Source organism: Aphis gossypii, chromosome 2, assembly GCF_020184175.1.
Source record: "Aphis gossypii isolate Hap1 chromosome 2, ASM2018417v2, whole genome shotgun sequence".
Classification (NCBI taxonomy): domain Eukaryota; kingdom Metazoa; phylum Arthropoda; class Insecta; order Hemiptera; family Aphididae; genus Aphis; species Aphis gossypii.
This window is the reverse complement of record NC_065531.1, coordinates 35,258,287-35,380,871: the sequence shown is the minus strand read 5'-3', so window position 1 is coordinate 35,380,871 and position 122,585 is coordinate 35,258,287. Positions and strand designations below refer to the sequence as shown.

At 25.4% G+C, this 122,585-nt stretch overlaps 8 protein-coding genes across 11 annotated transcripts; 3 read left to right on the top strand and 5 right to left on the bottom strand.

The window, feature by feature from the left end:
• Nucleotides 1-1,638: 1,638 nt before the first annotated feature.
• LOC114127303 (plexin domain-containing protein 2) lies at nt 1,639-13,311 on the top strand. The gene is made up of 11 exons (XM_027991497.2): nt 1,639-1,945; nt 5,519-5,704; nt 6,131-6,253; nt 6,320-6,417; nt 8,877-9,008; nt 9,069-9,471; nt 9,641-9,792; nt 9,888-10,068; nt 10,148-10,281; nt 10,752-10,865; nt 10,928-13,311. The coding sequence occupies exons 1-10, from the start codon at nt 1,873-1,875 to the stop codon at nt 10,818-10,820; spliced, it is 1,551 nt and encodes a 516-aa protein (XP_027847298.2). The 5' UTR covers nt 1,639-1,872; the 3' UTR covers nt 10,821-10,865; nt 10,928-13,311.
• A 1,270-nt stretch (nt 13,312-14,581) lies between these two features.
• On the top strand, nt 14,582-31,545 carry LOC114127185 (uncharacterized). 3 transcript variants are annotated; one of them, XM_050202190.1, is made up of 6 exons: nt 14,582-14,676; nt 14,876-14,953; nt 29,473-29,670; nt 30,095-30,290; nt 30,367-30,547; nt 30,930-31,545. In XM_050202190.1, the coding sequence occupies exons 2-6, from the start codon at nt 14,916-14,918 to the stop codon at nt 31,451-31,453; spliced, it is 1,137 nt and encodes a 378-aa protein (XP_050058147.1). In that variant the 5' UTR covers nt 14,582-14,676; nt 14,876-14,915; the 3' UTR covers nt 31,454-31,545. The 3 variants fall into 3 exon arrangements, with proteins under 3 accessions (XP_050058147.1, XP_050058148.1, XP_027847162.1); XM_050202191.1 differs by lacking the exons at nt 14,582-14,676; nt 14,876-14,953 and adding an exon at nt 28,884-29,163; XM_027991361.2 differs by lacking the exons at nt 14,582-14,676; nt 14,876-14,953 and having other exon boundaries at nt 28,884-29,670.
• LOC114127292 (myb-like protein A) lies at nt 14,642-28,773 on the bottom strand. Of its 2 annotated transcripts, XM_050202189.1 has the most exons (13): nt 28,597-28,773; nt 27,069-27,170; nt 26,506-26,676; nt 25,876-26,413; nt 25,307-25,611; nt 23,866-23,961; nt 23,583-23,798; nt 22,899-22,973; nt 19,150-22,244; nt 18,147-18,502; nt 17,274-17,495; nt 16,889-16,979; nt 14,642-14,945 (listed from the first exon to the last, which is right to left on the bottom strand). In XM_050202189.1, exons 2-13 carry the CDS (start codon nt 27,109-27,111, stop codon nt 14,853-14,855), a joined length of 5,301 nt encoding a protein of 1,766 aa, XP_050058146.1. In that variant the 5' UTR covers nt 27,112-27,170; nt 28,597-28,773; the 3' UTR covers nt 14,642-14,852. The 2 variants fall into 2 exon arrangements, with proteins under 2 accessions (XP_050058146.1, XP_027847289.2); XM_027991488.2 differs by lacking the exon at nt 28,597-28,773 and having other exon boundaries at nt 27,069-27,493.
• A 971-nt stretch (nt 31,546-32,516) lies between the features above and the next one.
• Nucleotides 32,517-33,946, bottom strand: LOC114126880 (dynein light chain Tctex-type 1-like). Its single transcript, XM_027990926.2, has 3 exons — nt 33,678-33,946; nt 33,240-33,405; nt 32,517-33,160 (listed from the first exon to the last, which is right to left on the bottom strand). Exons 1-3 carry the CDS (start codon nt 33,696-33,698, stop codon nt 33,012-33,014), a joined length of 336 nt encoding a protein of 111 aa, XP_027846727.1. The 5' UTR covers nt 33,699-33,946; the 3' UTR covers nt 32,517-33,011.
• Nucleotides 33,947-37,467: 3,521 nt separating this feature from the next.
• LOC114126948 (DNA-directed RNA polymerase II subunit Rpb4-like) lies at nt 37,468-38,289 on the bottom strand. The gene is made up of 2 exons (XM_027991009.2): nt 38,035-38,289; nt 37,468-37,967 (listed from the first exon to the last, which is right to left on the bottom strand). The coding sequence occupies exons 1-2, from the start codon at nt 38,128-38,130 to the stop codon at nt 37,647-37,649; spliced, it is 417 nt and encodes a 138-aa protein (XP_027846810.1). The 5' UTR covers nt 38,131-38,289; the 3' UTR covers nt 37,468-37,646.
• A 1,818-nt stretch (nt 38,290-40,107) lies between these two features.
• LOC114126820 (mitochondrial outer membrane protein SLC25A46-like) lies at nt 40,108-43,481 on the bottom strand. The gene is made up of 6 exons (XM_027990846.2): nt 43,127-43,481; nt 42,905-43,008; nt 42,034-42,212; nt 41,897-41,953; nt 41,501-41,646; nt 40,108-40,787 (listed from the first exon to the last, which is right to left on the bottom strand). Exons 1-6 carry the CDS (start codon nt 43,275-43,277, stop codon nt 40,168-40,170), a joined length of 1,257 nt encoding a protein of 418 aa, XP_027846647.2. The 5' UTR covers nt 43,278-43,481; the 3' UTR covers nt 40,108-40,167.
• Nucleotides 43,482-43,693: 212 nt separating this feature from the next.
• LOC114126828 (SAP domain-containing ribonucleoprotein) lies at nt 43,694-48,368 on the top strand. The gene is made up of 8 exons (XM_027990859.2): nt 43,694-44,061; nt 44,742-44,841; nt 44,903-44,967; nt 45,042-45,155; nt 45,595-45,762; nt 45,824-45,916; nt 47,501-47,584; nt 47,920-48,368. Exons 1-8 carry the CDS (start codon nt 44,011-44,013, stop codon nt 48,076-48,078), a joined length of 834 nt encoding a protein of 277 aa, XP_027846660.2. The 5' UTR covers nt 43,694-44,010; the 3' UTR covers nt 48,079-48,368.
• A 2,757-nt stretch (nt 48,369-51,125) lies between these two features.
• LOC114127462 (calcium/calmodulin-dependent protein kinase type II alpha chain) lies at nt 51,126-85,722 on the bottom strand (the record flags this gene model as incomplete). The annotated part of the gene is made up of 17 exons (XM_050201703.1): nt 51,126-52,903; nt 54,112-54,238; nt 54,322-54,416; nt 55,268-55,343; nt 61,818-61,979; nt 63,887-63,943; nt 65,117-65,209; nt 69,377-69,419; nt 69,487-69,570; nt 70,335-70,457; nt 71,162-71,256; nt 71,318-71,401; nt 71,462-71,564; nt 76,488-76,626; nt 78,866-78,920; nt 79,014-79,073; nt 85,611-85,722. Coding segments are annotated over 17 exons (1,653 nt in total), but the record flags the coding sequence as incomplete, so codon positions are not given.
• Between the last annotated feature and the right edge of the window lie 36,863 nt (nt 85,723-122,585).

The following is a 122,585-nucleotide window of genomic DNA, read 5'->3' as shown; positions in this document are numbered from 1 at the left end:
AACAAGACGTATAACATAATACATTATTTAAATTATTTGAGTTGAATAGTCGTCTGGCAATAACAGTGTTGGCGGTTGCTGAGTAGCTGAAGACCTACCTAGTAGGTGGTAGGTACTATCTTATATATCGTGTTACCTTACATACTTATTAAGCCGCAAAGGATGGTTATTGGCTGTATTTAGTTTAATTCGTATGAGACATAAAAAACCATAGATAAAAATCATCATCACGTTGTTCACTAAGTACCACAAAATGTATTATTATAAATTATACCTTAATCATAGGGTCACATGACACAAGTAACCATGTATTATATATTATATTTCTAATTTAATACGTAGTTGATTTTTTGATGATTACAAATAATAATTTGTACCTTTTATTTGAAAAAAAAATTTTAATTCTATTTCAAGGGATTGTAGAAAATTAAATCTATAGGTGATATGCTGGGGTATAAAATCGATATTTATATACTTAACTCAAAAATGAATATCTAACAATAGAGACATGTTATTTTCACCGAATATTCATGTTAGCAATTAATAAACATGAAATCATTTTTTAAATATTTTGGCTCTTTTTGTGCTATTTATTGGTACTTTTTTTTATTAAATTAATAATTATTCATGGTAATAATAAAAGACTACTTATATTCATCCTGTATTTGAACTAGATAACTAAAATGGGTTGGTTATATGTGTAATATTATTCTAAGAATCAAAATTATAATTCCTTATAGTGCTAATGTTGTGTATAAATACTTCATTAACTCATAAATACCTACTTAGATGTTTAAATATGTTTTACATACCCGGTTTATCATAACATAGGTATTACTGGTATTAGGTATGTCATAGTGTATTGGCGTAAACTAAGATATTTCAATTCGAGGTCTACCACTAAATAGGAAATAAGTAATGACAATTACCGCCTCTCGCTTAGGTGCCAAACGACGGGCCATGTATTACCATAATCGCTCGTAAAGTACATACCGCGATAGAAATAATTATTTCAAAAACAACTATTTAAAAAAATCTTTTCCGCCTTAGATTACGTGGAACTGAATAAATAGTCGCGTAACCATTCTATCCGAGTACAACTACTTACTAGTATGTGATTCCGTCTTATGTTAAAAATGATAAGAGTAAAATGGATTTTTTATTCTAAATCACGATGTATTATTATCATCATCTTAAACCGTGTCAGGACGTAGAAAAATAAGACGTTACACTTGTACTAACTGCTAAGCAACACAACGTTACTTAGTTTTCACAGTTAGTAGATAGATATATATATATATAATACAGCAACCGCATGTACAGTTGTTCATGTTGTACACACACTGTTAAACACTGTTTAACAAACTGTTGTTTTTGTGCAACACCATAACAACTGTAGCAAGCCAACAGGCAACAACTACCAAATGCCAACTATCCAGTCGGTGCCCTAGGGCTCTGACCCCACCATACACCTAAATATAGATAAATATCTTTGTAGTTTGCGTTATAGGTCTATGGACCAACACAATTAATCACAACTTATGTCGACTGCAACGCACTCTAACAGCAATAGTGACTATTCCTTATCTACTTATCATCAGCAATATATAAATTGTACATATATATTATATATATAATATTTAAGGTCTGTGTTATTACTAATAATTATTTGTTTCCAGCAGTTGTTAGTGTGTTACAGTTACCTCGTCTAGTCGTCACTCGTTTTTGTTCGCTAATAATTAACTCTTTAAGTTTTATTCCGTACGTTTGATTCTGTTTAGTGATAACTATTAACTATGCACCATTGAACCGTTTAAATTGCAACACTAATCTTACTTTCTCAAAAGTGTTAAAACTACTACATAAATAATTATGACGGCCAAAAGTTTTTACTGTGGTTTATCCTTTGTTTTTCTTACAATCTCCTCAGTGTCTCCTCATGAAGGTAATTTACTATTATATAAATACCTATTATCAATGACGTACTTGAGTTACAGATTTGATTAATGATCTATTCAATATTCACTATTTACGTCTTTCGTGTTGTACAGTTTTTGTTCTATAATTTATTATTACTCTATATTAAAACAATATTTCCATGGGCGCCCATAGGTAACATTTTAGGGGGGGTCAAAATAAAAAAAATTTCAAATGTAAGATAATAAAGTTACTAATAATATTATGCTAATATTTATTGAGTCACAAGTTCTTAATATTTTTTTTCCAGGGGGGGGGCAAGTGCCCTATCTTGCCCTCCCCAATGGGCGCCCATGAATATTTCTATGTTTAATTGTACTTATTTGACACAATTTCATTTAGAGGTCATGGTAATTATTAGGCACCTACTTTCTTATTACACATTTCTAGGATATTCTTAAAACATCTTGATATTATTTTGTTTTAACATAAGTAAACAAGTCAAATGAAAATAGGACATTTTCCTTGCGTTAACATTATTGTATCTCACAGACATTTAAAATAAAATGTATTTTATTAAACACTTGGCTAATTAGTGTATACATCTGAGTTATCAATATGTTAAGGCATATGACTACCCAGAAGTTAATGTTTGCAATCACTGGTGGTTGTTGACATTTACCAATAATTTTGATGAATATTGTCAATTTTTATAAATACCTTTCAATGTGAACATATACTAGTGTTTGTTGACATGTACATTAGTTATTTATTAAATATTGATGTATGAATAAAAACCATAAAATTACAATTATTTTGCTATTAATAATTAATTAGGGATACAAATAGATACAGATAATCTATTAGACAATTAAATAATAAATTAATAAATAAATAAAATTAAATATAGGAAGAAACTTATTATGTTATAATTATGTTTAATTACTATACAGTAAAGTATCCCCCTTTTCAACTAGATTTTTTTGATTTAACCTTTTGTAGTCGAATCACTGTTTATATTATCTTTTTTAGCGCTTATTACTTCACTCATAAAAAATCCAAAAAAATACCATATGCTTAATGCTATGAAAAAAAGGGGGTTTACCATTAATAAATTTTTTGTACACCAGACTTTCAACAATGTATTTCTATATAATTCCAAGTACTTCCATAATATGCTTCTTTGTACTTCCGTATTTTTCTAAAGTATTTCATAATATGTATACATCTACTTTCACTAGTGGTTTAACCCTTCATGTGAAAAATATCTTATAGTGTACATTTCGCTTCAATTATAATCAATATTTATTAAACACTAATTGTAAATTTCAACAATCACCAGTGTATGATTGTGTAAAGAAAATTTTGTTAACATTCACTGAGACTTTTGGTGTATAACCTACTATGTTGATATATTCTGATGACAGTCAATATTTACCTATTAATTTGTATAAAACATTAGATATCATAACTATATTTTATGTATTATAAAAATAAGTATATAGGCATATTGGATATATTTTAAGTTTGATTAACACATTAGCTGTGTATCATATTTGAGTATATTTGTTATATAATACTAAAAAATTAGGGTTTTAAAAACAAATCTTAAAAATTGATAATTTAAACTCTATCAGTAAGCGATTTGCACATTCATATGAAAACATACTTGTAGGAGACTATCAAAAACTAATAGTTTAGTTGTTACACCGATTAAAGTGTAGTTCACTTAATAAAAATGTAGATAATGGCAATTTATTATTGCCATTCAGCATATGTGAAGGGAATTAGTTAATGTCATCTAATATTATCTGCAATGAACGTTTAATTTACAATATATACATATAATAATTTAAAAATTTAAAATTGAGTACACTCATTAAGATCCACAAGAAATGACCAATTGTGTTACTTGCTATTTATAAAACAATATATAATATAAGTATAAATTTATTATTATTTAATTGAAGTCTCTAGTTTAACCGTTATAATTTTATTAAAGTATTTGTCTAAAGAATTGTATAGAAATTATTTTTGATATCTCATATAACACTTTTGAATATATAGGTTGGACTTAATTGATCACCATTATTTTTTTTGTAATACTTTTTTTTAAATTTCTATTCATGCACTTAAAAAAAATATTTAAACTATGAATTGATTTCCATGTTTGGTTGCCCCATGTTGCTATTTCAAATATTTTGTTTTCAAGATTTGACTGTTTAAATCACGTTTACAATTAATTTTTTAAGTTTCTTTCATCTTACTATATTTTATTTGACCGTCACCCCCTACTATCAGCATTTAATTCTGTAGAGAAACCAAAAAAAAAAATGTATCAAATATCTATTAAAAACCTCTCACAAGGTTCATAATTAAAAATCATTCATATTACTTTTATTTATTTGTCATTAATGCAACTCTTCCAAATGACTAGTATCAAAAAAATTTTACATGATTATAATATGAGTTGATAGTTTAGTTAATCATAAAAGTATAAAATTAGTATGTAATATGGAGAAAAAGTAAATATTGATATTGAGTATGTATGCCATAAATTTGTAAAGGAATATTATTATTTTAAAACGTTCAATGCCAATGTCAGATATCCTTCTACACTGGATACAAATGCACCTAGCAATGTCAGAGAATATCCAAAGAATGTTTTATGGATTTTCATAGTTTTCTAAAATACTTGGCTAATAGTGTATGACTAAATACATAATTTTGCTACTCAGTTTATATTAAAAAATGAGGTGTTAAAACTAGTTTTTAGTTTACGCTTTTTATGTGATCGTGAGAAGATTTTATCTATACGACCATTTTGGCTTTGCGTGTAGTGAACTACCCTAAAATTACATCGGCATTGAACATGTTAATTTACTTTTTATTGTTAGGTTACTATACACAATTTAATAATATTTAGTTTAATTTATTTTTCTTACTATTATTATTTGTTTTATTTTAGAAATAAATATTTAAAATGTTATGACTACTTAAGATTATACTATAAGCTCCTTTTAATCCTCTGATCTCTGGTTTATAGAATCAACCTTTTAATTAAATAAAAAAAATGTAAAATCAAATCATATTATGTTTATATAACTTTATAATGTCAAATGGCCTTTTATTAGAATCATAATAAAATATAATTATGTAATTTTAAGCTTGTGTAGAAAATAATTATTGTAACGTTTAAGTAGAAACAACTAATAACTGTAAATTCAAGGTAAAATTATAATCATAAAGAATAATTTTAAAAAAGGATCAAAATTATGTGTGCTAAGGGGATCATATTAAAATTAAGAATTTATTAGTACCTACCTCTATGAAAATACATTTTTTAAATGTTATTATTATTTAAAATCCAAAGTTGTTGGCATATTTTTTTGATTGTGATATCCATGGTAGTCACAGAACTCTCTAGTCAGAACTCTATACATATAAACAGGGTAACATAATATGAGACATTATATATTATCTTTTTTTATTAACTAAAATAGTTATTCATGCAAATATTTATACTACCTAATATAATTTTTATATTTTAATTTTATTATTGTTTTTTAACTAATATTTACAATTTTTATTATTTTTTCAGAATATTTTTATAAAACCTCCACTTACGATAAGACTTTTTTAGACACTGATATAATTACACTTCCAAACGTACGAATAAAAAGATCAGCTGAATCTCTTCTTAATACAAATACTACTACTCAACAAAAACATATTTCTATTCAAGCAATCATAGACAAAAATAATGGAACTAAACTAACAAAACAAGGTAAGTACTTATAAAACTATGTCTTTAAGATCAGGTAGTATTCAAACAAAAGAAAAAAAATAGCTTTATTTTTCTTCACATTCTGTCATTTCATTATCATTAAAGTTATAAATTTATTTTAATTCGATTAATTATTAATAATAATTAATAATATTATTTTATTACTAATTATTTTATTGATTTAGTACAAGAATGTAAAATATAAAGTATCCTGATTAAGAATAGTACAATGTATAATGTATATTGTATACATTATTTTACTTATTAAAATTAAAATATAGGTTTTTTATAATATAATATTTAAATTAATTAATTAAAAATTAAATTATTTCCATTAAGTGTAAATAAAAAATATAATTATGTATACCTATTATATACCTAACTTATTTCTAATCTTAAACTAATTTATTATATTAATTTATGTAGAAACAAATCTATCAAACACTTCGCTTTTTACCAATGATTCTGAAAAAGTACTTGAAAAGAATTTAACTTCAGTGACACATGAACCTCCGGTTCAGACGAGTTCTAACAATATAAGTTATATAGGTAAAGTTGTGTATTATAGTTTATAAAATTGATTGTACTTAAAAGTAATATATATATTTTTTTTAGGAACACCAACACCTTTAGCTTTGCCAGTTGATTTAGATTTTCCTTCAGCAATTACCAATGAAACTCTTAAAAATCATAACATTACAAAATCAAAAAATGTAAGTTGGATTTTAACTCTTATTAAGTATTAATTGTTTGATTACAACATGAGAAATGTCAGTAAGTAAAGCAGAAATAAACTATTATATTCCAAAAATATTCTAAAATGATTTAAATTTACAAGTTTCAATATATCACCATACCAATTACCAGTAGTTGTTTTACTTTAAATGATTTTTTTTTTTCTAAGAACTAAATATAAACATAATTTTTGTCGCCTGATTAAAATACAGTGTGTGTTAAATTTTTTAATGTTGATAGGTTGTAAATACACTATGTATTCTCCCCCTCCCCCCCCCCCCCCCCCCCAAAAAAAAAAAAATAAATATAAATAAACATTCTAAAATATATTGATACCTAATATTTCTAGAACATAATCACAAGTATACTAATATAATATTAGGTTTAGCTATTTTTGCTTAGGTTAACAAAATATGATGAAATTAGAATGTGCTTATCTGAAAATTAATTTATAGTTATGCTATGTTATTTATTTTATTTAAATTAATTTTATTTAACAATGTACTTTTTTATCATAAGTGTGATTGATAAAATGGGAATTTTTTGAAGAATACGCATAATATAAAACAAATTAATTAGTACTTCTATTTTAAAATCTTACACTATACTAACAGATTCAGTTATTATATTATTGATAATTTTATTTTAATATTTACACTTAGAACTATATAATAAAAAGAGTACTTTATTTTGTGTTAAAATAAAATAAAATTTATAAAACTAGCAAATGATATATTAAATATATAATAAATTTTATTTTACATCTTTAGAACCATATGTCAATTATATTTATAAAAAATAAATAGTTCTATAAATGTTAAATACAATTGACTACCATTATTAAAGTCAATTAATATTGAAAAATAAGAATTTTCTGTATACTAGATGAATAATATTTTAATTGATCATAATATGATGCATCGAGTCTTGAAAGATTATTATTATTTTTAACTTATTAATGACTGTTAATTTGTTTAAATAATATTTTACAAATCTAATAATATTATAACTTGTCTTGTTCATCTTGGCCATCGGTTGATGTCACAAATAATGGGTTAGTAAAATATTACAATAGTTTTTTCTGCGTAATATAGTTTTTGGAACCCTAATTTTTAGAAAATGTAATGGTCGCCGATGGCCAAGATGAACTGGACGAATATAAGTTATGACAACTTATATATTATAAACTATAATTAAATATAATAACATTAATTACAATTTTCTATTGTTCAAATTAACAAAACATTTAAAAATTACTCTCTATGTAATATTCTGATAGGTTAGGTTAGGTTTTTAATGATTTATGTACATGAAAAATACTAATGGACCAAAGAATAGTGCTTTAAAACTTCTACGAAATAAAACATTTTAAATATTTATTTATTTACATTTTTTTCATTTTCATAAAACTTATTTTTTACTTATTGTTATTTTTGAATCTTTTGAATAGTATAGCAAATCAAGCTCTTGAGAATTGTTTTATGTGATGATTTTTCTTTAATTTAATTTTTTTTTTATTATATTACTCATTTTAAGATGAGACAAGTAAAGCCAAACACTTATTACTTGAGACTTGAACATAGTTTTTATTTTTACTTTAATATAGCATGATAATTTATGTTATTTGAATCATTAAATTTTTTATATCACTGTATTATTTTATCTAAGTAGCTTGAACCTTGACCTCAGCTGTATAAATTAAATTGAACATGTAATATAATTTTCATTTTTTTATATTATGTTTGGTATTGAATGTTCAATGTTTGAAGTTAAAATTATTGTTTTACCTGCTTAAAAATATATTATTTTTATATTTTACTTTATTATAACAATGAAACTCCTATTTAATAAAATGTTTAGAATCATAACCAAATTACAACTAAATTTCTCTATAATACAAATTTATTTTAATACCTATTGAGACTTTGTATGGTAGAGGATAAATTGTATTAAAATAATTTTTAACCACTAAACCAAAAACTTGAATGATAACTAGTATTAATTAATATAACTCATAGCCACATCCACTTTTTCTGTTTTACACACCTGTGATATTGCTGATCTACATCAGATTCTTATTATAGTTGATATTAGAGCAATTTTACTTATTATTAATTTTGTTAAAGTGGAAATTGTTTATATTGGAGTGAAAAGTTTTTGTTCACATCATATAATTTAAAAAAAATGAATTATTTAAGTTCTTATACTCTGAAATATTGTTTGTGCAACATTTATATTCTCTACTTAAAATTCAATAATAATTAAATTTGTCTCATATTATGTATTACTGATATGAATGAGAATAAGAATTTGATACATAATTATGCTACACAACACACACGTTAAACAGTTTCAATATATGAGGGTAAAACTTCCGCTGTAGTTAACAGCTTTAACTACAACTTTACTAACTTTAATATTTTTATATGATTTTTAGGATTCTCATATATATTACAATAGTACAACATTTAACGATATGAAGATATTTAATGATTATTGGGTTGATTTGGTAAATCATCCTGATGCAAATATACATGAAATGTTATCAGATTCTCATCGCAGAGCTGCAGTAAGATAATATAATTCTAGATGAATTTGTTTTTTTGCTAAATAAAATCTATGTTTTCAGACAATCAACTTGAAGTTTCAATTTCCTTTCTATGGACATCTATTAAATTCAACCACAATTGCAACTGGAGGTTTTTTGTATTTAGGAGAATATATTCATTCGTGGTTAGCAGCTACTCAATACATTGCACCATTAATGGCCAATTTTGATTTAAGTTCATCAAATTATTCAAATATTTATTACTTGGAAAATGATACTGCATTAACTGTTACTTGGCATAATGCCACTTTACAAGATAAACCTAAAGTTGGAGGATTTACTTTTCAAACAACTTTACATTCAAATGGAAATATTGTATTTGCTTACAAAAATATACCATCAAAAATCAAAGAAATTGATTCTTCAAATCATCCAGTGAAAATTGGATTATCTGATGCATATGTATTAGACAAAACAATATTTTGTAAGTACAATTTAAATTATTTTTTACTCTACCACCAATAATATTTCTGATAAATATAAATTAAATTTCCTGTTTTTTAAAAATAATTCTAACATAATAATTTCAAGTGCCCAACATTTAATTTCTGATATATAATTTTTAACATTTATATTTTATTTTTCGGGTAAAGTTGTGAGAAGAAAAACTATTTATGAATACCATAGAGTAACATTTCAAGAAGATGAAGTAACAAATGGAACTGTTATAATTTTAACTGCATTGCCAACATGTCTAGAAAAGAAAAATTGTACTAGTTGTATTAAAAAAGATACAAATTTCCAAGTAATATATAGGAAACATATTTAATTTATTGTTATAATTAAATACAATATACATATTACAAATAGTTAAGATATTTTTATTTTTTTGTGCTCTAGTGTTTTTGGTGTGATAACCGATGTTCTTCGGGAGTTGATCGCAATCGTCAAGATTGGCACCAGAAAGACTGTGAGAAATTAAAGCTTGTTAATGAAGAAATGTGCACATCTGGAGTGACAACTGTTGCTCCTCCCAATTTTGATAATTCTAGTGTTGAATCGTCTATTAAATCTGAATCTCGTAATTGACTATTAATTATACTATACAAATAAAATAAATTACTTTGTACTTACTTAACTTCATATTATTTAATTTTTAGACACAAATTCTTCATCTTCTAGTACAAGTTTATTCTTCATTGCATTGTGTGTTTCATTAACTCTAATGTCTTTAGTCTGGATATTTTACGCATATTTAAATCCACATACACGATCTGGACAAATGTTAATAAGAGTAAGTATACTGTTTTCAATTATATATTGCTTAACATATTGAAATGTAATATGTATATATATTATTATTGCTTAATGTCTACATTATACATTTATTTAATTAATGATTTTCATTCATTTAATTTTATTATGATAAGTTATAAGTCAATGCTCCTGGTATTCTTTTTAAGGTGGATGAAAGAGCAAAGTATAACATGGATGAGGATTTAGCTTTATAAAGTAGTTGTTATAAAATATGTACAATAGCAATGGTATTATTATACACATTTCAATAATTTATTAAATTAGTGATAAGTGTCTATATTTCATTAAATATAACAGCAATGTTTGCTTTATTATTTAAGAAATAAAATAAACCATTTATTTATAAAAATAATAATAGCTTATATTATAAATAGTTAATTTTTTATATTGTTCAATCATTATTCCATTAATTTGTTGTATTATAATTAAATATTGTTGTTTATTTAGTATCGACCAAATCAGTGGGGCTGGAGAAAAGGAGAAGCTCGCTATACAGCTGCTACTATTCATATGTAAAATGCAACAACTTTTGACATCATCCAAATAATTCATAACAGAAAGGTATATATTTTTTTAAATATAACAAATTAAATATCCATTTGGCAACTTTTTTGTGTTTGCAGTGTTGGTAGTTTGTTGGTTGAAGTTATAGATATTGAATATTAAATTGATAACAAGAAAAACATCCTTAACGGTGATTTTTGAAAATAACTAAGGTTTTAGTAAAATTTGATGTATGAATCATAAATATGTATAAATATGTATTTTGTATAATGCAGCTAATGTTATTTTTTAACTTCAATAGACTAACCTATTGTTACTTAAAACTTTATTTTTAAATTTTTATAAATGTTATTCAATTTATTATATGTGTGGGTCCTTAAGTGGGGAGATAGATTTGTGGATATAACATAACCATTATTTATTCTGTTTGAAACTTTGTTGTCTTTCATTCTAATTATTATAAAAGTTTGACAATTTTGAAAAAAAAAAAATAATCAATTATATACCTCAATACTTTGAACATTTTTTTCAGTTGTTTAATATAAACTGTATTCATAAATTTATTCAAATGATAACCATAGAATATTTTATACAAATTTTCTACAAGTCTTGTTTTTATTAGGCATTTTTTTTTTATAACTTTCTAAAAATATTAAAATTGTATACGCTATTTAGTAGTTTAAAAATCAATATTTTTACTTACACTTATCTTAAAGTTAGATTTATAGTGAAAAAACTCAATATTTTTTTTTTATAGAATAAAATAGCTTTTGTTTTGTATACTTCCAATAATTATCGCAATAATGAAGTATTTTTAATAAATATTATATCATTTATCAATAATTTTTTATTGAGTATTTATGCACTTAGGTTTATTTTTAAAATCTAATTTTAATTATGAAATTTACATTAAATTAATCTTTGATGTATCATGTGGTGAACACATTCACACACACTTGTTTTTACTACATACTAACATTTTTGCTGAATATGATACATAATGCAGGGGCGGATCCAGGAATGTTTTACGGAGGGGGCGCAAAATTGTATTTATACTTACGACTAAGCTGCCTGCATTGTAACACAATACGTAAAAGCAACAACAAACCTATTTTAGGGATTTTGGGGGGGGGGGGCGCCTTAGGTTCCGCGCCTGACATAATGTAAATGTTTACTATTGTGAACCTAGCTTTTGATAAATCAATGTCAAATATAGGTGACATGGTTTACATTCTTTTCATATATATAATTTTAAACACTGATTTTAATATAATTATTATCAATTTATATGATCGGTTTGTAAAATGAGGCAATAGATTATATTTTTTGAAATCACTGAATGCAATATTGTTTACCCAAGAATACTCAATTTTAAACAATTAAAATTTTAAATAATTAAAAAGCTTTGGCCCCTGATAAGCCTGATTGCTATTCTAGCCAACCTCCATTTTTAACTCTTAACTATCATTTGTATCATTCTTAATAATAATAATAGAATTTTTTTATTGTTATTAATTTTTAGTTGTGATCTACTCAATATACTCTGTTCAGGTTAAGAGTGCCCAGTCTCTCGGACGAAAACTAATTCTGTTCGCGCACGTATCGCATATATCGTACAATGCCGACCAAATCACAGGGCGTTTGATGTCGCCTGTGGGGTCTGACAGCTGTCGGCGGCTCAGTGTGCATGCACGAGTTTGGGCACTCTTATCCTAAACGGAGTATAGAGAGTATATTCACTAAAAAAAATATAATTTCAATAATTGTTTATGTTAGAGGAATGTAGCCTTCTGAATAACATGCTAAATATTTTAATTATTATTCTTAGGACAATAATACATAATTATTGCCAGCTGATAGCTATGTAGTTAGAGGTCGGAAGCATAAAGATTTATTTCCCTTGGGGCTGAGCTATAAATAATTAGTAATATAAAACATTTTTATATCTTTGTTAGTTATTACTGTAACCCATCTCCCTTCATTGAAAAATCCATCCTAATCACACTGCTGACTTACGCACATTTTGTTTTGTACTTGTATGTTCCAATTTTTTTTTAATAACAAGTTTAAAATGTCGAATTAGTGATATTCATTGTATTATATTCTTAAATTAAGTTTATTGTTTTTTCTATTGTTGATCTTATAAAATTACACAATTTGTAACATTCTTATGTTTAATTTTTTTTTTATTGTTAAACTTAATAATGAAATAGATGTATGATATATTACATATAATTATGGTCAGATTGAATATCAAACAACACCTTTATTTTTTACTTTATCAACCAGATGATTAATTTTTAATTTAAAGAGATTCATTTTGATTTATTGTAAATGACTAATGAACAAACTATTCAAAATAATGTTTCATCTGCTAAATTTTTAATTACATTTAGTTAAATTGATTGTAATCTAATAATTTCTTACTTCTGTAATAATGAGCTTTATAAATATTAATAAGTTTTATATGAATAAATGTTAACTGGTATATTTTATAACATAATTTTGGCATTTTTATTTATTAAATAACATTTTTAATTAGAAATATTATGTTTAAGTATAATGCTAGTATTATGTAGGTAACTAGTAGCTTTCCTCAGCCTTAAGGTCATAACACACATACTATTTATGTAAGCGTCTATGAAATAGATACTTAGGGGTTACTAAAAAAATAAACATTTATTTGGAAGGTCACCAGTGTAAAAGGTTGATAAAATTAAAATACAACATGGTATGTGTTTACAATCTAAAATTTATTTGTCATGTAATAGTATTATTTTGTTGCTCTATCACATTTTTATTAGGAATCATTTAGAAACATTTTTATGAGGAATGGTTGATTCAATTTTCAACATGAATTGACATTGTATTACTGTCACCCATCAGTCAGCTGTTTAATTAATGTCAAGTCTTATTAAAATCCAAGTGTATAGGATTTTAATGATTATAAAAAATATCAAAAGGTGTTTTTGAGGAAATAATGGTTTATAATTGTTATCGTTGTAGATACCTAACAGATAATTGAATTAGATTATAATATTAAGATATATAAAATCATTGATAAACGATTAATATTAATAATTTGATATAATAAATTTTTTTAGAGGATAATCAATCAATATATTATTTTTAATTTTGAATACCTAAAACCAAATTGTTCTTTTTTCCGAGTCTTTTCTTTTTTTTTTCCTGATTATCCTGACTCCCTGGTATTACTGTAACGTCATAATATCAATATTATCAAGAAATAAAATAAAATTTAAAAAACAAAATTAATCATGATAAATTTTGTAAGAAACGAAAAATGATTTGGTCTAATGCTGAACGGGCGATATTGGCGGCTTATGTTGATATCACTGATGATATTGTGGTACCAATTGGATAAATGAAAATAAGCCATATAAATACGTCCAACACTTTTAAGATTAAGAATATCTGTAAACAAAAATTAAATGCAACCAGTAGTTACTACACAGAATAAATGAAATTGTATCTTTTCTATGGTTACTACACGTGACACATAGTTACTGATCATGTTACTGACCAAAGAAAAATTAACTTTAGGAATTGTATAACGTCTAAATTTAAAAAAATCTAGAAAATGTTTGGAGAACTCATGGTCAATAAATAATAAAATGCATATGATTAACAAAATAAACAAGAAATGGCAATAAAGTAGACCCAAAACTTACTAGACAGATATTGGTGACAACTTCATAAATCATAATGTAGAAATTAGTAGAATATGCAAAAGAAAATGCATCTTTTGAAGAGGTACTTATCGATAGAGAGATATGCTAGCAATGATTCATTTATGAGTAACAAGATGAAGATGAAAATTCAAAATCTCTGTATTTGAACATATAAGGTATACATAATTATATACTGTTACTACTTATTAAAATAATAAACAAAAAAATCTTCTAAATAAAAAATTGTTAAAAAATAAAATATTTACAGTGTTTTTTACAATATAGGATAGATACAAAAATAGAACATTAGTTTTATATATATACAATAATTACAGTATCAGTTTATATATTTTTATTTTTGACCGTGTACTACAGACAAAAAATCATCAACATCTACGTTCTTCAGCAACCGTTGATGTTCAACTTTGGAAACCTTGGCTGGAGTCTACAAAAGTAAATAAATATATTTTTAATAAACTATGACAAATAATTTATTAATTATTGGTAAAGAGTATAATTTTAAAGTTATACAAAATTCTTATTTCCTTACAAGTTGTAAAATAGTATGAAGAATTATGATTATTTATTATTTATTAATTGTTAAGTAAAAAATATTGTACAATTCTTAAACATTAACTGAACGGTTTTCATGAAATTAGCAATGTAAATCATTTAATAATGCCTGTCCTCTTATAGAGAATTAGTTTAATAGGAGTAAAGGACTTAGTGTCAATATTAATCTTAACAATTCCACCCTACCTCATATTAATTAAAAAAATTAATTCAAAAATAATCAATATGATAATACATTACATATTTTGATTAAAAATTAAAATTAATTTAAAAGTTTTAATTATTTTAAATTTTATGTATATTATATTTTTAATTGTAAAAAAAATAATGAAATTAGTACCTAGAATTTATAATAAAGTTGTTGATGATTTCTTAAACTTTTTATTTAAAAAAAAATAACTTGTCTTCCTATCCTTTAATTTATTAACCAAATAATATAAATAATTATTAAAAAAAACTCATTATTTAGAAATTAAATAATAGAATGTAAATACTTTTTAGTTTGGGTAGTAAAAAAAAATGTAAAGTAATTAATAAAATTAAAATTAACTTAAATTTAAAAAAAATTAATTGATTCAAATGGCGGGATGCACATGTATCCCTTGTAAACCCTAAAACAGGATATACATTTTGATCAAAAATTGATATTAAAATATATTCATTTATTGCATTGGTGTTCATTATAATAGCTATACATTTTTTTAATTTGTTATTTGCTACTATTCATTTTATATTATATTTGTACCACTAATTTATCAAAAGTTTTAATAGTTAACATTAGGTTTCATATTTATATTTTAGAGAAAATTATATTAAAATGAACTATGTTAAAACATTTATCAATTAATGAATAATAAATCTAAATTGTAGTTTTTTGCTTAGTTGCATCCAAGATATATGATTAGAGATAAATACTTTGTTCATAAATGTATTACAAAAATATATTTCTAATTTTAGATTCCAAGCAGAGAAATTAATGTATTTATTTCATGATGCATTTTTTGTATAAAATGAAATTAATTATCTGTAGATACTTTAAATCTTCAACTAAGGATTAAATTATTATTTTTTAAGTACGATAACATTTTCAAAATATTAATTCGATTTTTTTTAACTATTTATAGACATGAGAATTATTTTTTTTTTTTTTTTTGATAAATTTCAATTAAAACTTCTCTAAATAGAAATTCTTAAAATTTTAGTAAAAAGCTCCTCATAAAATGTCAATTTCTCAACTAAAAGGTATTGGAAATCTAGTCATTTTTATATATATATAGCGGGTAAACCAGCTAGTATATATATATCTAAGTTTAGAAAATTGAAAATTGAATGTACAATTTCTCAAAAGTAGTTTATACTGGAACCATAAAATCTAAAAATACATAAAGACAATTATTTTTATAAACATTTTGAGTTTAAATTTTAAAATTTACTTATTTAAATGATAAATAAGAACATTAATTATTTAGTTATAATTTAAAAACATTTGTGAGAATTTTTAACTTTTATGTACAGTATATTATTATGAATTCAATATAGACAATGACATTTTTGATTTATTTTAAGATATTATCTATTTATATTATATTTTTAATGTTAAACGGTAAGTCTGACAGACTGTCTCCGCTCAGAATTATTTCTCATAAACAATGATGAATTATGGAATTTAAATTTAACACATTTATAATAGTTAATTTCAAAACATAAGTACAACAGAGTTGGTCCTACTTGCCTACCTTTCTTTAAAAAATATTTGTAAACCAACAATTAATATAATAACATTGTGAAAAAAATTCTTTAGAAACACACAATTACCTTATTATACACGGATCGATCTGCGGGCCTTTTAGTAGCCTTTTTAACTATATCTTCTGATCTATTTGACTTTTGTAAATCATTATGTGACCTGAAACATTATTAGCAATAAAATCAATATTAGTACATTTAAGTTTCAATTAATTACCCAAGACAAATGCTCATTTGAAATAAGAAATAATATATTATATAGTTTTCAGATATTAAAGGCATTTGGAAAATATTGAACGAAAAATATTATAGTATTTTAGCGATAATATTTCAAAATTATAAGTTAAGTTATTATATTTTCTGTACGTAAAATTATTTCAATACAAATGGTACACAATAAAAAAATTTTTATGATCAGAAAAAAAAACTTATGATTTAAAATAAGATAAATTACATTCTTTGTGGAATTGAAAATCGTTCATTTTCTTCAACCCAATTTCTTCCTTTACTGTAATCATGATAACTCCGTCTTTTTTCATCTTTGTGTTTAAATCTATGTTTATCTTTTACTGAATCTTCCTTAAATTCTCTTTTCACATTTTGATGATGATTTCTTTGAAAATGGTTTCGACTATCAAATTGTGATCGGTCATCATGGTATCTAGATTTGTTTGACCTATAAACATAACTCACATTTCATTAAAAATGTTATGTATAAATGTATCTATCAGTAGTTCTCAAACTATGCTAAGTGAAGTCTCAGAGTTCAGCAAATGATCTAGTTCTCCATGAACTCATCGAAACTAAATGTTATTAGATTCATGGCAATGATCATAATTTAAAATTTCTTTTTGATTAAAATTGATATTCTTGGTTTATTGGTTCATACAATTTTTTTTAGTAATTTACGGGCTCCATGAAAAAAAATATTTGAGAACTACTGGTATAGATAATTGTTTGATTTGTACAATAAGTTATTAACTTCTGTTGCATGAAGTTAAATCAGTATGAATTATATTATAAAACAAAGATTCTCAAACTATACTTCGCAGAGCCTTAGAGCTCCGCGAGACTAATCTAGGGCTCCGCGGGTATATCTGAATTAAGTACATATATTATTTTTTGTTAAATTGTTACAAGTTACATTAATATTGTATAAAGTTTGTATATTAGTAATTTATTGATCCATAATTGTTTGAGTTGTAAAATTTCAGGTATTTCAAGTTTTTGGGGCAACGTGAATTTTATTTTTTCAGCATATCAAGGGCTCCGCGAAAAAAAAAGTTTGAGGATTGCTGTCATATAATATAAGTAAATTAATATTTACCTATGTTTTTTATCATATTTATGATAGGTTTTATTTTGCCAACGGTTTGAATCTCTATGTCTATCGTCTCTGTGTTTTATTGGATAATTGTGAACAGAATCATCCCAAAAAGAGGGGCTTCTTCTAGTTCTATCATCTTTTTCATTTTTTATAACAATATCATCTTTAGGAGTGCTAGTCACTGGCATGAGTAATTCCTCATCCTCCAATTCACCGCTTTCCATTTTTGGAGTAATATCCAATATTTTGTTTGTTGTTATTAATGGTGACGCAATTGAATCAGATGGTTGTACATTGTTTAATTCTGAGGGTATATCAAGAAAAGTGAATATTTCTGATACATTTAAATAAACCATCTGAAAAACATGAAATAAGATTATGATAATAATAACTAATTAGATGTCATTTATTATAAAACAGTGTTATACACAATTAATTTAAGCACCTAAGAATTTTTTTTTTTTTTTACTTCAAACATTTTAACAAAACAAAAAATATGTATGTTTTTATTTTTAATATTTTAATATTTTTTTTATATGACTTATTTTTTATTAATATGATTCAGGATTATTGAATGACGTTCTTATATCTAGAACAGCAGTTCCCAACCCCATGGACCGTGGTGGTACTAGGCCATGAACCATACAAATATATAATATTAAATATTAAATATATATTTAAAATAACATTATTATATATTTTGGTTATATACCTAATAATATTTTTGGTTATAATATTAATTAATCAATATTAACTATAGTGTACAATAAGTGTACAATTAACGGTATTGAACGTTTGAATGTAGTTTTATCTCACATATATGCATATAATACATATTATGTACATATTATAATTATATAAATACATATAATAGGTGTGCTATTAGTAGGCCTCAATTTTTTTTTTACTAAATTGGTGGTCCGCACAACTAAAAAGATTGAGAACTGCTGATCTAAAAGATATTATGATTAATTTAAAGGGAAAAACAAAATTATTAACATACCTCATGTTCACCATCTTCAGTAATGACTTCATATACTTTTGGCTTTTTTAAATATTCTATATTATTTAAGGGATCACAGATCTTGTTCATCTGAACATCTAATTTTTCATCATGTGTAACAGTAACACAAGAAGTATTATTAACACTACTATTGTAGTTAACAGACGATTCAGATTTGTCAAGACTGGTATTCATTTTATTTTCAGAAATACAATTTGGATTAGATATGTTATTATCCATAGACAAAGTTTGAACTGATTCCAACGACATAGTGGATTTATTATGAACTGTATTTTTTTCCTTTTTATTAGACACTTTATTTATGTCTGATATACAATTCTGAGATAATTTTATATTTTGATTGTTCATTTCATTAGTTTTTGTTTCATTACTAACAACTGTTGATATATTCTTACTAGATTTATCTACATTATACATTTTTGAATAATTAATATTAGAATCACTATTATTTAGTTTAGAAGTTTTAACAGCGGGTTCTATTGTTTTGATATTTTTCTCTTTTGGACTATAGTCACAAACTGTAGGAGAAGTTTTATTCAAATACTTATTTAACCCAATTAACTGATCAGAGTTGTCATTTAGCATGGTTTTGGTTTGTGTTTTATCAGTATTTTTGATTCTGGATTTACCCAATGTTGGACTTTTAGATAATTTAAAGAATTTTTCAACTGGGTCATCAAAATGTACCATGGACTTCTTAATTTTTTTTGAAACTGTTTTTTTTACTTTTTCTGATGTGTTATCATTATTATTCTCACATTGTGCTATTATTGGTTTAATAAATGATGTTTTAATAGGTTGCATGTTTAATTCATTTGATAAATGATTTTCATTACCATTAACATTTACAACAGATGTAGATTCAATTGATTTTCTTTTAGGTATAGGTTTAAAACCAGATTTTTTCTCCTCTGCTTGTGGTTTTTTATTAATAATTATTGGCTTGTGTTGTTCATTAGTCTTTAATTCGTTTGTTTCTGGACTTGATAAAATTTCACTTCCAAATAGTTCAACTTTAACAGACTCATACACTTGATTTTTTTTTGTTTCAATATTTTTTATTTTTATTCCTTTTTTTACTTTAGATTTATTTGTTATTTTTAATTTAGATTTTAAAGGTGTACTTTCAATTTTCTTTTTCTTTATATTGGTTGATGACTCATAATTAGTAGTTTGAATAGGTTGTGTTGAAAGTTCTTTGGAACTGTTTGTTTTACAATTTGTATTATTTGAAGTTTTAACATTATCTTGTTCTGGTGGTACTATCAAAGTATCAATGGACATTGAATTTCCTGGAGTAGGAGGAAATGGTGAAATTGGTGGTCTGTTTAAATATGACGTTTCTCTGAATACTTTGGTTAAAGGGGTTTCTGTCAATGAATCATCATAATGTTCTGGTGTACATGGTAATGGTGTGATCATCTTACTTGGATCATATTCGCGTATCATTTTTGAAATAGGAGTTTCAGGCACATCAACAGCAGCAGCATCATCACATTTATATGGGGTTTCAACTATATGAGATTTAACTGGTTCAATATTAATACATTTTACTGGACTATTTAATGTACTTGAATTGTTTGTATCAGTTTGATCAAATAAACCTTGTACATTTAAATGTTTAATTGGTTCATTTGATTTCTTTTCAGGTAATGAACAATTATGATTATTAATTGTTTTTAAAAAGTTTGAATTGTTTTCTAGATTTTTCATTTCTGGTGTGGTATTTAAAATGGAAGAGTTAATTAATTGATTTTGATTATTTTTCTGATCATTAGCATGTGACTGTTTCGGGTTAATTTGAGTTGAATTCTGGCTTTTTGAAGAATCAGATTTGATAGAAAGTTGTTTATTATTAAATTCAGTTATTTTATCTGGAGTTTCTAAGGACATCATAAATTCATTTTCTTTGTTTAATGATTTTTCATTTTCATTTTTTAAAGAATCAGATTTAACTGGTGGTTGTTCAGTATACAATTCTATAGTTTTCTCTGGAGTTTCTAAGGAGATTGAAAATTCATTTTGTTTTTTAATGGATTTTTCATCATTAATGCTTTTCAAAGAATCAGATAAAGTTTGTGGTTGTTGATTAAATAATTCTCTCGATAATTCTGTTATTTTATCTGGTGTTTCTAATGAAATAGGAAATTCATTCTGTGTATGCAATAATCGTTGATCGTTTAAGTTATTCAAAGACTCAGATTTAATTGAAGTTTGTTTAAATTCTTCTTCAACATTTTTTGAAGTTTCTAATGAAGAAGGAAATTCTATGTGTTCCTTTAATGACGTTTGAATATCTAGTAATTGCTTATTAGGGTCTTGCACATTTGAATCATCATATGAGCTGCTTTCAGAAATATTTGATACATTGGTAAGTAATCCATTTGCTTTAGTTGAAATATTATCTGATTTCTTTTGTTCTTCAAGCAAAACAACAGAATTATTTTGAACATTTGCTGGTTTAATTTTTTTTCTTGGAGTTTTCTTTTTTCTTGTTTTTCTTCCGTCAGCATCTGACGTTAAAATTCCAGCTCCAACCATTTCTCTAATATCTGAATCCCAGTGTTTAATGCTATCTTTTTTAATCATTGATTCAAATCCATTAACTGAACCCCAATCAGCTTGAAGCTTTGGTAAAGGACTAGATGAAGGTTCCTCCAAACATTTTTCAAGTCTTTTTGGGGTATCACAGAAAAGTTTTGAACGAGCTTGAGTTTGAGTCATACTCTTGGGCTGCGGGGTACTAAAATCTAAACATCTTATATGAGTGCTCCTTCTACGAGGTGTACTCATGCTTTTATTTTTTGGAGGTTTCAGTCTATCATCTGGTGTATCATGAACAATTATATCATCAACTTTAGATGAAACTTCGGGTAATCTGATAATGTCATTAACCTCATTATGATTTTTTTCTTGAGTTTCAAATGAATTTTGATTAGGAACTTCAATAATAATTGATTTAGGAGCCTGAACAGGTAGTTGTCTAGTTATATTTGATCTCCTAAATTTGCTTCTTATACCAGAAACTTCTAACGACTGTCTTCTTCGTTTTGGAAATATATGTTTTTCAGGAGCTAAAAGTAAAAATTAAAATTCATTATTAATTATGAGTAGGTATAATAATATATACTATACTCTGTCCAGTGAGATAACACACCACAGACCGACCAAAATCGGTTTTTCGGCGCATCCCCAGACGTCACCCTGCCATAAGGAAACCGATTTCGATAGTAGGAAGGTGCAGGAAGATGCGCAGAATCAGTGCATTCTCTCACTGGACAGACTATGTATATAAATGAATGTACAATTTGTGTCTATCAATACATTTTTATTTAAATTATTATTAGAAGGTTTTGTACTTTATTCCAAAACATAGATCATATTTTTAGCAGTTTAGGTTTCTAATACAGAATGCTTTGTAAAAAAATTTAAAATCAATTCAATTATTCACATTCTTCTCAATACCTGGAATTCAGCAATAACTGTTATGAATTTGGTTTCAACAAAATAAAAAATTAACACAGGGTTATTCAAATTTTGATTTAAAAATACTGTGGGAGTTATTTTTACCATTAATTAAAAAAATAATTCTAGCTAATATTGTAATTATAAATGTAAATATATACATATATTAATTTGTAATAATAAAATATTTATAATTATTATTTATAAATAAAAAATGAATAATTAAATGTTTATAAATATTTTGATAAACAAACTGTTCATACCTTGGTGAGTCTTTAACATTGGAGTTATTTTTGGAGCAATTTTTACATAGTCAGCTTTAGCTAAATAATCTTCTCCTAAATAATAATAATAATAATAATAATAAAAAAAACATTAACAAACATATTTATCAATTTAACATAAAATAATAAAGATGGCTTTTTTGAGAAATTTGTCATAGGCTTAATCCTTCCTATATTTTAGATATTTTATTACAATAAGAACTTGTGTAGAACCTTATAAAAAAATTTTCAAATTGTTTGAAAAATAATAAATCTTAAAAGCTATAAATTTAAAAAAATATTTATTCAATAAATCAAAGTATTTTGAAAATGTTATCCTGTTAATAGAATGTTAACATGACTATTTTGTGACTTAATTAAAATAAAATGAAATGTTAAAAAATGGTATTGCATAAATATTTTAGTATATTCATAAATTATTTTTTGGGGGTTTTCCTTATTATTTTGAAAAGTTTTGGATATTTTTAACTTTTGAGTTGAAGATTCATGAAATCATTCAGTTTTCTATCAGTAACCACTCACTAAAATGAAAATTGAACCGTTTCAAAGCTCAAAAAGGTAATGTAAACCACAAAAAAAAAAACAAAAAAATAAAAAACATATGATTGTATAAGCAAAAGATTCATTATTCAGAAACTATAAATTATATTTTATAAAGCATACCTGATTCAATTTTAGATGAGTCAAAGTTATATGAGTCACTTGATTGTAAAACTAATTGATTTGATAATAAATCGTAATTATCAAAAACAGTTGTTCTCATATTACCTTCATGTATCAATACAATATTATTGTCAACTTTCGTACACTCTTCATTACCATAAGCAATATGTTTAGGAATATTAAAATTATTCTTTTTTAATTTGCTTGGAACATCATCTATACAGGTAAAAAAAACCATAAAAATTGTTACTTAAATACAATTATTGAGGATAAATTTGAATACCTTTTTTTCTGGCACTACGTAAACGAGATTTGATTGAGTCTAGTTGATCATCATTAGATGTTTTTTTACCAGTATCAGTATTATCGACATTAAAAACTGAAATTTATATTAAATATTAGTGACACTTCTAAGTAATTTATAATTAAAAATAAATAATTTAAATAATCAGTGTTAAATAAACAAAAATTTGTATTGCCTAGACTCAGAGCAATATTTTAGATACAATTGTATCTTGTATCTATTATTGAGATATATATATTTTACTATAATACTACTTATAATTTACTTAAATTTAAATATTTAATAGTTAATAAATGTATACAGTATCTTGAATCTTGTATTTAGATACGTTGTTTGAGGTATCTTTCCCAGCCCTGGTTCATGGGCATATGTAAGAAATATTTTGGGAAGGGGTTTCGGTCTAGATATACATTAAGTTTAATTCACAATATTTATTTTAAAATTGTTTCATCTTTATTGATATTTGAACAACCCCCCTCTTACCTACACACATACCCTGGTGGTTATAGACTAGTCTATTTAATATTAGTATTTAATTGTGTATACATTCTTTGTTCCCTATTACAATTGTAGCAATAAAGTAGTGTTAGCTTACAGTTAACTGCAACTGCATTTATAGGCAATAAATATTTTACAATAAGTATGTTAAAATAATTAACTTTCATAATTTTAATTATCTAAAAAACATTAAAAGTTTCTTTTTTTATTATTTATTATCAGAATGTTATCTGCCATTTAAATTTGATGCTTATTAAGTTTATTTTCCAGAGTTGATCTATCTATGTTATAACCTATAAGTCTTATAATTAATTACTGGGTAATAAGATCAAACTCATTATTAAATAAAAAAATACTGATCCACCTACAAAGTCCAAACATTTTATAATATTATTAGTAATAATTATTAATTCATCTAAAATATCAAATTCACAAAAAATATGTTTTTGTTTTCAATTTAATAATGCACCCTATCTCCAAAACTTTCAACCTACAATGAGATCTGCATCATTCAAACATATCTCTTTTGAGTAACTTCTGCTAATAATTCAATTTTTTTAAATTTTATTTATAAAGTAGATTAAATATTAAAATTAATACAATTGTGAAAAACTAAAATTTGATATTTTGTTATAACTATAGGTTATATCTATTAATAATAAAAAAATAAATAATATACTATGTTACCTTTACTTAAATTAAGAATAATTAATGGTGTTCTGATTATATGATGATAATTATTTTCTTATTACCTAATAAACTTATTCATATTTAATACTAAATAGTAAATAAAAAATTATAAGTTATGTCTGTAAAACTTATTTGAACCTATTTAAATTCTAATTTATTATAATATAATATTTAATGATTTTTAATACATTAATTATTAATTTCTTTACAGATTCAATGAGAATTAACTTACCTAAAAACTCATCCAGTATGTTTTTAATCTGTGGATCAGACTGAGTAGAGTCTAATGCTTTTTCAAGTGTAGGAGGATCTAAGACTTTACTTTCTAGTACATTGTCAGTTTCTTTTTGAGCCTCAAAAGATTTATTTATAGTATCAGCAATTTTTTCCAACAAACTTTGATCATTTAAAAACGTATCTACTAATTCACCAGTATCAATAATAACTGAACTATCCTTAATCCTATCTTCTTTTGACAATCCTGGCATAGAGTCAAGTGAGGTTGCTTCTGGTATTTGCTGATATTCTGTATGATCACTGCAAAAATATGGTTTTAGAAATTTTACATTTACATTTTCAAAAATATGCATGCAATAAATAATTTATTTACTACACAAATGTATGTTAAAAAGTTATATTAGGATGTATTTTATTAATCTACATATCTTTTGTTCTACTAATTTTCAAAATATAAGATTAATATACAGGTATAGTCAACCATTTGTTCAAAATTGGTATCAATTTCAAAATAATTCAAAAAAGGGTAACTACATAAAACTAATACTAGATATTCATACATACCTAGAAATTAAATTATGAATATTTTTTGGACTAAATTGTGGTACTGACTCAATATTTAATTTTGTTTCTTCGTTTTTCTTCGCTGGAGTACTACAAATTTGTTTATTTATTTGAAATATTTTTGATTCTTTGTCTTCATCAAATTTAGAAAATGTCATAGTACTTGTATTATTTTCTATTGATTGTGTCATTGAAGATAAACAGGGTGAAGAAAATGTAACTGAGTTTTTCTCGCCAGTTATTGTGGTTTCATTATTAACTGGGTCAATGTCTTTTGTTTTAGAAACATTATTAGTAATTACCTCAGTGAATGATGGAATTTCTAACAACTCTTCTGATATACTTCTATTTGCTTCTATATTAGTGTATGTACTCTGATCTTTAGTATCAACTGTATTACCAACACATTTGTCAACCATATTCAATTTTGTCTCAACAAATTTATCTTCTTTCATTGGTATATGATTTGTATCTAACAAATACTGTAGTTTCTCAAGTAATGTTTTTGATTCACATGTTTCAGGTATTCGTTCTTCAACTAAAATCAATACATAAAGAATATTTATTAAATTATAATTTTAATAAATTATATATATTTTATTGATTAAAAACAAATAGTATGTATCTTACTCATGGTACACATGGTTCCAAAATTGTCAAATATGTCATGTAAATTAAATCCATTCACTTTAATATTAAAGTTTCTTTTAGCTTTAAACATCTGAAAACATTCAGTCAAATGAGGAGATGATTTTAAAAAACATTCTGCAGCATCTTCATTTTTTTCTTTCTTCAGATAACCTGGCCGACAAATAAATCATTTATTTAAAATTAAAATGAGAATCTATGTATACTAATATTAAGATTTTTATTTTTTAGGTACATAAAAGCTATACAAATTTAAAGTAATTAAAATTTTTAGCATGGCATAATACAACCACAAATACACAATACGTAGCGATAAACTATATAGTGAGTAGCTAAAATGTACAAACATTCACTTTGAGTTTTAATTGATGACAGATTTAAAATAAAAGTTTTTAATATGATGCTGTGTCGTTAGACTGAAAATAAATACTGTCAAAATACATAACTTCCAGACACCAATCCATGAATATTGATTGACTCATGTATATATATAATTTTTTAAAAACTTGGGAAGATACTAGAGGTCCAAAACCCCATGTACTCACCGTATACTAAGCGAGCGACTTCCGATGGCATTAATGGTTCCATTTTTGCTATATGAATGGGCGTATGTTAGTACTAAGTACTATTTTTTTTTATACAAGTACCTAGAACAGATGAAGACAGAGACATTCAGATCGTTCTCGGTAAAACGTAAATTTATGTGGCGATGGCCAGTTTTGTGCTAGCAAAGAGCATTACTAATGATCATGTTCAATTGTTCAAATAACAAATATTGTTATAAGAACAACGATAAATAAATTATGTACAATAACAAAAATACGACTATACTAGTCGACGAAAAACGGTTCACGTGATAACGAAGTTAAAATATTTACACAATAATATCATTTGTAAAACTCTAAGAAAGAGCGGGAAAAGCGACAGTGTGACCATTGAGTCACCGATTGCGACTCGAGTTTTGTTACTAAATAAATCGTAAAATATGATGTTATTTTAGCAGTTAAAATTTTGAACAGAACTACAGAAGGTTTATTTAAATAATTTCTCAGAGATATAAGAAAATAAAGTATTTAGAGTTTAGACCTCTAGAGTAACCGAAGTACCTACACGCTAATGAGTATCGATTACCTATAGAATAAAATTATAGTCCACGTCTCCACAACTTTAATATATGTATTATATCTTCTAAGACCGTAGAAAAGTCTTTTATATAATCAATGCTACACAACCATTCTTACTTCTTAGCCCAATTTAAGAGTATCATAGAGTATTAATTCTTCTTTGTAAATTTCTTCATTAAATATCATTCACAGCATACATTTTCGAATTGTACTTTATAGAAGTACCTACCCAGCTGTTGAATTGTAGGCATCGTATATAAAAATATATCGCATTGTAAAAATAATTTTAATAATAGGTAGCTTATACAACTAAAAAAATACACTGAATTAAAATTAATCTATTCTGTGATATAATAGAACTATTTTACTTATACCTATTTAAGTACCTATTTGAAGTATTTCTACTATTTGGTATAATATGCTGTAACTCAGTAACTGTATGTATCATATTATATGAAATACACTGTTTCATAACCGAATAAGTTTAATGAAATATGTGTATGATTAAGATTTGTTTTTAAATATAACACCTATTAATTATATTATATCAGTTGATTGCAAAACAAATGCAGAATATAAAAGTACATAAATACAATTATTTATGTATATAGATAAGTATTTTTTTGGGGGTACCTAATACCTATACCACACAATAAATAAATTCCATCAACTCTGTGACTAAAATAGAGTAGTAAGGCAAGAAAGGGGATTTAAATACTTAAGAGACCTAACCGAATAGTGGTAATTGGTATTCTTCGCGAAAATAATTATCTACATTCCAATGTAATATTCCAAATATAAAAAATGGTACCTAAATAATAATTTAAATACTTTATACGATTATATTTTTGATATTTAATAATAATTGTGATTCGTGATGTTGTCATGATAATTGTTGATGAGTTGATCATACCACGAGCTAAACTAATATCTTATATTAAAATATTACCTATATAATATCTTAGTTGACTTGGTTGTGGCATGATAGATATGATTTCTATCATGGTTCGTACCTTCGTGGATCATACTAAAGAACTAGATCAATCATTGAAGTATTGAATACTGATCAATGATCATAGACCATGAATTAAAATATTTTAATTCGTGTCATAGATTTTTTTTATTAATACCTTTATATACGAGTGTCACAGTCACTCGTCGGGTGATAAGCACTTGTCCGAAAAATGATAAAGAATCGAGATATCATAATAAAAATTGTTATCGTTATTATTATCACATAATATTGGGTTTTCTGTGGTCCATAGACTTATTATATATTATAATTTTTTAAGTCTATGCTGTATTGCTGTGGTCGAACGACCGTCGTTCACTCGTTCTACACTCTACAGGCTACAGCCCTGTACTTTGAAGTCCACGATCAACGTCTCGTAGTCTCGTACTCTCGTATACCACAATCGGCACAACTTCACATTTCCACTGGTTACTGGCCATTGGCCAATGTCTATAATATTGATATATGTCTAATCTTCTTAGAAGTTTAGAATCTGTCTTTAAGGTACTCAAGTAATTAGTTTAAGTTAGTAACTAGGCACAGCCCCACAAGACGCAGACTTCTTCACTCCTTAGATCTAATATCAAGACTCGAGAATCCTGTTGTTCGAGCCAAATTCTTAGTGTCTTTTGAATAAGTCGTAACCAAGTTCTTTCAAGACGTCTTGTCTCGTTCCTCTAATACTTTTTTGTGTTTTATCAACCTCGGTGGTGCATTTAACAAAATTGTAAATAACAATAAGCCCACAATAAAAATGATTTCTTCAAAAATACTGTTTTTTAAAAACGCTATCCAGCCATCGTTTGTATTCAGAACGTACAGAAACGTGAAGGCAAAACCCAATAGACAATTCAAGAAAAATGATGTCAAAGGCAACCCTGGGAGTAATCGTATGTTGGCCATGGTTCTAGATGGAGAATCTCCTGACGTATCTGACGTGACATTAGAAGACATTGAAGATGGTGATAATGATATGCTCAATTCGCATTTATTTTATGATCAGCACATGAAGTAAATTATATTTAAATAAATAATTTATTTAATATTTGATTGTTCAATGCATAATCTTATTGAACTTTTTTTTTTAAATTTTCTTCTACTATAAAATTTGAATTAAATGGTAAACTCGCTGGTGAGTAAGAACAGGTCAATAAACTATACTTTTTTAATTTCTTTACTGTAAAATAAATTAAAAATGTAATTGAAGTTAGAACCTGTGTGTTATTTATAAAATTAATGTAATATAATATCTTCCAACTTCAAAGTGTATTGGTTAATAAGTTATTTCATTCAGTTTATGAACTGTTATTCTCAAATAAATATAATTATGTTAATCTTTAGTTTTAAAAATATTTTTTCCTTTAATACAATTGTATCTACACATATATTTTTGATAAAAAAGTAGTTTTTTTAATAATTTCTTTTTCAATTTTAGGGAAATTGAAAATCAAAAAAAATTTAAAGCATTTCAGAATATTAAACGAAAATATTTTAAAAGTAATATAGTACAGCCTAATTTTTTAACATACTTTGAAAAACAACAAATAAAAACTTTACACGATAAGTCACCCAAAGAATGGACTCCTCAAACATTATCAACATGCTTTCCAGCATCACCAGAAGTTATTGTTGTAAGTACTTTTAAATATATCTTATCCAAACATATTTTAATTAATGATTGAGCCAACTTTGTATTTTAATTCATAGAAAATATTAAAATCTAAATGGATATCAGATGAAGGCCAAAAAATATTAAGGCATGATAAATTGGTACAGCAAAATTGGGAACGTTTTCGTAATGGACTGTTCAATGATATTTTATCTGATGAATTAAAAAATCATTTAATAAAATTTTCAGAACGACGACCTACATTAATTACTCTAGAGCGTAAGTTATTAAGTATCATTACCACTTGCCAGTAGACAAATTTGATTAATATTTATTTAAAAAAATAAATTTTTGAAAAGTAGAAAGGTTAATAGTCTTAATAACTTGATATAATCCAATCTATGTAGAATGCCATTTTCTATATTTTTTAGATTTTTAAATTGTAAATACTCTCATAAAATATATTATCTTGATAAAATATTTGGTAAAAAACTTTATAGACAACAATATTACTAATAGTTTATATATTTTTAAATTTATTTAAAATAATATAAATATATGATTAAATAATATACTAAGAAATAAATAGATGTTTTTACTTGCTTTTTGAAGATTAAATTTAGGTATATTTTTTAAAATTATGCATTAACTTATTTTACAGAAGCTGAAGCTCATATTCCTAAACTAGCTGCAGATTATTTAAAGCCCCAGGAATTTGGTCAAATAATAACTAGTTACCTTGGTGAGCCCAAAAATCCAATTAATGAACCAATTCAAATTGAAGCTAAAGATAAACCAAACATTGAGTTGATTTATGAAAATGATACAACAACTAAAAGTAGTAAAAGACACTTTACATTAGATGAATTCAAAAATGATTCTCAAAAAGAATCTTTTTCATTTTATAATACATCACAAACATTGTCAACAAATAATAAAAGTGTTGATGTAGAAAAAGTTGAAGCTAGTTTACAAGAGAATACAAGAATTATTTCACGTAAAGAAGTTTCTGAATACATTGATACAATGAATGATTATCCACTTGCTATTCGAATACCCAAAAGTGTTTGGAAAGAAGGATATGTATATAGAGTTAATGATTGTTTTTATGATGACAATGGAGACTTTTTATACAGAGTTCCTGGTTTAATTAAAGATGAAGATAAACAACAAAAGCAACAATAATGTTCAATTGATTTGATTTATAATTATGTTATCAATACTATAATACATATTTACTTGTATTTGTGTTTAATAAAAACAAATAATATCCTATAGGTACTTTTATTTTTATATTTTAAAATAATTTGTTCATTTTACATTTATATATAAACATGTCATATTAATTCAAACACAGTGAGTGCCTATAGTATTGGTCCTGTGATCTTTCCTATGCTAAATAACCACTGAATAACTATGTATAAAAGTAGAAAGATAGCCTCAATATTCAGGTAAATAATAAATTTGTAAAGACTACATATGTTTCAACAAATTCGAAGGAGAAGTATCACTGTTATCGACCAAGGTACGTGTCAATACTATCATTGATCATGAAAGATACCCTTACCACAGAATAGATTAAATTATTTATTTAATCTATTTTGTGTCCATACTTTTTCATAAATACTATCTTTATCATACAGAATAAATGATTATTAATAGATTTAGAATGTATAGCAATAGTTATATTTTAGTTATACGTATATAATTTAATATAATATATTATGGAAAATATGCCACTGTAGCTCTTGGTAATAACAACATTTTTACATTTTTTATTTCGGTAACAATAACCGTCAGGAAAACGATTTTGACGTCTTCAAGCTTTTGGGATAAACAGTGGGTACCTTAGAATTGATAAAATATTAATAATACTATATTATACACAAATATAACTATAATAAACAAAAGTAATTGATCATTTAAAAGAATAAATACTTTAATTATTGTTAAGGAAATGTAATTATTTAAAGCAACTTAAATAATACAGAAAAGAAAAAAGTAGTATTTAAAAAGAAATAAACACAATATAATGTGTCTGGGTATACCATGAATCTTCTACTTATTTAAACATTATTTTAATTATAATTAGATGAGATACTTTTAAATGTAAGCCCACAATAGTGACAATAGTGTATAAAACTAATTTAAGATATCTACAAGTAAATTTACAATGAAAAAAATTGTACAGTAGAACTTACAATATACTTTTGGGTTTGAAATTATTTTTATGTAGATAACACTGGAAAAAGGTTAAAAAAAGTTATTTATTATTAATACATACAATATTTTAAAATAAATTACAATCAGTTCATCAGAAAGACAATAGTATAATACATTTTACATTTATGCTTTTTGTTAAAATACGGCTAATAATAATTAATGATCATATTGCATGACCCTTATACTTTTAACATAAAATAAATATCAAAATTAAAATACAAAATATTCAATAGCTATAATTTAGAAATGATAATTTTCATTTGTTATTTTACTAGTTATTTAAATAATAATGTTTTATCAACCAATAAATATTTTTATATCACATAATTAAATCTATAAAAGTATATTGTAAAAAAATCAAAAGTGATTCTATCTATTGTAATATAACAAAACTAAAAATATAAAAATTATTTTCTCGTTTCATACCTACATATTGTATTTAAAAGTAAAAATGTATAATTAATTTTTTATTTAATGGTGTAAACATGTAATTATTTTTATACAGAAATTTAATGATTATTCAGATAGCTAGGCCAAAAACGGATACAATAACATACATGGTTTTGTTCTCCCATCTAACTGTACAACTACCATCAGTCAAATTATCCCAATAACATGAACTTGCTGCATGAAAACCAGCACCATTCTTTTGCATGATGGCACACGTCACTGCAAAAAAAAAAAATAAGTAAAAAACATTTATAATTAAATTTAATAATACTACTAAACTATAATATGTCTTCTTTACCTATATATTTAAAAGGTTTGGCTAATTTACAAAGTCTTGTAAGGCAATTCTCAACTACAGAATCTGTCCATTTATTTACCATATTTTGTTGGTATAATTGACTGCCAATTGAATGTTCAATTGAGTCCTTTATAATATCACTCACTTCATCCACTACAAAAAGGGTCTAAAATAAAAATATTATGATTTATATTTAAGAATTTTTAAGTTTGATTATTTTTGAAGACATTACTTTAAAGTTACAGCTAGGTAGTTTAAAAAATCATTTTTTTTTATGTATACAATAATGATTATAAATATTAATAAAATGGATATTGTTACATTATGATAGGTAGGTAGCTGATTACATGCAACACATTTATATATAACTGAATAACATTTTGAAAATTCATTAATAAATAAAACAATAAGAATAACAATATAATACAAGAACTTTACCCCTTCGTTAGCTTCACCCATCGTTTTTGATTTGATTTGATTTGAATTAAATGTTTTTTATAAGACACAAAAAAAGACAAAGGGATTGACTAAAAAATAAGTATGAATCTATTGAATATTTACGTTGTCACGGCAATAAACAATAAGATATGGTAAGTAATATTAATTGTGTCTGCCACACTGACGTAAAACCATAGGGCACAGAAATAAAGAATTTAACAAAATTACTGAAATGTAGCAAATATTATATACGTATATAGTATTTGAATGTAGTTACATATGTAGTAGATATTACTGAATACTGATATAAGGTAAATAAGATAAGAAATACAATTTATCATAATTGACCTACAACGGTATAAGGTTTATGGTTACACTCTGTTACATAATATAATTATGTCTAGACCACGGATAAATATTTATTTAAATATTTATCCGTGGTCTAGACTCTAGAGTATTAACTTTCTTAACTTATTAATAGAGCTTGGATTTTGGTGATTTTTGCATTTTTTTCTTTAAGTGCTATATGGTTCTATCAAAAAACTAAATTAGTTTCGTGATTTAACGATTTTAAATGTGTAATTATTATTTTGCATTTTTTGTGTTAAATGAATTTTATTGCATTTTTACAAATATGTATTATAATACGTTCATTTATACTATGCTTTCCATATATATATGCTATATTTGCTATACAACAACTATAAACATAGGCGCAATTAGGTAAGGGGGTTTGAGAGACTTAGCTCCCAAATGTTATTATTATTTCAGTTATTACTCATTATTAATCTTAGATCTGTGTAACTTATAAAAGTCTAACCCCCCCCCTACTAAAAAAAAAAAATTGACCCTAGTTGCGCCTATGACTTAATAGTAGGTACTTATGTAGTTATGTGCTATATTTGGCGGAAAAATGTCAATGTTATTTTCTTAGCTTGCTTTTGTTATTTGAATACAGAATTATATTATAAAATATGATATATTTACATACATCACTACCTAATTTGTTATGCTATCTACATTTGTAAAAAATAGTAAAACAATTTAATATTTTGACGCCTACCCTCTAAATGGCCGTAAATTACGGCCCATATAGCTATTTGCTAATGAGCTATAGGTACTTTTCAGTGATCACTTTTATGAGGTGTCATATTTAGGTATTTTAATTCGATCGAAATTTACCTAATACTTATGTCAGTATGACATTAAATCAAACAGCATAAAGCTGACCACTAGACGACTCTGAACCTCCAGGCCTACTCGGACACTCGGTTAAACTATACCCTAGAGCAGCCGTTTCCAAACTGTGAGGCGCGCCTCCCTTATAGGAGGCGCGAGTCGTGTTATTTTGTCATAACAATAAAAATAATTGTATATTTAAATACTATAAATTTATTATTTATTTATTCATGGGAGGCGCAATTTTTTTTTTTAATTTTAGGGTGGCGTAAACTAAAAAAGTTTGGGAACTGCTGCCCTAGAGGCCTAGAACCACACTTCCAACGAGCACCAAAATTATGTTTTATAAACATACAGTAAAAGAAAATTCAAAAATAAATAAATCTCTTAGAAAAAGACAAGCTTTTCAAATCTATTAAATAAAGAAAATAATAGTTCAGATAGTAATGATTTAGAGAAGACGTGCGTGTATCTCAAATTCTCAACGTTAAAAGATTAACGAGATCTCTTTTAAACAATTGGGTTTAAGTCAATGATTTCAATACAACAATGTCCAACAGTATACCTAAGACATTTCAATTCACACAGTATACGTTCACTGGGGATACTCAAATTAAATATCGACTATATCGAAAAAATGACTATGCAGACGGGCAACAATCCATTGTTTGTATAATATGCCGAATACGGTAGAATTTTCGTAACCAACAAGTGGAACACGGCATTAACTTCTAATCTGTTTTGTAACAGCTAATAGAATTTGATGATCAATACCTAAGAGGTACCCGTACTATTCTAAGTAACCTTCTCAGAAACCATCACAAATTCACAAATCAATAGTAGAAGACATGGTCAGATGCCCAGATGGAATCTTCGTAAAGGATGATAAGCAGATTTCAATAGTGAAAGAACATCGACTGCATCATTCGGTTTTGAAATAATTATACCATAGTTATCACTTATTAGTTATCTTAGAAAAAAAATAGCCACCAAGACAATACCAAGAGGTCATATAGACATTGTTGGAGCAAGGAGTGTGATGTACTGCTGAAGAAATTTGTACTGACTGTAGATGAGGACATAAACATCCACCTAATGTTGCTATTAAACAATGAGAGGATGAGTAAGTGGATTGTGGAAATGTATGATATATATATTATTCTAAAAGTATTAGGCAAGTGCTGGGCATTTATCAAAATGTTGAGTCTGCTTACTCCTTTAAGGCAAGTGAAAATGTCAAAATAAACGTCAAATGAAGTATTGTTTACAAGAGGCCAAATTAATTTGAAGAATCAGAGACGGAGACTGAAGAGAGAATATACAGAAGTGCTGAAGAGTGTAAAGACAGATCCATGGTAATAATAAATTTTGCTTCAGTTGAGATCCACGGTGCATAAAAATCTGTAAAAAATGGGATAGCAGCTGGGGTGGATTAAATCTTCCGGGAATTTCTTAAAAATGTTGATACAAATTGCGTATAAAATAAGCTCGCCACCTCAATGGAATTATAAATTTTCCTAGAATCTAAAGTAATTGCCATTCTGAAACCAAACAAAAATGCTTCAAACCTTAATATTTCTATAGTCTAATATTATTATTGTCATTTACAACATTTTCAAGAGGCTGCTTCCGACCCACTTTTAACATTTATTAATAGAAAAATTTCAACCTGTAGAACAGGTTGGGTTCAGACAAAACCAAAACTATTTTGGTCAAGTGATTACAAGTTACAATACATGTGGAAAATGACTCTTGGCAAAAAGCTAAGTCGGACAATGTTTTCTCTGAACATCTCCTTCACTCTATGGAAAATGTTTCCAAATCGTAAATCATGAAAGAATAAAAGTTAATACATAAATAATTTTTTAATCAGTCGCCCACAGCGAGCTTTTCTTTACCTGTTTACCTATCTCGACCTGACAATGTATCGAAATTATTTAAATTTTAACATTACTATTGTAACATAATAGTATACTTGTATACAGTGCATATTACAGTAGACATGGATTTAATTGAATTTATTTACACTTAAATACAATAGGTTATAAACTGAATCCAATTAGAATTTTTTTTTTAGTTGTATTATTGATTTAAAATTCAACACATCCATTATAGAAACTAACTCAATGATAAGCCATACTAAACCCCTATTATAAAATATTGGTACCTAAATTTACCATTTCTTTAAGTTTTTTTAAATATCAAAAATATAAATAAGTTGATGTATTGTTGTCATGCATGTTAAACTTCACTATATAGAAGCAATAGCTGATTATAAAATACAATAGAAGTAAAAGAATTTGTTGTTGACATAATGTATTTTGAGGCTTTGGGAAAGTGTTCTCCTTTTTATACCTTTTAATTACCAAAATGTACAATTGAAAAAATATGATTTCTAAATCTAAATTTCATTAATAGCTTATTAGCAGTTAAATTTTCCTAAGTGATTTAATATCTATTTTGTAGATTATTCATAATAGGTTGGATAGATGGCTTATTTTAACAATCATTAAATGATAGTTTATTGTACGTTTCCATTAAACACATTATAATTCAAAATTAATTACTATATAATAATTATAAGTTACAACACAAATAAATGAAATAAAAATAATATTTCAGACATTTTATTGAGTTATAGAATTAATTATAGCTATAATATAAAACATTAAAATACATAAATATTTTTAAATACCATAGTAGTTATTTAAAAAATTATAAACATAAAAGACTATAAGTTTGGCATAAATACATTAACATAATTTTTTTAAAGTGATTAGTACAATTTAATTAGTACTGAATACTTAATTTAGCTTGTATATCATCTAGAATTTGTTGTAATTCATCGTCATCAAATCTATCTTCCAAACTAGGAATAAGTGATTTAGCTTCATCAGCGAGTTGAGGACATAAATTACCAATTGATGCCAGTTCAAACTTGTGCAATTTTTTGCTGGCAAGTAAATTCCTCACAGCTACAATGGTTTCTTTGTTTTTGAACTTGGAACACTGCTCTGTATACGTCAGTGTTTTATTAAACACTTCCGAAAATTCTTGTTCTTCTTCGGCACTTTCATTTTGATTCTTGCGAAATTTTAACAACATATTAACCTATAATCAAAATTAGATTATTAAACTTAGTTATTAAATGTAACGTTTATAAGTTTTATGGGTTTACTTCGGAAATAAGTAAGGTTTCAGCGTTTTCGAATTCTTTTGGAAATTGCAACAGCGCGGCGTCTTCGTCTACAGCAGTGTTCGTATGTTGTGCCATAGTGAATATTGATAATGATGTTATAAAAAATCCAGCGGTTATTTAAACACAGAAATCAAAACATACCTATATAATATTTGTATGTTTTGCTATTTATTATTTTAGTTTCAATTTTTAACTTAAAAGTTTTTTAAATTTTAATCATATTATATTTGTATTAGATGCCGAAGATAACAGATAATACAAATGTAGTTGTTACCAACATGTTTTACAATATAAAAATATTGTATCCTTTCAAGTATTGAGTATTCCGACAGCGGGAACAGGGAACATAGTACATACTAGCTACACAGAATTTATAGATGATCGTCTACTAGGTTTGTTCTTTGTTACTAGCTAGTATATCATCTTTTAGTCCTATTGGGATTTTTTTTATGAAATTGTAGTATTGATCGATCTTTAATTTAATGAATATGAATCAAATACAAAGACAATTATTCAATGTCTCATTTCAGCTTCCACCCGGCGTTGTCTATAGGTTGATATTTAAACTTACTTATCAATTTACCGTTTTAAAGTTAATTCTTAGTCGAGCATTATTTAGGACGTTTAGGTCAATCTATAAAATAACTATAAATGCATATAGTCTGTTTAAAAATTTAAAATAGGCTTATCTTTACTCCAGTTAGATGTTATTACAAATTAAAAATATTTTTGAATATTATAATTTGCAGTAAAACCTCAAGCCGGAAAATTTCTTTAGTCTCGTTTTAAATATAACATGAATTCATCCCGCTAAACGGACACGTTTTCGTAAAAAAATTGGCTGAAAACTCCCGCCAAGACGGAAATATAATACGAAAAATCAAACTAGAATTGCTGTTAATTTTATTTTCGTATTATGGATATTCTTTACTCTATAGTCTAAATGCAATGCCGTAGTTTTATATAGTAACATAAATTAAAAACCTTTAAACAGTTCAAACATTTAAATCCAAATAAATACAACACTGATATATTTCGATGGGAAAAACCTCAGTAAACCCAAGTTGATTCGGTGTGGTCAATCGTCAATATGGCTGGTGTACATACATTGGTGAGAGACAAAACGGTCAAGCTGGCCAGAGTTGCTGGTGGCTTCATTAAAGGCTTTTGCGTTTCTTAGAAACTAGCTTAATCCTAGGTTGGAGTACCCCTATTTCGGCCACCCCATGTCTATGACGGCACATGAGTAAGTCACACTCTTTGTGCTCCATTGTTACAAATGTGAAATGTGTGTATCTAAACTTAATCTTCGTCCCTTTCATCAGTTATGAAAGTAAATAAAATTATATTAATTAAAGGAATCAATCTGCGTGTGACAACTAGACAGCTGTTTATTTATTATATTCTTTTACAATTTTATAATACAATGATATGTCAGCGTATCATTAAAATATTCAAGATGGTATCTTCAATGCTATTGATGTCGATCCAGAAGAATTTCTTCACATTGATGAGTGATGACAAACTAGAGATGCAGCACTCACGATTCGGCTATATCCATGGTTAAGGATCAAGGTGAAAAGGATGAAGAGACTGACAATGAAGAATCAGAAAATCTGTAAGACTACAAAACTATGTACTACCTTAAGGAAACTGTAAAATTTCTCCCAAATACTGTTAAATAGTGAATTTTTGAATTTGACTTCAAGAGCCAAAGAGTGTAGAACGCAACAGATTTTAAAGTAAAAAACAAAAAACAATTTCTGATTTTAAATATATATGTTGCTAATTGCTATTTATATACTTGATACAAATAAATAATTTTTATTATTAAATTTAAGTAATTTGTATTTTGTAAAACGATTAAAGATAAAAACTTAAATGCATTTTCTTGTTATTTATTAATTTTTTTTTTTTGAATCCCGACGAGATGGAAACACCTTTAACACGGAAAAATTGTACAGTCTTAAGCGATTCCATCTTATCGAAGTTTTACTGCACTTAAATTATATAGGACAAATTATTAAAAAATTTAAATAACTAAGAAAGTGCTAAAATGTATAACAAATTTATTAAAGTAGGATATAAATTAAAAATAATCAAAAACAAAATTTACATCATAAATGAGGTCGATCGCATTAAAGGTTTGAAATCTGGTATGTTAGACTGCTCTAATGTATTAATTGAATTATTCGTCTTATTAATTACAGCCTGTGTTGATTGATTAGATGATGTCGAGGCATAAGCATCAACTACTTTTATAAGACTTATTTTCACTACTTTATACAATACTACTATTAATGATGTTTGAAGCAACAATGCTCCAAATCCCTTTAACAAGCCTAATCGACCTTCTTGTGCAACGGTTGTTGCCAAGCAGTCTAATGGTCCTTCATAACCAGTTAAAATTGGCATTACAGAAGTTCCAGTATCTAGATTATCAATAATAGTTCTTGTGCCTTGTAAATAAAGGCGATGCATTATTAACTCCAGAGGAAAAAGAACAGCATCACTGACTGCAGAAGCTGTTAAATCAGAAACTGCTTCCAGTCGTTCATCAATAGAAGATTGACGATCAGAATCTTTTGATACAACTTCAGTTTTGCAAATACGTAGCTCATACAAGATTAATGCATGTTTTACACTTTTACTAACTAATATATTAGTTATGTATCTTAAAACTCCATATGTTACTGTGGGCACAACTATAATCCAAACTGGTAACATCCGACCTATAAAGACAAAAAATATACTTATTATGCATTATTTTAGTTTATATAATTTAAATTATAAATGTAATTATTATTAAATATAGCTTAGGAAATTCCATAAGAATAATATTCTAAAGTAATTATTATTTAACTGAGATTTTAAAGATAAATAGGAGAAGATTTGAAAAAATTATAACAGCAATTTGTTTTTAATTGAAAATCAAAAATAAACTATAGTCTGTCCAGCAAAAGAACGCGCCAGTTCTGCGCATCATCCTGCACCTTCCTGCTATAGAAACCAGTTACCCTAGGGCAGGGTGATGTATGGGAATGCGCAGAAAAACCGATTTTGGTCGGTCTGCGGAGCGTTCTCTCGCTGGACAGAGTATAGAGTAAAAATCAAAAGAAATGTATTCAGAAAGTTTCATTCTAGTTTGATTAATTCAAGAAATGTTTTAGTTTTTTAATCTTTTTTGGTAATAAAAAGTTCTAAATTTTTCATTCGGCAGTTCTATAAGTTACATATTTAAATATTTTATATAAGTGAACATTTTAAAACAAAATATTTTTTATATAATATCTAAATGCTGTATTTTAATTTTAAATGATTTTAATATAAGTATACATTACGGTTATATTATATTTTTACTTTTAGTAATCAAACTGTTAATATTTTGTATAATATTGACATATTATTGGTATTTAAAGTTCATAGATTAATTTAAGTAACATACCCTTTTGTGGACAGTTCCATTGAAGAAGTCTGATAAAACCTTCTTTAAAGACATCATAAAATGCAGTTTTTTCACTAGCAATATTACTTTGAACAGTTTCTACTAGACATGCAGAATAAAATGGAGTGATTATACTCAAACTTGCACTGCAAAAACATATTTCATAATTTTTTATAACATAATTACGTTTTAACAACCAATAGGACTTGGATGTTTATGCACTTAAAATAACTTAAATATCTATGCATTTATATTTTGTACTCTAAAAATCAATAAAATACAAACACTTATAAACAAATGAATACATTTTTAATTTTTATACATCAACTATTATACATTTTTAGTATATTAGACTGCTGATTTGTAATAAGTTAATAATAATAAAGTCATAATTACCATTTTAATAAAATATGTTTTCCAAAACTTTTTGAATTATTTATAGAATCAGTATCTCTGAAAAATATTATACAATCAAACATAAGTATTAAAGATTATAAATTTATAGGAATCAATAATAAATTGATATAATTTACTTTGGTAAATCAAAAAGTTCTGACAATAATGCTTCAATTGCCATTGTTATCCCTTTGATTAGTAAAACTGTTCCAAATCCTTTCCACAAAACACTAATTCCTTGACTCTTGACAAGTCTATACACTACTGGAATTAATGTAAATGGAACAATATGATAACGAGTTGATGCATAATGTAACTGAAACGAATAATAGTTTTATAATTAACTACCTATTAATTATTAATCACAAATAGGTACTTAACTTACACAAATTGAAAATACTATATTAAAAACATAATTAAATCATTAAATGAGACTAGAATATTATATAATAAGTTTAATAAAGTATGCATGAATAGATTTGGGCTGTGAAGATTGTATATTAAAAGTTTGTTAAAGTAAAAAGCTAGATTAAGATATCTATTATATTAATATTTAATTTATTAGGTATAAAAAATATTTTAAGTAATTCATAACATTTCTACTTAATATTTAGGGATTGGTTATGACAAAAAAAAAAAAAAATAACATTGAGGTTGTATGTGGAAAATGATCCGTATCTTTACTTTAATAACTCATTAGAAAATCATATTAATTTAGGTTAGTATAAATGATGATGATTTTATCAAAATACATTGAATAAAATATTTTGAAAGGTATTAAATTGAATTATTAATTTATATTAATATATTATATTAATTAATTATAATATTATATATTTATTATAATATTATATATTAATTAATATTAATTTCATATGTTGGACATTTTAATTGAGATTTTTCTTTTGCCCTATAATCCTTATATACAAATATAACTAGGGTATGCTATTATAATAAATGAATTAAAATTAGAATTGTCTTTTAAGTTTAAAATAAAAAGAAACATACCTGGCATTGTCTTCGCAATACAATAAATGGATAACTCACAACGTGTTGTAATATAAGACATGTTGGTTTTATACATTTATTCACAGTATCATTGACTAGAATATCTAAATAAAAAATACCAGAAATAATATTGTTTAAAACGATTTTAATGTATCTATCTACTCAGATACTTTTCAGTTAAGTTTGATTATGGAATATATTTTGATATAAATTTGAAACAACCTTTGTTCTTAGACATTTCTATGAGTGTTTCACGGTGATGTCGTCTCATAACTTCGGTGTCATCCAAATTTGGCTGTGAGTGGTGTTCTGATATACTTCTCGAAGGTCGGTGTCTTTGAAAGTCCATATTGAATGATTCCAAACCGGCCATGATCCAAAATAATAAGTTAATTTCTTGAATTATTTCATTTTACAAACAAATCATAATAAATGAAACAGCCATGACAATAGCTATATGATGGTTATTCCGATTTCCGAATTCAATTTTCATTTATTTTTTAACAGATGATAAAAATTAAAAATGATAAAAAGTAAAACTTTAACACAAACCCATTGACCATTAAAAAATCAATGACCATTATAGACCATAGTATATATTTAGTTATGACTTGTATTATAGTATACCTATATAATATATTATTATCTATGCAGTTCGGCCCGAGATAACAGGCAAAATTCACATATTATATAATATCACTTGTGAAATTGTGATCGATGTTGGTCACTCTGTCGAGTTCTTTTTAACATAAAATGATAAGGTATCGAAAGAAAAAAGAGAGAAAAAGTATAAACAACCGACGGCCGATGAGCGGACATTATAAAGTATTTAGTAGTATAGTACATAACTATTTAATTCGTTAGTTATTTACTACACACACATTCTTAACGTTATTTCTTATTAGTTAATTAAAAATTGTATATTTTATAAGATTCCTTTTCGTAAGTACTCCAGGAAGTACACACGTTTCGAAACTTTTTTTCGGTTTAGCATAAACTAATAAAATATATCATCAACTGTCTGACCCTAGTTGAAATTTCCATTTTCGTACCGTTAGTTTTCTATTTTTGATTTGATATTGCTGCTGTATTTTTTTTCATTGATTATGTCAGATACGAGTAACGTCAACAGGCTCGAAGAACTCGGCAAAATGAAGGTAAGTGCGCCCGTGGCTGTAAGAAACGTGTTTTTCGTCATCAATGATTGACGACTATTTAATAATTATTATTTGTTCTATTAGTGAAGCGAGTTATCAACTACAATGTATAATTGTTTTCTGTTTTCCTTGTTTTTATTTGTTTGTATTATATTGTTATGGCTGTTAGGGGAATTATGATTCTAGATGTTCTATCAACTGTAGCAAGCTATAATTTCGCTATTCATTCCTCTCAGAAATTTCTCCTTTTTTTTGGTATTGTGATTTAAATATAATTTATCATTAATTATAGATAGATGTTAATCATTTCATTTACTACAGTTGTAGATAGATCCAACAAATTATATTTAATCAGTGTAACCATGTATTATAAGTACTCAATTTAATACACTTAATTTACCTGTTATTATAACTTGATTAATCTCTACTCAATAAATTCAAATGTAATACTTTCAACTGTATAGATATTTGGCTTATGTAATAATTAGCCTCAATCTTTTTAATTTGATATATAAAATTAGATAGGTATTTTATAAATAATAAATATTTTAAATAGTTTATTTAACAATATTATATCATTCAAAATGTATATGGTCGTTCTTATGTATGTAAATAGGTATATAATTATAAATTATTATTTTATGTTTAATAATTAAACTAAATAAATGTATTATTTATAGGTCAACGATTTGAAGAAAGAATTGAAAGCAAGAGGCTTAAGTACTGTTGGAAACAAACAAGAACTCATCGATCGCATGGTTAATCATTCAGAATCTTCAGGTTTGTTTGGCATAAAAAATTTATACAAGATAGAAGGTTTAGAAAACCAACGAAAATTCAGTTTTAGATATCGAGGACACAGTGCTGGATGAGCACGACATTCTAGATGAAGATGACGCCTTAGAAGTAAGTATTGTTAATCTAATTGTTCATTGTTAAACATACTCGTATGTACTTATTTTATTTTATTTTTTTTTAAGGATGATTTGGGATACTCCGATATTGATGAATCAAAAGTTCTAGGTGATATTGCTGAGAAAGAAGAAAACAATGTGGGAAATGGCAATATTCATGAAGAAAAAGAGGTTAAACAGGTATTTTATTTATCATGGTTTATTTAAAAAATTTAAAGCGATTTATCAGGATCATGAATTTAAAAAATAATAAATATATTAGTCTTATGGTGAGATATTTTGAATATTAATATTATTTTGGTTACTACTGTCTATTCATTGGTTTATATTTTTATATATTTGTATGCAATGAACAATAACACTAAATTAATTTTTGTAGCTTGATATTAAGTATTAGGTAAACAATTTTAACAGAAAAACTAATAATAATAGACATTTAAAGAGTTTAAATTAAGTAAAATATCATATTTGCTTGATAAAATGTCAACATCCACAGAATCCAGCCAGGCTACTGTCTCAGGAGTTAATTTTACAAAGGAATAGATGCGACAACAAAATAAAAATAGTACCTCTTTTAATTAACAAAAATTGATTAACTTTTGATTTGTATTATCTTAAGGTAATACAACCTAAAAAGGTAACATTAAAGCGTACTTCTGTAACTGTGTTGAATGGTGATGGTATTAAACCACAAGAAGAAGAGAAAAAAATTGAAAATAATGAAGAATCAGATGTTAAGGACCGCATCATTAAATTAGATGAAGTTGAAACTATGAGTCAAGTTGAGGTAAATATTGATATATGTTTATTTTTTTATTAATGAATTTTAGTATTCAAATTACTTATAGAGAATACAAATGAGAGCAAAGAAATTTGGAGGTGAAGTATCGGAGGACAAAAAATTAGCCCGACTCATTAAATTTGGTGCTGTAACTGATCAAGTATGTAAAAAATCACTATTGTTTATAAATTTATTAAGTTCAAAAATAAATAATCAAAAAAATATAGGGTAGAGCAGTGGTTTATACATTACAGTAAATAAGTTGAACTGATTTGTTACTAGTTTAAAGTTCATGATGTTTAGTTTTACTTTATCAGTAATTATGTACATGGGCCTGTAAATCAATGTATTTTTGCCATTATGTGTTTATTAAATCCAAATCCATTGTAAGTTGTTTAATAAAAATGTTGTACACGTTCTCCCAATTAAATGTTATTTGACTTTTTTGTGGATTGTTTGAAATCTAAAGTGTTTATCAACAAGCCACATTATTAAACTTAAATGAAGACATTAGACCGAAAATTACAGCCATCAATGTGCACATGCTACAGAGTTAGTTAAGATATTTTTATTTGTTAGTAACTATAAAATATAATTTTTATGCTGAATAAAATAGAATTTGTTTCATTACTTTGTCTCTAATATCTAGTTTAAACTTCATTTAAAATTTTTAGAACCCACTGCCCTACTCGGTATAAAAAAAAATTAATGTATTTTCCAATTTTATATTATGTATATAATTTTCTTTCATTTTTGTATCTATTAAAATATAACTCACAATAGTTAAAAGGCCTAATTCAGAATGCAACTTTAAATTAATAATCAACGAAATTGTTCTGCTATATGTTTCGAGAGTAACTATTAACTAGTCATTGTAATAGATGTTTTGAGTTTAAATTCAATGATAAATTATTGTGTATGAAAAATGATTCTTAGCAGTCTATTAGCTTATATTTCTAACAATACAGTAGAATCTTGGTAATCCAACATATATCAGACCACGTGACTTCCGGATTAATGGGAGCTCACATAAAAGCACATTTTTAATGTGTCCATAAGTTTTTCTGCAATGTTAATTCAACTACATGTTAACTATTGATATTAACACTGTTGTAATTATAATTAATTATGTTTTGGAAAATTTTAATATTTGTTACTGTTTTTTCATTGAATGCCCTTTGTTTCACTTTTTTCCCTTATATGTCCTCAGATTTGTTAATATTTACTCATATGTGCCTTAAGTAGGTAATCTGAAACATATTGTCAATGTATCAAAAATCTACGTTTATTTACTAAAATATGTGAAAGAAAATACATTTCAATTTTTTTTTTTATTTTTTGTTTGTTTAATTAAATTTATATACTATATATATAGTTTATATGTATACAGTAGAACCTCGATTATCCGAACCTCCGTTATACTAACTCTCTATTATCTAAATGTTATTTAGTTTCAATTCATGTATCCGAACGTTTTCTTATCTTAACTTTTGTCAAAACAAATAATAATACATATGTACAATAAAATAAGTCTATACTATATTTTAATAATATGTATTCTTAATATAATAATAATATGTAATAATATTCTATATTCATCGTACAAATAATATTATTTTTTTAAATTCTATTATCCGGACTCTGTATGGTCCCAATTAATTTGGATAATTAAGGTTCTACTGTATTAATAAAATGATTGTCATATTAAAGTATAGTATAATCTATAATTACCATTTTAAATTAGAAACCAGTGGCCAATGCTGATAACGACAAATTAAAAATGAGAGCTGAGAGATTTGGTGAAACTGTTTCAAAAACTTTACACGATGTAAGTATATTGTAATTTGTTATTAAGTTTTCATTAAAATTAGATATACAGATTTTATAAATTGTATGTGATAAAAATGTCGGGATAATGTAATCTCCACTATTTTTGTCCTATAAAATTTGAAAGATTATATAATTTTTAGATGTTGTTTAAATTACATGTATAAATTATGTGTTGTATAGAATTTAATCACTCAATTAGACTTGGCTTACAATATTAATTGTAAGTCTCAATGACTTATCTGCTATTATTATATTCATTTAAAAGAAACTTGTAACAAACCATATTGAATTTCAGTCTTTTTTAAATGTTGTTTTTTTTTTTTTTTAATATAGAGTGAAAAAGAAGACAAACTTAAAGCACGTGAGCTTCGCTTTGGTTCAATTGACAAAACTGTATTAACAGCTATTAAAAAACGTACTAATGGCGATGTTGGAAAACAGAGGAATTCTCGAGGCGGTAAAAGAAGTTTCCCATATAAAAAACGGTATTAATATTTACTTTAGTAATGTATTTACAAACTGACTGTATATTAATTTTTTTTTATATTGACTCCCATTATAATCAACAAATTCCCTTTAAGTTTTTATCTGTATCAAAATTGTTATTAGTAGCGTATCCGGATTTATTATTACGAAATAAATTAAAGGAATTTGTACATTCCTTTATTAATCTGAAAACATTTAAATTAATTTAGTTTTACTATACAATAAAATAAATTTCTTTATGTGTGTTTAAAATACTCAAATTTTAGTAAAAAATAAAAAAAAATATATATAAATGATTTGGATGATAGTTATTTTATATTCTTGTAATTTATGATGATACATTAGTTAATGTGCAGAGATCTTATCAACTAGTGAACCCTGATCGTTGTCGGTCCATAACTGGTTTCTTCTAAGGTTCCTCTTTAACATGAATAGAATATAGTGGCATTTAATTATTGGTGTTTATGCCTGGGAACTAAGCATTTAAAAGTTTTTGAAATATATATAGAAACCAGTGATAACTGAAAATGTGACTGAGACACAAAAATATAGGTACCTACTTAGCGTTATATATGATTTATTAATATTTAAATATTAAATAGTCCACAACACAAAAACTGGTCTCAACTTACTTAAGCCGCATGCCATAGTTGTTCTGTTAGCCATTGGTTCTTAAACTAAACTAGTTACTCTGCAGTCGAGTGTTTGTATATAAATAAAAAGAAATGTAATATAAAGTTTTATTGGCTGATATCAATTGCCGATAATTTTTAAAGACTTGAATAAAATCACTTATCTAAAATGTCTCTACTTAAAATCGTCTTCTACTAAAGGTTTTCCTTAAAAGTCTGACAATTATTTTTATCGTTTAGATGACCACTGACGCAAAACAACTGCTTGATATTCATGACGGTTAGGGATCATCTTATATGTCGTTGACTAAATAAAGTTTGCGATCTAATTGTTTTAATTAATCGTATTTAATGAATAAAATTGTTGCACCGAGTGATCCATTTAACATGGGACACTCATCAATCATCATTATAATAACTTCAAAAGAAACAAAACTATTTAACAAAAATATTTATCTTTTAATATTATTTTGTTATGAGGATATAATATGTGATAATTATTTGAAAGATACTATAATAACACTCATGAAAAAGAAATTTTAGTGGAAATTAAAAATATTTCTATGATCTAATAAATAATATACATATTTTTTAACAATTTAAAATGAAGCGTGTATTGTTTTATCAAAGAGGGTACATGAGCCTTTTTTTTTAGTAGAAAACTGTAAACTTCAACATTTAAAAAAAACTACTTTTTTGAAGAAATATTTAAACCCCAAATTAAAATTTATACATCAGCGTCGTGTAATGTAGTTGCGGCATTGCTCCTTACATTTTTGTTTTATCAGGATTTAAAGTTACTTTTTTAATACTTATTTTTTATACTCTGGCCTTCACTTTATTAGTAATATAAAAATTAAAGCATATACAAAGTGTGATCAAAAGTCAACACAATTATTTAAAATAATTATCAAATGTTCTTGTTTAAATTATTTTTGTATAGTTTATAAATTGAAAATAATATCACTTCTAACCCCTTATTCTAAGCATTTGAAGTGATGGTGTATTTGCATGACAATAGTAAAGACGAGTACAGTATTGAAACGCCGAGATCTATGATAGCGGACTAAAATCACTGAAAGTCGTTAGGTATTCTTATTTGTTATTACCGCGTATTGACAAAATGATTGAGTTCTGTATATAGATGTGTGCCTACATATTTGATATTGATATTTTGTATAAATATCTCTGACAGATTTTCATTTCATGTATAGATAATATCCAACAGGTGGTTTTTTTTTCTCAACATGTAGTTAAAATATATTTTATAAAATTGATAAATGTTTCAGTATTGTTTGTGTTTAAAAAGTACCTAACTATCATTTCCACTCGACGAGGAAGTATAAATACATCGAGCTTGAACAATGTGTAATGAATTGTGTGACCATCCGGGTCACAGCATTTATTTGATTCGTATTGTCAGAGTTATTTTTTTTATTTGTATTGTGTGTTATAAATAAAATAATTTTTATTAGGTATCTAAGATCTTTCCATGAAACACGGTGCTCAGTCAGTCGAGCTTAAAGTACAAAATTCAAATGTTTATAATCGTATATAACCAAATAGTTATAATAAAACACCAAACAATGAGAAAGAGAGACACGGCATGCTGTTTCACTAGAATTTCGATGTTTTCGAAAGTTACTTGAAAGAAAAGCAAATTTTTAACTTAAACAAGTAGTGAACGTATACATTACTATTATACCTGGTCTTTGTTAAGTCGTTAAGACAATTTAATTTCCTATTTTATAAACACATTTGTAGTTATATGCGTACACATCGTACAACGTTGTAGTTTTGTACATATCTAGTTTATAAATATTTATAGTTGAAATAATTTATTTTATTTATTAATGCTATAATAATAATAATAATAATAATAATAATAATGATAATAATAATAATAATGATAATTACAATAAAAATTTAAAATCAATAATAATAATAATTATAACAAAATTGCAGAGCTAAAATTAATATAATAAATGTTAATGTTTAATAATAATGATACAGTAGTAAACGGCGAACGTGATCGTTGTGTTTTAAAAAACATTATAAACATTTTTGTAAATATGTTTTATTGAATGTATAATATTATTATTTACCTGCTAAAAAATTGATAGTATTTTACTAGGAAAATTGTATTATTAAAAAAAAAAGCATATAATATTTATTATTATGTATAATAGTAAACACAATAAGCACCAGTCTTTTTATAATATTTTATATTATATTATATAATGTAGACTTGTTATTTTTTTTTCAAAAATGCTATTAAAATACCAAGAAATGATTTATTTAAATTGAAAAATGATTAACTTTTAGTAAAATGCATACATATTATAGTATATACGTATGTCGTTTTAATTAAATTTTTTATTGTAACTGACCGATCACAGTCATTGTTAAAGAGAGAACAGGTATTGTTTGAACTCAATTTATTATATTTTATATATATATATATATATATGTATGTATATATAAATATACAAAAACATATATAAACGCCTAATGATAAAAATAAAACAAAATTTTGTTTGACTAGAATAATAATAATAATAATAATAATAATTTAATAATTATATAGGTTAAGTATTATACAAGTGTGAGGTGAAAGAACAATATATAATATAAGATACTTTAAAAATTAAAAAGAAAAGAAATTATTTTACAATTTAATTTACATAGGGTACAACACGCCTATAAAATATCGTACGAATAATAAGTAGGTATTAGAATTCTTTTCTAAATTGATTTTTTTTTATTTAACAATAAAAAGCATTTTATATCATTAAAAAAAAAGTATGATATTATCGCAATTTAATTTTAAATAGATAAACACGAGTTTAAAGAACAAAAATGTATAAGCAGGTTCTATATATTATATATAAACCAATTGGTTGTATTTCAAACAATGAATTTGATAATAATATGATAGATATGTGTTGTAGTTTGAATAATTATATATTTTGTGTATGAAAAGTTAATACGAAAAAAAACATTTTACGAATTATACAATATAATTTAAATAAAACAATTATTGTAATCATGTATTAGGAACATATATATATATAAACAAATATATATATATATTTATACATACAACTGTAATAATATATGTTTTTGTTGAAAGTGAATCAAAAAAAAAAAAAATATATATATATAAATCTAAATTACTTCAATTATGCGCAAGTCTTTTTAAATATCAGTTATAAAAAAAATGTATATATAGATACATGGAAACAATAAATATTATGACAAGATATAAGAAACAACTGATTTATGTATATTTCCATAGGCCTAAGAGAGAGGTAATAATATTATTGGTTTAGCGTTTTGTACGAAGTATTAATATTATATAATTTTTACGAATTATTGAAAAAAAGTCAATTAAATGTAATTAATAATTGGTATTTTTTAATTGACTACAAGTAATATTGATTATTGTATGTATATTATATATATTATATAAAGATGGGTATAACTACTAAAAATGGGTATAAGTTTAAAAATATGGCATGCCCAAGCCAAAATTACTGAATATTTCTTTTCTTAAATCTTGACATCTTACATAATGTGCAAATTATTTGAGTTTTCATAATAATTATAAGTGCGTTTTAATTTGTTTTTTATTTCACACGTAACTTTATTACATTATAATATTGTATTTATAGTTTTAACTATACATTTTGAACTATTTTCTTTATGTCTTTAAATATAGCTCTGTTGCTCACTTGTTTGTTAACAGAATTTAAATCATACTGCAGTATTTTATATATTATTTGTGTTCCATAATATATATATATAAATAAAGATTTCTCTCTCTCTTTTTCTATATATATATATTATTATATACACACACATATATAACCGTAGATAATATATATAATGTAACGATATTATCAACTTTAAAATCAGTCAAAATTAAAAAAAAAAAAAAACAAGATAGAAGGAAAGAAAGAAAGAAAGATAAAAAGGAACAAAAACATTGTTATTATAGTGGGCCTCTTCGTTTGTTCTGTATGACCGTCGATATATTATCGATGGTGATCGGTTATTTACTGATGGCGGACGGCGAAAACGCACTGCTGGTGGATGCTACCGATGCTGACCGATGCGAATGTACGTTTTGCCATTTATTGTCACGCCTGTGCCATACTCTGGTCTCTTCATACTGGTGTGATCTAGGAACTCCTTGTCTATAATGGTAAAACACGAAAACAGTTATGCGTTATGTCTTCAATCTGTCTGCGTGTGCGTGTGTTGTGTGTACAAAGACATATTCAGAATTTTAACTCCCTAGTGCTTTGTGTGTTGTCTCTCTCCTCATAATACACTTGGTTGTCAATATTTTTAGCAGAAAATAAAGAAAATGGATTTACGATGGAAAATTAAATGTGTGTAATATTGTATGATGTACATTATGTATTAATTCAATACATTTCATATTTAATTTATAAAATTTTAAAGCACTTTGTTGAAACGATTTGACTAATTAGGCTGTATTTTTTTCTCGAGAAAATTGAATCAGTATTTCATAAACTTCAAGGACGTGTACAAGTTAAAACAAAAAAAAAAAAAATAAAACCATATTAGTTATTATGAACAAAGAGTGTTAAGACTGAATCATGGTGTTCTTGAACACAGGGATGTACCTATATTGCCTATACAATACGCCGTGTAACGCTTGTCCGTGTATACGTGAGCTATGTATTATTATGCATTCATGAAAGATCCTGGGTTAAAGTGTATTATTTATTACAATATATTTAAAATTTTAAAATTAATCATTAAAATATACATACATTTTCCACGATTTTATCATTTACGGGGTTCATTTAAAGCCTCTATGATTACCTTATAAAGCTATAAATTATAACAAAATAACTGATATTGATTTTGTTAAAAATGGGTATGTTATAATATTTATCATACTAGATAGTTTTAAAGTTAATAAAAAATTATATATTTTACTATCGAAAAAAAACTACCATCTAAAATGATTTAAGATTTAAAACGCATTGTCTATTTTATTTTTTTGTTTCCTCCCATAACCCCCACTATAGCAATGGAATTTTTTTTTTTATAATTGCAACGAGTTATGAACTCTTCAAAACATTCAAATATTTAAAATTGTCTTTAAATTATTGATAATATTAAGTTTAGCCGGGAAATGCATTTTATTTCAATACAATTATCCGAAGAACTACATGCAGGCAAATATAACTATAATAAAATATTATATTATAATGTGTATTATTAAAATGTTAATAATTATTACGTTTTATTATACAAAAAGTATAATAAATTTAACTCTTATATTATATTATTATAAAATGACATTAGAGAATTTTCAGTGTTAAAAATTGGAATTGAGATATATGACCGTATTAAATATATAACTTACTTGTCGATGTATTGTACGAGTATAATATATGCAATGCAAGCTGCATCGTCACCAAGTAAATGCACAGTAGGGTTCAACACTGTAGTATTAATGCCTCGATTTTTACCTAAAACTGTCAAAACGGATTCTATACACAACCTAGTGAACTATGTGCTTGTGAAGAATCTTAATTTCAATAAAAAAAAAATAAAAAATAAATCATAACTATACCATGATCGAAGTAAAACTTATGAAATTCCATGCCCTCTAATAGATTTCCAAGTGCTTCTGGTTCAAATGCTGTCATGTGCGGATCGCAAATTTTCCTAAATAATATACAAACAACGCACATAATATATTATTTGTGCACATAACAGTTATGTAATATTAAAAAATAATAAATAATAAATATATTACACAATTAATAATATATAATCAATAATATTATCACGTTTTTATTGGATTTTACTACTGCTATAAAAATATATCGTTTCGAAATTATTTCTATAACCAGGTGCATAGTATATAAAAAATAGAATCACAGTTGTTCACATTACTCATTAGATATTTAAATATCTTTAAAAATCTACAAATTAAATACCAATCAACGTATATAGCTGTAGTGTTTCTCAACCTTTTTAGTGTGGTGACCCTCAAAATAGGTATAAAATATGGTAAATTACTTTGCGACCACCCTATGTATATTAAGTAAAAATTTAAACAATAAAAATATCATATCATTTATGATTAATTAATTAACCAAAAAATTATACTATTTATAAATACCATGTGTAGTACCTGATTTAAATTTGTTACGGGTATAAGTATTTTTTTTTATTAAATAAAAATGTTTATTTTGTAAATTATAGTTTTATTATTTTTGACCTACGTGACCCCTAGTTAAGATGATCACAACCCTAGGTTGAGTAACACTGGTATATAGGACTATTTTTGAACTTCAAACAATAAGAAAAAAAGATGACTGTAGAACTAATATTTTTATTTTGCTTAAAATTTAACTTTGACATCTTCTAATAATTATTTAAGAAAGAAAAAAATTTTAACCTTTCGGTTTATTGGCAAATAGAATAATAATGAAAAAATGATGTATACATAATATGCGTAAACGTACAATCGACATGTCATATTTGTTATTTAATATAATTATCATACGTACGTATATCCTTCGAAATCAGCATTGTTGATTGATTCAATAAGTTGTTCTGTGATTTTAACGATTTCTTGTTTGCGTGCTGAAATAAGACCGTTAAGATTATAGGCTGTTATGATTACGTATAACACACTGCATTGGTTAATGTTTAGTATCGGTAAATCCGACAGCGGTATTATTTTTATTATTTATTCTTTTACATATTTTAAAAGATATTTCAACACTGTCGTGTATAAAATATTTTATTTAATATCAGTTTAATGTATGTAGATTATAGGTATATTATACAAAAGCATTAAACGCAGTACAAGTGGATTAATAAAAAATAAAGTATGTGAAATAATCATAATATATACAGGTATTGTAATATATATATATATATGTATGGGTACTATGTAATAATCAAAATGGGATTTCAACAGAACTCGGGTATAATAAGTATAACAATAATATATACATTTTAATATTACCGTGTGGGAAAATGTGATTTTGAAAATTGAATATAAAATACTATCTAGATTTGTATTTGTAGTTGTTTGAACTCACCTGAACCGCAAGAGTTAGTCGAGTGCTGCGAGAATGTCTTGTTGGGACAGACAATCCTCACGTCTTAGTGAAAATGTGTGAAAATAAAACATAAAAAGAAAAAAAAGAAATGCAAAAAACGAAAACCGATATAGGTATGAGAAATAGAAAAAAAGAAAAATAGGAAGACACGCACTATATTACATCAATGCGTGTTTCATCCTATATATAATTATACGTATATTATATATTGTATAGTAATATTGTTATGATATATAGATATATTAATCATACTTTGGTCTATGTTTCTATAACGAGGATTTTGGTTATTTTACGTGTATATGCATTGTTTTATAAGGTCTTCTATTGTAGCGGACTTCGAGTGATAATTAGGATGATATCTAAGCGTAGTATAATACACCAATAAAGTTTATTGATTATTATAATTAGGGCTGTGATTTCAACGAACTTATTAATTATTTCTACAGCGGTATGGTGCTCATTTCAGTACAAATTTATTTTATGTCTTTGTCTTGTTAAATATCAATTTTTATTTTACATAATAGTATTTTTTGGATTATGTTTTTAACGATATTTTATAATATATACAAATTTAAAATTCAAAAATATTATTTTAAGATTCCAACGAAAGGTTTATTTTTATATATTTTACTATAAACGAATCAACGTATTAAACACAATTAAAATTAATCTTGCATTTGAATTCCACACAACTAATATATTATCTTGATACGAAACAACATAGAAGCATAAAGTAATTTAACATGAGTAATTAATACTTTTGTGATCGTCACTGATCAGAAATGAATAGAATTCATTGTCATAAAATTAATATTTCACCACCAAATTATAACACTAAATGATTAAAATAATTTATTAATTCTATGTACAATGCATATTAAACTTAAAGGTTTTTATTTACCTAATATTTATACCGTAATTGTAGTCTTTTAGTGTATTTTATAAGTGTATCATTCCAAGTTGATGACGCATTATCATGACATTTTTAGTTTTTGTAGGGTATTTAATTACCAGCCCTAATTATAATATATTATACTTAATCTGCCCATCTACCACAGCAAATCGAATCACTACAATGATTAGTAAATTAATGACTAAATGATAATATTTACAAATAAAAACTACTTATTTATAGAATGCATTGGTTATGTACATAAGTCGTTAGATAATGTGTGCAAATGGATGTAGGACGCATGTTAAGCGTACACACAGGAGAAATTATATATATATATACATATACGTAGTCGCAACTATTTTCTCAGTTTTCTTTTGTTATTATTACTTTTAAATTTGAACTCTATAAAATTCAAAAATACTTCAGCTCATTTTTTTATAGAATTAACAATAAGTCGATAACAAGTAACGAAAAAGGGTTTCCAAGAGTTATGAAAACATATTTCACTAACAATATAACATAATATTATACAAAGTGATAAAATATAGATGTATGAGTAAAAAAAGAAATCATAATAATATTATTATGGGCCAAATGACAGTTACACACAATTTCTATAAGTTATAATGAATATAAATGACTTACACACAACACATATTAATAGAAATAATATAGTATTACCTATAAGATTATTACCTACTTAGCTGTTTAAAATCATACAAAAACTGTGAAAGATAGTCTGAGAAAATGCCTATTGTATTATTATACGTAGCAAAATCACCTCACACATAATACCTATAGGTGTACTCATTATAATATAATATAGTTGATATTATTTTTAATAAAATTATGGTACATTGGTATTTATGTACTATATACACGTATAAACGGTTATTTTCTTCAAATACTTACAAACGTTTTCCGAAACAAACGATTCCATTGAGTTACCGGGTTCCAGACGTTCTACGGCGGGTTCGTCGGGACAGTTACTGCAAAAGCACAACACCATACTATGGAGAGGGCGACGAGGGATGGGATATGGGAGTGGGGCTATAGACGTGACGCGGAAATACGACTATTTCAGTATAACTATGGTATTATATGATAAGCTGCATGTAAATACATAGGTATATCATTATTTTATTATACACCTAAGGTTATCTAAATAATACATTTGTAGAATTTCTCATAAAATGGTGATATTATGGCAAACAAATTTACGTGTATATTTTAGGTACGCAACTCACCAGGAATGTGATCACAAACGATGTATCAATAACCGCAGCAGAAGATGATGACTGGAGCGTATATTTAAGTAGGTATGTTATGTGTATTACGGGTACTTTATTTGAGAACGGAATAGAAAACGCTACAGCGGCGGTAGTGACCTGCACGACGATATGATTGTTTGCGAAAAATTATGCATTTGGGAAAACACTCATACGAAAACGACGATGATGATGACGTTAATATGATATTTCGAGTTTTAGGCGTTTAAATGATGCTAAAATATATTATAACATGATGACGACACCGTGAAATTCATACCGCGAACAACGATAACGAGCAAAAAAAGAACGTTGATTGAATATATGATCAAATATGGGGTACACGAGATATATAATTTACATCATGTGCGTAATGTAATGGTAAAATATTAAACAGTGTAAGTATAGCATTATAATATTTAAATTTCGAGTATGACGCGGTGTATGTTTAAAATTAAAACAACTGTGTAAACGATTTTGTTTCGTTATTTTACACGTGTTTTTAGCGCCAAAATGTCGCTATTGCTGAGCGACTTATAAAAAACTGACACGTCTTTTCTGAACACAATATACTTATATAATATAAAATATCATATTTTATTAGTTATGTTATCTAGTGCACGGAAATGTCGCTCTCAGAAATTTTGATTGAAACACATTCGTATAGGTAAATGCATTATCAGTGGAAAGGGTTGTATATTAGTAAATAGTAATAATGTTAACCCATCACCCACCATACATATACCTACACACTAACATTCTATTCCATATTATAAGTCATTTGTGTTCACGCGTATCTATCCATTATATTATTGTACCTTTGTAAATATACATTATATTTATCGTTATTTTATCATTTGTAGTTTTTTCTTAAGTATGACCATAGAAAACGATATAATATATACATAACTATACAGACCTCGCTCAGAAAACAACAATAAGTTCAACGACATAAAAACGACTATATAACTACAGTTACGACCTTTATATGCGGGTCAAAGTTCAAAATGTCTATACCTACATGATTAGTAGACTTTTGTAGAATTTTCGTAGACTTGTTGTAACATCATGTACGCGTGTAATGTACGGTAAGTATAAATTAATATATAGATGTAATTCAGTACGATACATTTTCTAAGCAATAGGTATATAAAATTGAATTGTTTTCATGAAGTTCCAAACATCCTAACTAGCAAAGTAGGTCGCTAATACCAATTATTAAAAATATCAGGAAATTAAAATATGTACAACGTACAATTTGTAATATTGTACAATATTCCTACTACTTACATATACATATATATATTTTAGTATAATACAAAATATTATTTAGAAATATTAAGCTTTATTGAGTCCAGAATATAACTTATACCTACACCATTGTTAATATGTGTGACATACTTATGTTCCGAATAATATTATAAATAGGTTTATACATGAATCAAATGAAATAATATGTAAGTATTAAGTAAAAAAAAAACTATTTCACTAATCAATGCACTTAAATCAAATAAATTCTTCAAAATACTAAACCCAGTGATAAAAGATAAAACAGAAAGAAGGAAAGTAGGTTTACTGTAGGGTTGCTGTTCTACAGTAAGTACTTCGTTTGTATCTTATCATTGAGGAGTAAGTCACTGTACTGTATGTGTTAAATTTGAATTAAATGATAAATCATTGCTCATGAAAGACAATTCTGGTCTAAGACGATTTGTTAAATAAAATATTACTTGTAACAATATTTTTAATAATATTTATTTTTTCTCACTATTATAGTGCATTATAATAATATTTATAAGAAACCTTTTATTAGATTGTAAAAGTTTTCAATAGATTACAATTTTTTTATTGTCAACAAATTTAAAATTCCAAATGTCTATAAATAACTCAAAAATAGTTAAAATCATATCATAATATATACATTGAAAGTGCTACTATAAATATTTGGTGAAAAAGTAAAATATATATACCTAGTTAGTTATTAATTTTGTAGTTTCGCATAAAAATTTTCTATTTTCAATTTTAATTATTTATTATTTCCAATTAATTTGAAAAAAAAGAAGAATTTTTTATTTTTACACACCACACAATATAGCGACAAAGCAGAGAGTTTTCAAGTATACAGAAACTAACAGCAACAGTATATCTAAAACTGGTTAGACTACCTATATTATGTAATGGATACTGGGTAGGATTTTAATTTTAATTTTATAATAAGTATGTTTGATAATTTTCAATATTTATATTGGTTTGATTAACATAATAAAACAATCACTGAGCAGCAGACTTACTGGCTAGAAAGGGTTAGTATTATTTCAAGTCACTGCACTAGTTTCGCTTTATCCTCCTAGATGGGCTTACTGTGATGGATTCGGAGTTTAAAGTAAGGATCAGTGGGACCCACTGAGAGTGGTTGTAAGAAGGGCACAGAATAGTTTGTAAAACATTTCGGCTATTTTTTAAACGGTATGAATTTTTAAGATTGAGTATAAGGTGTGATTTGAAACATATGGTACGGCATCAGTTATCATTCTTAATGAAGTCGATTGGAATGTTTGGATTTTGTACATATTTAATTTTTTTAAATAAATAGAGTATGTAATGATTTTTAGCTTGCAAGGGAGACCAAGGTGCCAAACTCTGTCAAAAGCTTAGGTGATGTCAAGTAGATTAGCAGAGCAACATGATTTATTTTTCAAGGGGCCACCGAATCAGTTAAGTGACGTATTTGATAGATACTGTTATGTTTATTTTGGAAGCAAAATTGAGTTGTGGAATGAATGATTTGTTTATCGTTAATGATTTCGGATGTGTGTTTTAAGATTATTTTTTCAGATAGTTTTGCAAAAAATGTTAGTAAGTTTATTGGGTGGTAAGAGGATGAAGTATCAAAAGATTTATCAGTATTAGAAATTAAAATTATAAATTATATTTTCCATTGAATAGAAAAATATGAAAATATGAAGATATATACATACAGATATATATATATTAAATTAGGTGAGATAAGTGAATTAATGTAATTTTTTAGAGTTAATGACCTACTTCAGTAGTAATGAGATCTATGCTGGATGATTTTTAAGTGAAAAGGAATTAATAAAATGTTTGACTGCGCTTGGAGAAAAAGATTTAGAGGTAAAATAAAATGGTTAGGCTGAGGTAAGCGAGTCTTCAATTTTTTTAGTAAAAGTACCGTTGTGCTGGCGAAGCTTGAAAACTTCTGAAAGATAGTAAAATAATTCAGTTTTTTTTTTATCTGATTTTCACCATGTGCCATCAGTGGTTTTATAGTAGGTGTTGGAAATTGTCAAAACCTATATATATAGAAGATAAATACCATAACGAAATTATATCAAATATCGATATATTTTTGATAAATTAGTCACATTAATATCGGTAAAATTTGTTTGATATCGATATCAATATTTTTATGCATCATTACTCATAAGTGGCCAATGTTTATTTTTAAAAGCTCTTTAGTGAACCCAAAAATGGTTTTTTATGAGCATGCGTTGTGTGGTTATAGGAAATCACGTTATTCGATCAATACCAATGCAACGAAATATTACGGACACATGGAATTTCTGAACTACGAAAATTCATACCTGACTACGACAGGCTAATTACCATAGTAAGACATGTTGTTATTACATCAAAAAAAGTCTATCATTAAGTCAGTAAAGTACAAACATATATATTTGTAAATTAAATCAAATGCATTTAAGTGACACATGGTTATTTGTTATTTATTAGTGTGTTATAAAATGCAACCAGAAAAGAAACCACGCGTTTAATTAAACGAGCTGACATCGGATTTTTTTCTAACCTTGAGCCAAGACATTTTGGGGATTTCCGGTGACGATTATCGACAGTTTATTATTTGTCTTAGATCCGAAAGACGTAGACGAGGAACTCTTGAAGCAGCCCAGCACGCTACCGACGGAAGAGGACGACAACGCCGGCGACGGTGGTGGCGTGCTGATATTTCCTAAACAGTTATATGCTATAATATATAATACTATCATGTGAGTTGAATGGGATTTAAACGCTGTGGCAGAAGCAATTAATGATTCTGGAAGTGCGGGCACAAAAAAGACATTAGTATATAAAGCATAATATAAATATTTAATAAAATCCTTTTTTAGGCCAATATAGGTCTTATGTGTTTCGAATTTATGGTTATAAAAAAAATCTTAAGCTCCGGAAGCTTATACTATCCGAGTGTTCTAGTCGTCCATCACCTTTTCACTTTGCAAGTACCACACATATATCTGACTTCCTAGTTCGTGTTGATATCAACACTGAAATAATAGGTAAGTCATAAACGTTATAAAAATTGTATTAAAACGAAGGATTCGAAAGAATGCAATAAATAATAGCACAATAACTTTTTTCTAACTCATTTCAGAAAATCACCACCACATCACTCAAATCCACTTCGAACGACTTGTAGCTTAGTAAAGATAAAAATATTTGGGTTCTATATTAGACGTTCTCTTTTTTCTGAATCTAATTATAAATATTAAATGTATCCATATAGCATAGACTGTAAATATTCTTCAGATAAAAATTTAAAAAAATATAAAATAACAATGTTATGACGAACAAGACGTAAACAAATTATATATATTTTTGTTATATATTTATATTGATGAATGATAAAACAATGCATACACAATAAAATAAACAGTTAAAAATTATTTAATGATCTTATTATAACGGTATTAGCAAACAATAGTATAATATATATTATGTTATCTTTGAATTAAATTTAGATTTATGTTATGACATATATACATATTATATCATGACATGTGTTTATAATATATATATATTTATAGAGTTTATCCCAAAAATTTTTCAACACCATAAAGATCTTCCAGGCACAAATCAATTTTTATTATGCAAATTTTTAAGAGTTTTGGTTTTTTGTCTATAGAACAATTCTAATCTGATGACAATTTAAAAATTTGTTTTTCACGAAATTCAAAAAATTATTTTTTTAGGAATTAATTTTAGAAACTTTCAAAATAAATAATTTCTAAATTTTTTTTAAAGTCAATTATAAAAGAAAAATTATTAAAATTTAGTGAAAGTTACAACTGTTTTGTTTTTTTGGATTTTTTTTTGTAACTTACCTACAGGTTAATAAAATATGAAAACTTGTCGCATTTGTCCAAATAAAAACTTAATTGTAATAATCAAATCCATAAAAATACTAAAAATATTTACTTATTCATAAACAAATTTAAACTTAATTTAAAATTTATTTGATTTTTGAAAAAAATGTGTTGTAAATTATAATCATAATATTAAAATGATATTTTTTCTTAATTTGATTAAACCTATGTTTAATAATTCAAAAAATGTCTAAAATATAACTTTTTCAATTTTTATTCAGTTTTAATATATTTTTTAAAATAGTTTACAAAATAGCTAGTTTTTAAGTTTAAAAAAGTTAATTCCAAGTAAAATACATTTTTGAATTTTAATTAAAAAATAGAAATTGTCATTAAATTGGAATTTTTCTATAAATATAAATATATAATTACTCTTAAATAAATTATATTTAAATAAATTGATTAGTCGCCGAAATTCTTAGTAGTTACTGGATTTGTGGGATATACTATATATTCTTATAAATCGACGTGAAAGCGGAAAACATCAACTAGCTATATTAGTATGTTAACTCCAAATTAAATAACAATACTTCGGTACACAATATAAGTATAGTTGGTCCACTATACAATATAATTTATCATATACTCTCAGCACGAAAATACTCGACTATTCTTAACTCGAAAAGAAGAAAAAAATTTTCACGTTTCCGCGTTCATATTGTTTTTGTGAATATAATATTATATAAAGGTTGGTTTTATCATTGTTGATATTTACCTTCCGCATCTTTGGCAATTACTGTAGAGCTTCGGTCCACAGTCCCTTTTTTGTCCTCTAAGAGAAAAACACACTTTTCACATTGGAGTCGTGACAAATTGGTAACACGGTCGTATACGATTTTTTTTTTGTTATTTGTTTCTACGTTTGTTTGTTTGTATTTTTTTTATGTTAGGATAGTGAAATGTGTTTACAGAACAGGGTTTCAAACACGTCATGGGTGTAGTATTCCCTACGCATGCATAATATACACAAAACGAGAGTAATAATAATAATAATAATAAAAATAATAATAGTAAAGAAAAACCAACAAAAAACCTCCTACACCGGGTTTCTAAATATCATATTATATTATTATATGTATATTATTTTATGTGATGATATTATACGGTGTTTGTATTATAAGACAATATTATTATGTCCATAAATCGAACTTCTGTAGTCCATTGTTAATTGTTATATGTGCTACAAACTCTATTTGAGATTATTCGAAATCGTGTAATTATGTTAATAATAATAATTATAATAATATAATATGTGTATCCACGCGACGACTTAGCTAATATTTTAAAGGGCGTTCCTATAAGAGTGTAAGCGTCACACTGCTTTTATTTACACAAGCAAGCAGTTTAAGATTTTGATAATATATATATATATATATATTATATATTTATTTACAGGTATGATACTGTATTTCAGGTCGACTGATAATTATTATTTTTTTAATTACATAGTATTGTAGAGGTATTCACGTTTCTTGTGCGTTGATTGTGCGTAAAAAAATATTATTTTTTTCAGATATTTTATGCTCGAATAATAATATATAATATACATTCATACATAATATTATTATAAATGTGTATTATATAGTTATTCATAATTTTTTGTATAATATATTATATTACTTGGTAGTGCAAAGTTTTGAAGAAGATAAGAAACTAGCTATCAAATATAATTATTATACAGTTCAAATAAAGAACTTTAGAATATTAATTATTATTTACGAAAATGTAAGTATGTATTGATGTGTATTCATTTAAGTTGGCTTATTTAGATATTAATTAATATTTTCAACATTACGAGTATTTTTGTTTATTAAATGTGAACACATGCAAAATTATTTAATATTGAAATATTATAATTATAAAACACAAGTAATTTAAATGTATAGGCGGATTAAAGTCTAATAAAGATTTTATCATAGTTTATATTTTATTTATTTTCACTTACCTCTGACATCATCATCTTCCAATGTTGTATTGCTCTCAGTTGATTCTTTAACTTGAGAACCATCTCCTTTTTTGTTAGTTACAATACTGCGACCTGGCAAACAATATAAATGATAAGTATCGTGGTTTATTTATAAAATATTAATTAAAAAGCTAATTTAGTAATTAAAATATCTAATAGAATAAAAACAAATTTCTAATACTATAATATATTTATTTATTATATTATAGTGTATAATCAAGTTAAAAACCATTTTGTATATGATTTTTATTAATACTTATAATAAAATAAAATTATAGAATTTGTAATAAAATATAAAAATAATAAATAAATTATTCAGGGATAACTTATGCGATTTAAATAGATTATAGTATAATAATATGTAATTTAAAATTACAGAATGGTTCACCAAAAATGTTTCATATTTTTCTTTTAATTATGAATATATTTAAAGATTGATTTTTGGAATTTTTAAATTTACTCAAAAATCATATTTTCAAATTCTTGAATTTTTTTTGCCCACTTAAGAAGTCTTCTGTGACGATACAAACTTCTGTTTTACAAATGAAAACCATCTATTTTTTTTATAGTAAATTATTTAGATAACATTTTGATCTGATTCATCAATATTTTTAGAAAAACTATACACTTTAAAGTAAAAAAGGAGAGTTCTCATTTGAAAATCTTTACTGAAAACATTTAATTAGTACAAAAACTCTTTAGAATACGAAAATGGTTTTAAAATATAATTAAAAAATCTCAAGATCAGATTTTAAATATTTGCGTTATTTAAGTACAAAATGGAACGAAAATACTCGATGAATCACTTAATACACTATTTATTACATTTTAATATATCATAATATTGTCTTATTTAATTTTTTATTTATTATTCTGGTTTTTAACTCTACATTTTGAGTTAAGTATACTAATTAATTAATTTTGAAAGAATTCAAAATCTTTAAAATAGAATTTATTCTATTAGATATTAAACAATTTAATATTATTTTTATGAAAAAAAAACAAACATTTAAATAAGTAAATTCAAAATTGCAAATAATTGTTCACGAGCATAGTTATACATTTTACAGAACTTGCTAAAATCATTATAAACAAAAAGTGCAAACATAATTTTATTTAATATAAAAATAAGTTATTATAAATTAGTAATTATAATGTATTAATTTAAAATTTTCAAATTATACAATGGATCTTATTAAAATATTTTCTTATAAGTTAAGAACTAATACTTTATTTGTGAAACTCTAGTTTGCTTTATTAAAAATCATTGATTTAAATTATTATATACTTTGTTAAGTTGAATTCAATTTTGTCTAAAATAAAGTTTTAATTATCATAACTCTAATCAAAGTTATCAAAATGATTAATATTACAGCAAAATAATACTATTGAAATTCAATAGAAACAATAATTCAACGTGCATACTTTTATTCACGAATAAACATTCCATAATTATTTACTATCATTATACTAAAATTGAATTAGTATAAAATACATTTCGTGCTTTTATAAAAAATAAGCTTCATATTTATATCATTATATTAAACATGCGTTATGGAAAAGCATAACAAAAATAGTAAGTGGAAGAGCTAAAAACATTTCCCATTTTTAACAACAACCCTGCAAAGTGTGTTAGAATTAAATTTAAGAAATATAAAAAATATACAACGTCTATAGTTTATCTAGAGTAATAAATAAAATTAAAGCAAATGCCCAAAAATGACTTTTAATGCCAAAACAATGACGTCCACAAAAATGTTAATGTAAATTGGAATAAAAATAAAAATATTTGTTATAGATACAGTCTTACCACTTCCTGTTCCGGAAAATTTTATGGTAGATTTTGAAGAAGGTATAGAAGTGTGGTGCATTTAGAGAATATTCGCGAAGAGTACAGGGAAGAGTGAACAAAAACAAATAAAATCACAAAAAACAAAACAAATGATGAAAGGTAAAAATAATTTATATGTATTGTGATTAGACTGATGAACATAAAAATGTGCTCAACATCAATTATTTAATGCTCAACAGATTATTATTTTTTATATTCATCAAATCATAGGTAATAATATTTTAGTCATGTTTATTATTTGTATCGACATCAATAGTAAGTACCTCGTATAGAACCTCAGCCTTTTTATTTTAAAATTATTGAAATAATTAAATAAACAATTTATTTTATCAGATACACATATTGTAATAACTAAAAATTAATAGTGTGGCCACCCTTTACTTTCTCGTTTTACTACAATCATTCCAAGAACTGATTTCTGTTGATTTAAAAAAAAAGCATCATATCATATTATTATAATAACTGTATTTGGATACTGTTAGTTATTTGAAATTTTTTTAAATATTTGTTATTTATTTATACTCCAAATTGGTGGTCAAAAAAATAAAATGTTTAGTTCAAAATGCATGATATTGTGTTTTTATTACTTCTCGTTTTTCCACACTAATTATGGTACCATTGTTACTTGTCAGTGTTTCTGTACTTGATATGCTGCCTGTATATTGTTTTTGAAGTGAGTTTATAAAACTCTCATAAATATTATAATATTATGTTAGGAAACTATCGCATGACAAACATCATTTCTGTTTCAAGGTACCTATATGTAAGTTTTATCAGAAACAGGGAGTTGTACGTTTGCAGTGAATTAATACATAATATTATTACATATTGTATCGAATTAAAAACTAACAATTCCTAGTAAATAAATATTCTAAATCTAGTATAATTCATCGGTATTTCATTCGAATGAGTTCATAAAATGTTGTGTGTAGAAGTATATACTCGTATACGGTATACCAATAATACAACCACGTGAAACTTGCGGGAATAAAAAAAATAATTTTAGTAACAATAATAAATTGTCATTTTATAACAATGGTTATAAAAAATCGCGGTTTGCTTAAATGAAAATATTAAATATCTATATAATATTTTTATTATAACAAGTATATAATACAATTTACAAATAAAACTTCACTCCCACTTTTTCTTAAATAATTACTTGAATAAGTTTTCATTAATACTATAATAATGAAATTAAAAAGTGTGAAAACTTTAAAAAAAACATATAATATTCATTATTCTGTATACAGTATAGTTTTATAATATATAAATTATAACTTATAAAACTACTTTTGAATTAAAGGAAATTAATTACGATTTGGAAAAATAGATATGAATAATAATATAATTAAGTACCTGTAATATAAATGGTATGTATTACAAACAAGTTATATTTTGTAATTATTTTATTTGTATAAAATCATAAGTAAGTGAATATTAAAATCTATACAATCCTGCGTTGATATCTAATGAGCGATGATAAAAAAAAAAAAAATTAAATCATTGTAATTATTTAGAATTTTCTTTATAGTGATAAGAATTTTAATTATTTCAGTTAAAATATATGAATGATATTAAGATTATAATATGAATTCCAGATTATGTTTACATAAATATATTTTATAAATTGTATATTTAAGCATTTAATCTATATTCATTAGCGTTGTACAAAGTATGAAACTTACTTTTATAATTTTTATATCAGGAGTGTTGTATGTATATTTTTAATCATAAAACCTACAACATGCAGCTACAATGGGATGTAGGTAAGGAATAAAAATGTGTAGCTTTAATGTTTCAGACAAATTCATACAAATACATGATGGTTTGTTTTTATGATATCCACAAAATATGTTCAATGTAGCACTACCGATATGAATACATAGCGTTTAATACTAAGGTAATGGATGAAATAAAGGTATGTAGAATATAATATAATTATATTATTGGTGCATTCGTGTACCAATAGTATTATAGTGTATACATTGTTTAGGTATACGAACCTGTTAAATCTGTATGATAGATAAGATAAATAAATAAATAGTGTAGGTATAGGTAGGTAGGTAGATTGGATAATGAACTGTAAAAATCCTGTTTTGGCTACTTTCACATAAACATCAAACAAAACCCTAAAAAAACTTAATTTCTCTGCCATTCTTAGGGGTATAAGGACCAATAAATTAGCTTATATACAGTGCTGTACCCATTCGTATAAACACCTAAATTGTGTTTCAAACCAATTTGTTATGTACACGTATATATTCAGTGTATCTAATCAAAAACAATTCTAATAATTACAAAAAAAAATCACGTCGTCACCTATATTCATTCACACGTAATTGGTCTGAGGTTCCTGAGGCACTTACCGTGTACATCATACTTACTGGAGAAGTTCCTTGTAGCCAACATTGTCGTCAAAATGGCACCCTACAAACACGTAAGAATATAGTTTGATTCGGTTCGCACTCAAATGATCGAAAAAATTTAAGTTTACTTTTAATTTTCTTCTGGCGTTGAACTTCTTCAAGCAGTCGACCGTTTCCTGTCTGTGTACAGCCGAAGCAACTTTCTCACGATACTGAAACACAACGGGCCATCAGAATTACATTATGAATACTCAAGATGTTACGTTTGCATGCAAAATGTTCATAAAAATCCAAAATGGAACGTATTTATGTTTTATAAGTATAAATATAAGTTTATTGTACACGTGAGACACAAGGATAACAGTGGGGTGTTTTCAATAAATTTATTGTCCACGCAATATACGAGTATTATAAATGATAACCGCGTGGTACCATTAGAAAATCTGCCTTTCTTATAAGTTGATTATTGGAAGTTCGATACGATTATTAACATGGCATAAAACAATAACACGAATAACTTTATGAATGACAGGTCTATTAAAGAAATGAATATTAAAGCAAATGACCATAGTTTGGTTGAATTTATAACTATAGTATTTCAAAGGAAACAGTATTAGATGTATGATATACAGGTATACTACATTTATGTATATTATAATTGTTAGTTTCAAAATACATTTTATTCGAAAATATCAAACGAAATGTAGATTATAAAGTGCTTAAAATTTTGAATTATAGTTTGTTAGTAGAAATGTGTACAGGATTTTTATATTTTACACCACCGGAAATATAAATGTAAAATAGTCGACGGTCAACGGAATTAGTGACGTTTCATGTTGGGATAAAATTACTCACGATTCGGTTTCCTTCTGTACCTCAATAGGTTTATTCTTGGTTTGATTACCTCCTTTGGGTACATGATTATTTATATATAAAAATCTATAAAAATAAAAACTTAAAAAGAGAATAAACTTACGCAAATCCATGGGTGTTTGAGTGCATCAGATGCGGTGACCCGTTTAGCGGGGTTTACAGTTAGCATTTGATTAATTAAGTTTTTTGCGTCTGGTGTAACTGTATCCCATTCAGGTGATGGATACTAAGAAATCATACAAAAACCAATTACATTTTAAAATAAAAAACCTCAGTTATTTAATTGAAATGAACAAAATAATTTTTACTATTTTAAAATTTAAAAATAGTATAGGTACCTATATCTAATTAAATCGATACTATATTAAATTTTCATGAACATACAAATAAATGTTTTAATCAATTCACAATAATGAAATATTTTCATTAAAAAAGTAAAATGTGAATTAAAGTTGTTTTTAACATTGTAATTTTGAGAAAATAATTATTTAATGTAGTTGTAGATTTGTATTTACCTCGAACAACAATACTGTTATGTAATCAAATAATAGGTATATTTTTTTTTATGATATGCTAATTTTTATATTTTTAACAACCTTGAGAGTATTATTTAAATTTATAAGTTATATGAAAGTTAGAGATGGGAACTTAGAGTTAAATATAACCAATAACCATCAATTACAATTTATAATAATTAATAAAAGTTTTTACATCTTTTATTTTCGACGAAACACATTAAGTACTTTTACTTTTATCATTTATCAATATGTTTAATTCACTAAGTACTTAATGTAAAATGTTTAATTTTTTTTCATGATAAATATTGGGTTATAAACTTTTAAAATTATACGAGTACTTTAAAAGGAATAGTTACATTAGTATTTTTTAAATTTATTTTTGTTGTTACTTATTACTGTGGTTACAACTTACATCGTAAGCGCCAGCTTTGATTTGGGCATACAATCTATGTTGATCTTCATCCCAGAACGGTGGGTATCCAACCAATAATATGTAAAGTATTACACCTAATTAAAATGTAAATATTAAAAAGTATTTTTATACTTCTAAATAGCAATATTAACTAACCGCATGCCCATATGTCGACTGGTTTTCCATATGGTTCTTTTTTTAGTACTTCAGGGGATAGATAGCCCGGAGTTCCGGCAAAACCTGAAATCGACGCTTACAATAAAATGCTATAATCAAAATAAAAAATATAATTCTACTTGCCAAACCACGCTTGTTGTTCGCCCTGAACTTCAATGGCTAATCCAAAATCGGCCAATTTAACCGCAGCGCCTTTGACTTTGCTAGCCAATAATAAATTTTCCGGCTAGAAAATATACAAATATAGTTTTAATGACAATAACAACAATTGTCAAACAAGTGGGATTGGGATATGGTTATATACATCTTGTTGCGGTATCTTATGTAGGTTAAATATTTATAGTATTTAACGACATGTTGGCGGTTTTTGTTTATTATCAACTAGAACTCGGAAGGTGTGCCAGCAGCAATGATATGCAAATGATAAAATGTATAGTAAACAAGAGTTGGAATGTTAGTGCCTCCATAGTACGTACACCATTATAAATATAATTTGAAATAATATTATTTATTGTTGGAATGCCGAAAAATTAATACTTAGTTATTATTTTTAAATGTATATAATATATTTGGTTAACATGTATTGTTAAATGTTAATTTTAGATACTGATTAGCAAGCCTGGGCATTTTAACTTTTTAACTTAACTTTTTTGAATTTAATTTTCATTAACTTAATTTTTAACTTAATTGATGTTTATTGATATTAACTTAATAAATAACGAGTTATTTTTAATAAAATCTAAGTTACGTTATTTTATAAATAATTAAATTATAAATAAAGCTAACATATAAAAAAATAACTTTTTTTTAATTTTTAACTTATTAAAAAGTTAAAAAAATATATGTATAAACTTTTAACTTAACTGAGTTAACCAAAAATTTTATTAACTTTTAACTTTTAACTTTTTCTTATTGATGCATATTAACTTAACTTAACTAAGTTAAAAAAAATCATTAACTTGCCCAGCCTCGCTGATTAGTATATTGGTTTTACTGTCCTATATTCTTATGACACTTCAAATTATAATTCAATTTTTTTAACTATATATGAGCTAAAAAAAAAAAATATGCAACATAAATTGTGTTTGTATAAAGCAAAAATATTTTTTATATTGTTTCTATAAAAAAAAAAAAATACTGTAGCTCCTTGACATTTTTCTAAAAATTTATAATAGTATTTTAAAAACATGGTATAGATTTAAAATACTTCAGTAGATCAACTCTTTTTGAACTTATTATAATATACATTTCAAATTTTTGTAATTTTAATTATTTTCTATAAGTGTTGATAAAATTTTAGATTCCTAATGGAACGATGAATGATGTATTGGTTTTATGTGTGTGTATTTTTTTTGTTTATATAATTTATACTTATACAATATATAACTGAAATTGAATTAAAAATGAACAATATTAAAAAAATTTTAATCTACGATAGTAAATTTGAATTTCTCGGTTTCTATGTACTTGCATTTAATTTATAAAAGTTAAAATACTTATTTATTTATACATATTACATATGCATTTATCTATATTCTATTAAGTTTCAATTTTTTGCTATTTTATCTTATATTTTAAAATATGTTACATTAAGACATAAAATACATAGGCATCCATTGGGAAGGGCAAGATAGGGCACTTGCCCCCCCCCCTGGACAAAAATATTTAAAACTTGTAGCTCAATCAATATTACCATAATATTATTATTTTTATTACCTTACATTTGAAATTTTTTTTATTTCGACCCCCCTCCCCTAAAATATTACTTATGGGCGCCCATGATAAAATACCTATAAAAACAAAAAAACCCAATTATATTGATAATTGTGGGAATAAATACATTGGAAATTTAATGATTTTATTAAATTGTGCATTATTCTATAATCTATACACACTACACAGGTTAAGATTAATGTATGAAATGATATAATTTTCAAATTGAATACTCGTTTTTAATAGTTTTTATATATAATAGAGAGTGTTATCATGCTACTAAACATTTAGTATCATAAAAATATAGTGTTGCGTGTTTAAATGTATTAAGAAAATACATTATATTAACGGTTGTATTTGTTGTTAGAAATAATACGTTTAAATATCTAGTATGTTTAATATTGCAATGATAAAATAACATCATCAAAAATATGCTGAGTTTTTTTTTTTTTTGAAGTATAGATTTAAAACTAAAATAAAAAAAAAGGTAGCCTTATGTCTGATGAACAGAAATAAAAAATAAAAATCATATTTTAAGAATAAGAGAATAATCTCAGAAAGGGCTACGCGGACGATTGATGTATAAAAAGTAATTTCAAATCATTCTAACGAAAAGGGCTTTGTAGTACCTATTTCAACATACAGATGTAAAACATGGAAATAATTATAGTACGATGATACTTTTATAAAAAACTATGTATGATCAAATTAATGCAAGTTTTTAGGAAAGGTATCTTCAATAATAACAAAGTTAAAATATGCCTTATTAAGATAAAGTTATTTTTATGTACCTATTTCAAATCTTAAACCTACTTTATTTAAATTTAAGCACATAAGAATTCAAATTTTACAATAATAAACAATATTAAGTATACTCATTCCATATTTGGGATAATTGATTAGGCAATAAAGAAAATTACAGTGATAAAATTCACTTTTTATGCTTCAAATTTTTAGTTTGAGTATACTAAGATAGTTTATGTTTAAAAAAGTTGATTAAAATTATTATGATTTAATATGTTTTCTAATATTGTTATTGAACTTACAAGACATAAATATAAATGATTTCACATAAAATTCAACTCAGATGTTAATCTCATAACTTAAACAATGTATTCTAATTATATTCCTGAAAATTCTCCCCTATAATTCAAATAGATATAGTAAATATTTGAAAAAAAAAATAATACCATTGCTTAAAATTTAAATTGTAAATACATAATTCCGAAGGGTATTACTTATGGGTACGTTAAAGTGTTATTTTAAATATTTTATTTTATAAAAACATTAAACAATGTGATATGCCTGTGGTATACAGGGTGATTAGAGGCCCTCAAAATGTTGTCCAAAATTCATGTTATAATTATATTTATACTTTGTTGATTACAATAAATTATGTCATCAGAGAGGCCACAATGATAATCCATATTTTTCTCCCTAACTACGATTCCAAAAGAAAAAAAAGGTAGGTAGTATATAATTTAATGACAATGAATTTAACTTTGTAGTTTTGACTTAATTAATACGTACTTAAAAAATTAGTATACAAATTGGACAAGATTAAAACTAACTAAAATAAATTATAAATTAAAATGTTAACGTGTTAAAAAAAAGAATTATAGAAAAAAGAACAAAAATCAAAATTATTGAACAACTATACTATACAACTGTCATCTATAAGTAAAAAGCTATATAGATATATAGTTATGTTTAACTATAAAACATTAATGTAATTAATTTTTTTCAAGAACTAGATAGGCACTGAATACATTAGGAATAGATACTACATTTTAAATATGAATTAACATTTTATGTAAATACATTAAACAAAAATACTATGTATTATTAATCAAATATTTTAAGTTGATCAACTTCTTATTTCAACACTAATTTAATTATGGTGTTAATTACAAATATTTTAAAATATAAAAACAATATTATAATAATAAGATAATATCAAATTATTATTATTTTTGTAATTGATATTCTAGTAATACATACATAATGAATAATGATAATATTGTTTAATCAATCACAATAAAATATTTTGTTTTGAAATTATTATTTAGTATTTTAATCCATTTAAATTAGTATAGGACTTAAGTGTGCAGTAGATATTTTATATATATATATAGATTGAATAAAAATTCAAAATACAATAAAATATAGTTCCTATACCTGTACATGTAAAATATTCATTGGATACATAATACATGAACGTAAACTTATATATACATACAACATACATACATTCAAGAATATAATAATATTGATTTATTTGGTAATATCCATTCCAGTTTTTTAATTTAATTATTATTTTTTTTAATTTACTTAAAAGGACTTATTATTGAAAGTATTTGAAACTTGGTAAATATATACAGGAAAATGAACAAAATTTAAAATATACCGCTAAATACTAGATAATAACTCATAAGGTATAAAAAATAAAGTTAACTAACTTTTTCTTTGTATATAGAAATACTTGTATTTCTAAACTTAATTATTGTGTGTAAACTTCTTCATGAATTTTATCTAAATAACTACACAAACAATCAATGCATAGGCAATAATCGTCCCATAAACAAAATGTACCACTACCAGCTACCACACGATTATCTAAGAGAATGCCCAAATGCTGACTTTCAAACCTCTACTCGTCAACAATGCTAATAAAACGTGACAACATTCTACAACTTAATTCATAAAACAAAAGTAAATTCATTTTACCCCGAATACCCGCACACAATCATCTTACCCTTTCATTTCCTACTCGTCTTTTATATTTAATTACTTTAGAAAATTGAGTACTTAATACATCACAACATTAAATACCTTTCCCTTAAAATAACATCATATATCACTATACTATAGGACGTGTACGACTACATTTATTTTTATATATCTGTGTGTTCACTATGTTCGTATAGTCAATGACCATTACACATAGACATATCTATTTCATTTGTCTTTTTGGAATCCAATTAAGACTCTTTTAATTCCCTCCGATCATATAACTTTATGTAATAGTTTGTACAAAGAAAAATATTTCTATTTCTCAGTCAGTGACTATTTACTTATTTTAAATGCGGTATTTTTATTAGAAGGTACTAATTTAGATTATACATCATTGTCCAGATGACAAGTTAATGCACACGATATTTTTCTAGTGAAATAAAAATAGGAGCATCCAAGTTATTATTAACATGAAGAAACTTAGGAAAATAGAGATTACAAATCATCAACAAACTCATCATTTTCTTTTGTCATCTTTGATTTACAGTAAAATATTATCATAAAGCGGAATAAAAAACTTGTTCCCGTGTGGACTTTCGTTTCTATACACTATTATACAACAGTAAGAATATATTATATAACAATGTACTTAGAATGAAGAAAACATGAAGTTATAAATTATGAAGTAGGAAAAAAATCTCACTTTTAGATCCCTGTGTACTACCCCGTTTGTATGGCAGTGGTTTACACTTTCCAGTATCTGCTGAATGCAATGCGATGCGTCAGCTTCACTATAGAACTCTCTTGCTACGATGTCTTCAAATAACTCGCCACCTGTCACACTGTATAAATGAATAAAATATTAGGTTAACTTTATATGAGATACGTTCATTAAGACAATGAAATTCAAAAATAATATTTTTATAATAATAATTAAGAACTCATTTATTAATGGTTGTTTTATTAGGAATAACAATATAATAAATGATGATTATACTCGTAGCATTTTCTGTATTCCTCTTGTCCTACTGATTGTAAGTAGTAAAGTCGTAAAAAAAATAACCTTCGTTTTTATTTGAAACATGGTTACTGTTCTTTTAATCACTTCAAAAAATCGTAAATAGAAAAGGACAATAGTTGTTTTCAAAAGATAAAAATGTGAGACACACCCTTATTTGAACTGTACCCTCGTTTATTTCGATTCCTTATTATTAATGATGCGTACAGCAGTTTTATTGTTTGAAACTATTCATTTTCAGAATTATCAGCTATAACAATACTAAAATGTCAACATTTTAATTTTAATTCAGTGTTTAATTACTTTGAAATGTTAGAAAAACAGTGTTATTTTAATCGTACTATTATTAATTAATTCGTAATATGAGTAACGTTCCATTATGTAGGTATCAAATAAACACGAACACGTGTTCAATATTTTTTAAATTTATTATTATTTTTTATACTGTAAGTGTGAATTTTAATATTTCTATCTTTTGTTATTATGTTTGATATAATTTTTATAATTTTATTTGTAATAGTTATATCCCAAAGTAATTATGTTAATATTTTATAGAACTGGAAGTCATGTTTAATCGGTACTTACTTTAAATACCTAATTATTTTTTGTAACTTTTACATAATATAAGTTTTCTTATGACTATGGGAAATTCACGGATTTAGACCGATATTGACATTATTTTCGGATTTAATCTGGTCATTATTTTCACGCGATAAAAAAAAAATAATTACTGATTTATTGATTTAAATCTTATACAAGGTGTTTATTTTAACACTGTTTCCAAAAATAATGTTTTAATATTATTTGAATTAATTTGAAGTAAATAATCATACAACACTATTGTCATTTTTACGTTTCTTATAGTGTTGATTTTAAACATTTTATGTTTTTTAAAGACAACATATTTTTAATTTCCCAGAAAAAAATGTTTTTATAAAACTATCAATGTTTAAATCTAAATATTTTTTATTATGCGATTAGTCATATAATATTTAGGTAAGTAAATATTTTAAATTCATTAATTAAATTTGTAAATATGATACAGTTTTACATTTTTAATTACTATAATAAGATACTCATTATGCTATTAGAAATTGATAGATATAAATTATTATATGAAACCGGAGAAGTCTACAACATACATTTTTAATTAGTCAATTTATTTCCATAATAATTGGATTAATTCATGAAAAAACACTATTCGAACAAAAAATGTTTCAACTATAAAAATATTATAAAATATAAAAATAATAGTAAATACTATAATATTTAAATAATAGATGTTCTTTTTACCTCTTAAATGTTGACTATAATGTCAATGTCCCCAACCCCCCTACAAAAAAAAACTAGGATTTATCTGTGGGCGTCTTTTGCGTAAATTTATTAAATTAAAACGCATATTGACATGTAGCATTGACTGATAAACTCATGACGTTATCTGTAAGAGTGGGTGATTGCAAACCCAGACGCGTGGTTTATACATATTAAAATAACAATTATTATGTATTCGCCTGTAATTGAATATCGATTTATACTGGTCCAGTTGATAATTAAAAAAATTGGCTCGATTAAACTTTGGCATCCTTTATAGGAAATTGAAAATAACACTCCTGAGATGATTTAACGAAATATTATTTAATTAAAAATAATAAAATAATGACGAGGAAATGTTGAATATAAAATATGTTTAAGGGCATGAAATTTAAATTCAATATAATACAGTAGTATAATGAATTCCACATACCTATACATATTATATAAATTATTATCAATTTAATAATCTAATTATTCCATTATTATATAAATATAATATATATATTGTTATTATATGATAATAATTATTTTTGTTTGATGTTCGCCTTTGCCAATCCTTGCAATATTGGTCTCGTGTCTGCAAGCGTAATCTATTTCTGGGTTTAGTCCACTTACTATTATATTTATACAGTCAAGGCTTCATGTTATATGTGTATGGTTCTTTCGGATTGTAAAATAAAAAAATACCGTAGATCTACCTACGCATATTATAACGTCAATTTTTGTATACAATAAAATCATTTACTTACAGGTCGAACACGAGGTAGTGGAACAGTTCTTCTTGGATGCTATCGTGTAATCTCACTATAATTGACATTAAATTAACAATTCATTAAAATAAATTATTTAACTTTTATATTTGTAAAAAAATATTATTACGTCATAAAAACAACTCGCCTATATTTGGATGCTGTAATTTCCTGCATATTCTTGCTTCTCTCTCTAATTTTTGGAAATCTGAAACATTTCAAAAACTTTAATAATATAGCTATTTGGTTAACTTACATATTATATTTAAAGCTGAACGAGATAACTATTTTTAGTTAAGTTATCTTAAAAAAATATAACTAAGCTAAGTAATAGTTAGTTTTAAAATATAAATAAATTTGAGTAAGTAAGTTAAATTACAAATTTTCAGGAAAATAATAGCTTATTTAAGTTAAAAAGTAAGTCACTTTTTTAAAAAATACTCTTAAGTACTTAAAAACATTTATTTCTCATCGAAAGAAAAATTATTAGTTTTGGTAGGTACAGTAAAATAATATTTTTATTAATATTTCTAATTAACAGATTGGATCATCCAAACAGATTGGATCATCCAAACAGATTGGATCATCCAAACAGTTTGGTCGATCATGACAATTGTCGCCACTGGGCTCATAGGATAGCATTTACAATATTACAATATTACTCGATTCTAATACGTAATATAAAAAAAATTACCAAAAATCAATGTAAAAAAATATACAGTTCATAATATAAAAAATTGTAAATAATTTTTTAAAATAACATTTATTTTAACAATATAATCAAATTAAGTTACAATTATTTATAAATAGAATAGTTATTAACTAAGTTATTTTCTTACATTCTATTTTTTTTAACTAGTTAAATTAAAAATATCAAATACTTAGTTTTTAACTTTTTAAATAGTTATATTTGCATACATTATAGATAATTGTAAAATGCATTTATATATTACATATATAATTGTCAAATGCATTTATTCAATTTAAAAAACATTGATAATTTTCTGAAAGTACATTGATATTAGAAATGATAATTATTCATTTGTCTTAAAACAAATTAAATGAGTATACATTTTTAATTTTTCTTCTCTAAGTTTAATTTTATAAGAGCTTTTGTATTTTAATAAATTTTTATATACTTAATGAAGGTTAACTATGTACATTTTAAATGAGTATTAATATAATTTAATCGTTTGATCTTTGTTAATAATTAAATACCTAGTTAGCTAACTCCTTCTAGTGTAGTTAATTTAATTTAGTTTTTCCATTTAAAAAGCTTTTTATTTAATTGATATTCCAATACATAATATGTAACTGTCATCAAGAGAATTTGTTAAATTGATTTTTTTTCTGACTATAAAAATATAGGTGTAGTGTTGAACGAATTGTAATTAATTATTTTAAAGACTCAACAATCACTTATCAAATTTGGAATGAACACTTTCTATCAATGTAAAGAAATATGTAAATATCATTGTATTTATCTACATACATGCGTTATAATTTGTATTTACAGTATAAAATATAAAATACATATTATACTTATACGTGTGTGTAGTTTTTTCATGTACCTATTATAAATTATAATAGTATAATAAAAGTTTATTTTACAATTTTATCTTAGAACAGTTTTTTTCTACGTTTGTGTTCAAACATAGATTTAAAACATTTTTATTAAGAATATATATACAATGTCTGTTTATAAACTTAATTTATGATATGTTCGTAATGATAAAGACCATTAATAACTATAGCGGTAACTCTAAAATATTAAGTTATCATTATTTTAGTTCATAAAGTTTAAAAGTAACAGTTTCGATACTACAAATTGACCGAGTTTGGAATTGAGTGTACTACCTTAATAGGTTACGAATGTATAATAAAGATAAACAATGCAGTCAAAAAACAGTTTTGATTATTAACTGCATATCTTAAAACAAATTGTGTCTTGTTAAATTACTGCAGTGGTCTGTGGAGTTCCTTTAACAAAAAGGAACTTTTTATATGCCTACTATCAATATTGGAATAATACGTGACTATGGATAATTTATTCAAAGTTTTTTTTTCCAATATCAATTATATTATCCATTTTATAATCATTAACACTAAATAATAATTTCATCATACACATGTTTATTTCGTAAAAAAGTTACAGGTTGTCAGGTATTAATATAGGATAAGAGTAATGCGCAAGCTCAAAGCTGCTCCCCACCCGGTTAGTCCATCAGTTAACTTATATAGTGGGGCAAAAACGGGTCGATATCATTTAAATTTGGTTATTAAAAAGCAAAAACCGTTTTAAACGTTCGTCGGACATTTGTTAATACCACTTAATCTTCTTTATAATTCATATTATTGAAAAAGAATAAAGATAAAAGGATTAAAAATATGATTAATATACCTACATAATTAAAATATATTCACTTGGGTGAGGGGTAGCATAAAACATCACGTGCGAACGTGGGGATACGTTATGTCACGTTCGATGATCGTACAAAATCGTACAATACTGCAATGTATATATTTATGCTGATGGATTTATAAATGATTAATATTTTGTACACCTACAGGGTGCAAGTCCAACTTGTTACCCCGTTTGGTTCTATACTTGCGGCAAAAAAACGAGGAAAACTCCCCCGTGGTGATTCATTACCCTGTACATAACTTAACCTCTCTGTTCACCACGCCGCATCTTTGCGTACGTGCAGCACGATATATTATAATATGTATAATGTACAATACGTGTTTTGTTTTAGGTTTACGAGTGCTGTCGACGAAACGTGACATCGGCTAAAAACGACACACGCGTTGTCCGGTCACTCAAATCAGTGGTAGAGCGGCTCGAGGCGGTCATTTGTATTTATCGTGTCCTACAAAACCCTCTTATAATATTGTATCCCTCCCACGCACTCACTCTGTAAACTGGATGATTCTTTGTTTTTCTTTCACTCATTATTTCAAAAACACAAATACTTTTCGATATGACGAGTGTTTACTGTTAAAAGAATCGTTTTTTATATATGTTCCTCTTTTTCTCTCTTTACCCCCCCCCCTCTTAACACACACGTCACACACACACACACACACACCACACACACACACACACACACACACACACACACACACACACACACACACACACACACACACACACACACACACACACACATGCATTCTGTATACATGACTTGCGGTCAGATTCGTGTCGCGCCGACTTCCGCGGCCGTGCCCGATTGCTGTCGACAAATAAATATAAGCGGCACACCGCGGACGGTCGTCGCAGAGCGAGCCGTAAAAGCGCGCGTTTAATCAATACTGCGCGCTGCGATGGTGCAAGCTGCCTTTTGCGCACAGAGACGCTTCTGTAAGTCAGTATTATTTGAATCTTTTTTTTTACGCTTTTTCTTATGGCCACGTGCCAGTCCAATGATATGTACTCACCCTGATTATTTTACACTTTAAAAGAAGTTGCCTAATTTAAATTTTGTTTTTTTTTTTTAGTTTTTTACTCTTATCTTTCGAAACAAAATTTGGATTAGGTTAGGTTTAGTTTAGGTAATTAAATATTTTAAAATTTTACTATATCATGTTTTTATAATAAGGGTTTAGTTTTAATTTTAGGTTAAGATATTATATAATATAATTTACCACTTACACATTTTGTGTACATTTTTTTAACTAATCTTTTGACGTGTTTAGGAAGGTAGATATCTACAATCTACATCCTATGTAAAAAACACAAATTGTTTTGATTTTATAATAAGGTTATTACCATTGTCACTTACGTGAAATATGTGTAATTGGTAAATACATAATCTTACTTTTATATAATCATAATTTATTATATCTACATTGTGCTCTTGATAATTTAATTAAATTATTATTATATTGCTAAGCATGAATCGAACACTTCGTGCATTTTTTTTGATTAGACGATACAATAACGCGAATGTGACTATATAGTATAATATACTATATAGGTTTTAGTATGCAGAGAGAGATTTGATAAGGACTGAGTTCGGGTCCCAGCCGTCGTATTAATATACGAGCGACGGAAAAAGGAACGCACTCTTCCTTATTGCTATGTCATCGCGTTGTCGTTGTGCTCGAGATTATTAATTAATAAACCACTGCACATATTTCAACTATAGAAAATTGTACATTCAACACTAATTGCTTATTAATTCAATGTATTATACATTAGGTTATATTTATCATAAGGAATATACTATTATGTTAAATGTATAATAATTTATAAATTAAAATACAAAATTTTGAAACGGAGCAATATGAATACTGATTAAAAATATTGAAATTGAGTAGTTTACACTTAGTAAATAACAATTAGGTATGTATAAAGTATATATAATGTATATATATATATATATAAATCAAGAGAAAAATCATTATTACAAATTTTTTTGGTTGAGTTTAAATAAAATATTATTTAATTTTGAATAATTTCAGTATATAGAGGAGATTAAAATGAATACCATTACTTTTTTATGAAATAATATGGCAATGCTAAATATTACAGTACCTAGTACCAATTCATATTTTTGTTATCGTAACTAAAAATGTTGGTATACGTAGGTAAATATTATGAATATACAATATCGAAAAGATATTTGGAAATGTATTAAAGCTAAGAGTTTAATGTGTACCTTAATGGATCTTATCAACGATTAAAAGGATTTATACGTTATGTAATAATTCTTTTCTACGTGGAATTGGTACAAAATTTCGTAAAAAATGTTAAGTCTATAAAACCAACTTGTCTGTATTTTTTAGCGTATCATGGATTAAGAAAGTTTGTATATAACTTCATACATATATATATATTATATATATTAAAAATAAATAAAATAAAATATAGGTATTTTATAATATTATGATTTAAATTTATAGAACTAAATAATCAAATTATAATTGGATATGAGTAGATGACATTATGTAGAAACCACACATTATATAAGATTATGCAACGTATGACATACTGCTGCAGTTTATTTACTCAATAGGTACCATATTGTATTATTGGTAATAATATTTTTAATTATAAACAGTTTTATTGAAATTGTTTATTGTACTATAAAGTTAAGTATACGCATCATCGTAGGTTCATTTTACAGAATAGTTAAGAAATATGTTGAACATTTTAAAATTAAATAATTAAATTCCTAAGTTTCCAATTAAAATTAAAATTTTACCTTGATATTTATTGATTTATCAAAAAGAATAAAAAATATACAAAGCCATAACATATATAATATAACATTGTATGCCAAAACATACAATTCTAACCTTATTAACTAATTACGAAATATTTAAATGTATAAATAGGGAATTTTCCGATTGTATTAATATTCATATATTAAATTTCCAATTTTTACAAAAATTTACAGGAAGTTAAAAAGATAATGTTAATTATATTCTCCTTCAAATAACTACTTTGAATAAATTAACCAAATCGTATAATTAAAATTCTTTTATTATTATTCACATTATGATATCATGATATTGTAAAATGAGTACACAATAAAATAAAAATATATTATAAAATATTGTGTTTTTGATACAGTTTGACATTTTATAACGTAAATTAATTGTACATTTATAACCCATACAATTTATAAATATTTTTAACTTAGTTCCTATAACTACTAAAATGTTTTAGGGAAATGAAAATTACAAATGTAACAATTAATAATAATTTTTTATAAGTCTTATAAATATTTTCCAGACTAGTATTAAATAAAACGTATATAAAATAAAAATCAATTGGAAATACATTTGTGTTGTATATAATACAGTTTCCCATGGTATTTGAACGTTATTGAATTTTAGGAACAATGAAAACTCCATTACCGTACCACCCAAAAATATTTTAAACACCAGAGGAGAACACCAAGTTTCTATATCATATACATTTTGCAAATTTTGAAACCTAACAAATATAATTTTAAAATGTCACGTATATTGATCTGAGTCATTATCTAATCAATTAGAACTTAATATTAATATTCATTTAACGTGAATAATTTCAGCTCTTTGTTTTTTTATATTACGCGCGTGTAAAATGTTCAATAGATAATATAATATTAATAATATTAATTTAGATAGAATCACTTACTTTTTAATTTCCATTTATTAATTGTTTTTACAATGTTTGTATATCTACATTATACTGTATTAGAATTAAAATAATTGTTTTTTTTTTTTTAATTATCAAATATCTATGTAAATTCATAAAAAAACCAAATGGACTTGGAAGATTTTTTTAAAAAATAAAACTTAAGAAAAATATTTTTTCATTCGCAATTTATAAGTTTAGAGACCATTAGAATATTAGATTATATTTTTATTGCTTATCCAACCACCGAAATACATACAATAATTTGTTTTTTTTTTCATTTAAAACTCTGTTAGGTCAGTGAAAAAAGGTCAAGAAGCTATCTCTTGACTTACACTCGTATTTTCAACCCTACCTCCTTCACTACTAGCAATTTTGATTCTTGACTCTTTCTCTAAAAGCTTTAGGGTTTCTGCACTGTTCATGGTTCAAATAATAAATAATAATGCCTACTACGTGACCTCTTTTGATAGTAAACCTTTATAAGAAATTAATCTCAGATCTCATTTTAAAATCGTTTTTAAACTATACTTTATGTTTTTCATTTTGTTTACTCGAATTAAAGATAATACATTTTTGGTGGTTCTTAAAAGAAATACAAAAATAATTTACCTCGGGCTGATAATTTTTTTGTATTTATAATTTTGGCGGCGAATTCCAATCCTGTGTGCTTTTGAATGCATTTTCTTACTACCGAAAATGCTCCTCTAAAAAAAAAAAAAAAACATTTATTTGTAGTATATGACTATATAGGTAGTTCATGTATATTGTACAAACAAGAAAACAATAGGTATAATATATAGTATATTATTATTATTATTATTATTATTGCATGGTTACTATTAGGTACCTACATATTATATATCACTATTTATATCGCTTTATAAATATTCGAAAAGGTTAGGTAAATAAATAATAACATGACCTATTTCCTTCATGTTCTCAAACTTTTTCTAAATTAAATATATTAATAATATCGTTTACAGGAAACATAAACAAAAATGTAACTTTCATGTAATATTTCTCTCTCTCTCTTTCTATATATAAACTAAAAAGTTTTATGTTGTAAGAATGATGGAGATTACACAGTAATCTAATCTAATCTTTACTATTTTTAATATAATATTTGAAAAGCTTTATAAAATATTTGTAATATATGAGTACCTATAGTAAATTCGTATTATACTTAAGAGTCAATTTTTATGGTGGAAATAATAAGATACTTAATTGAGTAACACAAATATTGCCATTTTTTGATAGAACAAAAAGTTACATAAAAAACCAAACTTAACATAGAAAATTAAATATAACTTATGCATATAAATTAGAAATATATTTGTATTTATTGAATGAATAGGTGAATAGATAAGAACAAATGAGGATATAGATAATATATAATCATTATTTCAGAGAAATAATTTTCGGTTGAAATATTATGTATTAATTTATTTATTTTACATTGATTTGTAAATTTTACAGTTCTAGGTTCTGAAGGAAGCGATAAATATATTTATTTTACAATAATTTTTTTTTTTGCGTGTACACCATAAGCAGTTGGAAAAATACTTAAATCTTCAAAATTAAGGATAGTTTTTGATAAAAAATTGGATCTAGTTTCTATTTTAGAGAGGTTAAAAAATGTTTTCAAAAATAAAAATTAAGAAGGAATGGGAATTGCAAATTAAAAAAAGTGAATAACTGTAAATAGGTACTATCCATTTTCACCAAGTGTATTATTATACTAGCTTTTTCAACATACAGAAAATTTTTCAAGTATTTTGAATCTTTTTAAGCTATATACGAAAATTTGAAATTTTCCATTTTTACAGTATAAATAATGTCGATAACAAATTTTTCCTCATAAAATTTTCAACCTATATTAAAAAAATATTTATCGGATAGTTACATTGTTTATGAGCGTTAGAGTTTCAATTTTTACACAATATTCGATACTTCTTTCTTTTTTATTTAAGACAAGTTTCTCTAACATCTATTTTCATATAATTTTATTATCAGAATAGCAATTATTTATACTAAGATAATTTTAAATATTTTATTGAAATTCATAAGAGAAAAATAACCGTAAATACTTGAAACTTTCAACAATTGTTTATATGATTATTTAAAATTTAAATTTAAATATCTTGTGTTATTTATAAACATGTTTGACTCCAATCCATCAATCATTCGTATTACTATGTTTAATAAAGGAATAAAACCGTATCCATACATACTAGAGTAGTAGAGTATTACTCTACTAGATAAATGCAGGTCTCAAGCGTGTTCGAGGTAAATGTTATACGAGTATTTTTAAGATATACCTAGGTCCTAGGTATATGCATATTGGTACCATGTGGCATGTAGTTTATTTAGGTAGGTATACTAGATCAAAAATATGGAATTAATGATATGTACCGAATTTTCAACAGAGAGCGAGAAAGACATAATATATATAAAATAGTATATATATTATATCAAGATAATATTTATTATAATTTATAATATAAATTATGTTTCAGTGACTCGATGTCTTGACTCTTGATATATTATTTTGATTACATATGCAAGGTGGAATGGTGGAAAGCTCATAGTTTATTATTAGGTATTTATATAAAGTTAATACTCAATATTGTTGAACTTTGAGAGATGTCAATCATTGGCCATCGAAATACCAAACACGTGCGATCCGTTTAAGATTAGGGTATTTCTCGACTATCGAGTGTATTCCGTTAAACGGACAAAACTCACGATGAACTACAATATTATATGAAAATGTAAATGTACAATTATGTAAATAAATTTAGAATAACGACTGTGGCAATGGTGGGGAAACTAAATTTTATTTTTACTTCGATAGTTACTGAGCAAGACTACCCACTCATTTACAGTCAATAAGTGTGAGCTAGTGCCATATTAGACGAGCAGAATTTTCATAGAACTTATTTAGTAAAAAGAAAAAAATATATTATAAACGTTAGTGTACTCACCCAAATTTAAAAATTGTAAAATGGGTGTAAGCTTAAACAATAAAATATAAATTATAATAGTAACCAAATATTTTTGGGGTAAATCCTAGTTTATCGTTTCGTATTGACAACCTAAATATATATAATATATTTGCTATGCTAGGACACATTCAGGTATTATTTCGAAAATAATATGATATATTTTTTGAAGAAGGAGGGAACACACACAGGTGATACGTTCAGATGCACTCGGTACATTAAATAATGGCTAATTTAGGATACACTAAGATTGTTCTGCAATCAGATCTGGTGTTCTGGTGTTCTCTGAAATTTTAGTAGCTATATCACCTATACGTTTTTATATATTGTTTTTATCACTGAGAAGTGTCCGAAAAATATAATGATTTATTGTAAATTGTAATGCAATAATTATAATAGAATATAATATATATTTATTTGATTTATAACATAAAATAGGTACAATTGAAAATATTAATTGTTTCATATATGATTTTAATAAGCGAGAATTCATATTACAGCTTAATATGCTTTAAAACTTCTACACTTTCATGGGTTATAAAATAAAAAAAATACTTTTGTAACTTAAAAATTATCTCTTATAATACTCTTTTCTCTTCTATCAAAGCATCATAGTATTATACCCGTATCAGTGAGAAATTTAATAGTTAAATGTTAAATTTCAGTTGGTAAATTCTTATAAAAAAAGAAGTTTTGATCAATAAGAATACAATTTTTTAATTTCAAAATGGTAATAACTTACGTATATTCTCTACAAAACATAGATACACAATAATCAAGTATTATATAGCGCTCAACGACACTATCCTAACGATTTACACTATTAAATCTATCATAGACTCATATATGTACGAATGCGGTGAATTAGTCTTGTCCCTCGCTATATTAATATATTATTATAATATTGGGCTAACGGGCTACGTATAAATAATATGATAGTAGTGTACCATATTATAATATGGTCGACAGCGTTTAAAAATATAACGTTAGACTCCTGCTGATGATGAGACGGAGGACGGTGCCAAACGGCGAAAAAGAAACCAGCTGGCACGTCGTATATTAATATATAGTATTATACACATCACATACAAACATATATTGTGTTGCTGTACCGATATAGGTAAGTCATTGATGGTACCTATACTATGTATAGTACCTATATTATATAGCACACACGCAAACGCGCCGTGCCTAAAAAACACTCTTTACTCGCGCGTGCTCATCAAATCGGGGAGACACAAGTGTGTTGCCAGCAAAAAGTCGCGTCACGTGACGTGAATTGGGTTTGTACTATATATATATATATATTATTCAATTATATACACGCATAATTAACTAATGTGATATTGTTTTATAATGTCAATGTAATAATGATCACTTTAATATATTATAACATATAATATATAATGCAATAATTATACAATGATAATATTATATAATTTTCACCACACATTGTTATATATAGGGTGTTTCACCGTATTTGTTTTTACCCAACTTCCATAGGCTACATACTTCTCTTTCACCATCGAAACAAACTCAAAATATACGTCACAACTTATTTGAAGTTTAAAACACTAGCTGTTAGATATAATAGAAATTAGTTATTTGAAAATGTATACTTGTATAATTATTAGCTTGAAATAAATTAGCTATCATCTCTGGTAATTAACAAATGCTTATTTTTTTAAGATAAATCAGTTGGAATTCTTAAAATTCTTATTTATTTAAAATTGTTGTTGAGTTTAAACGATCGACAAGAAACAGCGCACAGAAATGACGCAAAATGATAACATGAAATCCATTGCATGAGAATGGGACCATAAAATAAGCTATCCTTGTAATTTTTCATACTAATAGTGTCGAAATAAGATTGATTTAACGGGATAAAATTTTAAGTCAAATGGTACCTAGTTACCCACGTATAACATTATAGTTATAAGCTATATGTACGTTATAATATATGCTATAACAGGTTTAGTTGTTTTGGAGAATACCTCTTAGTTGTATAATTTTTTAATAAAATAAATACAATTATTTATTTATTGTTTCTATGTATAGTTACGAGCTAATACGATAACCAGCAGAATGCTTTTACCTAGTATTATTGGCTGCAGTGTGTATGGGTGTGGGTGTGTGTAAAACCATAATAACTATAATATAATGTCTGCATTGTGTAGTCAACGATTACTACACCCTTACATTACAACTTATACTTATAACGTAACGTATTTACCCTTTACTCCCTCGAATCCTTACAATTGGCCTAATTATCAATTGTAAATCTCATTTCTCGTTCCTTCCCCCGCTGGTGAAGACCTACTATTAGTCCTTGGAACGTTACGGTAATGTGTATACAATTTAACGAATGTGAATATATATGTGCTCGCACGAATTGTCTGCAAATTGACAAGTGAAATGATTTACAGGTTGTGTATTGTTCTAATACCTGTTTGAAATTCTTAATTACTTTTTGTAGGTACATTGTTTTTTTCAAAATTATGAAATTTATTTTCTAATTTAGATTCCAATACAAAAATTTAAGTTTTTAAATTTGAAGTGACCCTTAATTTAAATTTTATTAAAATATCAATACACACTATAAGCATTTTCAATTTAAACATTTTTTTTTAAAAATTGAGTATTTTGAAGTTATGCCAACGGAATGAATTTAGGTGGTTGAATTGAAACATGTCAAAAAATCATTTGTTATGAAAAGTATAATACTCGTATACTATACTATACTATACTATATACTATACTATGTAAATCTCAAATATTGGAGTAAAAGTTTATTGAAACATGAATCTTTTGAACTTTATTGACATACTATAGCTAAATAGGTTATAGTTTATTATACTTGTACATTATAATAGGTATAGTGGTAAACAAATTATATTTCGATTTATTTTATTTTTAATTTATATACATTTTTACTAATTTGTGACACTAGAAATAAATATCAGTTAAAATTGTATTTATTTTTTTCTTTATTTTTCAAGAAGATTCCCTGAACATGTAAAATAAAATAAGACTGAAATAATAAAATATATAATAACGATATCAACTTGTAAACATGATCAGTGGTCTTCAACCGCCGGTCCGTGATAAAAAAAAAAAGGTACCGGTCCGTGAAATATTGGAAAAATGATATTTCCAGTGTAGTGGTTAAACGAACCAAAACCCAAAGTGGTCCGTAGTCCTACTTAAATCTAGATTCTAGGTGTTCCGTGAAAATAAAAATATTGAGAACTACTGCTCATGATCATTAAAATTTGTTTTAAACATATCAAGAGCAGTAAAGCTAAAGCTTCTTAAGCGCTATCCTGTCACCACCCAGCTATTTTATGGTTTACCATTTATATATAATATACATAAGTTAATAATCTCTATACGCAGAGGACATATTCTAATACAATATTGATGACTTCGTTAAAATATTATTAAACCATAACTAGTTGGGTTAATTTATTACAGTTTATGTACCAACGTTACCAACCTACAGGAATTTAAATGAAAGAATAGGGGAAAGTGGGTAACTGCTGTGCTGAACAGTATATGCCGAGTGTAGGTTAGGCTATTGAGTAAGTCACTATTATAGTAAACTTCAAATATACTTTAAAAATGTGCATACCTATTTCTCTTTAATATTGATAAATAGCTATAAAAAAAAACATTAATACATATGATTTTCAACTATTTTAGACAAGATAAAACTTTCTCAACAATATTAAATAAATTAAATACCATGGATTTACTAATTAACTCCATTAAATGTAAATTAACAGATTTTCAACACAGTATTTGAATTATTTTAACAAAACATACAGATCTAAAATTATTTGCAATTAAAAAACTATATTTTATTTTCTATAACCAATGGCAACAATATAAAAAAAAAAAAATGAAAATTTTTCGTGAGTGATCTATATATGTCTATATTCGACATTTATTATGTTTCAAAAGATAAATGGCGAGTTATACAAATTCAGGCTTAAAATTAAGTATTAAAAAATTTAAATTTTTATTATCTGTAACTAATAGTAACCATGTACAAAAAAAAAATATTTGATTTTTGTAATCCAAAAATTACCAGTGTCATGCGCGAGCCCCTCTTTAAAATGTATTATTTAAAAAATTGACTCCGATAGATGCATATCATCGGAATTACCTATGTACCAAATTTCAGAACTACCTTGTGCAATATATTTAGTTTTGAATTGTTTACTTACGCACATAAGCATTGCCTTTTATTAGTATAGAAAAAATAAAAATGTCAAAAACGTAAATCTATAAAAAGCTCGAAAAAAGTGAAAAGTATTTTAAAAACTATATCATGTACACATAATTTTAATATAAGTCTTTAATGAAAATTTTAAGTATCTATTGGCTGTTTATTTTAAATTAAAACAAAATAATAAAATCATTTATTTTGAAAATAAGTTTTGCATAAGAATTCTCGTTTTAATTATTTTTTCCCCCAAATATTTTAAAAAGTATTTGGAGTTTCCAATTTTGACTTACCAAAAAAACTAATTATATTCACTTTTCAATTAAAATATATTAAAATTAAAAATCAAAACATTTTTGTTATATAAATCGTATACATATACACATAAAAAAACACATACATTATTGCAAAATAAATATGTATTCATAGCATCATCGCTTCACGCAGAATCTAAAAATTCTGTAACGTTATAATAACAACCATTGTTAGAAATATTGATATTAAATTTAAAGGGTTTTCCAGGACAAATGATATAATAAAGATTGAGGTCAGTTTTTGTTAGAACAATATTAATTATTTGATCAATACTATGTGTGTATTTTTTTTCGAAGAGTCTCGAGCATGCATAATAAATATACTAACACACGAACGATGAATATTTTAGAAGATGCTTTTTTTGTTTGTTCTGACAATTCTAAAAAATAATACAAATTATTATTATTATTAATAATAATAATAATAATTAATATCTCGAACAGTGACTGTTAACGGCGTAAGTACAAAATATATAGGTGAATATATGCGTATGTACTTATAATATACATAGAATCTCGGCTTCTAAAATATTTTAATAATGAATGGTTCAATTATCAATGCACTGTGGCGTATTTTGTCACGACGCAAAATCCATATGCCACGGCACCATTTTGCTCGATAGATCGTTTATCTAATATATGTATACAAATTAGGTGGGAATTCGGTGGTGGGGTATAATGTATTAATGTTGATTTACGGTGACACTTATCTAACCACACAACACCCCCGCACACCACAAACCGAAAGGTTGAGCACACCTGAGTTGAGTACAATGAAACTGTCGTCATAGCGACAGCCGATGCGAATTGATTTTACTCAACGCGAAACGCATATGTCGCACAACCAACTATTATAATATGTATATTATTAAGTATTATTATATATAGGAATCGAGATAGATAAGAATACTAGTATTCGATGTATTTAAGTAACAAAAGGTCAAAGGACACATGTATATATATATTATACGGTATCATATATAGACATTACTATAGTATATACTATCCCGCTGCAACAGATGCCGATCGCGAAACTATGTTTCCGGTATTACATCAGACTTGCTTTATAATATTATAATACTTACATAATATAAATTATAAACACACCTCAAACTAGGTCTTATGTTAAAGATTTTTCCTTTACACAATTACATCCTTAGCAGGATGTTTTGTTTCAGATAGACGGTGTAATATGAAGGATTTCTAAAACCAACAAATTCTTATTAATTCGATATTTTGATTATAAAAATGGAATTGAATTATGAAAATAATGGAATCGAAATAAAAATACGCCAAATTATTTTATTTCAACTACAGCAATCCATGTATTCGTTATCATCACTCATCAGTTAACAGTAATTATTTCAGTATTTCCGACTGATTTGACAATATGGGTTCTGTATTCAGTTAGAATATAAGATCTACATAGGTTGTTGTTACAGTAAAATTTAACAGACAAGTACACCAATATTGGCATTAGTTGACCGTTGGCATAATATATCTGCTTACGTGTCAACAGAGAATCATATGTTTGATTAAACACGATCGACAAATATTATTATTATTATTATTATTTATATTTGTTTAATTTTTATAGGCACTCCTCGATGGAGGTAACTATGATTTAATAGCTACATAATATATAATCTTAGAAAACTTAGGTTCAAACAAGCCATGTGAAGAAGGTTTGCTCAATCTGCAGTCGTTAAAATTAAAATAATATGTATAGTACATAGTTTATAACTAAATACCCCTATATTTAGATACAAATGTTAATAAAATATCATTATCGGTAATCTTATCAGAACATTATCTTTCATAGTTTATTATAGCCTGATTACTGCAGGATAGGTTTTTGGGTTACAGACGATAATATGTTGATGCATATTTTCATTTTTTCATACATACACTCACACATGGACACATTTATCAATTATATATTGATAATTTATGTCTCCAAAACAAGACTGCCAAAACAAATGAATGATAGTTTTGAGAAAAATCAATTTTAAGTCTAAAAGTAAGATATTTTTAGTTTTTTACCTATAAATTTGAAACTATAAATTTGAATACTTACAGATATGCGTTAAAAAATGACTTTTTCGATTATTGTAAAATCAAAAATACTTTCTTAAATCCAAGAAGTCAGACTTAAAGCATTTTACAATATTATTTAAGTGAATGAAAGACTTCCATATTTTTAGATTTGTGTTAAAAAGTATCTATTTGGAAATACAAGATTGACTGACTGAGGTATTTCATATGACTGTTAAAATATAAAAATTATGAAATGCATACCACTTAATCTAAATATTACTGTTTTCCAATCAACACATTACGTTTTATTTTGCACAAAAGTCATAAATCAAAATAAGCCAGTTCTGAATTTTTACTTCAGAGATTAATTGGATAAATATTTAAACTTAACTGTCATAAAGTATATATAGCTTTGTTACTTTGAAAAGTATATAAAGCTTAAATTGATACATTTTAAGTAGTAGCAATCTTGTTCTAGAAGTCTATAGTACTTATAAATTATTTTCACATTGAACCCATCATAACAGTTTTTTCATACCAAAATTTGGGTTTTAATCAGGAGCTAAAAAATAAAAATTTATAGTTGAGAGGGGGTCTAAAAACGACAATGGGACGGGTAAGCTTACCTCTCCCTCCGCTAGTTATATCGATGTATTATGTTCAAACCATCACGGCTACATATTTGACAGGGGTGGAAATATATGCCAACATGAAAAGAGGAGAATATACTAGTGATCTCGGCGTAAAATACAAAATTCTACCCGCTTATCGGATTCGCATTACACTATGCGCGCGGCACATATCGATTCGCTCTTGCGGCTGTTACAGTGCTGTGGGTTGGTGTACTCACAAACGAATAAACCACCGAAAGAAGAGGAAAAAAAATGAAAATTTGCACCAGTCATAGAGTAATAATAATAATAACATAAACGCGATGAAAGGTTAAGGACTTTATAGAGCGCCACTCCAGAGAGGAATATAGTGTCATAAGGGTCATTAAAAGGCGCATGCTTGCTAAAATTCACAGTCGTATTACTACTGGTACATCTATATATATATATATATTATGTGTGTGTGTGTGTGTGTATTCATAAAGATGTGGAAAGGGTCCAAAGTGGTGGTGGTTGCCGGTTGGGACGTGTAAAATTGAAGTAGGGGAGAAAACCGAGATGATGAGAGTATGAAAGAGAGAAGAGGGCGGTTAGTGAGAAAGAGAAGGGGAGTTAGTGAGAGAGAGAAAGAGAGAGTGAAAAACACAGAGAGAGAAGTTCGATAAACCCAGCACCCGGTTGTCCAACAATGACAAGCAACACGAATTGGCATCTACACCCACCCTTTCTTTACCGACAGTCATCATCTCCCGATCACCATCTATATACGATCTATATATATTTTATGACATAAAATATTTTGTTTCCTCTCATCCCAATCACGTTTATCATATTTTGTTATCCTTTCCAAAAATTTTATCAAGAGACCGACGTATTTATTTATATTTGTTATATATATTCATTAATTTCCATACTTTCCATGAAATTATTTATAATATTACAATTAATTTGTAGAATGTTATAACCAAAGGTATATTAATTACAAAAAGCTAATGATAATAAAATATATTATATAGATATCACCCTAATTTCATTCTGAGGACCAATTTTTCATTTTTCACATGTATACTATACTCGTATACTCATCCAGATTCGCGATAATATCAATTATGGTAATAACTAATAATAATTGGCCGTATGGATATTATATTGTTATAGAAAATGTATAATACAATGGTATATATGTCAACGGTATCCTTCAATCACTGCGCACGCACCAAAATCAAAGTTTTCGATCGACTGTGCCTCCTATGATAATAATCATTTCATAATATGCGTATAGAATTTAATACTTGTGGATTATAGTTATATTATGCAGTTAAACTTCTATGTATTCGTATATTATACCTACACAAATTATGATACATGATTTTAAATTTTAATATACATCTCGATGAGGCGCCGCCGTCCTAAAAAGCGATGGCACGTGATTTATGAGCACGTGCATTACTACAATTTAACGTCTATGACGTACGGCATAGGTATATAGTATATTATAATAAACTCTGTGTATATAAATAAATATATATATTGTATACGTTACGTGGATACAGAGCCGGTGGAAGTGACGGAGGAACGGAGGGTCTATGCGAGTATGTATGCGTGTGTGTGAGTGAATGTGTGATTGTAATGTTATGTGTGTGCACGCATGAGTACGTATAGTAGACGGGTCGGTGGGAGGGGATGAGAGGGAGGCCCCGATGACCTGATCTAATTTTGTAAACGTGTTGTTGCACTGCTGCGGTTCGTCAGTCAAATCCCTACAGTCCTTGCTACCGCGTAATACATGTAAAACGCGTATAGGGCAATGACAGCGCGCGTATAATATGTGCATAATATACGTATATATAGATATATTATATATTATGATGTCTACAACCTACAGCCACACGACGTAAACTTGTTTTCGCCTAGGGCACAAATAGTATATTATTACTCTTACTTTCACCTTAAACGTATACACATATATATATATATTATATCCTATACGGCTATACCGGTGTATGTGTGTGAGTTCGCGTATATAATAAACACACACACACATGCGCGCGGCAGTAGAACATTCGCCGGACTTAGATGCCGCCGCCGCCGCCGCTGCCGCCGCCACCACCGACGACGACGCTTTATCGATTCGCGTTGAATATGTGCGAAATCCCTAAACGAGGATTATGTCCCCGCCGGCACACACAGACGGGAAATAAACCATTGGGAATTCGTCGTCGTCGAGTGGTTGAATTCCTATTGTTTTGCGGAAGAACAGGGAGACACGAAATAATAGCGTACACACAATAATTTCATAGTATAATATGCGTGCGATCGACTGATGTCGAAGGGAGATAATCGATATCAAACAGGCGTCCGCGAAAGCACACGGGGGTCCCCGGGCAGAAACGAACGGTGGTAGAAAAAAAAAATTACAGACGTACTCTTACGGAAAACTCAGGTAAATTTATATCTGGTATAAGGAAAAAATTCCGTAACCCATAATATAGTAGAAATAGGTACTAATATTATGTCACCGCGGTGCGTATACAGTATATATATATATACTATAAAATAATATCACCTACAGATAATACAATCGTTGTAACACATCGTCGTCGTTCGTTGTCATCCGAGGAGACGAATGCGTTACTGTGTGTGATAAAAACAATATAGTACAAAACACACACCGACCCGGAGACAAGTGCGTACAACAGGACGCGTCACGATGAGTGTTCGTACAATATAATATAATATATTATAATATATATAGGTACTTACTTCCGAGTTCTTCCTTAAGTTCGTAATTGTCACTAAATCGCGTACATACGAGCGGCGCGGCCATCGTGTCGTGCGGTATTAGTGTGCTGTGTATAATATATTTGTATAAGTTTATGTGTGTGTGTGTGTGTGTTAGAGTGTGTGTGTGTACCTATGTATGGTTAGATTATACTTTGGTTAAAAAAAAATTAAACCGTGGGGTCCCGCGTTCGGTGTTCGAACCGTGTATCTACTGCGTGCAGCACAATACGTCGGCGTGCGGTGTAAGCGTGTGCCGCGTTAGCGTTCGCGTTTGCGTTTGGGTGCGCGCGCGATCGTGTGCGAGTGTGTGTGTGTGTGTGCGCGCGCGCGCGCGCGTGTATGTGTGTGTGTGTGTGTATGTGTGTGTGTGTGTGTGGTGTGTGTGTGTGTGTGTGTTGTGTGCAGTGCGTAACGCCGCGGACGCCGGTGCGGGTGCTCTGCGGGCGCCGTTCCACAATCAATACCGCAGACGGCGTCGGCGGCGGCGGCGGACGGTCGGCAAAGTTCGGCTCGTCTCGGGCGAACCGCCGAGCTACTTGTTGACATCCCTCTGTTGTAATGGTGTAGCGTAGTGGAGCCGCCGCCGCCGCCGCAGCTTGAGCTCGATATCAGACGCCGGCGCCCCTTTTGCGTGTGTGTGTATATGCGCGCCGCCGCCGTCGCTGCTGACAAAGCCGCGCTTGATATGTATAGTGTACTACACTACACTCCTCCTCCTCCTCCTCCTGCCAATACTTTACTACAACTTCCTCGTCCTGCATCGTCAACGGCATCCCCGCTACCACAATTCGCTCTTTTTTCTTTTAAATTATAAATATATACATATGTATGTATCTTATGTACGTACATAGATAAATCGTACTATTGTCAGCTTAACCTACCACCCCTCCCAAGGGTGTTTCTGCCCTCCGCCAATGTGTGTGACCGGGACCAATACAATTTCTTGCTTTAATGAACTATAAAATGGACTTTATTTGTTTAGATGAGAAACTGTACAAGAGGGAAAAATACTAAGAAAAACAATTGTTGAATTAATTTTTTTTAATGGTTTGTGAACCAAAATCGTTTTAGTATCCAATATCCAAGGTTCATTACAGTTAAATGATTAAATTACGACAATAAACATCTACGTTTCGATCATTCGAAATAAAATAAAATATTAATGAAAGTTTTAATTTAAAAATTATTAAATAATATAAAAACATTTTACCTATGACTTATTATCTTAAATTATTAAGTACTATCGGAATGATCAATGATAAAAGAATTTGATTTATAATATATTTTAAATAAATTAAAATAAAGAAAAACTAAAATTATAATAAATTTTTTACTATCACATTATAATACTATAATATAATATTAGAATACATAAGTGTTGTGCTATTTATCTTATTATTTCTTTTTTAACAACTTATTTTTGATATAAATTATAATAATAATGTTATGGACTATTATTAATTATTATTATATAGGTATTACTTATATGTATATAATCGTTATTACCTAAGTATAGTGTATTTTTAATAAATGGTATATTATATATAATACAGTACATCCTATATTCAAAACAATGATTTTTCAGATTTATAATAACCTATCTAAATTTTTCAAAACACTGTAAGAACATATATCTATGTATTAGATGCTGAGCATAGTAATGAATGTATTGATTTTACTATGATATGTATATTTATTTTAGTGTGACTATCGCCATTATTTGGAGAATAAAAATTATCAACTTTGAAAATGATATTTGATAACAAATAAAATTTAATTAGTACTGTTAAAAGAGATTAAATTAGATGTACGAAGGATAAAAGTTGTATTTTTGAGAAGAAAAACTTGAAAACTCAATACAAGGTTCTTCAAAAGTTACTCCTAAAACAATAAAAAAAAAATACCATAAGTATATAGTAATAATTTTTTATGAGCTCTAATTTTTATGAAATTGACAAGATCATGAAAATAATAAGTAGCTAAATTATTTTGTACTTAAAAACTCATAAAATATTAATACCTAAAGCTTAATAATTTAATACAAAATTCCTCAAAAATGTATGTACTGAACATTAAAAAAAAAGTTTATTATAAATGAACAATGAACATGCATTTAATAAAGCGATAGAAGTTTTTATAACGTTGGATATTTTCACGTAAAATAATGATTTACTCCTCAAATGATTTTTGTTATCTTTTTGTTAATTGTAACTCAAAAAAGAGGGCAAGTGGGTAACATTCTATTATACAATAATAACTAGTAGATCACTATAATGGATGTGTTAAAATCAATGATATATCATTGTAATATTGTACATTTGTACCTATACGAAAAACGATTTTATGAGAAGATACCGTATAACAATGTGAATAAGTACATCTCATAAATAAATAACATCTTAAAATAAATTAAGATATTTTAAAAATTGCATTTCGTAAAGTAAAATTCATAATACTTATATGTAAAAGTTTTATATAAAAAAATCAATTTTGTTAAAAAACCGGTTTAACGTAAACATTCTAGTTAACCTTAATTTGTATTTTTATCCTTATTATTAATTAAAGTAGGTACTAAAAAGTTTTTACTTTTAATTCCTAAAATGTACCTACTATAGATTCAATTGTTTGCCACAAATACCTTGTTATAATAGAGTTTGAATTAAAATGTTATTAACATTTATCAAATATTAACAAATTTTTACCACCTTAAGTTTGAAAATTCAATAAATTGTTTAAGAACAAAAATTGTTGTTACAGTAATCAAAAAATCTCAAAAATGAAAAACTTAATTTTTATTTATAAGCATTTCAAATTCAAATATTGGCAATATTAAATTATTTAAAAGATAAATAATATTTTTAGTTATTTTATTGTAATTTAAAAATAATTATTCATAGGGACATGAAACTTTTCATCAATATATAATTATTATGTACATATATTGTTATTTACTTGACACAGTGTAGTTTTAAAATATTTAAATTACTTTCTAAGTATACGATTAACCTATATTCATACTGATGTGTCATGTGTGGTACATTGGTATTGACTTATATTAGGCTCAATTTCTTTACTAAAATTACAAGGTTTATTCATTATTAAATAGAATTTATAAAAAAATTATCATTAAAAATGAAATACATTTTTATAATATATTTATAAATGTGTGATTAAAATAGACCGTTGAAAAATGTGATATTCATAATTACGAATTACCTAATTTGAAACTATCAACCATCCTAAAAATGTAGAAATTCAAATCCAGTCTCAAAAACAGTGGTTTTTAATTATATTATTTTATTATATAATATTTTTATTTTACTACACATGGAAAAAAATAGTTAAAAATTGGAATTTATCAAAAACATGTGTATTTATATGTTCTGTACGCAGTAAAAAAAAAAACCGAATCAAATTCAAGATCATGTATTCAAAACACTTCGTGTTACCTTAAAAATTGAATACACGGTATAATAAATTATCCTTAAAATATAAACCGACAGGCGACAAACTATCTTCGCTTAGAATCATTTCTTAAGATTTATCATTGAATTCAAATTTAACATGGGTATAGAACATAGGTACACTATATATAATAATGATTTGTTACACTAAAAACTCAACACTCACTATAAAGTAAAATCTCCAGATTTTTCTTAATTTTAAATATTTATTTGTAAGGTATTAAAGTATTCTAAACCATTACTTCTTGGAAAAAGTACAAAAAATAAAAATGTCACATTTAAATATAGTTTTACCCTTTTATCTTATAAATTTAGAAAGGCATAGTCATAAAAATTCATAATTGATTTTTGTAGAGGACACAGGCACTTGCGTTACAGTAGTAAAACAAAGTATCTAGACAATATCTATAGACAAAAATATAAAAACATATTTTTATGAATATAAAAACCGTGTAATGTTTTCAAGTGAATTTACAATTCTTCGATAAATATTTAAACAATGAAGTACTAATACTGCAAATAAGACTATATTAGTACCTACTTTCAATACTTATAGTACCTATACCATTATATAATATATAGGTATATTATACATACATCTTTATGTAAACATATGTAGGTATAATAGTAGGTTCCTTTGCTATGATATAAAAATAATTTAAACAGTTCAACATTTTATTTATATTTTTATCGGTTATTTTTGCAATAACTTTCAAACGATTACAACTAATCAATCAAAGTTATTCTAAGAACCTATAATGTTGAATAGTTAATAATAGTCAAATTATAATGTAGTACAGGAGTTTTAAGTTTCAATCATATTGAAAATACAGCACATTTATCTTTCACAAAATTGTCACGTTACACTATATCATACCAACATAAAACATCAGGTCAGCTGCAATGGGTAGGTAGTAGGTACACGAATAACTAATAACTAATAAGTAATAATATTAAAATTCATTCTTTATCTTAATAACTTATCACCGACTAACGATAAGGTTTAAAATACGAGTAAATATTATGCACGTAAGACGTTCCTATTATAGAAGTATAAAACTACAAATAAAAAATTCAATTGACGACCTGTAATTGTGGATCGAGATTTATTTGCGTGCATAATATTATATATTTTAAATTTATCACAACTCGTTTGAGCATAAAATTGTGAACAATGAAAATAAGCTTGTAGGTATAATTTTTGGTGTACAGAGTGTCGGTATACTCTTAAAAAGTATAACTTTTATTTTTAATCGTGGTTTTCTATCAGTAATGTAATAATCGCGATTACCATGCTCGCCCAAGTGCATGTAATGTGTGGGATTGTGGGATAAGCTTTAAACTTTATTGTTACATTTCTTACACTATTTTTATTAAACGTTTCCAGCGATAATTGATTAACCTTATAACAAATATCTTATACACTTAAGTTTAGTTTCCGATTGCGGTGTATTAACAATGAACGCTATTTGTTTAACATGAAGAGAAAACCTTGTTTATTAAGTAATTACAAACTTTGAGAATACAGACAACTAAAAAGTGGATACTTTAATTTTCGATATACTAATAAATTTTGTAATTCTAGTGTTTTTGTAAATAGTAAGTGAACACATTTTCGATCAATCTAAAAGGTTCGGTTTTGATTAGACAGAAATTCTTAAGCCCTTAAAAAGGGTGAAAAAAAATGTTGTTTGAGTATAATAATGTTTCACCATCAGTAATGAGTAATGACCAATTAAAAAAATTGGAGAGATACGCAGGTTATGTACATAATTAAATTTCCCCGAAAAAAATGTTTCTATTATTAATGATGAGTTATAAAAAAGGTAAATCTGCGCAAATGAGTTGTAGCCCAATTATGTATTTCGTTATTTATTTCATGAATATTTTCTATTAATCACTATATTCACTATAATACTCGTAAAAGTTAAACATAGCAAATACGAATAATTTTAAGCTTTCGATAGGTTTCAGAAAATATAACAATTGCAATGCTCACGACCGCGGCAAATCACAAATAATATCGGTTATTAAATCATTAATATAATAGGTTTATTATGGGATAATTAATAATAATATAATATATTATAAATGATAATACTTACGACATACAAATATAAAATTTTTCAATATTTATTAATTTATTATTATAATATTATACCTATTATAATTTGATCTGATTAACTACACTGAAATAAAATATTATGTTGATTGTTCTAAATTTTCAAATTTGAAAAGAGTTTTTAAAAATGTATTCACATTACACATATATAATTTTTAGTATACTAAATTTACAATATTTTATTATGATCATAATATATAATAATAATATATGACAAGGAATTTTAAACATCAGTTATTATTTAATATTAATTAGCTTAATGGCCATTAATATTAATAAAAACCTGTCACTTGGACAAAAACTTAAGGTAATAGTGTAATACAATATTCAATTAACAAAGAATAGTAATTTAAAATAAACAAACGATTGTGGAAAAGTAATTAGTTGGGTCAACAGTTTGTATACTATATGCGTGCGTAAACTTGTATCACAGGTGTTACTAAAATGTTCTACACAAAGTGAACCATATAATTTGAAATTTCCCAGTATCACATTTTGAAGTAGGAATAATAATTTTTCCCCTTATTTACAATATTGAGTTTATTAATTTATTTGTAATTATTAAATAACCAAATAAAATTGAAGTTAGTAAATAATAATGATAATTGCACATTATCGTTTTAATTAGAATAATTTTTGAAAGTAGCATAATATAATATTATTATTTACAAATAACAATAATTTTGAGTTTTATATTTTTAATAACTTATATAATATTGATATAATCTTTATAAAATTATGAGAAACATATCTAAATCAAATTATTTATGTACCTAGTTTGTTTATTAGATACGAAAAATACAACCATTAAATGTTAATGATTGATTATACAAATAAAAATCATTGGATATACTCATAGATATTTTGTACACAAAATTAAACTATAGTTGAAAATTTATAATTTTTTTCTTTTTTAATTTTAATAATTAAGGCTTTACAATTTAATATAATTAAATTCTACAGAGGTAAACAATAAATTAACATAATTTTTTTATCAGCTTTTAAAGTTTTTGGGAATGACCACGAAAAATAACGATTTCTCTTTAAACAGTTTTTGTATTTTTTTTGTATTTCAACATTTTACATTCTACTTTTACTTAAATAGTTAAATAGATATTTATTTGTGTGTGTGTGTGCGTATCATAGTTTAAAGCATAAATTCATAATATACGTAAAAGTTGTATGTTCCTACTAATAATTTTTTTGAATCGTAACGAAATAAAAAACATCGTAATTCATCATTTAAATGTGTAAATTATTACTTTAAATTATTAAAATAATAATAAGAAGAATATAAGTATTTAAAATTATGTTAACCATAATACGTAATATTTAGTCCTAAAGAAATACTAAAAATAAATAAAATCAGAGAATAAGAATGAACACAAAATCATATTAATATAATTTAAATTTAACTAACAATTAATGATATTCAAACTTGTAGTACTAAATAAAAATTAGTATTTATATTATTCCCATCTATATTAAAACATTTATTGATAATAAGTTTATAAATTTTTCATTTAAAAAATATCTAATCTTCACAAAAAAACTTTTAAAATTTAGGAAATTAAGTAGAACGTACAATCTATATTGTAATTAATGAGTTAAAATAAAAAAAAATATATATTATTTATGTTTTAAAATGTCGAAACATACCATTACTAAAACAGAGTTTTATTAAAATATAAATTTAATTCCTCTTATAGTTTGATATTCATATTGTGCTTAGTATCTGATACAACATTTAAATAATAAACTGCAATCAGAAAAATGTACTTAAAAAAAAAAGTGTTTTATAACTAGTTAGATCTCAATTTGATATCGTTATCTGCATCATTTAAATGTTGTGAAGTAAAATATAACATTATTATTTCATTATATACCGATCAAGGTTACTATTTAGATTACGACATAGCCCATTGAATAAAATTAAACATGCAAAATTATGTTTTTATGTTTTTAATTTTTTGTTATCCCACAATAAGACAAACACTAATGGTCAACAAAAAATTTGAAGATTGAGTGCTAAATTACGTACCTAAAAAGTTTACATTGTAACACGCAATATTTAACTAAACACTATTATAGATATAACCTCTCAAACAGAAGAAACCAGATGTACAAACTGTTCGTGTACCTATATTTATTTAGATCCCGAAACGTTGGATGGGTTATTATTGTAACTATAATTGTATTGTTGTATGCTATTTCGAATTGCTATTTTATCAGATAAATATACCATTAAAGATAATAATTTTTATAAAGTACAATACTTAAAGAGCATTATTATTATACATATATAACACCTATACAATATTATGTATTATTTCGATACATATTTTGACAGCAATATAGTATAATATCACATAAAATAAACAGTTTCATACCTTTTACAAGAAAAGTGACGTTGAATTAATCTGTCTGATAATATCATAATATTTTATGATACATGTTTGAAATAATTCATAGTTACTAAATTGTCTAAAAAATACATTCAAATAACTTATAATTAATTCTACCACCGAAATTGTTAACTGTATTTCACTAAAATGTACCTATTCTATTAATATTATTTAATATTTTTTCAATCATTGCAATTTGTAATCACTATAAAGAATAAATACACTTTTAAGTTCCTAATCTTGTTTTTTTTTTTTGATAGAAATAAATCTATTTTAATGAAATTAGTTTTTAAGTTTTTGATGATTAATCATTATAATTTACAGTTAGATAAAAAAAAAAGAAACATTTACTGAAATAAATGGTAATATTATTAAAAAGTCATAAATGGAGTACGTAGGTACTGATTTATACCTAGTGCACTCATCCTAATATTGTGTTAGATTTATATGAATATTTGAAATTTAGATATAAAGTTATTATAAAACAAATATATTTATATAAAATGATATTACATATTTTAAAAATATTGAAATAAATAATTGTACAGTAATTTTGAAAAGTATTAATACATTTAATTCCTTGTATACTTGAGTTTGTTTATTTAGTTCTTCAATGAAACATATTTTTAAGAACTTACAGGTTATATCCTAGTAATAAATGGAAATTCCAATATGGTAAGTGTACTTCGTATACTATGAACTATGTTTAATATTTAACAGTTAATTACTTTAAATCTGATTAATAATACTAGATAGGGAATTCGTTATTCGCACTTCGCAGTAACTTTGACTATTGTTATGTTCACAAAAGGTGGGTCAACCATCTTCAAATGAAATACCTACTCGGCGCTTAGTAGTACGTGATTGCAAATTATGTAGTACAAAATTAAATTATTTGTTATGAAACACTTAATTTATTACGAATTACCTATGGAAATGTAAGTATGTGACACAAATCACAATGTATAGTTAATTTTATTTAAGATAACAATATTATTGTTATTAGCTTATAAAAAAATACATATATTTTCTGGTATAATAATTAAATACTTTTAAAATATGTTAGAAGATATTTTTATCAATAAACAGACTCACTACTAAGCGTTGATTACTGTTTTTTAGGAGTTTGGTATAATTAAATGTTTACGAAAAATTAACCTTCAGTTCAGTTATTATTATTACAGACTATTAGGTAAACAAATCTAAAAATGTGTACTAACACTTACACGTGATAAAAATTAAATATAATTTAAATTATTATATAATAGAGTATTCGTATAGTCGTATAGGTATAAAGTATTGTGAACATAATCTAAAGCAAATTGTACGGCCTTATTGGTACTCCCCCCCTCAGAGGAACATAGTAAGATTTTTTACGTGGAGTCCCCTGCATCGCAATACATAACATAAATATCGCCAACTTAATCTTACCAACACCAATGCTAGAATGCCTAGGCCCTAGACGTTCAAATTCGAAATGGCCTTTTTCAAGACCACCTTCGCCAGCAACTGACACAATAAGAAAATTTGGTATCCCCTAAAGTGGTAGTCTTGAAATTATTGAATTTTTCTAGAAAAAAATTAATGTTTCTTAAGTTCTTTTTAATGCAATGATTAATGAATATTTTTTAAAGACGTTTTGTATAAAATACTCGATACATGAATTAAAAATGTATCGTAGTATAAAATACTCAATACTTCCTATGACTGTATTAAAATACAAAATATGAGATACAAGTATCTAAAATATGTATTTAACAAATTTGTATCGAAGATACTGACCCCAACCTTGAATATTGGTATAAAACTAAAATTAAATGTCTATTTAAATAACAGCTATGTAACTTTTTTTTCTTCAGCATGATTTATTTAAAAGTGCTACTAACCTACCTATATATAATGGTGACACGTTAAAATATCCCTAAACCAAAATATCCCCACAAAAATATCCTAAAAACAAAATATCCCCGAAAAATATCCCATATAAAATGTCTCGAGTAAATATTAATTCAAAATTTAAACTTTTTATACGTGTTACTTAGATATTAATACATTTATAGAATACAAAAAAATTAAATTAAATATTTTAAAAAAAATAGTATAGATAGATACCCAAGCCTATTGAAAATATTAAATAATCATATGAGCAGTATTCGTTTTAGAATATTGTCGCGAATAATACCTAAATATTACTAAAAAATACTGTTTTATCGTACAGTATAAATTTTACGAACTTGTGTATCCTAGGCTTTACCAGTATTCGTATTTTTACAGTAACATATAGGTATTATAAAATCAATGGTATCAATAGTTTTTATAGTATAATTTTTTATTAATTTACTATATTTTTTATGAAATTGAAATATAGAATTCTTAGATTTTCTATAGAGGCCTAATAACGATGTAAGTCCTGGAAACGCGTCCCTTCTGCCCCTCTTAGTTCGGCCCTGGTTAGTATGTGACTTTTTCACATTCTAGTAATTAATTATAAATCAACAAACCTGATAAGTCGTAACATTTAGTCAAACAGTTTTTACTTTTGTACTCAGTGCAACGCCAAATTATTTTTTTCACTCTTTCGGTATATACTGAATGAATATCCTTCAAATATTAGTAAATTGTTTCATTTTTGGCTTTTGGTAAATTCTAGCATCTTTAAATAAAATAATAAAATAATTTAAGAATGTTACATAATTTCTCAATAAATCCAATAAAATAAAAAATAAAATATTTTATTTTATTATAACTTCACTTTAAAAACAATTTAACATCTAGCGACGACGCCCTTTTGGAACTCATAATTTAGTAGTGATTTCTTCCTCCCCCTACAAACTAACACAATATAATGTATGTAATAAATGTAATACCATTAATGAAAACAAGATAATATAAAACATTTTACCGTTCATCAATTAATAGATTTTCAAATAATTATTGTGGTACATGAAAATTATGAATGGTATAGAATAGACTGATCGTGGAATAAAAATAAATAATTATTCTTACTTAAGTTTATTACCTCTTGCAGTTTTACTATCATTACTTCATAAATAAAAAAAGCGGGCAAGTGAGTACCGCTCTGCTATACATTAGGTGCCGTATGGATCATTATTATATATTATAGGAGTGTTAAATTTGAATCCAATGATAGTTATCATTGTATACGAAAAACGATTCTGAACGAAGATGATTTGTCAGCCTAGGATATAATTTCTAGTGGTTGGTGAAAAAGGTGGTTTATGTTTTAATGGCCTGAATACAACAAAATTTAAGCTCTTTTATAATTATTGTAACCTAAACTTATGAAAAACCTTGTATTAAATTTTCAACTCTTAGCTACTTATACAAAAAATTTTATGAAATATACCTACAAAACAATTTGCAAATATTCATGGTTTTGACGAATTTTTGTCAATATTTGAACTTCAAATGCTAATAAAAAAAAATTGTGCCTATTATTCTTATAATTTTTTAATCACTATAATAATAACTTATAAGGAACTTTGCATTAAATTTTTAAGTATTTTGATAGGGCAAAAAAGATTTTATCGACACATAAAAAAATAATTTTCAGAAAAATTGAAAATTTCAGTTGTCTATAAATAGCTCAAAAACACTCAAAGTATTTTGAAAATTAAATCAGTAATAAAATGCCAATATAAATAACTGGTAAATTTTCAAGTATCTACGACTTATACTTTTTGAATTATAACAAATATCAAAAATCGTTTGAGGCTAAACCGTTATTTAGCGCGGTTTGTAAAATTTTAAATTTCAAACACACTCATAAAAATTTTTTGTCTGAATCCGGTAGAGTTTTTTTTTACGATATTTGAAGAAAAATGTATGGAGAACCTTGCACCAATTTTAAAAACTTAGTTATAAAAGAAAAAAATTTTATGATTTTTCAACTTCAAAATTACTTGCAAATTTTCGCGTTTCGACAGATTTTCGTAAAATTTTGAACTATAAACTCTTATAAAAAAAAATTGTGACTAACGATTTTTAATTTTTTTTAGCTACAAAAAAACAACTCATAAGGGACCTTGTATTAAATTTTCAAAGTTTTTGGTCATCCAAAAATTTTTATCGACACTTAAAATAAAATATAAAAAAAAAAAATCATAACAATATTTTGAAAATTATATTGAAAATAAAAAAAAAATCATAACAAAATATGAAAATAAAAAAAAAAAAATAAAAAAAATTTTGAAAATTATTTTGAAAATAAAAAAAAAAATCATAACAATATTTTGAAAATATTTATAAAATCATGACAATATTTTGAAAATAAAAAAAAAATCATAACAATATTTTGAAAATAAAAAAAAAAATCAACAATATTTTGAAAAAAAAAAATCAACAATATTTTGAAAAAAAAAAAATCAACAATACTTTGAAAATATTTATAAAATCATAAGAATATTTTGAAAATAAAAAAAAAAAATCATAAAAAATTTTGAAAATTATTTAAAAAATAAAAAAAATCATAAAAAAATTTTGAAAATAAAAAAAAAAATCATAAAAAAATTTTGAAAAAAAAAAAATCAACAATATTTTGAAAATAAAAAAAAATCAACAATATTTTGGAAAAAAAAAATCAACAATATTTTGAAAAAAAAAAAATCAACAATATTTTGAAAATTATTTATAAAAATAAAAAAAATCATAACAAGATTTTGAAAATTATTTTGAAAAAAAAAAAAAATCATAACAATATTTTGAAATTATTTTGAAAATATTATAAAATCATAACAATATTTTGAAAATTATTTTGAAAATATTTATAAAATCATAACAATATTTTGAAAATAAAAAAAAAAAATCATAAAATTATTTTGAAAATTATTTTAAAATAACAAAAAAAAATCAAATATATTTTGAAAATTATTTTGAAAATAAAAAAAAAAATCATAAAAAATTTTGAAAATTATTTTGAAAATATTTATAAATCATAACAATATTTTGAAAATAAAAAAAAAATAAAAATATTTTGAAAACTATTTTGAAAAAAAAAAAAAAATCATAATAACAATATTTTAAAAAAAAAAAAAAAAAAAAAAAAAATATTTTGAAAACTATTTTGAAAAAAAAAAAAAATCATAACAATATTTTGAAAATAAAAAAAAAAATCATCAAAATTTTGAAAATTAATTTGAATAAAAAAAAAAAAATCAACAATATTTTGAAAATTAATTTGAAATAAAAAAAAAATCAACATATTTTGAAAATTATTTTGAAAATTTATAAAATCATAACAATATTTTGAAAATAAAAAAAAAAAATCATAAAAAATTTGAAAATAAAAAAAAAATCATAACAATATTTTGAAAATTGTTATATCAATAAGTAACATTATATAATGACTATTTTAAATATTTTTAGACATTTTATTTTTGTAAATTATGATAAAAAAGGCTATTAGTCAAACCTATTATGTTACATTAATAAAGATTGCACTTCATCATGGACTTGACTTATTGATTATCTAATTATTAACACACATGTCACATATATTATAAAATTGAAACAAAATTACTTGATATATTTAGTTATCCCACAATATATATTATCACGAATATTTAGTTATCCCGCAATGTATATTATCACGAATATTTAGTTATCCCGCAACTTATATTATCACGAATATTTAGTTATCCCGCAATATATATTATCCCACAATATATATTATCACGAATATTTAGTTATCCCGCAATATATATTATCCCGCAATGTATATTATCCCGCAATATATATTATCACGAATATTTAGTTATCCCGAATATTTAGTTATCCCAAAATATATATTATCACGAATATTTAGTTATCCCGAATATTTAGTTATCCCGCAATATATATTATCACGAATATTTAGTTATCCCGCAATATATATTATCACGAATATTTAGTTATCCCGCAATATATATTATCCCACAATATATATTATCACGAATATTTAGTTATCCCGCAATATATATTATCCCGCAATGTATATTATCCCGCAATATATATTATCACGATAATTTAGTTATCCCGAATATAGTTATCCCGCAATATATATTATCACGAATATTTAGTTATCCCCGCAATTTATATTATCACGAATATTTAGTTATCCCGCAATATATATTATCACGAATATTTAGTTATCCCGCAATATATATTATCCCACAATATATATTATCACGAATATTTAGTTATCCCGCAATATATATTATCCCGCAATGTATATTATCCCAATAATATATTATTACGAATATTTAGTTATCCCGAATATTTAGTTAACCCGCAATATATATTATCACGAATATTTAGTTATCCCGCAATATATATTATCACGAATATTTAGTTATCCCGCAATATATTTATCCCCCAATATATATTATCACGAATATTTAGTTATCCCGCAATGTATATTATCCCCCGCAATATATATTATCCCGAATATTTAGTTATCCCGCAATATATATTATCACGAATATTTAGTTAACCCGCAATATATATTATCCCGAATATTTAGTTATCCCGCAATATATATTATCACGAATATTTAGTTATCCCGCAATGTATATTATCCCGCAATATATATTATCACGAATATTTAGTTAACCCGCAATATATATTATCACGAATATTTAGTTATCCCGCAATATATGTTATCACGAATATTTAGTTATCCCGCAATATATATTATCACGAATATTTAGTTATCCCGCAATGTATATTATCCCGCAATATATATTATCACGAATATTTAGTTAACCCGCAATATATATTATCACGAATATTTAGTTATCCCGCAATATATATTATCACGAATATTTAGTTATCCCGCAATGTATATTATCCCGCAATATATATTATCACGAATATTTAGTTAACCCGCAATATATATTATCACGAATATTTAGTTATCCCGCAATATATATTATCCCACAATATATATTATCACGAATATTTAGTTATCCCGCAATATATATTATCCCGCAATGTATATATCCCGCAATATATATTATCACGATAATTTAGTTATCCCGAATATTTAGTTATCCCGCAATATATATTATCACGAATATTTAGTTATCCCGCAATTTATATTATCACGAATATTTAGTTATCCCGCAATATATTATCACGAATATTTAGTTATCCCGCAATTATATTTATCCCACAATATATATTATCACGAATATTTAGTTATCCCGCAATATATATTATCCCGCAATGTATATTATCCCGCAATATATATTATCACGAATATTTAGTTATCCCGAATATTTAGTTATCCCGCAATATATATTATCACGAATATTTAGTTATCCCGCAATGTATATTATCCCGCAATATATATTATCACGAATATTTAGTTAACCCGCAATATATATTATCACGAATATTTAGTTATCCCGCAATGTATATTATCCCGCAATATATATTATCACGAATATTTAGTTAACCCGCAATATATATTATCACGAATATTTAGTTATCCCGCAATATATATTATCACGAATATTTAGTTATCCCGCAATATATATTATCACGAATATTTAGTTATCCCGCAATGTATATTATCCCGCAATATATATTATCACGAATATTTAGTTAACCCGCAATATATATTATCACGAATATTTAGTTATCCCGCAATATATATTATCCCACAATATATATTATCACGAATATTTAGTTATCCCGCAATATATATTATCCCGCAATGTATATTATCCCGCAATATATATTATCACGATAATTTAGTTATCCCGAATATTTAGTTATCCCGCAATATATATTATCACGAATATTTAGTTATCCCGCAATTTATATTATCACGAATATTTAGTTATCCCGCAATATATATTATCACGAATATTTAGTTATCCCGCAATATATATTATCCCACAATATATATTATCACGAATATTTAGTTATCCCGCAATATATATTATCCCGCAATGTATATTATCCCGCAATATATATTATCACGAATATTTAGTTATCCCGCAATATATATTATCCCACAATATATATTATCACGAATATTTAGTTATCCCGCAATGTATATTATCCCGCAATATATATTATCCCGAATATTTAGTTATCCCGCAATATATATTATCACGAATATTTAGTTATCCCGCAATGTATATTATCCCGCAATATATATTATCACGAATATTTAGTTAACCCGCAATATATATTATCACGAATATTTAGTTATCCCGCAATATATGTTATCACGAATATTTAGTTATCCCGCAATATATATTATCACGAATATTTAGTTATCCCGCAATGTATATTATCCCGCAATATATTATCCACGAATATTTAGTTAACCCGCAATATATATTATCACGAATATTTAGTTATCCCGCAATATATATTTATCCCGCAATGTATATTATCCCGCAATTATATTTATCACGAATATTTAGTTATCCCGAATATTTAGTTAACCCGCAATATATTATCACGAATATTTAGTTATCCCGCAATATATATTATCACGAATATTTAGTTATCCCCGCAATATATATTATCCCACAATATATATTATCACGAATATTTAGTTATCCCGCAATGTATATTATCCCGCAATATATATTATCCCGAATATTTAGTTATCCCGCAATATATATTATCACGAATATTTAGTTATCCCGCAATGTATATTATCCCGCAATATATATTATCACGAATATTTAGTTAACCCGCAATATATATTATCACGAATATTTAGTTATCCCGCAATATATGTTATCACGAATATTTAGTTATCAAGCAATATATTCACGAATATTTAGTTATCCCGCAATGTATATTATCCCGCAATATATATTATCACGAATATTTAGTTAACCCGCATATATATTATCACGAATATTTAGTTATCCCGCAATATATATTATCCCGCAATGTATATTATCCCGCAATATATATTATCACGAATATTTAGTTATCCCGAATATTTAGTTAACCCGCAATATATATTATCACGAATATTTAGTTATCCCGCAATATAATTATCACGAATATTTAGTTATCCCGCAATGTATATTATTATCCCGCAATATATTATCACGAATATTTAGTTAACCCCGCAATATATATTATCACGAATATTTAGTTATCCCGCAATATATATTATCCCGCAATGTATATTATCCCGCAATATATATTATCACGAATATTTAGTTATCCCGAATATTTAGTTAACCCGCAATATATATTATCACGAATATTTAGTTATCCCGAATATTTAGTTATCCCGCAATATATATTATCACGAATATTTAGTTATCCCGAATATTTAGTTATCCCGCAATGTATATTATATTAAAAAAAAATCATAAAGTTATTTTGAAAATAAAAAAAAAAAATCATAAAATTATTTTGAAAATAAAAAAAAAAATCATAAAAAAATTTTGAAAATTATTTTGAAAATAAAAAAAAAAATCATAACAATATTTTGAAAATAAAAAAAAAAAATAATAACAATATTTTGAAAATTATTTTGAAAATAAAAAAAAAATCAACAATATTTTGAAAATTATTTTGAAAATATTTATAAAATAAAAAAAAATTCATAAAAATATTTTGAAAATAAAAAAAAAAATCATAACAATATTTTGAAAATTATTTTGAAAATATTTATAAAATCATAACAATATTTTGAAAATAAAAAAAAAAAATCATAAAATTATTTTGAAAATTATTTATAAAATAAACAAAAAAAAATCAAATATATTTTGAAAATTATTTTGAAAATAAAAAAAAAAATCATAAAAAAATTTTGAAAATTATTTTGAAAATATTATAAAATCATAACAATATTTTGAAAATAAAAAAAAAAAATAAAAAATATTTTGAAAACTATTTTGAAAAAAAAAAAAATCATAACAATATTTTGAAATAAAAAAAAAAATCATAAAAAAATTTTGAAAATTATTTTGAAAATAAAAAAAAAAATCATAAAATTATTTTAAAAATAAAAAAAAATCATCAAAAATTTTGAAAATTAATTTGAAAAATAAAAAAAAAAATCAACAATATTTTGAAAATTAATTTGAAAATAAAAAAAAAATCAACAATATTTTGAAAATTTTTTGAAAATATTTATAAAATCATAACAATATTTTGAAAATAAAAAAAAAAAATCATAAAAAATTTTGAAAATAAAAAAAAAAAATCATAACAATATTTTGAAAATTGTTATCAATAAGTAACATTATATAATGACTATTTTAAATATTTTTAGACATTTTATTTTTGTAAATTATGATAAAAAAGGCTATTAGTCAAACCTATTATGTTACATTAATAAAGATTGCACTTCATCATGGACTTGACTTATTGATTATCTAATTATTAACACACATGTCACATATATTATAAAATTGAAACAAAATTACTTGATATATTTAGTTATCCCACAATATATATTATCACGAATATTTAGTTATCCCGCAATGTATATTATCACGAATATTTAGTTATCCCGCAATATATATTATCACGAATATTTAGTTATCCCGCAATATATATTATCACGAATATTTAGTTATCCCGCAATATATATTATCACGAATATTTAGTTATCCCGAATATTTATATTATCACGAATATTTAGTTAACCCGCAATATATATTATCACGAATATTTAGTTATCCCGCAATATATATTATCACGAATATTATGTTATCCCGCAATGTATATTACCACGAATATTATATTATCCCGCAATGTATATTATCTCGCAATATATATTATCACGAATATTTAGTTATCTCGAATATTTAGTTATCCCGCAATATATATTATCACGAATATTTAGTTATCCCCCGCAATATATTATCACGAATATTTAGTTATCCCGCAATATATATTATCCCCAAATATATATTATCACGAATATTTAGTTATCCCGCAATATATATTATCCCGCAATGTATATTATCCCGCAATATATATTATCACGAATATTTAGTTATCCCGCAATGTATATTATCCCACAATATATATTATCACGAATATTTAGTTATCCCGCAATATATATTATCCCACAATATATATTATCACGAATATTTAGTTATCCCGCAATATATATTATCCCGCAATGTATATTATCCCGCAATATATATTATCACGAATATTTAGTTATCCCGAATATTTAGTTATCCCGCAATATATATTATCACGAATATTTAGTTATCCCGCAATTTATATTATCACGAATATTTAGTTATCCCGCAATATATATTATCACGAATATTTAGTTATCCCGCAATATATATTATCACGAATATTTAGTTATCCCGCAATATATATTATCCCACAATATATATTATCACGAATATTTAGTTATCCCGCAATATATATTATCCCGCAATGTATATTATCCCGCAATATATATTATCACGAATATTTAGTTATCCCGCAATATATGTTATCACGAATATTTAGTTATCCCGCAATATATATTATCACGAATATTTAGTTATCCCGCAATGTATATTATCCCGCAATATATATTATCACGAATATTTAGTTAACCCGCAATATATATTATCACGAATATTTAGTTATCCCGCAATATATATTATCCCGCAATGTATATTATCCCGCAATATATATTATCACGAATATTTAGTTATCCCGAATATTTAGTTAACCCGCAATATATATTATCACGAATATTTAGTTATCCCGCAATATATATTATCACGAATATTTAGTTATCCCGCAATGTATATTATCCCGCAATATATATTATCACGAATATTAGTTATTAACCCGCAATATATATTATCACGAATATTTAGTTATCCCGCAATATATATTATCCCGCAATGTATATTATCCCGCAATATATATTATCACGAATATTTAGTTATCCCGAATATTTAGTTAACCCGCAATATATATTATCACGAATATTTAGTTATCCCGAATATTTAGTTATCCCGCAATATATATTATCACGAATATTTAGTTATCCCGAATATTTAGTTATCCCGCAATGTATATTATATTAAAAAAAAATCATAAAGTTATTTTGAAAATAAAAAAAAATCAACAATATTTTGAAAAAAAAAATCAACAATATTTTGAAAAAAAAAAAATCAACAATATTTTGAAAATTATTTTGAAAATTATTTATAAAATAAAAAAAAATCATAACAAGATTTTAAAATTATTTTGAAAATAAAAAAAAAATCATCAAATTTTGAAAATAAAAAAAAAAATTATAACAATATTTTGAAAATTAATTTGAAAATAAAAAAAAAATCAACATATTTTGAAAATTAATTTGAAAATAAAAAAAAAAATCAACAATATTTTTGAAAATTATTTTGAAAATATTTATAAAATCATAACAATATTTGAAAATAAAAAAAAAAAACAAATCATAAAAAATTTGAAAATAAAAAAAAAATCAACAATATTTTGAAAATTATTATCAATAAGTAACATTATATAATGACTATTTTAAATATTTTTAGACATTTTATTTTTGTGAATTATGATAAAAAAGGCTATTAGGCAAACCTATTATGTTACATTAATAAAGATTGCACTTCATCATGGACTTGACTTATTGATTATCTAATTATTAACACACATGTCACTTATATTATAAATTGAAACAAAATTACTTGATATATTTAGTTATCCCGCAATATATATTATCACGATATTTAGTTATCCCGCAATGTATATTATCCCACAGTATATATTATCACGAATATTTAGTTATCCCGCAATGTATATTATCACGAATATTTAGTTATCCCGCAATATATATTATCACGAATATTTAGTTATCCCGAATATTTATATTATCACGAATATTTAGTTAACCCGCAATATATATTATCACGAATATTTAGTTATCCCGCAATATATATTATCACGAATATTATGTTATCCCGCAATGTATATTACCACGAATATTATATTATCCCGCAATGTATATTATCTCGCAATATATATTATCACGAATATTTAGTTATCTCGAATATTTAGTTATCCCGCAATATATATTATCACGAATATTTAGTTATCCCGCAATATATATTATCACGAATATTTAGTTATCCCGCAATATATATTATCCCACATATATATTATCACGAATATTTAGTTATCCCGCAATATATATTATCCCGCAATGTATATTATCCCGCAATATATATTATCACGAATATTTAGTTATCCCGCAATGTATATTATCCCACAATATATATTATCACGAATATTTAGTTATCCCGCAATATATATTATCCCACAATATATATTATCACGAATATTTAGTTATCCCGCAATATATATTATCCCGCCAATGTATATTATCCCGCAATATATATTATCACGAATATTTAGTTATCCCGAATATTTAGTTATCCCGCAAATATATATTATCACGAATATTTAGTTATCCCGCAATTTATATTATCACGAATATTTAGTTATCCCGCAATATATATTATCACGAATATTTAGTTATCCCGCAATATATATTATCACGAATATTTAGTTATCCCGCAATATATATTATCCCACAATATATATTATCACGAATATTTAGTTATCCCGCAATATATATTATCCCGCAATGTATATTATCCCGCAATATATATTATCACGAATATTTAGTTATCCCGCAATATATGTTATCACGAATATTTAGTTATCCCGCAATATATATTATCACGAATATTTAGTTATCCCGCAATGTATATTATCCCGCAATATATATTATCACGAATATTTAGTTAACCCGCAATATATATTATCACGAATATTTAGTTATCCCGCAATATATATTATCCCGCAATGTATATTATCCCGCAATATATATTATCACGAATATTTAGTTATCCCGAATATTTAGTTAACCCGCAATATATATTATCACGAATATTTAGTTATCCCGCAATATATATTATCACGAATATTTAGTTATCCCGCAATGTATATTATCCCGCAATATATATTATCACGAATATTTAGTTAACCCGCAATATATATTATCACGAATATTTAGTTATCCCGCAATATATATTATCCCGCAATGTATATTATCCCGCAATATATATTATCACGAATATTTAGTTATCCCGAATATTTAGTTAACCCGCAATATATATTATCACGAATATTTAGTTATCCCGAATATTTAGTTATCCCGCAATATATATTATCACGAATATTTAGTTATCCCGAATATTTAGTTATCCCGCAATGTGTATTATATTAAAAAAAAAATCATAAAGTTATTTTGAAAATAAAAAAAAAAAATCATAAAATTATTTTGAAAATAAAAAAAAAAATCATAAAAAAATTTTGAAAATTATTTTGAAAATAAAAAAAAAAATCATAACAATATTTTGAAAATAAAAAAAAAAAATAATAACAATATTTTGAAAATTATTTTGAAAATAAAAAAAAAAATCAACAATATTTTGAAAATTATTTTGAAAATATTTATAAAATAAAAAAAAATTCATAAAAATATTTTGAAAATAAAAAAAAAAATCATAACAATATTTTGAAAATTATTTTGAAAATATTTATAAAATCATAACAATATTTTGAAAATAAAAAAAAAAAATCATAAAATTATTTTGAAAATTATTTATAAAATAAACAAAAAAAAATCAAATATATTTTGAAAATTATTTTGAAAATAAAAAAAAAAATCATAAAAAAATTTGAAAATTATTTTGAAAATAATTATAAATCATAACAATATTTTGAAAATAAAAAAAAAATAAAAATATTTTGAAAACTATTTTGAAAAAAAAAAAAAATCATAACAATATTTTAAAAATAAAAAAAAAAATAAAAAATATTTTGAAAACTATTTTGAAAAAAAAAAAAAAATCATAACAATTTTTGAAAATAAAAAAAAAAATCATCAAAATTTTGAAAATTAATTTGAAAAAAAAAAAAAAAAATCAACAATATTTTGAAAATTAATTTGAAAATAAAAAAAAAAAATCAACAATATTTTGAAAATTATTTTGAAAATATTTATAAAATCATAACAATATTTTGAAAATAAAAAAAAAAATCATAAAAAATTTTGAAAATAAAAAAAAAATCATAACAATATTTTGAAAATTGTTATCAATAAGTAACATTATATAATGACTATTTAAATATTTTTAGACATTTTATTTTGTAAATTATGATAAAAAAGGCTATTAGTCAAACCTATTATGTTACATTAATAAAGATTGCACTTCATCATGGACTTGACTTATTGATTATCTAATTATTAACACACATGTCACATATATTATAAATTGAAACAAATTACTTGATATATTTAGTTATCCCACAATATATATTATCACGAATATTTAGTTAACCCGCAATTTATATTATCACGAATATTTAGTTATCCCGCAATATATATTATCACGAATATTTAGTTATCCCGCAATATATATTATCCCACAATATATATTATCACGAATATTTAGTTATCCCGCAATATATATTATCCCGCAATGTATATTATCCCGCAATATATATTATCACGAATATTTAGTTATCCCGAATATTTAGTTATCCCGCAATATATATTATCACGAATATTTAGTTATCCCGAATATTTAGTTATCCCGCAATATATATTATCACGAATATTTAGTTATCCCGCAATGTATATTATCCCGCAATATATATTATCACGAATATTTAGTTAACCCGCAATATATATTATCACGAATATTTAGTTATCCCGCAATATATATTATCCCACAATATATATTATCACGAATATTTAGTTATCCCGCAATATATATTATCCCGAAATGTATATTATCCCGCAATATATATTATCACGATAATTTAGTTATCCCGAATATTTAGTTATCCCGCAATATATATTATCACGAATATTTAGTTATCCCGCAATTTATATTATCACGAATATTTAGTTATCCCGCAATATATATTATCACGAATATTTAGTTATCCCGCAATATATATTATCCCACAATATATATTATCACGAATATTTAGTTATCCCGCAATATATATTATCCCGCAATGTATATTATCCCGCAATATATATTATTACGAATATTTAGTTATCCCGAATATTTAGTTAACCCGCAATATATATTATCACGAATATTTAGTTATCCCGCAATATATATTATCACGAATATTTAGTTATCCCGCAATATATATTATCCCACAATATATATTATCACGAATATTTAGTTATCCCGCAATGTATATTATCCCGCAATATATATTATCCCGAATATTTAGTTATCCCGCAATATATATTATCACGAATATTTAGTTATCCCGCAATGTATATTATCCCGCAATATATATTATCCCGAATATTTAGTTATCCCGCAATATATATTATCACGAATATTTAGTTATCCCGCAATGTATATTATCCCGCAATATATATTATCACGAATATTTAGTTAACCCGCAATATATATTATCACGAATATTTAGTTATCCCGCAATATATGTTATCACGAATATTTAGTTATCCCGCAATATATATTATCACGAATATTTAGTTATCCCGCAATGTATATTATCCCGCAATATATATTATCACGAATATTTAGT

What these genes read in the sequence shown, in the direction of transcription:
- LOC114127303 (XM_027991497.2), top strand. Translation starts at nt 1,873, where the DNA reads ATGACGGCCAAAAGTTTTTACTGTGGTTTATCCTTTGTTTTTCTTACA. An exon ending in ACATTACAAAATCAAAAAAT is followed by an intron (nt 6,418 to 8,876) that starts GTAAGTTGGATT and finishes TATGATTTTTAG; the next exon opens with GATTCTCATATATATTACAA. An exon ending in AAAAAGATACAAATTTCCAA is followed by an intron (nt 9,793 to 9,887) that starts GTAATATATAGG and finishes TTTGTGCTCTAG; the next exon opens with TGTTTTTGGTGTGATAACCG.
- LOC114127292 (XM_050202189.1), bottom strand. Translation starts at nt 27,111, where the DNA reads ATGGAACCATTAATGCCATCGGAAGTCGCTCGCTTAGTATACG. An exon ending in ACGTAGTGCCAGAAAAAAAG is followed by an intron (nt 23,799 to 23,865) that starts GTATTCAAATTT and finishes TTACCTGTATAG; the next exon opens with ATGATGTTCCAAGCAAATTA. An exon ending in AAATATGATAAAAAACATAG is followed by an intron (nt 17,496 to 18,146) that starts GTAAATATTAAT and finishes TTATGTTTATAG; the next exon opens with GTCAAACAAATCTAGATACC.
- LOC114127185 (XM_027991361.2), top strand. Translation starts at nt 29,414, where the DNA reads ATGATTTCTTCAAAAATACTGTTTTTTAAAAACGCTATCCAGCCATCG. An exon ending in CATCACCAGAAGTTATTGTT is followed by an intron (nt 30,291 to 30,366) that starts GTAAGTACTTTT and finishes TTTAATTCATAG; the next exon opens with AAAATATTAAAATCTAAATG. An exon ending in TACATTAATTACTCTAGAGC is followed by an intron (nt 30,548 to 30,929) that starts GTAAGTTATTAA and finishes CTTATTTTACAG; the next exon opens with AAGCTGAAGCTCATATTCCT.
- LOC114126880 (XM_027990926.2), bottom strand. Translation starts at nt 33,698, where the DNA reads ATGGGTGAAGCTAACGAAGGG. An exon ending in TGGGTGAAGCTAACGAAGGG is followed by an intron (nt 33,406 to 33,677) that starts GTAAAGTTCTTG and finishes TTTTTATTTTAG; the next exon opens with ACCCTTTTTGTAGTGGATGA. An exon ending in CAAACCTTTTAAATATATAG is followed by an intron (nt 33,161 to 33,239) that starts GTAAAGAAGACA and finishes TTTTTTTTGCAG; the next exon opens with TGACGTGTGCCATCATGCAA.
- LOC114126948 (XM_027991009.2), bottom strand. Translation starts at nt 38,130, where the DNA reads ATGGCACAACATACGAACACTGCTGTAGACGAAGACGCCGCGCTGTTG. An exon ending in AAACCTTACTTATTTCCGAA is followed by an intron (nt 37,968 to 38,034) that starts GTAAACCCATAA and finishes TTTTGATTATAG; the next exon opens with GTTAATATGTTGTTAAAATT.
- LOC114126820 (XM_027990846.2), bottom strand. Translation starts at nt 43,277, where the DNA reads ATGGCCGGTTTGGAATCATTCAATATGGACTTTCAAAGACACCGACCT. An exon ending in AGAAATGTCTAAGAACAAAG is followed by an intron (nt 43,009 to 43,126) that starts GTTGTTTCAAAT and finishes TTTTTTATTTAG; the next exon opens with ATATTCTAGTCAATGATACT. An exon ending in AAACATATTTTATTAAAATG is followed by an intron (nt 41,647 to 41,896) that starts GTAATTATGACT and finishes ATGTTTTTGCAG; the next exon opens with TGCAAGTTTGAGTATAATCA.
- LOC114126828 (XM_027990859.2), top strand. Translation starts at nt 44,011, where the DNA reads ATGTCAGATACGAGTAACGTCAACAGGCTCGAAGAACTCGGCAAAATG. An exon ending in TAATCATTCAGAATCTTCAG is followed by an intron (nt 44,842 to 44,902) that starts GTTTGTTTGGCA and finishes ACGAAAATTCAG; the next exon opens with TTTTAGATATCGAGGACACA. An exon ending in TTGGTGCTGTAACTGATCAA is followed by an intron (nt 45,917 to 47,500) that starts GTATGTAAAAAA and finishes ATTTTAAATTAG; the next exon opens with AAACCAGTGGCCAATGCTGA.